Raw genomic sequence first — 121896 nt, 5'->3', positions numbered from 1 at the left:
AAAAATAAGCTGAAGGAATTTATCACCACCAAGCCAGTTTTACAGGAAATGTTGGAGGGACTTCTTTAGGAAAAAACATGTATCAAAAACAGGAATAAAGAAGGGTAACAACTACATTTTTATCAATAAGTACTGCAAATGGAAAAGAATTAAGTGCTCCAACCAAGACAGAGTGGCTGAATGGATAAGAAAACAAGACCCCTACATATACTGCCTACAAGAAACTCACTTCGGATTAAAAGACACACACACACACACTAAAAGGAAGGGGATAGAAAAAAGATATTGCTTTGATGGACCTAGGAGGTATTTAAGTCAGACAGAGAAAGATGAACACTATATAATTTCACTTATATGCAGAATCTAAGGAATAAAAATAACAGACTAATCAAAAACAGACTTACAAATATAATGGACAATTTGGTTACAGATAGAGAGGAGGAGGGCTTGGGGGGCTAGGAGAATGGGGTGAAGGGTTAAAGAAGTACAAATTAGTAGCAGATGATCACGGGGATGGGGAGCACGACATAGGGAATGCAGTTAGCATTAATACATTGGCTACGTGGAGGGTCAGGGGAGGGAGGGAGCAACTGGGGGGATCATTTTATGAACTATATAGATGTCTAACCAATGTATTGTATACTTGAAACTAATTAAAATAAATAAATTAGAAAAATAATTTTTGGAACCCTTGTACACTGCTGATGGGAATGTAAATTGGTGCAGCTGCTATGGAAAACAGTATGGTGGTTACTCAAAAAAATTAAAAATAAAACTACCATATCATCCAGCAATCCCGTTTCTGGACATATCCAAAATAATTGAAATCAGGATCTAAGAGAAATCTACACTCCCATGTTCATTGCAGCATTATTCACAATAGCCAAACATGGAAACAACCTAAATGTCCACTGACAGATAAAGAAAATGTGTATATACACAGTGGAATATTATTCAGCCTTAAAAAAGGAAATCTTACCATTTGTGACAAAATTGATGGACCTGGAATGTGTTATGCCGAGTGAAATAAGCCAGACACAGAAAGACGAATACAGCATCATCTACTTGTTTGTGGAATCTAAAAAGGTCAAACTCATAGAAACAGAGTAGACTGGTAGTTAGCAGGGCCTAGGGGAGGAGAAACTGTGAAGTTGTTCGATGAGTATAGAGTTAGTTATATGAAATGAATAAATCCTAGAGATCTGCTGTACAACAGTGAGCCTATAAGTAACAAGATGGTATTGTGTACTTAAAAATGTAAGATGATAGATCTCATGTTAAGCATCTTACCACACATCCACACAAAAGAGCAAAAGGACACATAGAAACTTTTAGAGATGATGGATATGTTTATTACCTTGATTGTGGTAATGGTATGATGGGTGTATGCATAGGTCCAAACTCATCAACTTGTATACATTAATTATGTGCAGTTTTATATATATCAATTATACTTCATTTAAGCTGTAAAAATACTTTTTGTACTTTTACTATTAGGTAGACACTATAAGGTAAATGCTACCTATTCTGCTGTTAATGCTGTTAGTTTCTGTGATGTGTCGTTCATTTGGTGCTTTCTCCTAAATAACTATCATTCTTCATTCCCACATGATATAAAACACCCATAAACCAAAGGAATTGAACTTTGGGTATTTGAGGAAACATACTAAAAAATTCTAAAATATCATTACAGAAGCAAAGATGCATTACTCATTTCGCTGATTAGTTGGAGAAAAAAAGATTGAGGTGTTGGCTAATGGACTGAGGGAACAATGGTAAACTTGACTCCACTGACTAACCCAGGTAGAGGAAAACAGCAGCACAGAATAAAACCAATAGAAAGTCATCGTCAGTCAAGTGAGACCCTACTGATATTGGCTGGTGACCTTGCCACAGTAAATCTGGATGTCGAGATGGGACAGTGTAGTCTTTTCTAGTAGAATGATTAAGGTACTCATCATTCCTCAACTGTTGGTTAATTCTTCAGAATGTGCCTGATCGAGCTGAGTTTCATGTTTCCTGAAACATCCTTCTTAATTTAACTGTGATCTAGTTCTAGTCTGTAAATGAGAAATGCAAGTAAGAATGAGGGGTCAATTTATTTTAAGTACATTTATCATGAAATATTAATGTGTACAATTTCAAACATTTATAAATATTGCAATTTCTAGAAAATTAATGTAACCATAACATTATTTGAACAGTGATTTTCACAATTATTTACAATTAACTCGACCTACCTCTGTAGAAACATAATTATGTTTAAAAGTACCCTGCCACAAAGTAGTAATTTCACAGTACCTTTCTATATAAATGTCACTAAAGTGGCAGCTGCATCAATAAAGCCCAGCAGATTGAACAATTTAGGAACACAATGAGACTGAAAATGCAAGTTAGCATTCATTTCAAACAAAACTTTTTATATTAACATATACATATTTTTCCATTTTCAGCAGTGATCAAAAAATAATTAGGAGGCAGTATTTTCTTGTTTGTAGTAAACAAGTTAATTTTAAGATATTTTTTAAATTGACAGTAAGAAGGAAGATTAGGTAAGTTTTTATAACACATAACACTAAATATTTTGAGAAATTCTTGGTTTCATTGGAAGCCATTTCTAACAGTAAACGTTTTTCAGTTGTAATGACAGTAAGCAGAGGTAATTAATAGAAATTATAATTGCTATCAGCAATTAATGATATATTTAGATGGAAAGAGATTCTTGGCTTTATTCCCCCAATTTTTTTCTACTTTTTAACCTTTCTGAAATCCTCTCAAAAGGATCCCAAATATGTTTAAAATTATGTCAAAGGAAAATAACTTTATATTGACTAGGACTTGTGTTTGAAAACAATATTTACTGTAGTATTCCACAGTTTTTCTTTTTCCTTTAGCATATATCCAGCTACAACAATTCAATGAAAAGGTAAGTATAAGAAATATAGTTGAAGTCACAATGAAGTATATTCTTTTATTGACATAGAACATATACTTTTAAAAATGTTGGCTTTTTAAGAAAATGTTTCTCCTGGTAAATAATATGCATAACCGTTGCCCCAAAATGTATACAGCTGTTTTCCCCAAAATATTTAGACATATAGTGGTCTACTTAAGACCGGCCCCATTAAAACCTACTCTATACAATGTGCTCTTAATTTATAAATGGGCTACCCTCAGCATATAAAATATATAGGCATGTATGCAATACAAAGTAAGAAATATAGAAAAGAGATGCAAAGAAAAAAAAGTGTTCTTCCCTATTAGATCCAGACAGAAATTCAGTGTAATTAGTGAGCCATGTAAAATGTACTCTTGATTTATAAATGGGCTACCCTCAGTATATAAAATATATAAGTATTTATGTTATACATAGAAAGTAAAAAATATAAAAAGGAGAGGTGGAAAACAAAAAAAAGAAAAAGTGTCCTTTCTTATATGATCCAGACAGCAATTCAGTGTAACTAATGAAACCATGTGAAATGTCTGAAAAATTTCAGTTTTGGCAAATACTTTTTGGAAAAAATATCTAAGATATGAGAGTATTAAATTTCTATTTTAAGAATTTAGTAAAGGTTTTCATTTAAACATTCTGCGATGATGCCGTGGTATCCCTAATATGCAGAAAAGAGGACTTTTTGGAACCTGCTAAAAGAAAACACAAAGTTGCTCATTTTTACCTGGTTAGTAATAATCAAGTATGTGTAGTACAGAGGATCAAATCCTGGTCCATCAGCATCTGATTAGTTTTTGAGGAAAGATGCCAATGAACAGGATCTGAATTCTTCCTAGATCTTAGAGGAAATGGGACAGGAAGTGATGGCAAAGGAGGAGTCAACTCCAAAGGTCCCTGGTCCAATCTGAATGGTTGATGTTAAAAAACACACCAAATGTTTCTAGAGCATTCTTTCTGCTGCATTTTCTTTATTTCAAGCCACAAGTCTACTTTGAGGATCATGCGGCAAGTGGCTTATAAATAAAATCAAAGTCTATGAATAGTGTCATCACATTAAGAGACAGAATCGCTGGATTCTCTTGTTAGGTAAAGAGCTCACATTGTCGGAATTCCATGAGTTGGTATTATTTACAGGGTACCTAAAATGGGGGACAAAAACCATCAATGTCAGAAATAGCATATATGCAATTCAGGAGTTAAATCAACGAAGACTATTCAATTATTTATAGAGTTAGAAATTTCATATGGTCTCTAAATATTGCTTCACAGTTAACAATGCAACAAATATAACAGCCAATCCCCAAATTAGCAAATATTAACACTATTACTAATTGCTTACCAAGGCAATCAATTCCCCACTGTTCTCAAATCTCAGCATATGTTAGTTACCAAGAGAGAACCTAAAGATATAACCTAAAATGGTAACCTTATCCATTTTGGAAGCCTAAGAATTTGGACACTAAATGTATCCTTTAGCTTCGAGATATGCCACATGTCTCTATTTTCATAGAGACCAAGCCTTTTTATCTTGTCATAGTACCCAAGGGGAAACAAGAGGCCAGGAAGATCAGTGAAAACACTCAGCTGCAATGTTTTTTTCTTTACTTTTTCAGATTATTATGCAGCCAAAAAATCTCAGGCTATTGAAAAAATAATGGAACGTTTCCCCAAACAACATATAAGTTTCTTTACAAATTTAAATTATAGTTCTTCTGGGGAATATTTAGACTCTTCCATCAAGACAATAGATATCTGCTAAGTCGCTATAGATTTATATATACAGAAGCCCTTTCTTTGTAAGGTATAAAGCACTAACGCCAACATAAAGTATTATTTACAGAAGCAGAAGATTAAAACAAATTTGTCCTAAATTTGAAAAATACAGAAAAAGGTAATCTAGTTTTAAATTCTCATGCAAGTAACCCATATTTCATTATTAATTAAAAGATAATCTAATGTTCTGCTGATGCAAACAATTTTCACTCCCTATTTATATATAGCACTAAACTGATTATGGCAAGCTGAATTAAGGCATGTCAGATTTCTACAGATGTTCTCACATATCCATAAAGTTTAAATTTTACATTTTAAACCTAGATCATCATCTAATTAATTAAGAGAAATAATTTAACTCTTTCCTTAATCATAAAGGTTTTTAAAATGTTTTACTTTCTTGGCAACATATGGAACAAATTATTTCCATTTAAGCCATTAATTTGAAAAATTGAGCTACCATCAGGAATACTTTCCAAAAATAATTGTTATATTTAAATTAACACAGATTATGCAATGTATTTCATCACATGCTGAGCAATTTTACTTTTTTAAGACTATTCAGTAGAAGTTATTGTGTAAAATAATAATCAGTTTTAATTCAACCCCAATTTATTTAAGCAATCCTTTAAAAATCTTCAGTTTGCAAAATGAATTCTTTTAGCAAAAATAAAAGTGACTATAAATTTTCCCCAGTTCTAGAGTTTTACAGAAACTCTGCTTAATATACTCTGGCCAAAACTCTTAACAGAATTGAAATCTTAAGGCTTGTATAGCAAATTTTTGTAAGTATGAAGAACACCTTATGTACATTTGAAAGCCAATTTAATTAATATCAGAAATTGTACTTGAATTTTCATCTGTCACTCTGAGAGTCCTTTCATTTAGCATCAACAGTAGTACTTTTACTTTTGCTCATTGCTGTAGCTGACAGCAGAAAAAATGTAGCTCCTCAAAGGATCATCTACTAAAAACAAAAGAGGCTAAGCAGAGTCACAGTCCATTCTGACTGCCGCAAAAGATTAATTAGTCAAATTAGACCTTTAATAGATTTTCCAGATTCCTAACCATAGGAAGAATGAAAAACACTGAAAACCTTCTGCTGTTATATACAAATACATTAACGCTAACTAATAAAATTGTCTAATTTAAAGAGTAACTGACCTGAGATGTACCTTGCTCCGATTAACATTACCATGCTACTCACTATAAAAAAGCCCAAGGGTAGACTACAGAAGATACTAGGGTCACCTGTGGTCATCCAAGCAGAAGAGAATTCCAGTCAAGCAAACCAAAAGAGAGACACATAATTACAATATTTGTGTTAAGAATCACATGATAGCAAAACAAAATAAGTTATAAAAATAGTATATTCATAAAAGCTAGCAAAGAGTTATTACTTCAAATCAAAAATATAATCAATATTGAAGGCTTATAATAATTAACAAACAATACAGATAGCATGCCACAAATAGCCAAGAACATAGTGCATATAGACCATAAGCCTTCCACTGGCAAAGCCAGAGAAAGCTGATGGAGAACACTTTTTGGGAGGCTGTTGATTTTAGCTTTCTCGATTCTTCCCCAAAAGATACTAAGTGAGCAATCCAATTGCCCCAAAATTCAAATTGTAAATCCTTTGGCCATCAGAGAAGAGTTTTATTAGTCTACTGAAAATAAATTTAAACCCCTATTGGTTTCATTTTTTTTTTAAATAGAAGTCAGTGTATAAGGAAATGTACATATTAATGTTACTCTAATTTGAAAACTAAATTGCATTAAATCTACTTTCTAAAATATTGCCTGAGGACATGGTTGCTTTGATGTTTTCTAACCTGAGTCTCGGGGGGAAAAAATTGAAAGAAAAAGGATATTAAGCTTAGTTAGGAGAAAAAAACAAAAGCTTCAAGTCAGACATCCAGGACTGAAAATACAGATGACAGTGATCTGCGGTAGTGGATGGTTCCAGAAGCTTCTCCTAAAAGCTGGACACTAATTAAAAGTAGTTGTAGTCTACGGCTATGCTACCCTGAATAAGCCTGATCCCGTCTGATCTCAGAAGCTATGCAGGGTCAGGCCTGGTTGATACTTGGATGGGAGACCACCTAGGAAGACCAGGTGCTGTAGGCGTAAAAAATAAAAAAAAGATTGTAAGCTGACAAAGTCCTTGCAATCTGTGAAGTCAGCCAAGGGTTGCCTTCCCTAAAAAAATTAAAATTTAAATGAATAAAAAGTGGTTCTAGGGGGTGGAAGTGGGGTGGAGGGAAAAGTGATTCTATGGTCACTTTGGGGTTGAAAAGCAGTTTATACGTCATTTATAAACTCTTCTTCATTAGAGTATATGCTTCAATTTATTATTGGCCATTGTTCCATTCATTATGTGACAAATCTTATATTTAGCAAAGAATTAAAATATTATACCATATTAAACATGTTTAAGGTTGTTTAAATATGGAAGGCATATAACTGAAACTAATGTAAAATGATATTGAATGTCAACTCTAATTTAAAAAAGTTGGTAATCACACAATAGAATATATAGATGTCAAATTGTAATGTACACCTGAAAATTATAATTATATTAACCAATGTTACCCCAATAAACTTAAAAGAAAGAAAAAAAAGAGCTATCAAGCTGTGAGAAGACATGGAGGAAACTTAAATGCACATTACCAAATGAAAAAAGCCAATTGAAAATCCTACATACTATATGATTCCAATTACGTTATATTCTGGAAAAGGCAAAACTATGAAGACAGTAAAAAGATGAGTAGTTACTAGGTGCTGTGGAAGGTGGGGTGGAGGGATGAACAGACAGAGCACAGAGGATTTTTAGGGCAGTAATAATACTATATATGATATCATAATGATAGGTACATGTTGTACATTTGTCCAAATTCATAGGATGTACAATGCCAAGAGTAAAACATAATATAAACTATGAACTTTGGGTGATTATGATGTTCATCAGTTGGAACGAATGTACCACTCTGGTGGGGGATGTTTATAATGGAGAAGGCTACGCGTGTGGTACAGGGGGTGTATGGGAACTCTCTATACATTTCCCTCAATTTTGCTGTGAACGTCAAACCATTTTTTTTTTAAATGGAGTCTTAATTTTTAAAAAGCATGAAAGGCATATTAAAGGCAGTGTAAGGTGAAATGGTTAACTTATGCTGAATATCTTTCCACCTAAGTGATTTAAAAATACAGTCCTCTGTTTTCTTGAAGAGCGTTTCCAAATCTATTATGATACTTCAAATTTACTATTTTGGTACATATCTTGCTCTGATGCCAATGAATGCTCATAATGTACACTTGATAAGAATTTGGAATCAGCCTAAGAAGTAGCAAAATATAATTTGAAATTAATAGAGCTTTTGGTTGGTTCAGCTTATGAAGATGGCCATCCAAAAAGGTAAAGTAAGACATTAAGGAGAGAAAATAAAAAAGACAGTAGCTGATTTTTTTTCATTAAGAAGAAACCAGAAATAAAAGAGGAAACTAGAAATAATTTTACTTTTAGAAAACTAAGCTATAAATTGAAGTAATAGGAATAGACTAATAAGAAAGATATGGCAGGACGTATGTATGGCAACCTGATAATTTACATTTTATCTTTAGAACTTTCAAGTGTATTCAAAATGTTAGAAACTCTGGATATATAATAATGCTTTTCTTGAGAGCAGCCTTGCTATGTATAAATGATCAGATACTTAAATAAGCTATTGGACATACTAAGACAAAGTGGCACTAATAATAAAAACATTGTTACCACTTTCTGCAGACTGAGTTGTAACCCAACCCATTGACTTCATCACAGCTTTCTTCCAGGTAGAATAACGAATTTCACTTTCTAGAAATAGAAGATAAGAAAAACACACACACATGAAAGATAGTTGACTGAGATGTTCTAAGAGCCATACTCAGGCTCACTCAGCGTTCTTGACAAATTATTACACGTATTAAACTGATGTGGGGCTTTACCAGGACTCAGATTTGGAAGAATATGGTTGCTACTGATGGCCACTGAGTGGGAGAAAAGTCAGCTTGGAAATTTGGAGGGGAAATTCAGCATGGTCTGCAGGGTGATAATGACAGGAGAATGGGATACAGGCTATCTGCTAAGACGAGGCCATTTGCAAACAAGTGATGATGAATTAGAAAGAGGAATCTCATTTAATCTGATTTCTCTTTTTCTTGGGTGGGGGTGGTGCTTGAGAAACAAGGAGGGGTATGCTATAATGTGAAAAGACTAGAAGGAGAATTATTTTTGGTCTGGCCAAAGGATTTAAGAAGTATTGATTTCTTAAAAGATTCAAATTGCATTCCTGTGAGACAGGATTTCTTTAAGATGGAAGTCCACAATAAGAGGACTAAAAAAAAATGGGCACTGGGGTGTCCACACACACACTGCACTGCATTCCTAACGATAAGGAACATGTATGAAGCTACCCTTCCTTCAAGCCTCCCAGTCTTTCCATAACACCCAAAGGCTGCAACTCCTGTGAGACAATAAAAATGTGATTCTAGAAGTTTCTTTAAATGAGGAACTATCTCTGTCATCCACACTCATTCAGTGTAGCCTAATATGCTCAGTAGCCAAACCTGAAATGGTAGTATTTGCTATTGTACTTAGTTCCTTAACTTTTGAATAAACAGAAAGGCAAGCTCTCTCTCGCTGAGGTGCTTTCACAGTATACCATGAAAAGTTTCATTCTTTAAATGTACCCTCAGCGTTGATCTGGGGTTCAAACCGCTCCATTGTGACGGCTGACAAATCTTCGGGTTCGAGACTCCAAACACCGACCCCTTCTGCAGCCCCTGCTGCCATGGCAGCTCCCAGGGCAGTTGTTTCCGGCATTGAGGGCTTCACTGAGGGGAGAGAGCTACGTCAATATCCTTGAATTTTTTTACATATGCCTAAAAAACTAGTTCTTCCATAAGAAACTTACTCTCAGAATTTAAAGAAACGAACGCTTACTAACCTACTGGGATATACAGAATGTCTGCTTGTAGCTGCATGAGAATTTTGTTGTTGGTCATTCCTCCATCGACCTGTAGATGACTGAGTGGAATTCCACAGTCACGGTTCATGGCATCCAAAATCTTAGATAAACCAAGGTAATGAACATAATTACAATCTTCTACTCAAAAAGCTTCCCAAAGCCTACAGAATAAAATCGAGAAGCCTTCCCTGGTCTGGTCACAACCATCCTTTTCTCTTCCTATGCCTCTGTACTCACCCTCAAATCCAGGCAAACCAAAGGACTCTATTTTATACCTGGGGTTCAATGCCTATGTTAGTGCTATTCCCTTTGCCTAATATGTTCCCCTCAGCATCCCCCAACCACAAGATGCCCAGTGCCTGGCAAAAGACAGGAACTTAGAAGGTAATGCCAGATGGAAAAATGACAAAAACTGACATTTATTACATTAGTGTTTAGCTGGGGTTCAATTTTTAAGTATTTAATAAATTTCTGACATTCATATATGATTTAAGAATGATAAAAACAGATTAAGTATAAAAAAACAAGTTCATATTTATTACCTCTCGGGTTTGGAAACACACAGCTTCTAAGGCAGCAAAGGCAACATGGCATTTATTGGTGAACTGAGTGAGCCCACAGATGATTCTAAAAATACAGATTTTTAAGGTTAGAGTGATAAGCATGATAAGAAACGAGTCATCAAGCTGAAATGGCCTGAATATGGAAAGGTTGAATTTTGTAGAAATGTGCAGGAGAAAAAAAAATAGACATTAAAAAAAACTGGACATAAATATTTAGTTGGGAAAGTCCTTACATCCACACATGAAAAAGTTCATGATCTATCTGAATAGATGACACAAATATAAAACCAAATCAGTATTCATCTACAGCAGCAGTCCCCAACCTTTTTGGTACCAGAGACTGGTGCGCCTATGAGAATCTAATGCCTGATGATCTGAGGTGGAGCTGAGGCGGTGATACTAGCGCTGAGGAGCGGCTGCAAATACAGATGAAGCTTCGCTCGCTCGACCACCGCTCACCTCCTGCTGTGAGGTCCAGTTCCTAACAGGCCACTGACCGGTACCGGTCCATGGCCTGGTGGTTGGGGACGCTGATCTAGATGACGTCCCTTTAATACGTAACTTCCAGAAGCCTTGAAGATAAAATATAATGACACTATCATGAATATGGACATGGTGGGTGCCTATTGTCAGATGATTTATAACTTCTTGAAGTTTAAAGGTTATAAAATTGTACTCTCCAAATAGAAAAGGTTTTCTCTACTCATATAATCATATGAAAATAGATAGGAAACTATTAACTAATAAGTTATTAGATCCACAAAAGCATACCTTATTTTTAATTCTTACCCTCTGGCACTGGGCTCCCAGTAAGGTGCATATAACCCTGAAAACGCTGGGACGAAATAGCAGCCATAAGAAGTACCTACTTCTTTAGCAAGTTTTTCTAACATTAAAAAAAGAAAAAAACAAAAATCACTCCAATATATTCTACTTACTTTAGTAAGTAAACACATCTATTTAAAAATTGAGGACAGGGCTTTTGGTTTCCTATTCATTACCACAGAAAAATGTTCCTAATTGTAGTATGCTAGGGGCAACAAAAACAAATTTCCCTATATTGAATGCCACCACTGAAGTGGAACCCAGCTCAAGAAATAAGGAATTAGATTAGTTTTGTTAAGGTATTTTAGTTCATTTCCACTATTTTTAAGATTGCTGACAAAAAGATGAAGTGGCCTCCATAGCATCCCGAATCAGAAATGTGTTTCGGATTATCTCACCTTCAGGCAAAATTAAACAAGTTAGATAAAAGAGTGGATAGGTGAGTTCAAAATAATTATCCATTAACTGAAAATAGCCATATTAATACTTAAATTATAGGTACTGAAGTTTTAATGCTCACTCTAACCTAAGAGTTAAAGCTCTTTCTCATCAGATAAATTTAACTGGACTGCTTTACCTGCAGATTCTGGCATTCTTTGGTGTTCAATTTTATACTTGGGTAATTTTTATATCCTCCCTTGCCAGTTTATTAATAACCACCACTAAATATGTCAATTCATTGTTTTATAAATCTTCACAAAAAAGTCAGTCTTTTATATATAAATCAAACTCATAATAGGGATACATATAATTTAATATTGTATGGGGGGGCAAAAGCACAAGTACTAATAGATTTCAAAGGTAAAATATTAACATCTTTCATTATTTAGATTCTAACCCTTTGTGAGAACATACCGATTTCCTCTGAGGTCTTGATAATTCCAAGATTGTCTCTAAGCCAGCGAATAACAGCACCAGCTATAGCTACAGAACCCTATGGAAGAAAAAGGAATCCAAAAGAATATATATGTTATCACTATAGGAAGTTTTATTGAGTATATTCTCTGTGCATGATACTACCAGATGGATAAAGTTCAAAAAGTTCAGCTTTGGGATTTCTACAAATGTCATAAACTAGTTCTTCTAATACAAACATAGTTTTATCTAGTTCATTATAGAAGTTTTCCATGAGACAGGGAAAAGAGAGCCCTCCAGTACACTATTTGGCCTGTCCGCATAGGTGGACATCAATGTGTTCAGCTGTCTGCTTCTCGTACAATTAATTGTTCTATCTGTTGTTAAGCTACTGAGGTATATTATCACCAAGAATATATTCTCAGCTTATCCACAAAGCTATTGGGAGAGGACACATTAAAAGGTTTTTTCAAGTCCATTTCCCATATGTAACAGTTAACAGCAACAACAAAAAAGTTAGCAAAGAACCTAACTACAAAATAATAAAGTAGTTATTCTTTATAACAATATTGCCAAGGCATGGGGTTAGGCTGTGGCAATAAGAAAACATGTGATTTGGGGTGAGTTTGAGGTCTAGTTTTTTTCCCCCCCTTTGACTCCCCTCCCCCAATTTCTACCCCTGACCTATGGATGTTGTCATCTTCCTCTTAAGAACTGGATCTCTAAAGGCGGGATGTCTCCCCCCCCCACATACACATGCAGCACGCATGCCAGGATCTGGCACACCTGGGGGTCCTGGTCCATGACTCTACCTGGGATGCAAACCCAGGACTTCTGCGTGTAAAGCAGACATGCTAACCACTACACTATGGAGCCACCCCTGAGGTCTACTTCTTAACTACTGTGATCTTAGGCAAATTAGTTCAGCTTTCTGAGCCTCTATTTCTTCACCCATAAAATGGTGGTGACTGTAACAACACCTACCTAAACAAATGGCTATGAGGCTCAATGTGAGAATATACGGGAAGGTTATTATTGAATGTAACTATTAGCTTCATTAATATTTTAAGTGTTAAAAGTTTTCACTGATTGATGAATGGATAAATAAAATGCAGTATATCCACATAATGGAATATTTGGCCACGAAAAGGAATAAAATCTCACCACAACTTGGATGAACCTTGAAAATATGTGAAGTGAAAGAAGCCAGTTGCAAAAGACCATATATTGTATGATTCCATTTACACAAAATTTCCAGAATTAGCAAATCCATAAAGACAAAGAGTAGATTAGTAGTTGCCTAGGATTGGGGTGATGAAAATGTGCTAAAGTTAGATTGTGGATGGTTGCATGACTGAATATACTAAAAAACATTGAATTATATACTTTAAAAGGGTATATCATGTGATATGTGAATTATATCTCAATAAAGCTGTTATTAAAAAAAAGACATGAGGGGGCCTTTGAGCCACACTTCTCTTGCTCAGGCTCACTTTTACTTCTGGAAGTGTACTATCGCTTCTAATAAAGCTATTCTTTTCTGTTATAAAAAAAAAAGACATGAGGGCAAAAAAATACTAGCACAATCCATTAGAAATTCCAAAAAAGGTTTTTTGTTCTGATGTTTCATTCACATAAATTATTAATGTAAAGTACAGGTATTATTAAGTGTAGGAAGCGAAATGTTTATTTGTTGCCTATATCCATATTCCCGATTCAATGAACTGACTTATAAATGGTCACCCCTTCTTGCTGTCAGTTTTCAGAATGTAAAGGAACCAGAAGCTGAATATGTTGATACATTCTATCATTCATAATTTCCGTAAGAACAAGTCACTATACGTTAGTGCAAAGCTGCAGACCACTGCAATTGTTCACTTATACAGTGGCCCGTTAGCTGTAAAAAGTTATTTAAGGAAGAGATTTGACATCACTGTACAAATATAACCAGGCTTTAAAAATGAGACAAAGAAAATTTAACAAATACTTTATAAGAGACTCTGACACAATCTCCCCGCCACCCCAAATAAGTCCTTATTACACTTCCTAACTTTGGTATGTTACGTATTTAGGTATTTAGTGGGACCATCAGGGAGAAGTAAATTTTTTGCTAAAAGCGATTTAGAATTTTACTCTTAAATTTGCTTTGGAAGCAAGCACTTCAGAGATAGTGATTATCAAAAACTAATAAAAGTGTAGGGTTTTCTAGACCAGTGCTGTCCAATAGAAATATAATGTAAGCCTCATATCTAATTTAGATTTTCTAGTTACCATATTAAAAAAGTAAAAAGAAAACAGGTTAAATTAATTGTAATATGTTGTTTAACCCAACATATTAAATATATTATCAGTGCAACACGTAATCAATATAAAAATTATTGAGATATTTTATATATTTTTTTGTAGTAAGTCTTCAAAATTGGGTATCTACTTTACACTCACAGCACATCTCAATTCAGACAAGCCACGTTTCAAGTGCTCAATAGCCACATGTGGGCAGTGGCTGCCATATTGGATAGTACAGTTCTAGATCTAATTGAAAAACAAAAAAACAAAAACAGATGTCAATTCTCCTTATACTCTCAACAAGACACTGACCTGAAATGGCATCTAACCAAGAAATGTGTATATTTTCAATAGTTTTAGGTGAGCGAACTATGCATTTTAAAAAGCCATGTTCTAGAAGTCTAGTGAGTGAGTTTGTGGCCATTGGCTAGTGAAACTATATTTTTGGAACCAAATGCTGATGTTCTTCACTTCCATCAATAAGGGCAGGATATTATATGCTTGGACATTTTTTTGAGAGGAAGCAACATGGTTTTAGTAAAAGGAAAATTGAGGTTTTAATTATAGGTAACTGGTTGAAAACCAGAGGGCATTATTTATATTCAAATGAGAAAAAAAAATATACAAAGCCACTGTCAAAGCTCCAGAAGAAAATTATTTTAAATTGGGTCATCAGAAGTGTACAGGAGTGTTTTGTTTAGACTGAAGAAATAAATTCAATATAAGAAAATAAAAGGTAGGTTAAAAACATTGATGTGAAAGAAGTAATAATTTTGGTATCAAGATATAATACATGGTATAAATTAGCTTTAAAAAAACTAATAAAAATGAGAGAAACCTCCAAATTCTCAAAAAATATGATCTTCTGAAGTCAGAGTCAGGAGATAAAGTGGAAAATGATATGATACTTTGAAAATGGGTAGGAAAAAGAGTACAGGAATGGAAGCCTAAAATGATAGAAGATGACTGTGTACTTGCTATCAAATAAGTTATTGTCAATTATATCCTAAATAAAGCTCTAATAATTCAGCATGTTATCTACAAATAAAAATCGACACTTGTTCCAATTCATGACTTTCTGGGAAAGGTGCACACGAGCCTAATAGTTCTACTCTAAGAAGGACAAAATAGAAGTGAGAGAGTATAAAGAAGAATAAATTAAATAATAACAACAACAAGAAGAAATTATTTAAAACTAGATACATAGCCTGGAAAGCAAAAGGCTAAGAAACAGGCTATGGAAAGATTGGATTAAAAATAATCAAGTTGATTTAATGTAATGTTATAGCAAGGAAATATACTCTTCCTCAAAACTTCTTTGACGAGAATGTCACTGCCATGAACAGTATTGGGATAAAGTAGATATTTCAGGATGCAGTGGAATTGTATCTTACAAGGCAGTTATGGTTAAAATTAGTAGGTGTGGAAAAAAAGTATGTAAAATTAAGATTATCATTAAAATACTTAAAATCATCCATTAGGCACAGTAAACATAGTTTTGTGTATGCTACAGTAGAATCTCCGCAAATATGATTTAGACTGTACTTCATTTGTATAAGATTACAAATGCAAAATCTAACTCAATAGCATTTTTTAATTGTATAGAAAAGAAAAAAAACACAGCTGAATTGGGGGAGTATTATTTTTGAAGTGTAATTGATATCATTAATACTTCAGTAAGAAGTGAGGTAATTAGTATTAAAAGCATTTATTTCTCAGAAAGTGTATTTTCCAAGAAAGTGCATTACAAAAGTCCATAAACAATGCTTACAGGCTGTGGCAGACAGATTCTTAACTAAGGTGGTCCCCAAATTCTCTGCCCCCTGTTGTTCATGCCCTTATGTGTTTCCCTCCCCTTGAGCATAGTGGGACGAATCACTTGCTTCTAACCAATAGCACACATCAAAGGTGATGGGATGTACGTGATGATATGTATGTAATTATGCTGTATAAAAATATCGAGCCTGTTTTCTGGATTCCCTCCCTTGATTGTTTTGGGAAAGCAGAAGGCCATGCTAGCAGTCTTCAGGTAGAAAGAAAACTGTAGGTGGCCTCTGGGAACAGAAGGCAGCCTCTGGCTGACAGCTAGTAAGGAAATGAAGTCCTCACTCCTACAACTGCAAAGAATTGAATTCAGCCAATAACCTGGGTGAGTCTGGAAGCCCTCATGCAAACACATCCATAGCAAACACTTTGACTGCAGCCTGAGCAGAGGACTCAGCTAAGCTGCGCCTGGACTCCTAATCCATGGAAACTGTCAGATAATAAATGAGCACAGTTTTAAGCCACTTACATTTGTGGTAATATCGTTACACAGCAATAGTTAACTAATACATAGGCTTATTCCTAAACTGGACTAGCTGGCTCAAGAGGGATGAAAAACTCTTAAAAAGAAAATCTTAACACTATAATTACAAATCATATCAGAGAGAAGATGGAAGAAAGGACATTTAAAGAAACCAATGGGGGGATATAGGGAACCCTTTTTGAAGCCCATATTTAAATAGACAAAATGTTATAACATAGGATTTGGTATATAAACAGTATTTATTGAGTGTCTACTGCATATTGGCCTGATAGGATGGCGTGGTGAACAAGGCAAATACCCTGGCCTCAGGGAATTTATATACTAGTGATGGAATACAGATCATGGAAGTCTCAAATCCTAAGTAAGCTCATGTTCATAATCATATTAAAGGCCCCCAAAAGATTCTACTTTGTAAAATAATATTTGAAAAAAACGAAAAGGAAAGGGTGAAACATAGCTTTGGGAAGATAGCACTATTAAAAGATGACAGAAAGAAAGCCCTATTTTGCTTCAGTCTCTTTTAACACTAAGAAAAAATTTGCAACTAGAAAGAGTGGGACAAATTTAAGCAGCCAAATACGTGTTTAAAGTCTCATAACAACTGAAGGATCATGTGTCCCAATTCCTTTTTTACTGAGAATGAAACTAGGAACTGAGAGATGTTAAAATGCTAGGCCTAGATGAATCACATGCCAGCGGTAAAGAGAGAATAAAAGAATTCTCTTGGTGATGAAAAAGAGATATGTGTTCACATCAACAGAGATGGTGATTTTGCACTTTAAAAATCTCCTCTGTTCTAAACACAGAGGATCACAGGCAAAATGTAAAAAGAGAAAATTGAAACAACACATGGTGACTCAAATACAGAATAGCATCGATGTGGACAGAAAGAGAAGTGCATGACTGAGCAGGACTTGAAGCCACAGCACGATGGGTTCTGATTCATTTTTCTCCTGTATCAGGAAGTAAGAGTGGTGGCCAGAAACTGGCTCCTTCAGAGAGGACAGGGATCAACATGTTTTGCATAAGATAAGGAATAGAATCAGCTTCAGTGCTTGAAGCCAGAGGCTAGGTGGCGCTCTCCCACCAGTGTAGTGATGCTCGAAAGCGAGCAACTGTCTACTTGCTGACTAAGGAAGGCCACGGCTTCATGGAAGATGAGATTGGATGTGAAAATTCCAAAATACAAGAAGAAATCTATTAAGACAAACAAAACTTAACAGCAAGAATAAAATTCACTCCAGTCTGACAAAGACTTTAAAATAAGTATGTGCTAAAAGAATCCAAAGAGATAGATTAAGGTACAATTTCCATTAAAAAAATCCATAAAATTAAGAAAAGAAAAATAAAACAAACTCTAGTGGATATGAAAAATAACCAATTAAAAATCCTAGAAAGGAAATTACTGAGTGAAATTTAAAAATGTGATATATATAAACTGTATAATAGACAGAAATGATGAGGAAATTAGTGTCCCCATACACTGTTGATGGTGTTTTAATATTGTAATAGAAAAAAATAAAAGAACAGTTATATTTAACAACATGGATGGATCTCACAGCTATAGTTGACTGAAAGAAGCCAGATCAAAGAACACATACTCTATGACTCAGTCTCTCTTGCTTTCTCTCTGTTTTTAATATATAAAGTGTTAAAAACGTGCAAAACTAAACTCTGGTGTTTAGGGTTGCAGACATTAAGTGTTAGCTGGCACTATAAAAAAAGGTAAGGAAGTGATTATAATAAAAGTAAGGGCAGTTGTTGCCTTGGGGGAGGGCAGGAGGCTGTGGTTGGGAGGGGAACCTATAGAGTTTCTGAGTGTTAACAATATTCTGTTTCCTGACCTGGTAAGGTTCCATGGGTCTCCTCTTTATAATTGGCTAAGCTGTACACTGATATTTTATGCATTTTTGTATGTATCTTATATTTCACAATAAAAAAGAGTTTTGTTTTGTTGTCTTGGTTTTAAAGAGAGAATTTGGAAAGATTAGGTAAATATTGAGAAACTTACCAGGAATGCAACACATAAAAACAGAGATTGAAAAAATATAGAAGGCAGTTAAGAGACAGGGAGGGTGAATTGAAAGGTTTCAATATCCAAACAATAACAATTACAGATGAGAACGGAGGTAATGGCAGAGAAGCACTATTTGAAGAGATAATTGCTGAGACTTCTCCAGAACTAAAGACAGACTTGTATCAAAGCACGTAAGAAGGTAAGTATAAATAAATCCCAACCCAGGCACATCCTAGTAAAACTACTGAATATCAATGACAAGGAGATAATGTTAAAAGCTCCCAGACAATAAATAAGATTATCTACAAGGAACCACAGATCAGAAGCGAGGAGGCCTCATTAACATCAAAAATGGCCAGAAAGGAGGTAGGAAAAACAACTGTTAATCTAATATTTTTTTTACCCACCCTGGAGAGAGGGCAAAATTAAGGTACACCTAAAAAGAATAGGCTTACTACCCCAGACTCTTGCTAAAAGAACTGTGAAAGGATGCCCCGCCCCAGCAAGGGACAACTAGAGGTGGGGGCATAAAAGGTGAGGGACCAAAGAAATGACACCAGATACAGAAATTGATAAAATAAGTCAATAAACATTATTTACTATTGACTGACAAGAGAATAGTACTAATTATTGTATGTTTAAGAAAAAGGGAAAATGAAAACTTTAAATGCAATAACCTGATTGCTGGTAAAGGTGGTGGAGGTAACGTATTAGAGGTGTTCATTATGGCTGGGAGGTTAAAAATACAAAACTATAAGTATTCTCAGGAAAATATGTAATTAAATAATACTTTCAAAATTTAAAGGTACCGCAAAAGGAAAAAATGCAAAACAACAAAAAAATTAGAAATGCATTTTGTTGCTTCCAAATTAGCAGAGGGAAAATGAAAGAAGACTAAAAACCAAGATGGATAGCTATAGTTTCAGTTTTTAAAAAGGGTAAAAAGTAAAATTTTAATACCTCAGATTGCTGAGTCTAACAACCATCTGTCAAAGAAATGAGTATTAAATATATGCTTTGTAAACAGTTACAGAAAAAAAGGAAGCAGTGTGACCAAGTGCAATTAGCATGATTTTACTGAGAAAAAGTTTTACCAATCTAGCTTTATTCCCTGCCCTCTTTTCTTGATTTGGTTTACTTTTAAAAAAATGTTTGTTAATTTAAATAATTATAAAATATGGAAAAGAAAAAAATCCTATCTACTATTATTAATATATTAATGTGCCTATGTATGTTATGGCTGAGTTGCTAGGTTAGTAAACTAAGGACATGACATATGTAACATGCAATGAAAAGAAAGAACAATGAACTTGGTAGATTGGAACCCTGAATATATCCATATTGACAAGGAAGGAGATAGCACAGTGGGGTGGCCTAGGCATCAAGACTTTGAAGTCCAGTCATCTAGATTTGCATCCTGGGTTGGCTACTTACTAGCTGTCAAAAGTTACCTTGGCCAAGTAAACTCCATCCAATTTTACTTATCTACTCTCAGATCGGTGTGTAAAACAAGAGGACAGCAGGGTGTAGTGAAGCCCGTCATCATCTAATCCACTGTCCCTCTCAGCTTTAACGTTTTATGAATCTAAATAAAATTACATGAATTGAAACAAAATCACAAAGCACATGCTTGTTAAGTCTCCAGATGAGACAAGACTGGAAAAGTATAAAGAGTGACAAAGAATTCAGACGGTGTCAGAATAGGCTGAAATCACTTTTGTCATGTTTAACAGGAAGAAACAAAGACCTAAATTTAGATTGACAAAAGGTCTTCCATGTAAATACAGAATGGAGCAGACTTGACTTGACAGTGACTCATCTGAAGAAAAGCTAAATATTTTAACTTGTGCTCCTGAAGCCAGTGATATGAAGGGGTTATTAGACTAAATTAATGAACTCTCAGGCTAGAGTAGCCAAAGCAATGTTTATGGTCAGAGACGCCCAAATCGCACAGGTCAGATTGCATGTAGAATATTCTATCCCATTCTGGAAGACATTGGCAAATTGGAATGCATCTAATGAAGGGAGTCCAGAACTAAAAAGCATCAAGAAAACATATGACATCAGGGCACTGGAAAAGTTTATCCTGGAGTAGGAAGGCCCAGAAAAACTGATAGTTGCCTCTCAGTATTTGAATGCTTTTGACAGCCGACCTATACCCAATGGTTGAGGTGTTAAGAAGCAGGTTTTGGTGCTTTCTTCAAAACATAAATTGGAAGACTATTGGTAAAAGATAGAAGAGAAGCTTTTCATATTGGGAGGGAAGTTAAGGCCAGATAACCTGTGTCCCTCAGGCCTTTTCCAAGTCTAAGGAACATATAATTGTAAACGACTGGTTGTCTCCATATAAGGAAAAAAAGAATAGCTTACTATTGTTATAGGCAACACATATTCAATGTGCCTAGTGCTGTACTAAGCACTTTCCATTGGGGCGGGGCAAGGGGGGGGCTTGTAGGAGTTTAAGTTCTGAGAAGAATTAAAATACCTTTAAAACACAGACCAAGTGTTTCACAAATGTTCTGATTAGCCACAGAAAAGGGGTTGAAATACACTAAAATTCCTCACGCTCTAGGCATAACTGATAAAATGTTTTAACTAGAAACAGAAGTCTAACACTTGCGACCAATTATTAGATACTCCAAGAAACAAGCCTCAATACGTTTTCAGATCAGTAGTATATTTGTAAATTACTAGGAAGCCATTTAAAATTAATTGTAAAGAGATGCTTTTAAGATTTTACTAAAAGAATACTGCTTCTTTGACTTTACAAATGAACGTTTCTAATATAAGCTCACCATGCCCATACACTTCGGATGACATATTTCTACTATAACTTGCAAAAATGTTTGAAACAAATGCTTCCAGTGAAAAATGGCATAAATCTCTCCTCCCTTTCTTTCCCTCATCAAAATGTGACACAAACTTTATTTTTATGGGGAGACACATAAGGAGAGTCGTTCTGCCTTTTGGCGCCCAGTGGTTCTCTTTGGAACACCGGGACATTGTAGTTATACAAACAGATTTTTCAAGCTGAAAGAAATACTAGAGAACAAATCAATGCCTCAGTAAACTTTAGAAATAGAAAATATTACATTGCAAAGTAGCTAAGTAACTGCAAAGTGGTTCAGGCCCCACAATTAATTGGTAAAAGAACTGAGGGGTCATATATTCAAGGTCTCATGAGAGTCCGACCTCCAGTACAGTCCCATGTTCCTTCCAAATGTCAAGAAGAAAACTGACTTTCTTCAGTCCTATATATTAAGATTTACCAGAAAAGATGTTAGAAAACACTATGATTTTCTTTAGTTTTTTTGGTCACATATTTTTATTTTTTTATTGTTCCTTTTTATATTTTTTTTATTTTTATATTTTCAATTATAGTGACATTTGATGTTATTTTATTCCTTAGTTTTAAATGTTTGTCATATCATCCATTATCCATATTAATTGACAAGTACTCACTTCTAGCGCATAATATACTGGTTTGTCTCTGCCGAGTTTGTAAGCCACTGTAGTTAGAAGGCCATGATCAGAAAATACACACTGTAGGAAAGAGAAAAAGATTTCAGTAGTCAGGAAAAGAAAAAAAATAGCATATTCTTTAAAGCTAAAATAACCTAGGTATAAAACAATTCAATAAATGTAACAATTTAAAAAATAAATCTTAGTCAAAGTCACCAGTATTAAGAAAAATACACTTAAACAATATAAAAGTTTATCACTTGTTCCAAATTAGATTTGCATTAAGAATCTGACAAGGTCCTAGTATATGCATCCCACCAACACAAAAACACATATTAAATTCAAAGAACCTAGAATGGTTCTTAGAATCATTCAAATTTAGTGATTTTCATCATTTTTACTGAGCTCTTAATTAAATCCTCATAAAGATTAAATAAAAGCTGCAGGCTCAAAAGTAACAGCAAACAGTAATAGCAAACTATGCTCGAGCATTATTTACATGAAGTTAAAGAAGAATTTTTTCACTTGTTTTTTGTAGTGTTTTATTTTATTATTAGTTTCAAGTATACAATACTTTGGAGTTAGACATTTTTATAGTTTATAAACCGATCCCCCTAATTGCTCCTTCTCTCCTCTGGTTTTCCATGTAGCCAATATATTAATGCTAACTTTATTCCCTATGCTGTGCTCCCCATCCCCATGACCATCTATCAACTACTAATTTGTACTTCTTTAACCCTTCACCCCATTCTCCCAGCACCCTAACCCCTACTCCCCTCTGGCCATCACCAGATTATTCTCTGTATTTGAGTCTAACAATTTTTTCATTTAAAAAAAAAAAACAACCAACCTTACGGCCTGTATTACATAGTAGGAAACAGCCTGTTCCATACCTATTGGTAAGGGAAGAATGAACAGTATGTCAATTTTATTAAAATTAAGTGGTGAAACATTAATAATACGAATTATTTAAACTGACATATAGTACCAAAAAAAGTCATATTTAAGTCTTAGAAAAGTTCTAAAAGCTGACAAATATCAAATACTCTTTGTGGAATCATGTTTTAAAGATCAGTCTTTGTGGAAATCTTAATTGGAAAATGCAGGTATACTCTTCAGTGCTTAGTCAGTCATAGCCCATGGCTGTGTTTTTAAATATTACTGAATTACAGCAAATTCTTATTCAGTCACAGGTATGCCACCACTAAGCCACATGAAGCATTGTGACTAAGAGCCATTCACCAATGGGGCTGGCCAGCTTAGCTCTGTCATTAGCACAGTCATAAACAGAAATCCTGCTATCTTCTGGCACAAAGAGACGGCGAGGTACGGAGTCCAGGAATGTGTAGCTGGACCATTGGGGTGGCGGGGGGAGGGCACGAGTGGCAACAAGGGGAAGGTTATTTAAGGCCTAGCTTCCCCATTCTCTCAGCAGGATGAGGCATTCTGGCAGTGGTGGGAGAGTCGGGGTTAGGATGTAACATGGGTGCCACGGAAGAACTAAATTTATTGTATGGCAGCTTTATCAGCATAAGCTTCGGACTCTGCAACAAGTTTGGCATGTGGATGTGAGTGAGTAGTTTTGACTTGTGCCAGGTGGAAAAGCAGCCCAAATTGATATCAGTACGGGTCACGGGAAAATAGTTTTCAACTGAGTTGGCTATGACTGTCACCCTTGGCTTTCCACAAGCTGTCTCACCTGAGCTTGAGATTCCCTCCCCATGAACCCTGCTGTTATGCTCTGTGACATCCTGGTAGGTGGGAGAAGGGGCGCTGCTCAGTCTAGGGGTGGTGGAGGGACCTCAGCAGAAGCTACTACCAGTTAGCACTAACTCAACAGACCCCATCCGCTGCCTTGCTCTTGTGGAACAAACAAAGACCGAGGGCAATTTCTTTCCGATAAACATTTTTCCAGGCACCACTGTTCTGAATAGGACTTAGCTCAAGACATTCTCTCTCTTCTTACCCAAATATATTCTCAGCCTGCTTGATGGACAGCTGACACATTCAGGGAACATGGGATTAATAAATAACTCAGTTTTAAAAGATACCAGTCAAAATAACATTACATTTACAAATTAAAACATAAATCATTATACCTTTTTACTTCCATGACACTGAAAAAGCTATATATTTCGAGTTAATCTCCTTTAACAAATATTCTTAAAAATGGAAGTTAACGATCCATTTCATGCTTTTTTAAGGGAGAAATCTGTACCAATTTATCACCCATATAAACACTTTATATACTGAACAGTGGCACATAAGTACAAAATTGACACAAAGTAAATCTTTAAGTTAGTATGCTTAATAAGTAATTAGTGAGCATAGCAATGTATGAAGAGACTCCCTTGCTACATTGAGGCCACAGCTTTCAAAGTAGTACACAGGCAATTATTTTCCTCTTAAATTTTATTACTCTTTCTTAATTTTATTAATCTTTACTTTTATACGGAACTCATTCCACATTTCCAAATGTGTGTAACATATAGCCTACCAGTACCATGAACATTTCTCAAAAAGAAATTCTTCTACTTGGACCCGTTCCTTACTTTGGCTGATCTTACCAGTCATCCAACATATATGATACTTTCAGCATTTATATGGTCTATCTATCCTTTCTGAAGATTGTCCTGTGTTCAAACATCCCAAAAAGATGTCTGACTCTTCTAACCTCTACAGAAGTAAAGGTTGCTTGCTTTCCTTCATGGAGAAGTGTGCCCTGGCCAAAGCTGTGAAGGAGGTAAAAGGCCTCCTTTATTACACTTTCTGCTTCTGGGGAGAGGAGACATCTAAAGTTCTCTTTCTTACAAGCAAAATTGAATGTTTAAATAATCCACATCCATTCTAGAAAAATTAGAAAATGCAGATAAACCAAAATAAAAATTAGAATCACGCTAATATGTTACTCCACCCAGAAACAGAGATGGGCTTGCCACTCAATTCTGAACTATCGCTTTCTCCCTGCTGAGGTCTGGAGAGATTAACTGAATTCTCAGTCCCAATCTCTCCAATGTCCTAGGACTTAGTTCTGCCCATCACTTATCTATCTCCTGTTTATTTTACAGCTTCTATCTGCTTAGATGCCAAAGAAACATTCTCTGGTCTTGTTGTGATTAAAAATACAAACAAAATTCTCCAAACTTGGTATGATCCTGTTAACCTAACAAGTTATCTACTTTACTCACCATACCTGAATGATTATATTTTTGTAAAGTACATTCTGTCTTGCTGTCTCTATTTTTTTTTTACCTACCCACAATATCTATTTGACCATTTGCAACTTGGCTTCCATGTTGAGCATTCTACTAAAGCTTCATTCTTATAAGTCGCTACTGAAGACATAATTTCTATACACAATGATCTATTCTATTCTCAGCCTCCATGACCTTTTTGTAGTATTTTGCACTGCTGACCAAGCCTCCCTCTTAAATATCTTTACCTCAAGATTTCCACACTAATGAATAACTGCATTCTATTCTTCTGAATTCTCCATTCCTGTATCTCTTACTTCTCCTAAGTATCTCCTCTACCTGTATACTTTTTCTTGGTAATTTCGTCTTTTCCTATTGTTTCAAAAAATCATCTCTAAATAAGGTAAATTCAAAATCTTTACTTTTATACGGAACTCATCCCACATTTCCAAATGTGTGCAATATATAGCCTGCCAGTACCACGAACATTTCTCAAAAAGAAATTCTTCTACTTGGACCCGTTCCTTACTTAGGCTAATCTTAACCACTGGGCCCAGGTGACTAGACTTCATTGCTACTTCCTGTCTCTTGCCCCTCCGTGGTGCCATGGACATCCACCCACAGCTTCCCTCTCTGTTCCTATCTTTCTTATTAGTCCTTGCCCTTGTAGTGAGTATGCTGTAATGGCCTCCTCCATGGCCTCTTTGCATCTAGTCTCTCTTCACTTTGACCTAGGACTGTCATATTATTAAGGAACAGCTCCAAGTCGTCTCCGAACACCAGCTCGCAAAGCTTCAGAACTGTTCCATTGCCTATCAAGAAAAAACTCCTCACTCTGAAATTTAGGGCTTCACAACGTGAAGCCTGGCCTTACTTTCTACCACTTCTCCATCTTAATGTTCATATCTATAGTTTCTAAACAAAGTCTTCCATTCCTCTATCTGCATCTTTGTTCAGTGTTTTGTGCACTCGCCAACATCGCTCATTCCTCAAAACATCTCATTACTAACATAATCTTTTGTGATTTTTCTCCCCTCCATTAGAAACCCAACAGCCATACTTCAAAGTTTCTTATGGCATGGAAGTTCTGATTTATAATGTGATTAACTGTATATTTGTGTTCTTCTCCTCCAGGAAGAGAAATATGAGCCCAAAGATCTTATAATTTGCTATTTCCCTCCTCTGACCTGCAGTAGCTGCAGAGATTCTCAAGAAGCTCTCCTTTACTTAAATTCATTTGAGGACTTAGCTGATAATGCTTAAGAGGGAGGAGAGCAGAAAGAAAAATCGGGACATTTTATTGGGTATTGTGTTAAATACTTGACAAATAGAGATAGCATCTGACTTACTAGCATTAGAGTATCTGCCGAAGAGGAAAGGAGAGGGTGGTATAGCCCAGTTTTCTATCATTTCTCCTGACTCCCGATTTAGCTGCTTGGAATGTAGAAGTCAAAGAATATGTTTCTAGAACTGTGCTGACTCAGGCTCTCTTGACTGTGACCTCAGGATACCATGACTGGCAAAGAATTTTCATTACCTCCCCTGGCCCCCAAAAACTCTCACACTCTTGCATGAGAACTGCTGACCCTGCTAGATCACAAGAATGTTTAATCTAAAATGTTAGCTATTCCATTATTCACAAAAGAAGAATTCAGTTACCGAAGTTATACATTGATGGAAGACTTAACAAATCCTCAAGAAAAGAATAATTAAATATAGATAGTCTCTTGCTGGGTTTATTAATCTTGATCACACAGGGGACAGTAAAGTGTAGAGGTTAAGAGCCCCTGCTAAGATGAATAGGATGGATCTGGGTGCAAAGACTGCTTCTCTCGCTTACAGTTTAACCTCTCTAAGCATCTGTTTTCTCATCCTAAAGTGGAAGTAATCTTATTACTTTTAGATATGGGGCTTGTTACAGACTCTAAGTGTGTGAGTAGTAATGAGATGAGATTAGGAGAGAAAGGTACCAAATCTCTACTTGCATCATTCCTTTTGCTTCTTGTCAAAGGAGAAACTCCATATAATGGGGAGAAAGCAGTACCACCAGGATAGCATTGAAAAGCCCACAAAAATATGACTTTCTAGTTATAACTGAGAAAGTCTAGGGCAAGAATAATATGTTAAAATTGTAGTTGAAATCATCTTCTTCCTCCCCTCTGCTCAGCCCTCCCCTCTTCCCCACTAACATCCCCCAAAAAGGTATGAATACTTTACACTAAAAGGTAGTTTCTGGATGGAAAAAGGTATTAAATTTTATACATTAAGGTTTTCACAGGCCTCATCAGTGTGTTTATATATGACACAATGCATTTTATTTGAAGGAGATGAACAAAAACAGATGGCGGAAAATTTATATATTCCTATTGGAACTCTTAAGCTATTGATTTTCAAGCCCAGATGAACTTTAAAAGCCTTTCTTCATTTAAAGCACCAAAGGGAAAAACAAACAAGATGCCATTGGTTTTTAGGTCTGTCTCTTAAACTCACGTGTTTTTGGCTTGTCCATCCTGGAAGCACATTTGTCCCACCAATGCAGCAGACTGGTCTCCCAAACACTGAAAGTAGAAATGATAATAAAGAACACTGACTAAGATGATATTATTAACTTCCTTTTTGGAAGAGCCTAGGACTTATTTTTCCTTTTTTATTTGTCAAGGAATGAATTGATTTATGTTTTTGGCAATGCTTCCATTTGGCCATTTTCCCATTTGATAATACTTCTATGAGATGATAATTGTAGGAAGGAAGAGTTAGAGATAATTTATTCAAAAGATTCTCCATGTTCTCCGACCTCCTGCTAATTTTGCTGCTCTTACTTGTTTCCCAGTTTAGGAAGGGGCTGATGAAGAGATAGTGAGAAAGCCACAACATGGAAGGACTAGGGGCGGGTAGCTGGGAGATGTTTGGTGATGAAACTTACCCCAGATATTGGCACACCTTCCAAGGCTCCAGCTTTCTAATAAAAAAATTTAAAAAGGATTATGAATGATCACAAACTATTGGCTCTACTAACATAATTGCAACAGGAATGAACACGGATAGCAACATGCCAGAGCATGTGGGGCAGACAAGACAAAGCAAGTGCTTCAACTACATGAGTGGTTGAGAAACAGATATTAGAAGTATCCTAGAATGACAAGACAAGACATGACATTGGAGAATGAACATGAAACATTGGACTGGGAGTCAGGTGAGCTCTACCCCTGGTTAGTTAGTGTTAAGCCACTGAGCAGACCGCTGAGACTTCTCTATGCCTTGATTTGCTTATCTACAAAATGGGGCCTGGGCTACATGAACACTGAAGTCCATTAGCTCTTCGCTATTAATGCCATTACTAAGAAAAAACTAACACATCCTTAAAACGAACATATAAACAGCTACCAAATCAGCATGAAACTTATTTATTTTGAAAGGCTATATTTTACTAACTATTCTTTCTATCTAAACTGCTCTTAAGTAAGAAACACAACAGTGTTCAGGTATTGTGTACTAACTGTTCATAGCCAACATCATTCTTCAAGTTTAGATAAGCAAGAGTTAATTTATATCATGAATAGTGGTTTTTATTTTGATCAAGTATGGCCAGCATTCCAGGAAGAAAACAAGATTCAAGTGGCTGATGGTGTACTTTACCAAGAAAAAAAAATGTTTTTTTTAAAAAATACACCAACACAAAGCAACTTGTATTAAGGGATTAGGGGAAAGAAATGTGATCTCTGAAGTAGGTGTGCTGTACTAGGAAGAGCACCAAACAGAAGCTTTGGACCAGCAGTCATCTAGTCATTTGTGGGCCAGTCTTGGGCCTCTGAGAGCTCTGGCTCCCTATCTGTTAAAGTGAGGGTAAGAATAGAGGCCACCTTATATGTCTCTGATGATAAGGAAATAATAGCATATATGTAGAAACCCTTCACAAAATAGAAAACACCCTTAAATAGCAGATATTATGGCCTTTCTTCCATGCTTTCTTGTTAATTCAAGACCTGCTATTTTTATGTACTGGATGCATATTTAGAAAACTTGAACTTGAATATTAAGTGAAGGGTAAATTTCATAAAGGAAGGGCTGAAAGTGAACTAGTAGGAAACCTAGAAGCTATATACTTTAGTATATTTAAATGCTAAAAGATATCTTTGCTTCTACTATTGACTTTATCATTAAACTACCAGCAGGATCTACTATGTGCGGCCAGGCATGGGAAAGCGCTCCTTTTTCATGGGAATGGGTCTCTGGAGGATTCCTGGGAACTGTCCTCTGGTGAAGCATGCAGAAAAAGTGACAGTGCATTTCCAACTAACTGGTCTGAAAGGTTAGTCAAGATAGACTCCTAGGACATTTAAAAACTATACTTAATTTACTTATTATGCTAAAGCCCAAAGCACATTTGCAACTGTACTTTGTAATGGGGACATCAGAATTGCTCACGCCAGGAAACTACTTTTGTCTTTTATTTTGAAACATCATTCTCAGTCTCATGGGAAACTTAAAAACAAACAAATAAGATCAAGTTAAAAAAAACCCTAAAACTTGACTAGAGCTTATAATAATTCAAAGGGTCATGGAAATGCTAGATTAATCTGTTTGGTAAATGGAGTTCTGCTTGTTTAAAACTAAATGGAAATGCACTGTATCTTTGCGTAGCATAATTGGTGGGCAACCTACTCACCAGGCTATGAGAGATTTTCTATAGTCAGCATGGGGGAAAAAGGGGAACAGAAGCATAATATTTTAAATGGAAGAGAAAACTAGGCCAGTTAAATATTTTTTCAACCATCCTCTGAAACCGTTTTTCAAGAATAGTTTTTTTCCCTCTGACCCAAGTCAGTTTGTAGATAGCTATAAAATCATCAAAGCACTTTTATTGTAGATAAGCAGTGGCTATTTAAAAATTCTATGTTGCCTTAAATGGCTTTATTATAAATGAAATATTTAAGAATTCTTGCTCAAGTTTTATCCAGAGCATGTAGTGTTCAACTCTGTTATTATTAACTCTATACATAGAGTTTCTAATATTTGCCATGAAATATCTAAATATTTTTTGCAATTTATCTTAGATGTATTCTTAAGTTTTATTATAAATTCAAGATTTTTGTGCTCAAACATCATTTCAGGTTCTCCTAGAGCTTTTAACCTCTGATGTGTAATCAGAGATATTCGATCTAAGCACTTTTTTTTTTTTGCTCAAACTACTTTTTCTCTAAGTTTCAATGAAAGCAATAGTAAAAATGTCCATTATGGAACTCAATTTAATTAGTAATCAGAAATCAGAAGCAGATTCTTTGCTTTCAGTTTCTTTGCTAAAATTTTACTCAGGCTGACCAAGAATCTAATATATAACATGGTTTGGCCATTAAAAGAGATTCAACAGGAGAAAAAACACCACTAAAAGGTGAAGAGACCCTCCTATAAATTAAAGGCAGACACCACAACTACTAAATAGTTATCTGGATTAAAAGAATTAAACTGACTCAAACATTCCTCTGCCACCCTCTGGAGTTAGTTATCACAGTTAATACTTCAAAAGCATAATACTCAAAGAAAAGCCAATTAAAGTTTATAAGATGTAAAGTCAATTGGTAAGAAAGGCTCTAAGATTTTTAAGTTATAACTATTTAAACAATATTAAATTCTTATTTTCCATATCACCAACAAAAATGTCACAACTCTCAAAACTATCAAACATTAACACAACTGAGTTTTAAATCCTGAATAGCAAAGTTTTTAAATTAAAAAAATTTTTTATATACCATTAGGCCATAGATCTCAGAGGAACTCCTGACATTTGGAAGAATTTTCATTGGAATATCAAAAAATCTGAAAAATAATAACATTGAGTATTTAATGCTATTTTAAGTAAATATCTGGAAACATTTATATGTATTTAAAAACAAAAAAATGTAAATAACTATTAGCAAATGGATGGATTTGAGTATAGAATTAAATAGTAACAAATAAATAAGCCAGCAGAAGAGTTGTATGACTAGAATTTTAACATTCTAATTTTATACAAACAAATCAATAATAAATAAAAAGCATGCAGAAACCAAAGTAGTTTTCTAAAGGAACCTAATCTTCATGGAGAATAATCAAGACAATTACTTAATTTGGCATGTTTAGTGTATGTGGAACAATAGTCTCTCTTAAAAGAATACACAACACAGACTTGTATACTGTAGTTGAAATACCAACAATTCAAGTTTGGTACTCCACTGACATCTTAAAAGAATAAGATTTAGGTTAAAAATAGGTAATGTACTTGGATAATTATTCTTAGGGGCAAACACGACTCACTCGCAGAGGTCTTTATCCCATTCCAAAGAATGAATGTTGAAAAGCATCGTCCTGCTTGCATTTGTTACGTCTGTACAGTGGACGCCTCCATTGGCTCCTCCTGTCAGACTCTAGACAGAATAAAAAGGAAATGTTAACTCTGTACTTATTTGCAATTTAATTTATATTTTGTCAAGGGCCATAATTGGCAGCAGAGCATATAAAGCAGGAGAATAGAACATTTCAATTACTTAATTATCTAGTTTCCAGCAGTGTCCAATAGAAAATATAATGTGAGCTACATTTGTAAACTTAAAAATTATTAATAGTTACATTTAAAATGTATAAAGCAGGTGAAATTAATTTTAATAATACTGTATCTTTTATTTACCCCTTTTTTGGGGGTACTAACACTTTAAAATACGATGTGTATTTTACACTCACACACATTCTCATTTTGGACAAACCATATTTCAAGTGCTAAGTGGCTACCATATTAGACAGTACAGTTCTAGTTCACTGATAGTTAAATAAAAAAATCAGTTTAGCTTTTATCCTCTTATCTTTGGAAAATGAAGTCTTACTAAACTTGGCAAAGTGAAAATCATTGAAATGTCTGCCTCCTCAGGATCTTACTGAATGAACCCTGTTGGTGCTGCTATTGTTTCTTTTGGGGTTTTGGAATAACAGTTTTCATCGGGCCGTACGTGCACTGACCCAAGCACATATCTCAAAAGCAGAGTTTTAAACTCTTTAATGTTAATATCCACAGACCAGACCTGGAAGTACTGTTGCTTTCTTTTATGTGGACGCAATGCGGTAAGAAATGAACAAAAGTGGAGAGAAAAGATATCACGTGGGGAGGCATGGCCAATTGTGCTCCCTCTGAGTCTCCTGCAGCTCACAGTTCCCATATCCTGCTTTACTCTGGTTCCAGGCAATTGTCAGAGCTATTTCAACTGTGGCTGACATGTGTGAAAACTGCTGGCCATGAGCACAGAGCACAGCCTGCCCTGGGCTAGCACTGGTGTGTGTGTGTGTGTGTGTGTGTGTGTGTGTGTGTGTGTGTTGGGGGTTGTGTGACTATTCCCTCTGCTTTGGGGTATATTTGAAAATTCCCATAGTAAAGATAAGAGGTGGAGGAGAGAGGGGGTGGGTAGAGGGAAGGAGAGAAGGGGAGGGGGAGAGAGAGAGAGAGAACATTTTCTTTTAAGATATATCTGGGAAATTTTTATAATGTTAGCTTCTACTTACTTATCCATGTTTGGCTTAGTAAAAAGATTACACATCAGAAATTTCCACTGTGATTTTGCATTTTATGGCTTAATTAAATAAAAAACAGCCATATAACATTAAAAGGGAATAATAAAAGTAGCCTAATGTTTTATCATATTAGTTATTTTTCTAAGAAATGGCTAGTTGAAAAGTATATGATAAGCAAGAGAGAAAGGCTACCTAGATTACCAATTACTAATAACCTAAATTACTTATTCTAAAGATAAAAGATATGAAATGTGGTTTGTAATCATCCTCCATTTTTACTGAAATAAGGCAAGTAAAAATAGAAGTAGGCAAAAATGTCACTCGAATGGAAGCCGAAATGCTCTGCTATTTCTTCAGTGGCTTCTGAATAATGTCACCAACTCGAAAGTTTTGAACTCTTAGTAGAAAACAGATAGTAGGCAAGGCAATCTAAAAAATTTCTGAAAAAATTTCTCCATACAGGTATGCTGTTGTAACATACCCATATAAGCCATGAATCAATGGTCCCAAAAAGAGCTCTATCTTCTTTAACAGCCTTTTGAACTTTTGTCACGTTGTCAAGAAGCCAACGAAGTTTCACTGCACTGAAGTAAGTGCTAAGTGGAAGGCCTGTCTTGGACTAAAAAAGAGAAATTAAATTCATAACAGTTTAAAATGAAACAAAACACTAAACCAAGAAACTCAACAAATCACAAAATATTCAATGGCCCTAAAGGCAATCCCTCAGTATTACAGATAAAAACACTTTTCCTGTCTCATGGCACGGGAAAGCATGTTCATGAGCAAAGATCAAAAGTGGTATGTTTGCAGTTCAAAGAGCATCCACGTAGCAAGGTAAAAGAGCAAATTAAATGACACAATGCCCTGTAATCTAGATAGTGAAGATGTAGATGTTAACTTTTATGGTGAGTTAGTATTAACCTAGTCCAAAACTTTGCTTTTTATTTTATATTCCATGAAAGTGATATTTAAACTATTAATGATCAGAGAGTATATGAAATTATAAACTAATGACCATAACCGGAAACTTTTGTTTTAAAAGCATATGACTTTATGTTACATTCATATGTGTAAAAATATATTATAAATAAATATATATTTACACACATTTATATTCAAATAACATAAAATCGAATTAGTGGTGAATAGAGTTCAAAGACATGCCACATTAAAACAACAGAGTTGTTCTATGTGAGAAAGTAGCTGCCCTAAATTCAGCAAATACATTAAACGAAGGGAGGGTAGACTAAATAAAGGTTAAAGGGTAATAATGAAACATATATAGGCTTATCAATTTTCCTTGAGAATGGATCAAGTCAAACTCTTTTGTTTGTATATTAAATATCAAATTTATTTAGAATCAAATATATTTATAAGGGCTGACAAAAGTGGTTAAAAAAATACATGCTTCAAAATAGTGCAACTCTCTTTCCCCTCCCCAATTCAACTGACTCATTTATCAACTGACTACAGAAAGTGATACCTTTTTCCTTCTTATCTCCCTTGGTAAAAGAACTCAAACCAAGGGTTTCATACTTTAATCAATGGTCACCAACCCCTGGGCAGTAGACTGGTACCAATCCGTGGCCATCTAGGAACCAGGCCGCACAGCAGGAGGTGAGCAGCGGGCCAGCAAGCAAAGCTTCATCTGTGTTTGCAGCTGCTCCCCAGCGCTAGCATCACCGCCTTAGCTCCACCTCAGATCATTAGGCATTAGATAGGAGCACAGGTCACTGGTACCAAAAAGGTTGGGGGCCACTATTTTAATGCAACCCATAAGTTAAGAACCTTAACTCATAGTTTTCCAGCTTTCTTAGGGGGAAAAAAATCAATTATCAAAAATAATGAAAAGAAATAGTTAATGGGAATATTTTTTGATGTGAAGGACCAAAGGTCATCCCACAATGCTAATAGTGTAAATTAGTGTGTAATATCTATCTCATTTTCATGATTTAGATAGAAAGTGTACAAGTTGCCTAAAATGGCAATGGAGAGAAAAACATGCATCCCTTGAAGCAAAGTGTAGCTGGAGGTGGGGGTGAAGGCTGGGCAGGGTGACAGAGAGAACGCAATAGGAAATAGTAAGGGCATATTCAGGACTAGCTTGGTTATTTGCACAGCTCAGGGAAGGGAAGGGCCTGGTAAACTGCTGTGATTAATGGGATTTGAACATCAGTTTCAGAACCAAGAACAAGAAACTGCCATCAGAGTCCCGTTGGTAAATGTAAAGGAGATAAACCCAAAACTAGAACTTCCTTTTGGATACTAAGAGAATTTGGCCTTGACTTTGCTAAGAGAAACATCTTGTCTTTTTCAAAAATTCCCTCTCCATTTATCTGAAAAGAGATCTATATAAAGACTGAAAATCAGGCAATTTTAGTTAGCCATCTTCATATAAAGAAGGTGGAAGGAAAGTTCAACAAAGTGTCTTCTATTTTCTCTTCCTAAATCCAGATGTCTAAAAATTAAAAAGCACCCAGAACTTTCTTTGATGGATGGTAGAACAGAAGAATGAATTTGGAAAGTAGGGTTGAATTACAGGAAGTACCCCCTGGGAAGTATGGTTTAAAACAGGGAAACGTTATAATCCCCTCCAGTCTATCAACCTTGGAATATTATTCCTCCGATCCACCGCAGGATAAGGAAGACAGAAAGGTAAATACTTGAGTTGTCCTCAATTATTCACAGAGAAGTATTCTATAAATTTTATCAAATAATTATTGTGAAATAAGAAGTAAGGTTTGAATAGTCTCGCTGGTGAAATCTCTAAACCTTTTTAAACAAGCATTTTTTTCAGGTTTGACTTTTTACTTTTATTTTTTATTTTTCAATTACAGTTGATGTTTAATATTACTTCGTATTAGTTTCAGGTGTACAGCATAGTGGTTAGACATATATAATTATATGACTTACATGGTAATCCCCCCAATTAGTGTAGTACCCACCATACGCAGTCATTACTATATTATTGACTACATTCCCTATGCTATACTTTATATCCCCATGATTTTTTGTAACTACCAATTTGTACTTCTTTAAACAAGCATTCTTATAGTATACTTTTGAAGAGATTTCTTACCTTGACAAAGTTATTATTTCCTGGAATTCTTTTACTAAGAGTCTCAACGGTAGATTGGGTTCTTAGATCGAGCCACACTATAAGCCAAAATATAATAATATAGATAAAAAACTTCATTACAAAAATCATATCTTAATAAAATCACTGCCAAAGATAGGAGACCAATTAGTTTCCATAAGCAATTAAAATGCTATAGCTTTCAAAAGACAAAAATTAGAAAATTAGAAATGAATGGGTGTATTGTTAGAAGAGAATAATTTATGAGGGAGAATTTAAAGCTTTTATGCAAAATCACAGACCAAGTTAAGAGAATAATACAAACCTTAGGGCACTTATTTTATATCCTTTTTACAGAAAAAAACCAAAAAATGTTTTGAATATGGATTTTCTAAGCATACATGACTGCTGAGAAAATCTATATATTAGGCAAGGTTGGTTGCCAGGGTGGAATGTGCAGCCCAGAATCACTATACTCTGTTTAAAGCATGTATCTTTGAAAACTTGGGAGCAATCTGTGACAAAGTAGAGAATCTGATACTATTATTGAGGGAAAAAATAAGATTCAATTTCTCATGTATGAAATGCTTATTTACATTAAACTCTTTCAAAGTAGGCAAGAACCTGGAATAGTTAAAATTATTTCACCATTCTTTCTCCATGCTGGATTGTAAAAGAATAAAATCTCCATTTTAACAGATCAACATCATTTTACTAAATAACTATCGTCTACTTTCTGATTCCCTAGTAGAAAGCATTTTTGTTCTGCTTCGTGACAAAAGGCTTGAGAAAGAGAAGGCATTAAGTAGTATATAAGGCAATCATGAAAGGTAACCAATAGTATCAGCTAGGCTTCATTTGCCAGATTTAACTTTTGTACTTAACTTTTATAACTTTTAATGTGTTAGAGGCCACTTGATATTTTTAGGCACTGACTGTGCTTAGATGGCTCCTGAAAAGACTCAGGCCCGTAGTCTATTTAAAGGACACCAGGGAAGATTATACATACTTCTCCACTACACATGTGAATGTCGACAGTTATTGCCTAGTTTGGGTCACCTTTAACTATAGAATTTCTTTCTCTTCATTTAAAAACCAGTAAAATTCCTGTAGTGAATTTTAATCAATTCTTTCTAATTATTTAAACTTTCATTTCCCTTGAGCGCTGTCTGTGCTTGATTTTGACAGCGGCTACTGCACATGAGATTTAAATCGGGGACTTCAGGACACTCTGCTGGTTTCCATAGGTGTGAAAAGCAGCAAGAAAAGGCTTATTACCGCCAAGGAAATGGAGACAAAGGGGAAGACTATGGTGTGCCTGAGATTCAACCCCACCTCTAGCTCCAGTATCCTGTCTTGACCCCGATGATCGGCTCAGGAGAGAGTATGTGGTCTAATCAGCACAATTGAGATTTGTGCTTGGTCTGCAGGAATCTCTTTTCTCAGCTCAGCCTGGCACTGTGTGGCTGGGGCCTGCTGCCCTCATGAAGAGAGAGCTAAATTGGCCACTTCCGGAGGCATTCCAGAAAAGACAGATTTGGGGGGATCCATGCGACTGTGAAGCTGGAATAAAACAGCACCCAAACTAAGTTACTCTTGGATTGCTGGTTCAATGAGCAAATAATTCTCTCTTTAAAAAATTTCATTTAGTGTGGTTGAGTTTTCTACTACTTACACTGTGATTGATACAAGCCATAAGCAGCAGCACTGTAAAGTTGGCAAGTTCTCCCGTGTCCAGGGAACAAGGGCAGTCCACTTTTCACACAGTAGCAGTATTGTATGACTGTGACAAAAGTGGACTTTCCCCATGGGCAAGCAACCCCAGCAGGTTTTAAGGGCTTCACGGGAGTAATTGCAAAAAAATAGAGGAATTTGAGAGAAAAGATTAAAAACTGTGATAGGTAGAATTGACAAGTACATCTCAGTCCTCAGTGTTTCAAACTAAGTGGGCTAGGGTTTTAAAATCAATTTAGTTAAGTTTTTGATGACCTACTTTTAAAAAATGAAATAGGATGGATTAGAATGGAAAGTATCAGAGTTCACTGAACTTGGCAAGTATTGACCTGTGAAACTTTTGTCTTAGTCCTGTGGGTTTTCTGAATCATGGAAATATATATTTCTTTCTGAGGGCCACGAGCAAGAGACATGAAAGCCATTGCTCTAGGCTTTTTGTTTAATGACATAAAGCCTTCTAGATTGGTATTCTATATTTTAATGGACGTGATGCTCATCAAGGAGCTTAAAGATGACCTTCATCCCCAGAAACTCTAGGACAGTAGGTCTGGGGAGGGGGCCCAGAAATATAGCTTTTACATAGATGCCCCCCTTTAAAGAAACACTGCTAGACTCCACAGCAGCTGTTCTTACCCTGAAAGCACACCAGAACCACATGAGAACTTTGAAATTACACATCCCAAGCCCTACTTTTCAGGATTCTGTTTGCAGGTCTAGGCAAGACAGGCCTGAGTCTAATTTTGTTATAAGCATCCCAAGTTATTCAGTATTATACTAGAACTTGAGAACCTCTTTCATAGGGCATGTTTTTAGGATACTGGATTTGTTCCAAGCATTTATTCAAAAACAAAACTAAAGACAAACTGATGATCATGTAGCTCCCTGAGTCCCAGTGGCTCTGTGACTTTATTGTTCCTTGACTCCTGCTCCTGGTTACACTTACATAACTAGGCACTTTACTCCTCACTTGAAAACTTACTGGTAAGCATCCACAGTGGGATCCGCAGAATTAACCCCTCACCAGAAAGAGTCAAAACGTTGGATGTGAAATTGAGAAATCAAAGTTCTACGTTTTCTGGTTTTGCTACCAACAAGTTGTGTGACTCGAGCAAGTCATTTTACCCTTTGTGGCCTGGATTTCCTGACCATAAAATAAGGCAGTTGAACTAAATGGTGTCTAAAGCCCCTCTCTTGCCATTATGCCATGATCACAGAAAGCTGGCATGATATTTCCTTCATTTTTTAATAGCCCATGGATTTAAGGAAATTAGAATACATAGAATGAATTAGTAAGACTGCGAAAGAGAAAAAAATGTCAGTGGCTGGTATACTACCAAGCAATTCACAAATGCTCAATATTAATGGAATTAAGAACAAAAAAAAAATTTAGAAAACTCATTAAAGAAGCTAGGATGGCAGAATTAGATTTGCAAAATAAGAGACCAAAAGCCAAAGAGAAGACCCCAAGCTGGAGGACTAAGCACCTTGTGGAGGTAATTTCTGAGAACAATCAAAAGAAGTGCCAGATCCAGATCCAGCGGCAGTGGTCAATTTCCCCCAGCACGTCCAAGTTGGAAGGCTGGGAAGTGAGCAAGAGCCAGAGCACCAATACCTGTGGAAGTACCAGCAGCTGGAACTGAAGAGCCAGAGGAAACAACGGCAACTGGATCTGAAGGGCCAGCAGAAACTGGAGCAGCTGGAGCATTAGGAGAAATAATGGCAATTCATGCTAGAGATGGCCAGATTCAAGGCCTGTGTGCTCTTGTTGACCACTTAGGAAATGGTAGCTCACTTGAGCCAAGTTCATCAGAATGAATATTTTTTTTTACACAGCTGAGCGTAGAAAAAGAAAGGACGTGGAGTAGAAGGGGAACAAAGGCAGTCCAGTCAGAGTCTCTGGTTCAATAACATTTCCATTTGAACTAAGACCAGGTAAAGACCTGCTTCCTGTTTGAGATGACTCTTCCCTACCTGGCCACGTATCTGCAACCTAGTTAGAAAAGTGGCTCAGTTGGTTATTGATAGCTCACCAATCACTGAATTCAAAGGCTGTGTGATGGAATGAGTGAGCACATCCATAGGCCATCAAATGAATAGATTTAAAAAAATCAACTTGGATGATCTGAAACTTCATTTGTATTTAATAAAATCACATTCAATGTTTCTCAGTTCCCATGGACCAGGATTAGTTTAGTGATGTAGTAACAGCACAGAGGAAGAAACTGTGTTTAGAACATTTAGAAATTTGCATTACTTTGGTTAGGCATAACAATAGCAAAGAACCTAAGGGGGAAAAATATACTAGGGATAACGTAAATTATCTTTAGTTGACTAGAAGCAAAGGCAGACAATACCTCTCCTCTGAGATGGTTTAAGGAGCTCCTGACCCGACATGAAGTGAGATGAAGTGGCTCCAGGTTATGGAACACACCCTAAACAAGGACTGCTGACAGTTATACAAAGTGTTATCGGGTTGTTTCCCCCACAAGACACACAACAGTAGTAAACCAGATTTAACTTCCATGTGTTACCACTTGCCAAAAGTTAAGCTATTAATTAAGCTGGGTAAGAGTCTGTTTACAAAGGGGAAGAGACTATGTGATGACTCTTCCTGATGACATTTTCAGAAATCAGGTAGAGCCAAAGAAAAAATGGAGAGTAGGGGAAGGGGATGAGTTAAAACACATATATGTATATTCCAAAATGTGGGGGCTGGAACCTATTTCATCTCTTAGATGTATAAATGCCAAAATGTCAATGACTGACATGAGTGTGTAGGACACCCCAGGTAGGCTTTGTATTTCCCCTAAGCATACCTGTCTGTACAAATTAATCATTTCATCTGGCATTCCTGGGTTAAGAAGGTTTTTATCAGACAGTTCAGAACAGTGACCATAGCTAACTTAACTCATTGATTTTCGCCTCAAGCCTATAAGGTCCAACTTTCATTTTTTTTCTAGTTTAATTGTCAAGGGAACAGGCACAGAATGATAGTAGTGAAAAAGCCAGGATTTGAACCCAGAGTCTGGATCCAGAATTAAACCTCTATGACATAGGTGTAGCCAGGAAGACTTCATAGTCTTAAAGAGACTATGAAGAAATATTAAAGATTGGAGACCTCAAAGTTGAAATCTAATTCAGTGTTTTTAAATTTAATCTGGCCAGCGTTAAAGAATTTAATCATTGCAAAATATGACAGTATTTCTTTACAGATATAAGGCACACAAAGAACCACATAACAAAAGACTTGAAATCATGAAAAGTGAGTGGATCTTGATAAAGCTAAATACTCTAGATTTTACGAAAGTAAAAACACCTGCAAAACAATAAAAAACAAAACCACACTTTCCTTGTTTAAGGCCAACCGTGCTTAGGAGTTTTGAGATGGTTTGCCCTCTATAGCTTTTTTTCATGCTGATACTTTGAAATATAACCCAGATCCAGTTCCAGAAAAGATTTAAAAAACTGAACTCAACATTCCTTCAGATCTTAACAGATGATTACACAGGATTAATTATTGGCCCAGGATTAACCAATATGTAAAAATTTTAAAAAGGAAAGAAGATGAGCCACATTTAAAACTGCAGCACTCCACATAAAGAGTTATGTGTCATAGGAAACTTTAAATCCAACATCTTAGGGGAAAAAATGTTTGCAATTCATTTAAATAAAGAAAAATGGTTCAGAGACAAATGATTTTTGTTGGTGGGTTTCTTCAATACATTAAAAGTCTTAAATCAGACTTAAATCAGACTATGTATATATTTTCTTTTTTTACGCCTACAGCGCCCGGTCTTCCTAAGAAAAAATGGAGAGTAGGAGAAGCGGTGGTCTCCCATCCAGGTACTAACCAGGCCCGACCCTGCTTAGCTTCTGAGATCAGATGGGATCGGGCTTGTTCAGGGTGGCATGGCCATAGACTATGAATATTTTTATATTAAATCATGAATTCTGTGCTACAGAAAGCTACCAGAGTGAGGGTTATATTGCATACTAATCAACTGCAGTAGCAAGTGACGAAACATGACCAAGAAGGGGAAAACAGTTGGACCATCCTAGTTAGGACAAAACATTTCACTGGTGGTACCAGCGAAATGTGCATAAGGACACATTAGATATCGTTTGAACAACCTGGGTAATTTTATACTTTTTTATCAGTTCAGTCTGTGGTGTATTCGTAAACCCAAGCTTTTTTTTTTCCCAATAATACTTAGATACCAAGGTGTGTAGACCACTAATAAAGTTGGTTTGGGAAGAAAAAAGCTTAGAAAAATGGCAGGGGGTGGGCTGTTGGGAACTCTTTGGAAAAGAATATTGATGAAAATAATGCTAAAAGGGAGAGACAAAAGTCCCAGACAGATGAGGATAACCGAACGAAGGCGAGAGCAGCCAAAGGCCTGCTTCAGATCCAAGGCCACAAAGTTCCTGCAATCTATCTGTGAGGTCACACACGGCACAGTGACTGGGAAGTAGTGATGCAAAGTGACACTTCTTCATTTTAGGTACCACACCAATGTTTACCTCACTAGTCACAGAATTAACATACAAATTTTAAAACTATAGGAAACTTCTAATATGGGTCATCTATGCCTCAATGGACCTAAACTGTTTTCTGTGCTTATAATTGTATCTATGATAAAAGATGTCAAAATACAAACATTCCTTTATTGCAATAAAAAACAAGTAGGCTTTCTCAGTCTTCAATAAGCATATTTCATGTCCACTAAAAGCACCCTGAAATTCTCCTATCTATGTTACTGTACTGTGGGAGAGTAAGCTGAGTATTTATCCAGGACCCCTGAGCCATAAAAAAGGCCACATAAAAGTTAATTTAAAAAAAGAGAGAAATGCAGACCCCTCATTTGCTTTTCTATAACAAATACTGTTCATCGGTTATATAATTTCGTAAGTAAAGAGAAAAAGAGGAAAAGGATAGGCCTAGAGCAACAGATTTACAAGAGAAAGAGACAAGAACACACACACACAGAAGTAAAATCCAGATTGTGATATAAACAAAGACAAAGAAGATCAAAGACAAATATATGTGAAAATATGAGTCCGTTTCCATCAATCCCGCCTTTTACTGTTTTAAGATAAAGCTGCTAAAGATTTAATATTCTGTCGATATTCTCAACTGAAGGCTTGCATGGAGATATGACACCACAGTGTTATCAGGGTAAAATAAAATTGGAGGCAGACTCTATCCTTGTCAATACTTAGTGGCTTTTCTTCCCAGCTATTAATCTTTCTCTCTCCTCCTTTTCTATTGCTCTTCCTCCTCCTCTCTTCCAAATGCCTGCCCGGTTTGTCACTATATGCTCATGGTCATCACAGAATCTGTTACATAGAAAGGCACCTGCATTTTTGTCGAATTAATTAATTTTACATCCATTCCTAGAGTAAACTCATCTATAATAAACTAAGACTATTACCTCTATATTATCTACTTTTAAAGTATACATTTTGAACAGTCTCTTTACAATAGAACCACAAATTGCTAATTGCCCAGAAATTAGCTTTGATTCCAAGTCTGATATTGTCCAAAAAAGAAAGCCATTTTTTTTCTCCCACGTTAGCATCCCTTAATAATACTTAATTTCTTTCCATTCTCTCAGGCTAAAAATCTTGCCATTCTGTTTTATTTTTCCCTCATCGCTATACCCTATTCAATTTACAAACATATACATTGTATCTTCCCTCTGTGTCTTCACTGAGAAGGCCTCACTCACTTGTGTTCTCTCCATTCTCTATCCTGATGCACTAATCCATCAACTCATTAGCAGTCTCGACTTTACTGCAGATAGGTGAATCCTCTGGTTACTTTAAAATTTTCCTTTTTATCTTCAAGTCTCAGCATACATTTATGTATGGCTTTCTGTCTATTCATCTTACCAGGGATCACAGTGATTCTTAAATCTGTGAATTGATATCTTTCATCAGTTTTCAAAGACTTTATCGTCTCTCTTTCCTTTACTTCTGAGACTCCAATTACAAATATGCTGTACTTCTTCACTTTACTCTATATTTCTCCTAGATTCTTTTCTGTATTTTCTAAACCTTTATCTCTCTACTTCAGTCTGGATATTTACTTCTGATCTCTCTTCTAGTTTACCAATTCATCTTCAGCTGTATCTAATCTGATATAAAATCATTGACTGAGTTTTTAAGACAGTTTTAGAATTTCCATTTTTAAATGGCTAATTTTTTCTCTAGGATTATCGATCTTGTCAGTTAATTCCTTTAACATGTTGATCACAGTTAAAGTCTGATAACTCTTAATATCAGGATTCCCTATGGGTCTGTTTCTAATGTCACTTGTTACTGTTGGTTTTTAGTCATGTGTTGTTTTGTATGTCTGATTATTTTGTCATAAAAAGCTAGAATTTGTATATAAAACTATCTGCAGAGTTTTATATACAAGTTCTAGTTTTCTTCTGAAAGGAAGTTAAGCTAGGAGCACTGGCAATCTCAGACCACCTTAATCCTATCAGGGTTTAAAATTATTTGAATGGGCTTCAATTCCTATGAGGGTTGGTATATTCCCAGTTTACCTCCCAGGCTTTGCCATTCACAGATCCAATTGAAAGTCTAGGATTTTACCAATGTTCATCCTTTCCCTTGGCAATGCCTGACTCCATTGTTTGCCTCTTTGCCTTTATGAACCTATGAAAGTGCTGCTTAGCTTCTCAGATGTTCCTTTCAGAATCTACAGATATCTCTAGGGAATAAGCAACACTAAATGCCAAGCTTACCTCTCTGAGCTTTCCTTGTCTCCTGGATCTTGGCCCCACAATTCCTAACTGCCTCGGTAACCTGGTCCTTCACACAAAAGTTTTTTTTTTTAAGTTTCAAGTATACAGTACATTGGTTAGACATTTATATAGTATAATAAACATTCCTCCTAACTGGACAAAGTTTTATTTTTCCCCAACCTCTCCAGCTGTTTCAGCAGACCGGTGCATCTGAAATAACCTATTCCTCCACTGTGGGAAGCTAAAATCCTTTTATTATCCATTTGTCCATGTTACCCTGAGCACAGCTTTCAGTGCCCTCTCTAGCCTCATCAACGCCTACCTATCTAATTGGAACACAGACTTTGGGGTTGGAGAGGTTTGTGTTCAAACTGTGGCTTTATCTCTACTCATAGTTGTATGGCATTGAACAAGTTATATAGCTTTCTCATAATTCATTTAGAATATAAGGCTAGTAAAACCTGTTTCAGGGTCATTGAGATTAAATAATATGTGTAAAGTGTTTAGTATAATCCCTAGTACATAGTAATAGCAGTTAGCACCTATTGAGTATTATCACTGATAGTTCCAGTAAAACTCTTAAATAAGTCATCCAATGCTTGAATCTGATCAATTTTTTCACTCTTTAGTGAAACAAGTGTACACATTTTCACCTGCATAGCTTGTTTACACTAACCTTCAATTCTCCTTTTTCCTAATGTAATCCAACACATTCTTCAAGGCCTAAAATGGGGTTCGACCTCCCCCAAAGATATGCTAAAAATTCAAAATCTGTACTAACCTGTACTTGCTCTAATTCCTATTCAACTTGGAAACACACAATGTATCAGCTATTCCCTAATTTTGTTAGTATCTTTCCAAAACTAGATTATAAAGTGTTTACAAAAACAGCCAATAATTTATAGTCTCCATGACATATCCAGTATAGCGCCGAATACGTAAGAGATTCTCAAAACAAGCTTGTGCTTCAGTATAGAGGAAAAGTTCTTCATGTTCCATAAGTACAGTTTGAATTAATACTCCAAAGCACATATAAGGGGAGAGGGGTGCAGAGTGACACAGGTAGAAGGAAAAAATGAGTAAATAAGCACATCACAAAATGAAAGTTTTTCTGGTAAAATATTTACTTAAAGCCTTCACTATAAGCATAACTTCAACTAGCCTAAGCAAATTGCTTAAAAATAACTCAAAGTCCAAAGTTGCATCTTTACAATTCAAGTTTAGAGTTTAACAGGAACTTTCTGGTTCTGCTGAATAGGCCCTTCCTTTCACTGGGGGGGTTGGGGAAGTAAAACCCCTAACTAGTTCAGGAGTTGACTAGAATTGATCTGTGAAAAAATATTCTCTTAGGTACTAGTTGTTAAAATTGTAATATGATGCTTTACTTATATTCAAAATGCACTGATCATAAAGATGAGAACAAAATAAAGATTTTAAAAATGTACTTTTGTGTAGTAGGACCTTGGTTGCAATTCTTCCACGTTTTTTAAGTCTTTAATTTTTTTTATCACAAATACAGAAGACATGCTAAATGCTTTCTAATAACGATAACATTACATGCCTTAATTTTTTATAAAGATTATTTCTAAAGGATTCATGCTATTCATATAATGTACCTTTTTTAGTATATTTTCTGCTCGAAAGTCAGTTTCTTCCAGTCAATACTAAAGTACTATATTACTAAAGTCACTGTAAAGTAAAAATAGCTCACACTATACGTCATCCTATTTCTAGTAATTTTGCTCTTCATTCCTCTCACCCCACAACCTGTTATTTTATTGACAAAAAATTAGGCTTTGCTAATTGTGACAGAATGACAACTTTTAGTGACTATACATTTAGAATAAAGTTTTCCTTTTAGCAAGTGACAGTGTCGTTCAGTGCTCAATTGTCCTATATTAAGAGAGACACTAAAATATACCTATGGTCATTTACATTTCATAACATGTGATAACTAATTGTGGTATATTTGAGATATTGAGTTTTTGAACCCCTACTGAAATAGCATAATTTGTAGCAAAAGGAGCTAAAAGCTTGAGATTTTATTTTCATAACCTCAGACAAGTCAATTCAAATTCCTAGGTGGGAAGACCAAATATATAAGTGCTTTACAGAGAGATGACCACAAACATTTGTAATTTTGATTTTTGAGGGGAAGAGGTGAGATCTCTTTTAGGTGTCAGAAAAAGCAGGGACTACCAAACGGGTCTAGTAACATCAACCCATCTATATGATACAAATAATCAGGAAAAGGGGAGAGGATGGGAAAGAGTTAATTCAAGGTTGTGAATAAAGATCTGAAAATGGTAAATCTATGACAATGGATTTCTTAGAGGGCTCTTCTGCCCATCTCATCAGACTATAGGGATCATGACTGCAAGCTTTTTAAGCCGGGTGTTTTAGTATGACAATGCTTGCGAGTGGAGAAAGACCTTGCATTGGGTGTCCATGCATGACAACTTACCTAGAGCATTGTAGAGAGGCTCTCCAGTTAACTTGTCCCAGACTACCGTGGTTTCCCTCTGGTTACTGACACCAATAGCTTTAATGAGAGAGTAAACAGAAGGGAGTAGAAAATGAAATTGGAGAACAATTCTCATTTTTTTTACAGGCACGAATAAAATAACAATTAAAAAAAAACATTTGCAACATTTGTAGTAATACTGAGTTTATTTTCTTTGAGTGGCCCCAGGAAAAGAGAACACCCAATGTAAAGTGTTTCCTTTCATTGTTGCAGACTCCTTCCTGCTTCACTATCAACATTCAATAACATGGGCCCAGAACGACATCCAAATGAAGAGCTCCCAGGTTGTCTTATAAACAGGGAATGCAATAACTTTCCAAATTCATAAACCTAATTTATTATTCTGAGTAGACCAACAACTACTTCATTCATTTACTAATTGCTACAAGAAATTTCTTTCTCTGTATGTGTGTGTGCACGCACCTGCCTGGATTTTAAGAAAAAGCCACAGGTCAGATCCGTCATGCTGAACAAATGCATATGGTTGAGTTAGAAATTCAGTTTTATTTCTGCATTTTAATAATATGACAAGACATACGAGTCTGAATCAGGCATAAGTACAATATATGATGATGTTTACTTACAATGACCTACATAAAACTCCAGTGCTATAGTTACAGTAAGTCACTGTAAGTAAAATGCGAATTACCATCATCTTATTCAATTTAGCTTGATTCGGCTAAATCGGAGGTTCCCAGACTTGGTTGATTGTTACAATCAGCTGCAGAGCTTTTTAAAAATACCAATGCCCAGGCCCTGGCCCAAACATTCTGATTTAACTAACCTAGGATGGGCACAAATACTGTTAGTATTTTTTTCTGAAAATTCCCTAGGTGTTTCTACTGTACGACCTGGGTTGAAAGCACTGGGTTAAAAAAGTGAGCTCTTCCAGAATTTAAGATTAGAACAGACCTTAAAAGCTATATAATCAACAACACACCTTAAGCTCAAGCCTCTTCTAGAATCACCTGTCATGTGACCATTTAAACAACACTTCCAGTGACAAGATATTCACTACTTCTCTCGAGGCGGAACAATCTCTATTGCATAGCTTCGCTATTAAAAAGAAAATCCCTTTCCTTGTAGCTTCCACCTATGAATCTTAGCTATGTGCTTAGGAGATACACAGAATAAGGTTAATCCTTCTTCCACATGTCAGCCTGTCACACTTGAAACATATTTTTTTCCATCAAGTCTTGTCTTCTTCTGTCTAAGCTGAACTATTCAATTCCTTTCCACTGCCCCTATCTCCATGTGGTATGTTCCACCTCTCCTAGGAACATGCAATCATCTGTATTACTCAAATTATACCTCCATAGGAATGCTCCATAGGAATAACACAGAGCTGAGGGGAATTTGTTCTAAATAATCTTTATCCAATGCAGATTTACTTACTTTATTTAACGCCTTTCCTAGAGGTACAAAGATGATCAAGATTCTACTCCAAGGAAACATAGAGGCATAGGGTAAAAGCAAGAGATTTGGGAGTGCTTTTTAAAAAACAGAAGACATAATTCTTGCTAGAACTAAAGAAGGAAGAGAAAGGAGAATGTGGGGGAGAGGGGGGCTGGGAATCAATGGGGCATGGTCTTGATCCTGGTAGTGACAGGACGGGATGGGATTAATGCCCAGGTGGAGGGAAGAACCACAAGTAGGGCAGAAGGGTACTGCTTTCCTTGTGATGGATGGATGAGGAAAAAGATCCAGATAGTAATTACAGGAACAGGAAGTTGAGGCATTAAGGCCCCAGAGCCTCAACTTTCTCAAAGAAGCAGCACACAAGGTTATCTGCTGAAATGGGGCCTAGCAAAGGTAGAACCCAGCAATTGGGACACTATTCAATAGAGCTTAGACTCTGAAGCCAGATTGCTGGGTTTCCTATTCCAATTCCTCTGCTTTCGAGCAGCATGGCCCTGGGTCTGTTTTTTATCTTCTGTAAAATGGGAATAAATAATGATTCCCATCTTACAGTGAGGAATCCGAGTTAATGCCTATTAAAAACAGTGCCTGGTACATACTGAGCACTCAATAGATGTTACTTACTGCTGCTGTTCATTGTCATTATTATTGAGGAGACAGTGAAGTAAGAGTTGCAGAGAATGGGACTGAGCAAGCAGGACACAGAAAAGAATTCCCCAGCAGCACTGTGGGCACAACAGAGGCCAGAGACCTCAATGGGACCTCGGCCACAGGCTGCTAACTAAAGTGGAGTATTATTCACGTGATACTTTTAGTGACGACTTTACAATGTGGACTCATGATGAATTCACAGTCTACTAAAATCTCCTATCCTTCTCCACTACATTAATTTTCCATATACAGGCTGCTGGGTGCTCCCTTAGCCATAATCTTTGAGTCACTATTTTATGCCCCTCACGCTATCTTTATCAGCTTGTTCTAACTTGTATTTAGAAAGTAATCCGGAGCTATTTCTATTTGATTTCTTAGTCACAGGTTCCTCCCTGACCACTCCTTTTCCCTCAACCTTAATTCAATTCCTTCATGCCAAGTAAGATTGCTTTTCTTGCAGACAATCAATGTCCAGTGAAATGGTGTCTCAGGATTCTCTTCCAGCCACAAACACATCTCTAGGACCAGTTTCTTCCCAGGGCACACAGCTTTAGCCAGTGCCTCTGAACTTTTTCAATGTTCTAACTTCTTGTTATTTTTACCCTGAAATCCTCTATGTTTTTTAAAGAAAACTTTTCTGATTGATAATTCCAGCACATGTGCCTTTCTTAATAGTTCCTAATTTTAATTCTCTTTTTCTCAGAATAACACATTTGGGTTGTGTAATTCTTCACACTAGTTCATTTACCATTTAGGAGCGTATGAAAGTTATATGCATACAGTATATAAATGCTGGCTTCAGGCTTCTAGTAGCAGATACTATAATCATTAGCATATATAAAACCCAATGTATTATTCTCATATCTAGCAGATTCATGTTTCATTTACATATTCTTTCTCAGGGAGAATTTTTCTTAACACTGAGTGTCCCTAGTTTAATTAAGTAGTTAAATGCTACGTTCAACATCGCTGGTTAATTTTGCTTAACATTGCCCCTGAAAAGTTATCATCATAGTTAAGAAAATTTACTTAGAAAAAAGCCTTGGAAATACTCCAGGATGTTATATAATTGTTGTCTTGGGAGAATTATGAATGGCATTCACCCTTACTTAAAAATAAAATCATAATTGAAAATTGGAACACATTAAAAAAAATAGGCAGAGCAAAATAAAAGTCCTAGAGGAAGGCCCTGGGGCTCTTTAAAGTGCCAAATGGGTTGGGGTATAAAGTTTTTTAAGAAAACAGTCTCTGGATGGTATGTGCTTGAGGCCACTTATAACAATTGCAAGTGAGATATGGGCACAGCTGGGAAGTTCTTTATGTTAAGTGAATGAGGTATCTTTCTGAGACCACTGAGTACATTCTGAGGTGATGGAAATGTGTTTGACCATGTCGGGTAGGCAAGGCAATGGAGGAATAGATAGTTTCCCTTTTCTTGATCACTGAGATAACTATCTTTGATATAAGAGAATCTAATTCCTGAGAATGCTATGCTCTCAGCTTTGAAATAGTTTATCTTGTGTTTTGATTGTATCACATGAAAAGGGTAAATGAAGAGTATCTGATATTGTAATTTTTTTTTCTTCTGAAGAATATGTGTTAAAATTATCTAGATTAGTGGCTCCCTGATTCAAATATTGCTGTAATCATACCATAAGGGCTTAATGATGGTTAGAAAAATTACTTTAGATGTGAAAATTATAAATTAAGAATATATGACCATAATGTAAATTTTAGTTTAATTCATTTTTAATCTGACATCATTTTCTCATGGATAATATTATAGGCTTTGATTAACATAAATATTCACTCTTTCTTAAAGTAAAATGAATAAAGTATTTCTTTATACTTTATAGTTCCTTCAGTCTAGGCAAACAGAGCTGCCCAACTCTCTAAGTCAAGAAGTAAAGAAGCAGCCTATTTAATTGGGCTCATGTGTGCTATTCAGCTAGAGAATGAACTTGAATTTTGGAGGGAGTATTCATAGGGACCTGGAATTCTGACAGATGAGGACGACTAAAACCAATGAAACTGGAATTTGCAAAAGAAATACAATCAGCTATAATGAGCTCTTAAGGATTATCAGTTAAGACTGTAAATGAATCACTCTTCAGCTGGAAAAACTCATTCATTTGCCACACTAGAAGTAAAAACTGAAGTGCTTTGTGAGGTTATCATCAGCGTGGCTCAAGAAGATGATGAGCACAGGACCAGGAGACAGGGGAGCTGTGCTTTAACGTTATCTACCACTACATTGCTACATAACCTGCAGTAAGTCCCTTTCCCTCATTTGTAGCTAGGTCTAGGTGATGAAAGATCCTTTACAGCAGTAGGGTTTTATGATCTAGAGTTCTATATAGGCAAGCAAAACTTGGCCTTTGGCAGAGCCAATTCAATAAATTATCTTGGAAAAAATTTTTAGCACAAGCGGCTTGGTATAGAGGGGCTGTGGAATGTTCTCTTCCTTGGCCATGGGCTGGCAGTTGTTGAGAAGTTCTTGGTCACTTTGGCTCAGGTATGGGTTTTACACTGGCCAGACACAGAGGAGTGGAGAGCAGAGAGCACCACGTTTGGTATTCTTACAGACCATTTGATGCAAGTAGAAGACAAGTCACATGGACTGGAGTTGTGTTTCATGTTCACATACAAAAAAAATAAGAGAGAGAAAAGGGAATGGCACCCAAGTGGGTCCAGAAGGCCAATGGGTCACAGTGTACTTTACCTATAAGGGAGGAAGAATAATGTCAAAAATTTGGCCAGTCACCTTGGACTCTACATCCTGAACATGGCTTTAAGCCACTAAGATAATTTACATCTTTGGTAATAGATATTTTAACAGAATGTGCTACCAAATGCCTTTTATGTGTTTATGCAGTTTAGACTATGAAAGCTGTGAAAACAACTCAAGGAAATGATCAACAATCACTTGGATGCACAACTGTTCTAAAACTTGTTGAACACAACTCTAAAAGAAGCTCAAAGCACTTCTGCTTAGATGTACAGACAGAATGAGGATAGGATATTAAAAAATTGTCATCAAAATATTAAATCTACATGGGTGTTTATTTCTTTTAAAAATCTGCAATAACAGAACTATATTATTATTACAATTTTCTATTAATTTTCAATTATTGTGATTATTGGATTAACATGTTTCCCTTACTCGACTGATAGCTGCATGACCCTAATAGTGCTTCTTTGCTTCTCTACCACACCCAGCACACAGTAGGTACTCTGAGTTTGCTGAATGAATGGTTTTGATTATATTCAGTCTTTTTAAAGTAAGTTTTGTTTACATAGATAGGGGAAAGTCTGAAAAAAAAACAAAGTTTCATCTCAGGAGGGCTGGTAAATAAATCCCAGAGCCAAGAAAGATGACATGAATCTCACTGATGTTTTCCCCCTACTTAGAGTCAAACTACCTAATGAAGAAAAAACTAGCCCTTGAATGATAAACTTGAAAATTTTAAAGTATAAATAGATGGCAATTACCACATTATGCCTCTACCCTTTACACTAGCATATCAATTTTAGATGATTTGGTTATTCTTTTTTTTCCTGTATGCATGATACAAAGCCTAACTTAGGTAGATATTCTATTAAAACTACTACTAGAAATTGAGAGAGAGAGAGAGAGAGAGAGAGAGAGAGAGAGAGAGAGAGAGAGAGAGAGAGAGCGAGCGTGAGCGAGCGCACTGTAATCGTCTCACACTCTCAGTTACTTCAGGGAGATTTTACAGGTGAAGTGTTTTGATTTCAAACAACCTTCCCTTCCCCTGCTGTTCCTTATTCTAGTCTTTCTTTCCTCAGTAAAAACAATCCCTAATCTATCTAGGAGTCTAGGAGCTCCAACAAAAAACCCAAGCATCATCTTTGACCCATCTCTTGCCCCCAAACCCTACTGCTCTCTCTACTACTCTGACATTGAATCCATCAGCAAGTTCTGGCCCTTTGTCCCCACCTCCATTGCTACCGATGTCAGTTAAGCCATCATCCTTTCTCAGCACTTTCATAGCAGGTCTCCACACAGGTCTCCCAGTGTCCACACTTACACTTTTACCATCCTCTCCTCACACTGTTCCACACAGCAGTCAGGAAGTTGTTTTTAAACTGCAAGTCAGAACCTGTCATCCGGTTGTCTTGCTTAAAACCTTTCCAAGGTTCTCTGTAATACTAAGAATAACATCTAAACTCCTAACTGTGGCTACAACGCCCTATCTACTTCCCTGATTTCAGCTCCTACTGAAACCTCTTACCCACCCACCCTCTCTCCCTCTTTGACCTTCTTTAACTCTACTTTTGACATGCTGGCCTTCTTTCTGATCCAGGAATGTGTCTAACTTATTCCCACCTCAGGTCCTTCACATGTGCTGTTTCTTTTTCGTCAAACACTCTTCCCCAGCTATTTGCATAGCTGGCCCCCTTTGGCCTTTGAGCCACCTCCTCAGAGAGGCCTTCTCTGGCCATCCAATCTAAAGTAAATCTCTCTAGGCACACCCTACCATATCACTCAGTTTTATTTTCTGCATGGGACCTACAAATATCAGAAATTAGCTCGTATTTGTCTGTCTTTATTGTTGGTCTCACCCCCACCAAACTAAAAGCTTCATGAGAACAGGAATCTCATATTCCTGTTCGTTGTTGTATCCTCAGTTCTCACAGAAATGCTTGGTGCTGCATAGGCACTGAATTATGTGGCTGAATTAATTAATTAATAAATATGATTGAAATAATCATGCCACAGAATAAAATATTCTATTAAAATACCTTTTATGTTGGAAATATCAATATTGAGCTGTCCAAGTTTCTCACATGTTTTCTCTATGCACTCATAGACAGACTGCAGAATTTCCATAGGATCTTGTTCCACCCATCTTTGAACAGAAAAATGTATTTGGTTAGTTCATGAGAAAGTAATACAGCTGTAATTTATTTCTCTATAAATGTTCACTTGTGAGGGTATGGCTGGTACATAAATTAAAATCAGATAAGCAAAGCAAAGCATATACAACACTATAAATAAATGATTTGAAGAAAAGCCTTTTTCCCTTACCTTTCTATTATTCTTCATACAGTAATTCATTATTTGAAAAATGGCAAGTAATAAATTACAGTCCACAAAAATAGCAAATATTCTACCCATTTTTAAGTCATCTTTTTCAAATCCAGTAAGAAATTAGTTCCCTCATTCTTAATATCCTGCAGGTTTAATGAATTGATAAACTATGTGTATGTTTCACTGGTCTCTGGTTCTAAGTAGACTGATACCTATCTACAAAGCAAAAGGAATTCCAAAAAGTCAAATAAGTACACTAATCTCTTTTGCCATTTTTTCTCAAAATGTTTGTTAGAATTTAGGGGAAAATTTAAATTTGTTCTACTATTTCAAGTAGATAAACGATTGGTCCAAGATTTCAGACCCAATCCCAGTGCAATTTTGGTAAGGTACCAGGGCTTCAGAAGGCCTAAAGGTTCGTAATAAATGACAAGGAAGGAAGACCTGGGAGAAACAAATGATGATTGAGGAAACACAAAAGCAGAAATGAAACAAGGTAAAAGAATCCTACAGGAGGATCTGCAAGTAGCAAGAGAATTCCAAATGCCTTTCTTCTCTGCCTTCCCCTGGCCTGCCTGGCTTTCCTGTGCTTCAAGTTGTTTCTAAAACTCTCCTTTTCCCAAAGCCCAATCTCCTTCCATATATTTCTAATTTTTGTCCCTCTAAGACTGAGGTATCCTCTCTCTAAATTGCAGTGGGATCAGGCCTGTGGACAGTCATTCTTATACTGTTAACATATCAATGGCTTTTATTATTAATCAAAGGAATTCTTTAAAACATAGGATAACATTTTTCATGGAAAGAAAATTATAAAATTTGTAGGATGCCAATCTTTTCTCTTTTTTCAATTGAAGTAAACTTCATAGCAAAATGAACTGATCTGAAGCCCACAATTTGTTGAGTTTTAACAAATGTACATACCCATCAACCAACACTCCAGGCAAGATATTTCCATAATTCTGGAAGGTTCTTTCATGCTTCTCTCAAGTTAATGGCCTACTCTACAGACAACCATTATTCGGATTTATATTATCCTAAAGTAGTTAAGCCTCTTCTTAGATTTCAGATACAGCAATGAAGTATGTACTCTTTTGTGTCCAGCTTTTTCCACCTACCATGTTATCTATGAGATTCATCCATGTCGTTATGTGTATCAATTCACTTTTTAAAAATTGGTGAATAGTATTTCACTGTTACCCATTCTACTGATGATAGACATTTGGGTTGTTCCCAGTCTAGGTTATGATGAACATAGCTGCTATAAAAATTCATATCTGTCTTTCTATAGATATATGCTTTCATTGCTCTTGGATTAATTCCTAAGGGTGCAATGCTATAGATGTATGGTTAATTTTATAAGAAACTGCCACACAGTTTTTTAAAGTGGTTGTATCATACACATTGTTAAATTTTAAATAATATACTTAACATATCATTTAATCACAATTACTACATATGAACATTATTCCCCAAAAGGATGATTTTAGTATTAGATATGTAAATGCTTTTTAAAAAAACAGATCTTTATTTAAGAAAAAACCTCTTAAACTCAAATTGGCCAAGCAGTGGTTTGGCTACGATAGAGACAGCCAAATGACTTCTAAGTCAATGCAGAATTTCTGATATTTAATTCTCTTTTTCTTTATTACTTTATCATCTCCTTCTTTGCTGTCATTGAATTCCTAAGACATAAATTACCTATACATGTTTTACCAAGCTACCAAGTTATCTCTTCTTTTCTCAACTAATACCTATACCTCAAGTCTTCTCAGGAGGGTATTTGGTCAAGTTTACTTTACCAAGCCCCAGGGCAGGTGGAGTGAGATGGACTAATAAATGTGATATATCTTTACATATTAAATTAGGAAACATACCCTTCTTTTGGAAACTCTTGTTTAATTTCCACTTGATGATGACTAAGTAGTTCAGCTGTTTTTGAATTGAAAACCTGAAAAATATATTGCAATATTATGGTCAAAATGCAGGTAGAGAGAAAAGATATTTAAAATTATTCAGCAACTGAAGTTCTCATTCACTGATAGAAGAATTTCAATTAAATGAAATTCCATAGGCTCTTCTACTTTCTCTTCAGGTAGAAACATGAAAGTTATAAGATAGCTTCAGAAATAACTTCTCTTTAGTTAAATAGAAACCTAGTGAAGATAAAGCCAAAGAGACAATTCCTTACTCTTTGAAAAGAATAGTTCTATACGTAGGAAAGTTAATACATCAACTGATTAATAGTGTGGGTTTCTTTTTGACAATAGGAAAACCAAGAATAAAGGGAGAGCTGGTAAAATGCTGATAGTGATGACGTTAAGGTTCCATTCAGCATCCTTATGAGGAGACAGAGTCACAGATGCCCAGGCAGGGAAGCATACAGTGTGAATTCCTTTGAAGGGAAGTACAAAAAAACATCGAGCTCTTGTAAAAGGTAAATAGAGCCATATGAGCAGGGGTAGAATTATATTCTTGAATCCAGTTGAGGGCTTTCTGACATACTTGTCATGAGTTGTTGACCCTTGATATAAAACATTAAAACTAATGGATGAAAGCTAACAAAGACATGCTGTACATGCCTCCACAATTTTAATACTACAAAAACAATACTTTTCAAACTTAGCAACCTTTTTTCATATAACATGGGGGGTGGTCCCTCTCATACAGTTGAAAATTCGCATGTAACTACACTGGGCTCTCCACACACTTGGATTCTCAACCTCAGAGCTGACCCTTGAACAACACAGTTTGAATTGCGTGAGTAAACTGAACTCTGACCACTTTTTAAAAAGCGTTGTGGTCTACAGCCATGCCACCCTGAACAAGCTGGATCTCGCCTGACCTTGGAAGCTAAGGAGGGTCAGGCCTGGTTAGTACTCGGATAGAAGACCATCTAGGAAGACCTGTAGGCATAAAAAAAAATAAGGGATTGTAAACTGACAATGTCCTTACAATCTGTAAGGTCAACCGAAGGTTGCCTCGCCAAAAAAAATAAATAAATAAAAAATTTTTAAAAAGCGATGTGTAAGTGGGGCCATGCAGTTCGAACCCATTGTTCAAGGGTTAACTGTGTGTGTGTGTGTGTATAATGTTTTTGTTTGTTTGTTTGTTTGTTTGTTTTTACCAGGGAGTACCTATACTCAAGTTCCAAAGTAATTAGTCTTTGAGAGTAAGGATTCCATATTTCCACTCAAGTTAACTTCCCAAATCACTGTAATTGCAGCAATAAAATCACATCTATTTTGGTAGGAACATTTGTCCTCGCCTAATTTTCCTGTGGGAGAAAAATTACCTGCTCAATGCCACTAAGAAAGGGAAAGAAATAAGAGCACACACACATAAACACACAAAGTGGTTATGCCCCTCCCTCCTTACCACACATGCACCTCCTTTTTGGGAAGAAGTGATAAATATAATTAATGAAAGCGAGAAGGCAAATTCTCAAGCCCTTTGAGCAGATAAAATATCTTACAAGTCAAAGGTTAACAGCACATCATAAGCAAAAGACACTTGGCAGAAGCCCATGTAATGTACAACTTAATATTAGCATATGTCTCTAGGATGTCCGCTTTATTTGTCCTATTTTATTTGTTGAAGTATCTCTAGGGCCTAGAACAGTGCCTGGCACAGAGTTGATGACCAATAAATGTTTTTTGAATATCTGAAAAAATATGGTCTATTAGGCACTACTTATTAGGACAAAAATTATCAAATAAAATGAGAAACAGTTGTGTGGCAGAAAAACTAGGAAGAAACCACAGCTGTATTCTTTTTATTCATATTACTGCTGCTCTTGGGGTCTACTCTCAAATTCCCAAAATGACTCTGGATTAAGAAACAAGGTGTCCCTTTTTTGCTGGCCGGATTCTTAAAAAAATCTCACTAGCAGACCTATGGGGCTAAGAATGGAGTTGTACCCTTCTTCTGTCACTTCTTAGTTTTGACTAGGCTGCCTTTAGCACCCTCACACTAGAAATGGGCCTATAGGACTTTGGAATAGGCACAGAAAAAAAGAATTTCATATGCCATGCTAGGGCATGACACTATCTGATCGCACAGCATCTGGACATAACAGGACAGAATGTGGACTTCCCTACTTCTTTAGAGTGCTGAATCAGGAGAAAATGAACATCACCTTTAGTTGTTTAGATTTGATCCTATGTACCATTCCTGAGTTTGTTTGACACTTTATAGATTTAATGTTTTTAGAATCTACAACTTTTTTGGTGCAAAGCCATCCAACAAAAATATAAAACAAATCACAAATTCAAGCCACGTTTACAAATTTAAAATATGTAACTTCAAATTTTCTCATAAACAAACAGTAAAAAGGACAGGTGAAATTATTTTTAATAACACGTTTTATTTAAACCAATATCTCCAAACAATTATCATTTCAATATGTGATCAATATAAAAAATATTAATGAGATCTTTTGCATGTTTTTAGTACTGTCTTTGAAATTGGGGCACAGAAGAGGTTAGGTTGACATCAGGTCACCTGCTAAACTCAAGAAAAATTTCTGTGCATGGCAGAATTCTGTAAAATGGCACACAATCCCTAACCCCAAGGAACATCCCGCCCCCTTAGGTATTAAGTAGTCTGGCTCCAAGAGACCCAAGGCTTAATTTAAGCCGTTAGCGTGCATGTAATAATAATAAAAAAATTTTTAAATGAAGTTTTTCTTTCACTCTGAGAGTTGGCTTTTTGATCTCTGCCATCCAAAAAGTACTGGTACCAGCATGAATTTGGCAGTGATTAACATCTCTTTTGTCTTTTATCTGCAGTGACAGCTTTCAGGAGAATGTATCTTTAATGTGGATCTGCATCCTCTAAAATTTCCCAAAAAGTTACTTCTTTGGGAACTCTGGCTAGCTATATGTACAAATATTTTGGTTCCTCCTTTCGTGCCTTTTTAATAAAGTGAACCAACTTAGCCAAAGAATTTAAAATTCTAATGGCCATTTGGGAAAACTTTTAAGTCTACCACAAGGCTCCCACCCCTCCTTAAAGGAGAGAATTCCAAACCTCTCAAAGATGGGCTACATTCTTTGATCAAAATGTAGAAGCTTCTAAAAGACAAAATGACCTAAAAAAAAGGCAGCTCTAAAAAGATCCTAAAAATAACTTTGGCCATTAGAACAGGTACTTTAAAATTTATGTTTCTCCCACTCAAAACCTGACGAGATATTTGAGAAGATTTAATAACTTTCAATCATAAAGTTGGCAAAATTAGAAGCTGGGGATTCAGAGGCCGATAGGATTTTTTTAAAAAGCCTCTTCCCCTAAGCTAAAATAAACAATGTACCCAGAGAGAAAGAAGCAAATTAGGAATGACAAAGTTCCTAAGATCTCACTTAGTAGAACAAACTCTTTAGGGGATTTGAGAGCAAGCGTCCCTATCTTACAAATCTTTGTGAAACCAGAAATGCAACTCTACAGGCATTTGCAACTCAAAGCCCACTGATCTTTAATGTCCTCAAGTTCTAAAACTGAAGATAAAAAACAGCAATCAAGGGGTTTTTGTTTGTTTCTTAAAACACAAACTGCTGCTCTGGTTCCAAGGCTGCTTGCCAAGCCAAGAACAAATACAAATCTTAATCATCGTCTTCACAAATATTAGTAAGAAAAAGCCTTAGCCATCTGAATGAATAAATATATCTTATTCCAATTGCTATAAATTAATGAGGGTTTTTTTTTTTTTTTTGCCTCATTGTACCTGTCTCCTGGCTAAAATTTTAAAAACAAAACTATCAGGTCTCTTATTGCATATGTCTATAAATGTGTATGTATATGTATGTCTACCTCCCGAGATTACTAGAAATGGTTTATAAAGAGCTGTTTAATCGGCTTAAAGGAAATAAATGCTCATATGAAAATCCTCAAAAATAGAAAACAAACACAAATGCTTTTTTTCTGGATCACATGACCTGAGAATATTTGATGTTAAAACTGGTTTGAGTTTGGTTTGGTTAAATAGGCATGTTCTTAAAATATCACCATTAAGTACCACTTTTATCCTACCTGGGTTTATTAGTCAAATTAAGTCTATGTTTTCTTTTGCAAAATTTGCCAGCAAGAAAAATAACTTGGTATGATAAAATTTTAATAATTAACCTAAACATAATTATTGAGAACAAGTAAAATAAACAGATGTAGATGGGTTCAAAAGTTTTTAGGCAAACTTTTCAGCCATACTTAGGTTTTATGGTATGTCTACTTAGTTTCCCAAAATCTTTCGTTAATGTGAAACCTTAGACTTTTATCAAGTTACATGTTGAATATGTAGATCATTTCAAAAAAATATATACTGAAACACTGATTGTTAAAAATTCTAAGTGTATTTATTCTTGACTTCTTATTACAGATAAACTAAAAGATAAAATTTGAGTCTGCCAATAAGGCAGATGAGAACCTTATGCCTGGTATAACATGGAAGCAAAGAGCACAGGCCTTGGAGGTGTGCATTGCTTGTGGGTGAGGGGCCAAGCCCAGCCCTGCCCCTGCCAGCCGTTTTAACTTTTAACTTTCGAGCCTGAGTTTTCCATGTGTAAAAGGGTTACATAAAATAATTTAAGAAAGGTTTTTCTGCACAGGGTAGGCACACAGTATGCATCCAAAAGACGCCACCACTACTGTTGCTGCTATGACTGCTATATTTTTATTACTGTTACTACTATTACTACTACTACCACCACCACCGATAAGTGATAGAGTTAAGATTTGAAATACCCGGTTCTATTTTCACCTCTAAGCTCAAGACATATATTGATTCCAGATTTTGTTTTGGGGGGAGGGCAATTAGAAACAGAAGAAACAAGGAAACTTAATGTAGAAAAAGATTTGAGCACTGTGAAGGTACATAGCATACACTCAGAAGATGTTACCACTACTACTGCTATTACTATTATTGCAACGTATTGTTGTGTTGCTGTCATTATTTCTGCTGCTGCTACTACTACTACTACTACTACTACTACTACTACTACTACTACTACTACTACTACTATTAATCTCTAAGCGGTAGGATTAGAATTAGGGGTCACCAGTTCTATATGCACCTCTGTACCCAAATCATGAGTCAATTCTACATTTGGAGGAGGGGGATAGTTAGAAAAATGAAGACACAAGGAAAATTATGTTTAGAAAAAATTGTTTAATAGGAACTTTCTGCAACATCACATGCCCTCTCTGTCTTAGAAGGAAAGTAGTGGAGAGACAAAATGCTTTCCTTACTAAGTAGCTGTCCTTTAGGCTTGCCTCACTCATTTTATGAGTCATTCATAAATATGCACATTCATTTCCCTTCCCATGTGATTTCCCCACTAGCTTACTCTTTTATGCCATACTCAACTTTACTATGTGATAAGACATTATTCAGGAATGTAAAAGCCCTCTTTAAGACACTATGATATATATAAATTTGAATGACCTAAAATAAAAATACTAGCTACAAATATATCACACTGCAAACTTGACCACAAAAGGCATAATGGCACCTTCCGACAAGCCACACAACTAAAGGAAACATAGCAAATAACACTGTATTTTTCTTAAAAATCAAATTATGTTAAATAGCTTATACATACATCTAACACATCAATAGTTGCCAAATTTCACCCCACAAAGTTTACCTTCCAAATCTTCCAATCCAAGAGTTCTAGTCAACACATCTGAGCCCTGAGGCCCCTCTCCACTGATGTCTATTCATGTGGTCTTATGCCAGATGTTATTTTGGGGAGGAAAAAAAGACACCATTCCGCCCCTTGAGCAGTTCAAATCTGAAAGCTTCTAGAATACTTGTGAGACACAAGAGGACAAAAGAGGGTGGCAGCTCTATGGTGAGAAAGTATTCTTGCCATTTGTGTAATGTGATGGGCAAGAAAACAAACCAATTTAGTGGGGAAAAATCCCCACAAAAGAATCACAATGATAGTTATCACAAGAGTGGCCTCATTCCAGCTCTGAACCAAATTAGTTTTACCAAGTTTACTGTTCATTAGTTCCTGGCCCCTAATGGGTGCTTAATAAATATGTCTTGAATAAATAAATGAAAGAAAAGGAAGTGGAAATCATCCCTAAGCCTTATGAGGTCTCTAAGTATAATGAGACAACTGGGGCCAAGGCAGTGTTTCCTGCCAAAGCAAGCACGGAACTATAACTCTAATCATTCTCCATAGACGCTGGCTATGGGAACAAAATGGTTATTCAACCATTATCCATTGTTACTACACCTGAGTCCAGCCCAGGATCTGTTGCTGTATCACAAGATGAACAAATCAACAATACCTATTCGAAGGCAAAATTTTTTACATATTGTAAAAACAAGCTGTAAGTATATTTCTCTTGGTGAAGATTCATTGAGGATCATAATCAGGACTGACACTTGAGTGACATGTGAATAAGTGGCCTTCTCCAGCCTCCCATCTCCCCTTTACAGTACTCCAGGTAGCAGGGGGCCTAAGGCAGAAGTTTGGAGGACAGGCTTCCCAGTGTGACAGATTGCAATGGACCTGGACTTAAGCCCTCATTCCACAAGTTACTCTGAGACCTTGGGCACAATCCCAAGCATGGTCTAACTGGTCTAATTACCTGTGTAAAGGAGCTTAATAATAATACCTGCATCACAGTTGTTATAAGGATTAAATGAGATAATGCTGGAAAAGTCCTCAATGGAGTAGCTGACACATTTTAACTCACAACACATCTGAAGCTTTTGTTTTGTTTTAATATTCAACTTAATGAGGGGAAAAAAAACAAAGTTACTAAATGAAAAAAGGAAGTTGACTGTTTAAACTGCAACTTTTGTCTTATAAAGAAATGGCCCCTCCTTAAAACCCATTACAGTAATTATCTTTCTAAGAAGTTGCTACTCTGCAGTCCGAGTAACCCTGTACCAAAGCCAGTTCACTTTCCTATCCGACAAGTTAGAAATTCTCCTTTAGTACAAGGCGTATGCATAGGTTGCCAAGATTAATTCTTTGACAACTGGAGGAAGAAGTGAGTATGTTCTAAAACTGCAGGTCTACTACTAAAATAGAAGAAATTAAGTAATCAAACATACTCAAATCAGAAAGTTTTAAGATTTTTGGACTAGGTAAAAAGGATATCCAAGATTAAAATTCTGTTGACCTATTAAAGACAAATAAAAATCTATTCAATATGTACAAACTGCTCTCTATAGACAAAACGTGTGTTCATTTGTTGTATTGACCAAGATGTTTTAAAGAATACAAAGATGAACAACACTTAAAAGGAGGTCCCTACTCTCCAGTACAGCAGACACAGAAAATATAATACAAAGTAGGGATAATGGCTACTAACAGATAAGTGCTAAAGGAAGGGGGAGAAATTCTGACTAGGGGTTTGAGGAAGACACGGCAGTTAAGCCACTATTTGGAGGCAGAGTAGAATTTTAAGAAGGTATGGGAATAGAGGAGGAATTGCCTTGGATGAAGGAACACGAATAAAGAAATCATGTGTCCCTTAATAGGAGAAACTTAATATTGCTAGCAGAGAAAAGGAGAGAAGAAAACTTGGAGAGGTTATTGGTCTTATGAAAGTTGAATTAGATATGCAAATTAATGAATGGCCAGGAAGTTGTTTAAATATCTTCAGCTTTATAAGCTTCCTTCTGACAGTTCTTATTCACTATAGTCTTCGTGAGAAGGTAAGCAATTATTTTTGAGTCATAATTACAATGTGGAATAATATGACTGGAACAACTCCTGGGAATCCCCTTGTGATTGAAGCACTTATTCAGCAAATCTATTATCTGCATTTTGCAGGGAGTGGTTTAGCAAGCTCTTTTCCTTATAGCCAAAGGGAAAAACACTTCGCCTAAACCACTCCCAAGTTTCCCTCTACTTTGCAGCCAATCTCTAAGTCTTTGATCTACCTCTGAAGCATTCTTTTTTAGTTTTCTCAAGGAGTGAAAACTTTATTGATAAACTTTTACACATCATTCTATAAGCAAGATGGAATTCTCCTGAATTTGCACCTTAGCTTACTCATTGAGCTCATTCCATACAGAGCCCAATAAGGAGAATCCCAACTTTCGAAAGGCTCACGTTGTTCCTGTCACACACTGAACAACTGATGGTGAGAATATGAAGTTGACTTAGTCCTTCCCTACTAGTGCAGAAAGATGTCTATTGGGCAATGGAATCCAAGGGACCACAAACAACCTGCGGTGGATAAAGAAGATTGTTGGGCTATGTGAACAGTCAGGCTGGCTCCTAAAAAGCCAACGGTTACAAAATATTTTACCCACTTTCACAGAGGGCAAAGGCTATATAAACTTGAAAAAACTCACCATGTTTGGTTTGGCCCCCAGTATACTCTGTGAACAGTTGCTAACATTGAAGAACAGGAAAATGTCACTGAAAATTCCAGATGACCAGCTTTTCTTAAAGAATTTGAAGATCCGGCGACACTGGGCTTGTGTTCCTGCTTGGCAACTATAGACTGACCACTCCCTTGGTCTGAGTCTGCTCTCCAGTCTGCCCCCCTCCTTCTACCTGCCTGGCTCTTGGAGGAATTTGTGGGGACAATTCTTCAATATGGCTTCAAAACACAACAGACTATGTCTTAATGGTCTCTCTTCATTTTAAATACAAAATGGTGACTGTATATATATATTAATCAAATCCAGTCAGGCAGACTTTCTTATGAATCAAGATTACTTTATAAACATTTATGAAAATAAGACAAAAATGAAACCTGTCCAGGGTGATCAAAAGATAAACAATGTAAGAGACTGTGGAAATGTCTTGGCAGCTCAAACCAGGGTTAAATAATGAAATAAAGATTCAAACTAAAATTGGACTGAAAGCTTTCCAGTTTAGACAAGAAAGAGTATCAAAATGAACGCACAAATTCAGGTTTTGGTCAAGGGGTCAGCTAAACAAATTTGGAACAATATATACACTGTATGTGTAATGCACACATACAGTATACATCCACATACATATGCATACTAAATCATGCACGAAAAAACAATCTGAGGTAAAATAGCAAAGATGGAGCTAAATAATTATTAAATATTTACATCAACTTGCCCGGCCAGTCAAATGTTGTCCATTTTAGCTTAACTAACAATCATTTATTGAAATTACTTTTAAATTGTCTTACTGAACTCAGCGGCATCTCACTTTGAGAGCAAGTTTCCTAGCGGAGTCACTTAAACAGCACTCTGTTACGGTAGAACTCTGCTGTTACACACGGTAAATAAAAAGAGAAACAGAATTTTCCTGTCATTTTACACTGTGAAGCATGTGCACAAAATGTAATAGGCAGAGTATCAGAACTGAAATTTGCAAATATTAGAAATTAAATAAAGATTCTGGTAAAGACAGTGTCCTGTCTTTTTCCTAATATGTTCTGCCACCCCCATCTCCCCACAGCATTCTACCTTATGCAATTTCTGTGGGAGAGGATGACAATGCACCATCATGCTAATACTATATTTGTTCTACTGTTCCAAAGGACGTTGTGTTAGGCTACCACAGCCGTGACACAGCTTTCCCCCCATCCAAGGACGTCCTGCGCCCCGCAGGCCAAATGCTTCTGGGGAAGACCGCAGCAGCGGTCAGTGTGGCCACCTGTCCCTGGCTGCATATGCAGGCTGGCTGCTCCACACTGATGCTCGGCAATTCCTAGCTTCCTTTTGGGAGAGGAGTGTTCCCTTTAGTAGGTGACCGGGTTCCAGCACCAAGGCCGGGGCTGCTTGGCACGGCCGCCGGGGTCGCGAGAGGCCGAGGTCCCCCAGGCCCAGGCGGGGCAGCCCCAGTGTGGCAGGTCCTGCTCAGGGGGCTGTGGCCTCCTTCCCTTGCCTAGAGGCTGGGGCCCGGGGTCGGGGTAGGCGCAGGATGGGGACGCGATGGGACCCAGCTCCTGCTTCCCAGGACTCCTGCCCCGGCTCAGCTCATTCCTCAAATGTCACCCGGGGCTCACCAAAAAGCGCGTCGAGCTGGTGCCCTGGTCCACTGCCCCCACCAGTGGCCCCAAAACTGCTTTCTTCGCGGCTGCCATGAAACCAGCTTCGGGTCGTAGGGCGATCGCGACCCGTTTCCCGGGTAACGGCGGTGGGAGGGGGAGGGGCAGGCGGCAAGTCCAAAGGGATATGCGGAGTGTGACCGCTGAACGATCCGACCGCGCTCCAGGCTGCCCCTTTACCCGCGCGGAGCCTTCTCACCCCGCCCCTCTGGTTCAGGCCCCGCCCCCAACCGCGTTCCCCAGGACTCCGGGGGCGTGTCGAAGGGGGGGGCGCTGTCTCCTGGTCCAGCCAATTAGCAAATGCAGAAAGCAGCGGAAGGTACAGACGGTCGGAGGACTGCGTGACGTCATGAGGCGGGGCCTGGGTGCGGCGGGGGTGGTGGCTAGCGCAGTAAGTCACGTGGGGCCGGCAGCCGGGCGGCGCAGCGGCCTGGGGCGGAGGCGGGTGCTTCCCATTGGCAGAAAAGGCCACTGGCCCACGGAAAGGGCACAATCTTACCAGCGTTGTGGGCCTCCTGCCCGTTGATGGGTCCCGAAGTGCAGAACTGCGTGTTCCTCTGATGCGCTGTACAGAGCCTGGCATGAGCCGCTCTTCGGACCCACCCGGTCGGCCTTCCCGCGCTCCACACGCGCCGCCCACCTAACACCCCTCCCACGCCCACCCGCACGCTCACCCCCACCCCCGCGCCACACCGTGCATAGTAACAATCCCCTCTACAGGGACTGACCCTCAAGTAGTGTCACCTCTAGAAGCAACGCGAATCCCTCACCTTTGTGGGCTTTTCTGGGAGGAGGAACACGGAAGTTCTTTCGGTTTAGCAAAGGAAGCGCTCAAAATTAACCTATCCAAGTACCTCAATTGACTCCCTGTCCTGAGGTGCCCTGGCTTCTCGCTTCACCTCAGCCTGACCTCACTCTGGTGTCCCCTCCCTCACATGTCATTTCCCCTCCCCTCATTAACTGCTCTGGCCCGCAAAGGGAGAGAAAAGGGTCTTTCATTTGACCTTGACTTTACCTTGTCAGGATCCTTTTCGGCTTCTATGTTCCAGGGGCTTTCAAACTTTGGACCAAGACTCACTGTAGGAAATAGTTTACAAAACAACCCCAGGTATGTGTGTTCACCTGCATTTATTTATAGTATACATATTACAGTTGCACATATAAATATATATGTATTTTTTGGGAGGAGGAAGAAACTACCCTTCTAGGTTCTTTCAGCTAGTCTAATAATTAAATACAATGAGACAGGTTAACAACAGAAAATAACCAAATTTAATTACATACATATTAATAGGAACTCCACATATATGAGATGTTCACAGACAGTTGAAATGAGGTATACATGGCATTTGGAGCTAAGGATGAGGTACGGCGCCTGAGGCTGAGAAAGGAGGAGGGCAAGTCTCAGGATAAGAGGAGATAGTCAGTAATTTAAAGTTTGCCCTGCCCTATAGATAGGTCATAAAAAGATATTTCTGATAAGTCCTATAATGAGCAAGACCCAATTTGAATTCTTTAAGGGTGAGAGAAAAGGTTCTCCCGATCCCTAAGAATCTGAATTGTCTTCAGCTCAAAATAATTCACATGCCAGAGAAAAATAATACCATATGGTTTCACTTATATGTGGAGTATAAAAAAACAAATAAATGAAACAAAACAAAAACTCATAGAAACAGATTAAAATGATGGTTGTAAGAGAGAATGGGGGGTAGGGGGTGAAAAAAGTGATGGGGAATATAGTCAATGTTGTGATAAGTTTGCATAGTGACAGATGATTACTAGATTTAGTGTGGTGATCACATTGTAAGGTATACAAATGTCAAATCACTACATTGTACACCTGAAACTAATATATTGTATACTAACTACACATAAAAGTAAATATTTAAAAATAAAAAATAAAGGTAATTCACATCACACTTTGGGGAAGCTTGTTCTGAACCCCTTTGTTTACACATATTGAAAAATGTTTCTCAAACAATATTTATCCTTCTATGCAATGCCTTCTGAATTGTTTTATTATATTGCATATCATTTTTTAATGCCAGTTGAAAATCACAATTGATTTTGTAAACCACCAAGCTCTCTCGATTCTGAAAGCACTCTACTATTCCTGCTCTCTCACTTTTCCCCACCCCTTTCCCTAATTTCTCAATGTTCTGGAACATAATTTCCATTTTTGCCCCCATCTACCCTTACTCTACACCACCTCACTTGTCCATCGCTGTGTTAATAATTTTACCACACTTGCTCTGGAAGTAAATTTTCCTGTACTCCATCTAGAAATCATATGCTGGTGTTTCAGATGAGGCCTGCTTATGGAGATACTGGACTTGATAACTACACTGGCTTGCTTTAGGACAGGAAGACAGATGAATCAGTATTTCTGAATTTCCTGGAAGAGGAAAAGACAGACAGGCTAACAGGCAAATGTAAAGGAAGTAGCTAACTTGCCTCTAAACACTGTGAAAGGCATTAATTAAATGATATAGATAAGGATTTCCATAACTCTAGCAAACAGTAAAAAAGAAAGCCACCAAACCTAAAACATCAATCCAGTAAAAAAAATTCCAGATTGTTTTTTAACTTTCACATACTTTTGACTCTCAGAATCTAACAGGACAGCCAATTATTTGTTTGGCAGTATAGTGGTATCAGAATTCAGATATTTCAGATTAAGTAGGCTGGATGTACATGAGAGATTCTTAAATATATTGCTCCTGTGGTTTGCACACAGTCTGTATTCCACATCTTCATTTCTTTCACCAAAATGTAACCGTGCAAATCTTTACTTCTTTAAAATGACATTTTCTCTTCTTTTCCTCCTTGATTCAAACTAGCCTTGGCCTCACATATTTTCTTTCCTTATCCTTTTGCATACTGCATGACCACTCCCTTAATCTTTAAGTCCTTAGGTCATCATTAAACAGTCTTAGTAACAAAGCCTCAGGTCTGTGGACCACATAAACAGTTTCTGTCAAACTAAAGATAACATCTTGCAGCTCCACACTCAAGGAGGGGAAAAGACCCTATCTCCTATGGCATCCCCTTAAAACGAGACAGAATGATGCCATGACTGACCTCAGGACCTGATACAACGATGAACTGCCTCCTACCCCAGCACCAACCAATTGGTAGAGCCCATGACTCCGACTCCCTTAGCTATTACGACTAATGAGTCTTCCCTTATATAATCTATCCATTAGAAGCCATGGGAAGCCAGGTCTTTGATCGCTAGCTCACCTGTGTCTCTAGGCTTGGCACCATTTTCTTAAAACTTCTACTTTCTTTGCTGCAAACTCCTGTCCGTGTCTCCTTTGGCTTTGATGCATGCAGGCAAAACGAACCCCTTGAGTTTGATAATAAAAACAAAACTGAAAGGTTAAAATATTTGAGCTTTCAGGAGTCACGTACATCTTCTAGAGACCAGGGAAGGTCATATGGAAGGGCCTTAAATGTAAGAATCTAGCTCAGGCTATCGCAACTCCATACCCTAAATATTTACTCTGACTCCCATAGACCCATTTTCCCTTTTCCTTTTGGAATTACTCTCATTTGCCTGCACTTTCTCATTCCTTCATTCCTCAGCTGCATTTCTGAAAACTCAAATTTATATAAATGTAAAAATCAACTAATAGATATTCTGATTTCATTTATTATACTATCATTAAGATAGAGTTAGAAGTTATAATAGGGCACCTGAGGCCCAGAGAGCTTAAGTGACTTCCCTAAGATGAGCTAGCCTTCTGTGGCAGAACCAGGACTAGAATTTTGATCTCCTGACATCAAGCCTAGTGCCCCTTTACAGCATCCTGAGGGATGTGGAAGCTGAGGAAAACTAGGAAGGAAATTGATAAAAAGGAAGAAGGTGGGATGCTGGTCACTGGAACAAATATGGGCTTGGAAAGCTAAGGACCTTGGTCTGATCTTGTCTCTGCCATTCAACACTTGACCTTCTTGACCTTGAGTAACTCATTTCCTCCCATGGCTTCTTTGCTCATGCGTAAAATAGGGAAAATGTCACCGACGTGGATGTATTCATGTGAGACAAATGACATAATGCCTATGAAAGCGCTCTATGAACAGCACAGCTAATTATGAAAGATAACATGCAGTCTCACTGGCAAGTCTGTCTCCACCAAAGAAACCCAAAGGTGAAGACCAAGGTCTTTCATGCAAATGATTTAAGTAGCTTGAGTCATCTGAAGCCCTCTGGGATTATTTCTGACTGGTAGAGCAAGAAATCAATGTTAACCCCCATTGGAGAGTCTCTAGGTGTTTCTTTTATTTCTCCTCTGACTTTTCCTATTCTTTGTTAATTTACACAGAATTCATATAAACAAAAAGATTATATCCCTAGATAATCTACTCGATTTAGAAAGCTAGCCTTTCCTTAATCTCTCCTTGCTATGCTAATGATAATTTGGCTATGGATTAATATAGATACGGAAAGTATAACATAAAAAGTTAGTGCTGGAAAGGATTACAATGAATAGCATGGGCACTCCTTAATTTATGAGACTGGAATGATTTAGGCAGATTTAAAAAGTAATTTTCCCAAGGTAGCAGAAGGAGTTGAAGACAGATTAAGAATTTAAATATACTTAACAAAAATGGCCAAATCGGGAGTCTTCCCCTCCCCCATGCAAACTAGAGAATCTTCTCACATGCATGTTAAAAATCTCAGTGTGATGGCCTAAAATTATGTATCACTTCATGCAATGTTACAGTTGTGATAGGATACAGCAATGACTTTCAAACTTTACCTACATCAGAACCACCTAGAGGACTTGTTAAAATCCAGATTCCTGAGCCCCAACCCCAGAATTTCTGGTTTAGTAGGTGAGATCTGCATTTCTAACAAGTTCCCGGGTGATGCTGATACTGCTGGTACAGGGACTGCACTTTGAGGACCACTGGGCTATGGGTCTGCTGGAATCTCTATTTTTCTAGGAGTTAACAAAATTGTGTGGTAAGAGAAATCAATCTTATGATTTATAATAGTGCCTTTTCTCACAAATCTTAGTTCTCTGCTATTAAGTAATCCACTTAGAATATTGGTCGATAAAGGCTTAAGGCAGACGCTTAAGGCAGAGGCTCTTAAACATGATTAGTCTTTGTCAGAATCACCTAGGACACTTGTCAAGGATGCAGATTCCTGCCACGTTCTCCCTACTCAAAACCCTCAAATGCAAGGAGCTAGGCTCCTTGATGCCAGGGATTTTGTCCCGATCATTATTATATCCCTCAGGCCTGGGTGTTCTATAAGTATTGAATGAATGAATGAATCAGTGTGATAAATTGCTACATAGGTGACTCCTGATGAATCATGCCTTCTGGTAATAATGTACTTGGGTTTTACCCTCCTACATTTTTTGATTGTTTTAAAGTTTTAGTGTAGGCTTTGCTGCTGGATACAAAATAAAGGCATCCAACTATCACAAGTAGGGCAGTAATTATAAAGTCTAAGTTGTAAAAATTATTTGAAAATATAAGCTCTTTTTGAACACATTGTGTCAAAGGCTGCCCATATGAATACCTTTGGTATAAAACAGTAACATTTCCTTTGATAAGCAGATGAAACCCATCCTTTACCTTACACATATTCTCATCTCCTTGTAACTATACTGCGTGGTCTGGTCTCAATGACCTTTATTAGTCACAACTCACTTCTGTCTCTTCATAGGTGCAGAGGAGACTGGGCTTGGGCCATGTGACTTGCATGGCCAATGGGACATTAGCAAACATGATGCAAGCAGAGATTTGATAAGTTCTTGTGCAAAAGTGTGCCTTTCCCTCTTTGTACCCAGTGGTCATGCTGTAAGAAAGCCAATTTAATCTACTAGCTGATGAGAAGCCATGTGCACAATAGCACTCTAGTTGACTGACACCGACTTCCAGATATGTGAATGAAACCATCTTGGATATTTCAGTCTCAGCAGAGATCCTAGCTGATTGCAGTGGCTGAATGAGTGACTTAGTTGAATGAGGGACCTGGAGCAGGAAAATCACCCAGTTAAGCCCAGATTGTCCACAGAGTCATGAGAAATAATAAATGGTTGCTGTTCCTGGCCATTTGGTTTTGGAGTCATTTTGTTGTCAACAGATAAATGACATAGCGAGTACATTTTGGTATGATCTCTTTTCCTCACAGCATTTAATTATTGGTCCTATTGGGTTGCAGCCAAGACACTGGGTCTTTTGGAAAAATCAAAGTATGAGTACCTAGAAGTTTTCTAATTTTCCAAACATGTTTGGAAACTAGAAAATGATGTTATATGAGATATTTTCAAGGTTCTGGGTCAGGACTAATATCTGAAATGCCCTTGAGGGCTTGTTAAGGGCAAGATGGTCCTTAAGGTGGTACTTTGGCTGTCACTTTGGATATGTTTATTTTTTTCCCTCAGCATCCCTTTGGCTTTCCAATCTCATGTTCCTCTAATTTTCCTCATGCTTTCTCTTTTCTGTGCTTGTTTGTTTTGCCTTTTTTTTTTTTACAAGCCCACCTCTAAGCCTCCAGTGGCTAATAGAAGATAGACAAAGATGTATGTTTCTTTTTATTTTTTGCCTTTTGCCGCTGTATAGAGGTGTAAACAATATGGATACTAACAAAAATGAAGCCAAAGTAGCAATAATTACATTCACTGTTACGTTCAAATATGTTCATGAAAACAAATTATGTATTACATTTATAATCCTGGGGCACTGACCTTTCAAGTGCTCCACTAACATATTCATACAAAATTATTTAGTCCCTCCTCTGACAAGTCACATAGTAGGCACAAAATATATATTGAATAGATGAAGGGAACTCACTAATCTCAATGAGATTACAATCATTCATTTGCTGGTTCCTTAAAAAAATGTGTGCTCTTGAAAAGAAAAAGTAGCTTTACAGTTTGTTTATACTCCATGGTTAAACTTGATTAGAAAAAAAATGGAGGAAAATGTGTCATTTATCACTCAGTAATGGCATATAAGAAAAGAGGAATGATAGGCTTACTTTAGGTATATTTTTCGTCTTTTTATTTATTTATTTATTTATTTATTTATTTAGGCACGAAAACCCATGGTTGACCTCACAGAATGCAAGGACTTTGTCAGTTTACAATCTCTTATTTTTTTTATTTTTTTCTCCTACAGCACCTGGTCTTTCTAGGTGGTCTCCCATCCAAATACTAACCAGGCCCAACCCTGCTTAGCTTCTGAAATCAGACAGGATTGGGCTTCTGAGATCAGACAGGATTGGGCTTGTTCAGGGTAGCATGGCTATAGACTATTTTTTTGTCTTTTTAATGGGAGACTACTTATTTTTGAAACATTCCACTGAAATCATGTGTATCTTTGGGAGCACTTCTTATTTATGAAGGAACGTATAGATTTAATTTTTTAAAAATTAAAGCATTGGAAAAAACTTTACAGATTGTCTAGATCCACTGCACTTATTAGGGCTGAAGAAAATATAGGCAAGAATCTGGGTAATTTGTCCAAAGTGGCTCAAATATATGAAATTGGTTGCCAAGTTGTGAGACATAAGTGTATATCTTATGAATTTATCACTGCTCATAAAAAAATCAAAGCAAAAGCCAATCTAAAATGAATCAATAGTATTACTTTTCCAAAGATACTGTAAATATATAAACATTATATATGTGTATGAATAATTAAGCCATCACTAAAAAAACTGTGTCAGTTTTTAGATAGTTTTTCTACCATACTTTTAAAAAATTATATTAAAATTATTGGGGTAACATTGGTTAGTAAAATAAAATACGTTTCAAGTGTACAATTCATTAATATGCCTTATATATATTGCATTGTGTGTTCACCACCCAAAGTTACATTTCCATCCTCCACCAAATATTTGACCCTCCCTTATCCCTATTTACCTCCCCTCTCCTCCACTTCCCTCTGGTAATCACTAATCCACTGTCTGTGTCCATGAATCCCTGTTTGTTTGTTACGTTTGTTTGTTACTTTTAGTTTTATATCCCGCATATAGGTGAAATCATATGATTCTCAACTTGTTCTGTCTGATTTATTTTGCTTAGCATGATAATCTCAAGATCTATCCATGTTGTTGCAAATGGCAGTATTTCTTCTTTTCTTATGGCTGAGTAATATTGCATTGTATACATATGTACCACAGCTTCTTTATCCAGTCATCTATCAATGGACACTTTTGTTGTTTCCATGTTTTAGCCACTGTGAATAATGCTGTTATAAATATCAGGGTGCATATATCTTTGCAGATAAATGTTTTCAAGTTTTTTGGATAAATACCCAGAAGAGGGATTTCTGGGTCATATGGTAATGCTTAATATTGCAAGGAACCTCCATACTATTTTTTATTTTGGCTGTAACAACTTACATACCCACCAGCAGCTTATGAGGGTTCCTTTTCCCCCACAACCTCTCTAACACTTGTTATTACTTGTTCTGTTGATGATAGCCATTGTAACAGGTATCTCCTTGTGGTTTTGGTTGGCATTTCCCTAATAGCCAGTGAAGTTGAGCATCTTTTCATATGTCTGTTGGCCATTTGTATATCTTCTTGGGAGACATGTCTGTTCAGGTCCTCTGCCCATTTTTGAATTGGGTCAATTGTTTTTATATTGTTGAGTTGCATGAGTTCTTTATATATTTTGAAAATTAAGCCCTTATCAGAGGCATTGTCTGCAAATATATTCTCCCATTCAGATGGTTGTCTCTTTGTCTTGTTGATGGTTTCTTTTGCTGTGCAGAAGCTTTTTATTAATTTTTTAACACTTTTTAAAAATTGCTACCTGGTATTCCTAGGTGGTCTCCCATCCAAGTACTAACCAGGCCTGACCCTGCTTAGCTTCCAAGATCAGACAGGATTGGGCACGTTCAGGGTGGCATGGCCATAGACCAGAAGCTTTTTATTTTGATATAGTCCCATTCATTTATTTTTGCTTTTACTTCCCTTACCTTTGAGGTCAAAATTATAAAATCTTCTCTAAATCCAAGGTCTGTGAAGTTTGTCTTTATGTTTTCTTCTATGAAATTTATTGTTTTAGGTCTTATATTCAGGTCTTTGATCCATTTTGAGTTAATTTTGGTGTATGGTGATAAATTGCAATCTAGTTTCATTCTTTTGCATGTGGCTTTCCAATTTTCCCAGCACCATTCATTGAAGAGGCTTTCCTTTTTCCATTGTACATTTTTGGCTCCTTCGTCAAAAATTATTTTCCATATATATGGGGGCTTAATTTTGGACTCTCAATTCTGTTTCATTGTCTCTATACTTTTTGTACTCCATTTTTCCAAAGCCCTATTTCTCACCACTATACACACAACTTAGGTATTCGTCTCTGTCTTCTATCTCTCTATGTTAGACGATGAGGAATTAAAAAATGTAGAGAAACATCAAAATACTGGAGAAGATCTAGAGCAACAGAAACTCCCATTTATTGCTGGTGGGAATGCAAAATGGTACAGTCCTTTTAGCAGACTGTTTGGTGGTTTGATGGTTTCTTATAAAACTAAACATGTTCTTACCATATGATACAGCAATTGCACTCCTTGGTATTTATCCCAAGGAGTTGAAAACTTATATTTACACAAAAACCTGCACATGGATGTTTATAGTAACTTTATTCACAATTGCCAAACTTGGAAGTAACCAAGATGTCCTTCAGTAGGTGAATGAATAAACTCAGGTACATGCAGACAATGGAATATTATTCAGTGCTAAAAAGAAATGAGCTAGCAAGTCATGAAAAGACATAGAGGACTCTTAAATGAATATTACCAAGTGAAAGAAGCCGATCTTAAAAGGCTACGTATTGTAAGATTCCAACTATATGACATTCTGGAAAAGGCACAAGTATGGAGACAGTAAAAAGATCAGTAATTGTTGGGGGGTGGAGGTGGAGGTGGGGTGGAGATGAATAGGTGGAGCACAGAGGACTCTAGTGAAACTAGTCTGTATTGATACCACAGTGATAGATATGTGTTATTATAGATTTGTCTAAACCCACAGGATGTAAACACTAAGAATGAATCCTAATGTAAACTGTGGACTCTGGTAGATAATGATGTATCAATGCAGGTTCATCAGTTGTAACAAATGTACCCACTGGTGGCAGATGTCACTAGTGGAGGAGACCGTAGGCGGGACTCATAAGGGAACTAACATTCCCTTCTGTTCAATTTTGCTGGAACTTAAAATGGTCTCTAAAAAAATCTATTAAAAAGAACTGTAGAAATATATGAAAAGATGTTCAATATCACTAGCTATTAGGGAAATGCAAATCAAAACCACAATGAGATATCATCTCACACCTGTTAGAATAGCTATAATCAATGGGACAAGTAATAACATATGTTAGAGAAGATGCGGAGAAAAAGGAACCCTCATATGCCGGAGCCTCTCTTTCAGTACCTGAAAGAGAGGGATGAAGCCTAAGGGGAAAAAGAGAAGGCAGGAAAGATCTTTCCGGGAGGGCATACAGTCAGAGCTGCAGCCCCAAGTTTATTTAGCATAGCCTTTTTATGTGATTTTTGAATACCATAATCAATCACCATGTCACCATAGCAAAGCACACCATACATATCTAAACCAATGCTTGTCAATTACATAAGATCCTACATGTTCTTGTTTCCATGGTAGTATAACATTCCATAACCTTAAAAGGTGACTTTATGAGGCTTACCAAGGTGACCATTGTTTTAAACTCATCAGCCATAGCATGGCTTTTAGCTACGTGACTTCTCCAGTGCCTCATAATGGCTTCTCAAAATGGCTCCCGACACTCATACATGCTGGTGGGACTAAAAATTGGTATAGCTACTATGGAAAACAGTATGGAAGTTCCTCTAAAAACTAATAATTGATCTACCATATGATCCAGCAATCCCTATACTGCGTATTTACCCCCAAAGACTTGAAAACCATATCCGAAAAGGCATTTGCACACCGATGTTCACAGCAGCACTATTCATAGTGGCCAGGACATGGAAACAACCGAAGTGTCCTAAGATAGGTGACTGGCTAAAGAAGCTGTGGTGCATATATACAATGGAATATTACTCAGCCATAAGAAGAGATGAAATACTGCCATTTGTGACAACATGGATGGACCTCAAGATAATCATGCTAAGCGAAATAAGTCAGATGGAAAAAGTTGAAAATCACATGATATCAATTATATGTGGGATATAAACCTAAAAGCAGCAAATGAACAGGACAAACGAACAGAGACTCATGGACATGGACTACAGACTAGTAGTTACCAGAGAGTAGTGGAGGGGGAGAAGGGGAGAGTAAATGGGGTAAAGGGGGTCAAATATAGAGGGGTTAGGGGAGGGTGAAGTGGGCAAATGAGATCAAATATATGGTAGCTGAAGAAAACTGGACTCTGGGTGGCAAACACACAATAGAATATATAGATGAAAAATTATTATGTACACCCCCAAATTATATAATTGTATTAACCAATATTACCCCAATAAACTTAATAAAATAAAATAACTTTAGAGATAGTTCGAATCAATTTGAATGGTTCTCTACCCTACTCATCCTCCTCCTTGGCTGACTGCACATTGCTGAGCCTTCATTACATTGGTTGAGAAATCACCACTCTTTCCCTTCCACCGCCATTTTGATTCTCTGGTCTCAACTTCCTTTGCTTTTGACCACATTGCTTTCATTGGTATATTTCCTTGAATTATGATAAAATAAATTTTATTAGAATTATTTGTAGTCACACTTAAATAAGCTTATGAGTTTAGTGCTTTCTTTTTAAAAGCTAAGGCTATTTTAACTATCTTGTAAAATATTGGCACAACATGAGATCACTAACTTATGGAGAATAGTTTTTTTTTCTCCTAAAGACAGTTGGTCCCCAAATCTCTGCCCTTCAGGAAAATTTCAAGTACACTTTGTACTAACATTTTCAAATATACCTTAACTTCTCTACTCTCTTTCATGCCCTTTTCCCTAATTGCTGGTTAATGACACTACAATCTACAAATGGAAATTTTCTCTAGTTTCTGTCTGTCTGGCTGCCTGGAAATGATGGTGATGTCACAATCGTTGGTTGGCAGTTAGGCAATATAGCAAGAGGAACCTGGTTAAAGGGGAAATAACTTGCATTTGTAAATTAATATTTGTACAGTGAGGAAACCATAGGTTTGTATGACTCTCCTCCCATGACTCCCTCCTCTGCTGGATGGGGTGTTATGACATCTCTGCTTATTAAAGAGAACTGGCTTTGATGTAGTGCCTATGTTTAGACACTTTGGAATGCCTGTATATCCTACAGATGACAAATCTATATTGTTTCCACCTTTGGAGACTTTCAGTCTTCCAGTCTCACAGATATGGACACCCAGAATAGCACTTGCATTCAGGAATATGGAACAGAGTGATCATTTCTAACTTATTATTCACAGCTCTGTGGGTATGAAGCCTAAAGGAACAAGCACCATTTCAAATAAGGGTTTGGTGCTTCTGTGGTACCCCCAGTGAAGTGTTTTCAGCAGAATAGTTTTTCTCCTAGGTTTATTATTTGAGTGTCGTCTCTGCTATCCAGTATAAGAGAGCATGTTATGTGCATTGTAGTCAGGATACTTATGTTATACAGCTATTTAGACCAGTGCTTCTATGGCTTCAGAGTCACAATTCCCTGAATTAAAATCTGTACTCTTCCAAAGGTATGTAGGTCAAGTTATAGCAAACTGGAGGTTTTCTCAGACTCACTCCCTTAAAAATATACTTCCCTGGTCTTTGGCCTTTGCTCATAGGCCTTTCTTTATCAGTACACCTTTCTCCCCCCATGTCCATTGTGGTTTCTGGTACGTTGTTGCAATAATGGCTTCTAATATGTTCACTTCTTCCTGTGTCCAAGCCCTTGCTGTATATCCATCACCCTGGGTCTATACTTAACCAGGTGACTTGTTTTGTCTAAGGAAGCAACAATAATAACTATGACATAGCAGAGACTTCAAGTGATCTTTATTTGGCCTAGAGTTTTTTTTTGCTTCTCCTATGATAGTCCTTAAACCACCATGCGGAGAAGCCTGGGATAGCCTGTTGGAGGTTGAGACATCCCATGGAACAGAGGCAAGTCATTACCATTGAGGCCCGACTAGCAAAACAACCTTAACAATCAATCAGACATGTGAATGAGGCCATGCTAGAACATTCACCCTTGGCCCAGCCGACCAAGACCAGAAGAGCCATCACAAATGTGCCAAATGCCCCAACCAACATGGAAAATCTACAGAATTGTCCAAAAACATTTTGTTGTTCTAAGCCCCTAAATTTCTTGCTTTTCTTTTTTTTTAACGCCTACAGCACCTGGTATTCTGAGGTGGTCTCCCTTCCAAGTACTAACCAGGCCCGACCTGCTTAGTTTCCAAGATCAGACAGGATCAGGCTTGCTCAGGGTGGCATGGCTGTTGACTAAGTGCTGGAGGCCAGCTCCAGCCAATTCCAGGGATGAAGGAAACGTGGAGTTGGCGAAAGAAAAATGACAAGCAGAGAGCCTTGATGCAAGGCAGTTTTATTTTTTTTTTAACACCCTGAAATGTAGAGGTACAGAGTTTTTAAGCTCAAAATCCCATTCTTCATTCTGTCTAAACACAAAGGTCTATTTTCCTCCTATTCACTACCTGTTGACCCACAGGTTGGGTGTGCAAGCAGGGTTACAGAAGCAGAAAGCTTGTTTAGATTGTAATGTTCCTATAAACAAAGGCCTATATTCCTATAACGATAGTCAAACAGTAATTTCTAGTAAGATTCATTATTTCAGCCACTATGTTCCCTACCCCCGGCCTTTGTGGGCCTAACAGGGGCCTTTCACATAAGCACCAACACAGTGGCTTGCTCAGAAAGTAAATCTTGCCTTCTCCTTTGATCAAGTTGTTTGATTAATTCCTTATTACTCATATTTCCTTGTGCCTCATTTTTGGAAAAGTTGCCTTTCCCCCTAACACCACCCTCCTCTCCCAAGGACGGAACAGTAATCAAAAGCAATACATAAATTTTCAATATAGATAATACAGAGGAAAGCAGCAGCACTGATGACTCTAGCATCGCTTGCTTTGCAAGAGATGCTTCACTCCAGCTGCAACTGTGTCAAACAGCTTGAGGTCTGTGGCCTGAGGCAACTAAGCCCCTACATTTCAGGATGATTTGTTATGCAGCAAAAGCTACATGATTCACAGTCCCACTTGCAGTCAGTTTGGTTTTCTATCATGGAGAAATACCAATGTCACAACTAATTGTTTACCTTTCCTCTTCTTCCATTATGGAAAATATCTTTGTCCGGTTCTTTAGTTACAAGGAAGCAAATTAATTTAAATTAGTTGAAAAAAAGCGCCCTCTCTCTTCTCTCTCTCTCTCTCTCTCTCTCTCTCTCTCTCTCTCTCTCTCTCTCTCTCTCTCTCTCTGTGTGTGTGTACATGTGCACATGCTGAGTGGAAGGTTAAGAATGGTTTTGATGACAAAACAGACAACTTCTTAGACATAAGACCTTTAACTCAGCAGGCTTCATGGTTGCTTGTACTGGGAAGCCTCTGATAACTGAGTCTATTCTAACCATGTGTTTGTTTGTTTGTTTGTTTGTTTGTTTGTTTTTGGTCTCTCTGGGACTCTTCTCTGAAACTTTTTGAACATCTGCTTTTCTACTTCACTCCGAAGACTGGCTTTCTCTGTTTCTTCATCGAGTTGCATAGAGCTCCAAATGACACCTCATTCTCTAAGTCTAGAAGACTCTATTCCTTATTGATTACATTCTGTTTCTAAATAAAAACCCTTAAAAAGAACTCATTGGCTCAACTCATTTTCCTACTGCTTACAAGTAAGCTTCTGTTTAATCAAATGATCACCCTGATCTGGACAGCAGTAGTGACACAGACAGATAGGATGGGCAAGAAGACTTTGTGCATCTGCCAGTTGGTTGGAGTTCTGTTGATCTAGGCTAGACTCAGCTGGGTGTCACTGCCTCAGACCGTAGCAGTTAGGGTGGCTCTTTCTATCACTTCCGGCTGTGTATTGGATAGGGTGGCACTGCTCCATGTGTGTTATCATCTTCCTTGGTCCAGTGAGATAGTTTGTTCTTAGGTATGTTCATCTCGTGGTGATGGTAAAAGCACAAGAGAGCAAATGGAAACATCCTAGGCCTATTAAGGGCTAGGCTCAAAATTGTCACACTGGAATTTACATCCAGATATCACTCACCAAAGCAAGTTACATGGCCAAGGCTAAAGTCAAAGGGCAGGGAAATTCATTCCACCCATGGCATGTGTCTGCCTTTGGTAAGGCTGAAAAACTGGGGCTAGCAAAGCAACCCAGCACACTTTCCCCTTTTCATGCCTTTGGTATGCTCATCTTTGAACCAGTAGAGATGGTAGTTGTGTTGAGCAATGGTGAAGAGCTAGAAGAGATGGGTCAAGGGCCTGGAGGAACTAATTTGTATATAGGAATGGTTTCTAAGATTGTCAAAATGACTGTTTAAAAGGACATGATGGATATGAGCTTGCTCTGGATCAATACTATTATTCCGGGAGATCCAACATGGTGCCATAGCTACAATCTCTAGGTCATGACATGGCCCTATGGATGGAGACAGTCAAGTTGTTCAAGGCAGAGCTGTATTCCCTGGAATGAGAAAACTGCTGTACACATCAAGAAAACGACACAGATCTACAGCCATATATCTGGCCAACAGAAGTCAGAGGTAAGGTGTTAGCATGACAGCAAGCACTGGCTCAAAGCTAGTAGGACAAGACTACTTCAGGCCCCAGAAGGTCTACTTTGGTCAGACTTGGCTAGGGTCAGAGATGGAAGGTTATTGAAGGCCCTCAGGGCCTAGCAAGAAAAAAACAAACATGGACTGATACTACTAGCTCATAGTGCCTTTTCTGTCTTATAAACCCTCTACCTCTTACCTTCAACCCACCATAGCACTTGTCTAAATGACTCAGTTGGCAATTCATCATGTTCCATCTTATCTCTTCCCTTAATTTGTCATGTGTGGATCATGTGGAAAATCATATAACTAGTTTTCAAAATAAAATTCAGAGCAGGCCCATGTCAATATAGTTGATTCTGATTAATTAAGGAGTAGATATCAGGGTAACAAGTTCAGAAGACCCAGTAGGTGTAAACTGATGGTACAAGGAAGAGAAAATAAAAGTAAATCGCTAGCCTTGGTTTACTCTGAGAGTCCCAGAAGAGGCTCATAATGCAAGCTAGTTACTAATGGCAAAAAGGAGGCTGTGGACTGCCTGTAAGTGTTAGGAGAAATGGGGGAGGAGTTTGCTCCAAGCCCTTAGGGGCAGAAAGGGACACAGGCCAAGCAGCAGTATGAACTCTTTAAACTTCCTCATTTCTGAATTCAGAGTAAGCTCCTGTTTACCTTTCTAGTCTCATCCCCCACAACTTCCCCATTTGTACTCTACCCACTGCCAATGAGCATGCTCTCCATTCCCCAAAGCTATCTTGCTTTTTCCCTAGTCTGTGCCTTTGACTGTGCTGTTCCCACCATCTAGTAAGCTATCTTTCCAATATCTGCCTATCGAATTAGTCTCATCCTTCAAGGTCTATCTCTAAATTCCACTTCTTCCATGAAGCTGATGACCTGTTCCTACTTTAACTCCCATAGTCCATCTCATAGTCTGCTTTGTATTATCATCATTGTACCTGTACTTGCTTTATCCATCCTTTCCTTCCTCTTCCCTCTGTGTTAGTTATCTGTTGGACATCCTATATATTTATCTAGGCCTATAAAGATGCATGTCCTCAAAGTCTCTTCTCTCAAAAGACTATTGGTTTAGAGGGAGATGCAGACAAGTAAATGTTAATTGTAACATGTGGTAAAGACTAAACAGAAGTAAGCATAAGTACTCTTGGAGCCTCTAGGAAGGGAACTCTAACCAGCTTTCTAGAGTCAGAATCCAGCAGTCAGTAGTATGTGCAAAGGTTATCTTCTGATAACCTTCAATAAGCTGTCACTCATCCCAATTTATAAATGAGGAAAGCAGGCTCAGGGTTTAAGTGATTGATCTAGAGTCAATTAAATTCAAAGTAGCAGAGTAAGCATGACAACATAGGTTTTTTGATGCCAAAGCCAAGTTCTTTGCTCTACATTCTGCCTTTCAGATCTGGCTCCTCTTAATAGGAGAGAACTGGGCAAAAGGTCACAGATTGGTTATAAAAGTTAGGAGCTGGAGGATAAATGATATAACCTTCACAATTTTTGCCCAAGACTAATCCTGCTTAGTAAAAAATACAAAATCCAATATCTAGTAGGTAGACCAGAGTGCCCTAATCCCTTCCCAAGACCACTCTTCTACTTTTGATGGTTGACACTGCCATTCATATAGGTAATAAATGGAGAAGGTGCAGGATGACCTCTAACCTACTTAAAGAACTGACATGGATGCAATGATGGTACCCCACAAGAATTTCAGAACATTCGAGTATAAAGGATTGGCTTGGAGTTACACAAATGACCTGACTGAAATTCTAACCTCAGTATCAGTGACATCCTAATGGCGCACCGTTAAAGAAAAGATGATAGCACTATGTTCTAATTCAAAACAAGGTTTCATTTCATTTCCGCTTTAAAAATATACATATGCCCTATACAACATTTAGGACAGGTAATAGGGTTTTGTAAAATCTAAGTAAGATAGCTGGAACTCCAAAAATTCTGGTCTCTATGGAGACCAGCACTGCCACCCTCAGTAAAAGGCAGAAATTGCAATTATCAAGTTAGAAAATTGTATCCTTACATTAAAGGTAAATTGCTCTCCTGGTTAACAGCCTTGAACGATGGAATATTTGTGTTGGAAGAACTTTGGTGATCACTCCTCATTTTCTACATTAAAAATTAAGAGAAATTTGGTGACTTTGCTAGGTAACATTTCTTTGGGATTTTCATATACATGATGCCATTTTATCTTTGAAACCTTGCAAAATGCACATGGCAGGTGGTATTCTGATTTCACAGATAAGAAAACAAAGCTCAAAGAGTTTAAGCCTTGCTTTTTAGCATGAGTAATAAATGACCATGACAGGGTTTTTGTGCTTTTTCCTCTACCACATGACCCTTCAGGACTTTTTATTTCGAAGGAAATGATAACAAGGACTAATAATAGCAAAGAAAAGACTTGGCATTTCACAGTTTTCTTATGAAATCCAATAAGGGGGTGGAAAGGGTTTTAGACTGGAGCTTTAGACTTATTTCCAGCAGTTACTGGCTGAGTAACTTTGGACAGACTTACACGTGTTCATTTCTGAAGTCACAAGCCTGGAAATTGACCTGTCTCTTAGGGTTGGTGTGAGGCTCACATGAGATAATTCATGGGAATGTGCTGTGTAAACAACAAAATGTTAAGTGATTATATGGTGAAAACAATTCTGGATGATCCAAGCTTTAGAAATAAATGTAGGGGCTAAGAAAAACATTAACTGCTTCAGTACTAGTCTAATGAGAGACATCTGTAACTTATAAAGGAGGATTCCACAACTTTCATAGCAGAAATGATAATCCTCAACACAAGAAGAAATATTTGTGCTCTCATTTCGGAAGGTAATATAATAAAAAAGGTATTTCACAAGTTAATTTATACAGATTCAATACGTTACCGGTTAAAATCCCGAGTATTTAACAGAACTTGACTATTATAAATTTTTTTATGGAAAAACATGCAACCAAGCAATATTTTTAGACAAAAGAGAACATCATAGGATTGACTCTGCCAACCATTGAAATGATCGTTACAATTTTATGGTACCATCTTTTGTTTTTCTTAAATTTATTTATTTTTAAATGTTATTAAACTTATTGGAGTGATGCCAGTTAATACAATTATACAGGTTTCAAGTGTACAATTCTACAATACATCATCTGCATTTTCATTGTTTGTTTACCACCCAGAGTCAAATCTTCTGTCACCAGATATTAGACCCTTTTACCCTTTTCTATTTCCTCCCACCCCCCCATTTTTTCCTCTGGTAACCACTAAACTGTTGTCTGTGTCTATGAGTTTTTGCTTGTTTGTCATGTTTGTTGCTTTCAATTTTATATCCTACATATGAGTAGGTTCTTGACTTTTTTCACCTGACATATTTTGCTTAGCATAATATTCTTTCAGGTGCTATCTTAAGTAGAGAAAATAGAATGATGAAGTAGAATAGATATAAAAAGTAGACTAGTAACATTTTAAGATATTAATATGTGGCAAATCAAGTGACACAAAGTAATAAAAATGAATCACTAATAAATGTGTTAAAGAAAACAGATATGAATTCAGAGAAAAATAAATTTACATCCATATCTTGTATTACATTCTAAGTATATTTCAAATTAGTTAGAGTTAAATGTTAGAAAGCCATCTATAAACAATGCTAAAAGAAAATGAAATCATAGATCTTAAATAGGTCATAGAAGGAAGATTTCTTGATAATTAAAATAATAAAAGTATCTGTAGTAAAATAGATATAATAAGAAATAAAACATTTTCCCACAACAATGAATAATAAAATGAAAACAACTGAGTGGGAAAGATATTTGTAATTGATATGTAGAAACAGAAATTTTAGTCTCAAAATATCTAAGCAAGAGACTGGTTTATAAAGGCAGTAACTACTTTCTAATGGGAGCATAGTCAAGGAACATAATTTGTACAGTTACATAAAAAGAAATACATGGTGTAATCAAATGTTATTCAAAAGTTTATCTTTCAGAAGAATTTAAAATTCTGTGAATTAGAGCAACTATGCGGTATCATCTTAACCGCCTTTTAATTCAAATATAAGAATAAATCAATTTGAGTAGGTCACTGTTGACAGGGGTGTGGGGAAAAAGTATATTTTTATACATTGCTGACAGAATGTGAGCAATCATCGCCAAGAAAATACTTCAAAAGAAAGGAAAAGGACCCATTGTACAAAGACGTTTACATTTGCATATCAGATCCCAGTCAAAACTGGAAAGTATCTGAAATACTGCTGAAGAGAAATTGCCAGGCAAACTGTGATATGTTTGGGCAATGGATTAATATTTCCATTACAAAGGACAAATGTTAGGACCATATAAATATGTGGAAATAAATTTATAAAATGATGTTAAGTAAAACAAATAAATAACATACATATGTTGATACCAGTCTTATAAAATTTATAGCATAAGCGATAGAGTTGGAAGGGACCCCCTGTTGCTAAATAGCAAATAATTTTTTTCCTCTTTTAAATTAAATTTATTGGGATAACATTGGTTAATGAAATTATACAGGTTTCAAGTGTACAGTTCAATAATACATCATCTGTGTATTGCATTGCATGTTCACCACCCAAAGTCAAATCTCCTTCTGTCGACTCATGGACATGGACTATAGACTAGTGATTACCAGAGGGTAGGGGGGTCAGGGGAGGAGGGAGGTAGATGGTTAAAGGGGGTCAAATATGTGGTGACAGAAAGAAAACTAACTATGGGAGATGAACACACAATGTAAATATATATATGCCTTATTGTTAAAGTGTACAGCTGAAACCATAAAAAATAAATATCCTTCTGTCACATATATTTGACACTCTCTACTCTTATCTACCTCCCCCCTACCCCCTTTCTCTCTGGTAACCACTAAAGTGTTATCTGTGTCTATGAGTTCTTGTTCGTTTGTCTTGTTCGTTTGTTGCTTTCAGTTTTATATCCCACATATAAATAAAATCATGTGATTCTCAACTTTTTCTATCTGACTTATTTCGAATAGCAAATAAATTTTAAATGCACTTTTCATTCAGAAATCCCACTGCTAGGAATTTACCCTAGAGACATACTTGCAAGAGTTCTTCAAAGTCTGTTCAAAAGGATGGTTATCACAACATTATCATATAAGAAAATAAAATCACTAAGGTATTGATTAATTGGAAACTAGCTAAATAAATTGGGAATATCCATCAGATGGAATACTATACAACCACTAAAAGTGAAATTGTGCGTGTCAAATAGAGAAAGGTCTGTAAAATAAATTATTAAGAGAAAAAGAGCAAGGTATATAATCGTGAATGATCCCTAGTGTGTATGGGACAGGCACACAAACACACACACATATGTATGAATTCTAGAAGAAAACAAAAGAAACTGAACAGTGGCTGCCTTTGGAGAAGGATATGGAGAAAGGGAAAGAATAAAGCTTTCACTTAATATCTTGTATCAATCTGTACAATATGGCTTTTCTATTTTTACATCTATTACTGATATTTGAAAATAGTCAACAGTTTAAGGATGTTGTAGATTCATGGGTCAACGTTTTTTTCTTTATGTTTCTTGTTTCAACTTTATATTTCTCTGTATATTTTCTTTATATTTCTCTGATAACAATAAATATTTTAACTTTATATTGAGTTATAGCCATGTGAACTGACCTAGAAAAATGTCTATGAAAATTTAAGTGAAAAAAGCATATTGCAAAGTGAAAATTTTCGTTAAAGAAAAAACCTGAGGAAGGATAACTATTACATTGTAACCTTAGGTGCACAGGATTTCTGAGGAACAGAAAACATCTGTTTTAAAAATAAAAATGCAAAAATGTTAAAAAAAAAAAAGCTAAATAAAAAATATCACCAAGAAGCCATATTGGACCTGAATTAGATTCCTATTGCTGCTGTAACAAATTACCATAAACTTAGTGACTTAAAGTAACACACATGTATTATCTTACATTTCTGCTGTCAGAAGTCCAAAATGGATTTCACTGAACTTAAGTCAAGGTACTGTCAAGGCTGTTCCCCTTCTGGAGGCTCCAGGGGACAATCTATCTTCTTGTCTTTTCCAGCTTCGAGGGCTGCTCGCATCCCTTGACTTGGGCCATCTTCAAAGTCAACAATGGCTGTCCATTCTTTGTCACACCATATTACTCTCCTTTCATTTTTAAAGACCCTTGTGATTACATCAGGGCCACCAAATAATCCAGGAAAATTTCCTTATCATAAAGGTCAGCGGAGTAGTGACCTTAAATTTCTCTTTGCTATGTAAGGATAAATATTCAAAGACCCCGGGGATTAGAATATGGACATTTTGGGGGGACCATTATTCTGTCTACCACAGGACGTGAAGACAATGGCCACTTCTGGAACTATATAGAGATGTTCCCAATATGAGCTAGAAAGGCTGGAATGCTAGGAATTTATCTGGAAAGGCTGAATATGGCTTTACAATCTCTTGCAGACAGTGCTTCAGTTTAATGTAGCCTGAAGGAAAACCTGTTATACTAGTTTCCTACCTGAGTTGAACCTGGGAAGCAAATAGGATTCCCAGTTGCTTAATTCCTGTATCTTTTTGTTACCAGAGCAAGAGAGGTCTCTCTGCCTGCTTGTGTCTAAGTCAATGAGATACGTGCAGGTTTTGCAGCAAAGGAAGTAAGGGTTTATTAGAGTTGCAAGTCCCAGAGACACAGGCCAGCTATTGCTCAAAGACCTGCCCCATTCCTAGGTGTCTCGAGGGGATAGATTATATAGGGAAAAATTCCTAGTCATGGAAACTAAGGGAATTGGGGTTGTGGGCACTACTGATTGGATGGGGCTGGGGTAAGTGATCATCCTCTCAGGTTCTGGAGTTAGCCATGGTGTCATCTCATCTGGTCCAGTGGCCTGGTAGGTGGGCCTGTTCTGCCTCCATGGGTCTGGGGCTGAAACATATCTAAAGCGAAGACGTTAACCTTAGTTTAATAGAGCTTATTGTCCTCATAATCATAGACCTGAGGCTTTATTCTTAAAAAGATTGGATGCTGGCCAGAACCTTATGTCGTAAGGCTTAATGGTTAAGGGAATAGTTATACAAAGGTGGAAGTAAAAAAAAAAAGCAAGTGAGTCACAATGCCATTATCTAGGCAAAACCAGCTTGAATCAAAGAAAAAGCTATAAGAGAAATCTGGGTGGCTACATTTCCCCCACTTTTTAATTTAAGGCGTATTTACTGGCGCTAAATTTGCATCAGTGCTTTTGCCCTTTTGTGGAATCCTTTCTCCAACAACACAGTCACATCTCTAGTGTGAAACCATGCTGTCACAGTACTCTGTCCTTAGCTCATTTCCTAAGAAAGTTCTACCACTCACCAGAGCCCCTGCTGAAACACACTTGTCACCATCACTTTTCACTGACAAAAGGTATGAGTTAGCAATACCGATTTGAGTTGTATATATGTGACACACACGCACAGAAACACATACACAAAATTTCCTCTGAGGGTTTAGGTGGGAAAAGGAAATGACCAGAAATAGAAACCCCATGCAAAATTCAGGAGTACAAGCAAATTTGGGGATAATAAGAGAGATTGCTTCTATAATTAAACAAAATTATACTGTTTACGAATATCAATTCTATTCTAAGGAATTCGATTACATTTTTAAGAACAATTATATAATTTACCCCCAAACTTAATCTTCCCTTCTGATTTCATGGTGAAGGGTGCCAAGGTTTAGCCACTGTAAAAACGCCTTTTGGGATATTGATTTTAAACTGGTTATTAAGAAACAAAGGACTCAGAATCTTTGACCTTCACCCTTTGCTGCTTAAGATATTCTGGTGGAAAGGCTCCCTCCAGGAAGGGAATTTTAGCTCATTCATTTTAGCATTAGATAGGAAGGTTCCAGGCAAGGGCCTGTTAACTGATTTGTCCCTCTGTCCCATTGTTTCTGGGTAGTCTAGCGGGAATTTGTTTGCCATTTGTGTTCTGCTCTTTTTGACTACCTATGAATTGCCTTTTTTCTCCTTTCAAAATCCCAGGGCCCTGTGTCGTGGCTGCCAGCCCCCGAAAAGACACACGGACCACCGGAACTCAGTGAGTTATAGGAAACACTCTTTATTCAGCCAGCTGGGTCTGCCAGGGGTATGCAGACCCCAAATTAAGCAGCCCCGAAATGTAGAGGTATACGGGTTTTAAGCCCAAAATCCCATTCTTCATTCTGTCTAAACACAAAGGGCTATCTTTCTTCTATTCACTACCTGTCAACTCACAGGTCAGGTGTGTAAGCGGGGTTACAGAAGCAGAAAGCTTGTATAGAATGTTATGGTCCTGTGGGTAACAGCCTATGTTCCCATGGACATAGCCATGTTCTCATGGACACAGCCAAGCAGTAATTTTCCTGCAAGTAATAAATTTCTAGCAGTCACTTTTCAGCCAATACACCTGTTCCCCCTTCTCTTTTGTCCTTAGTGGCCTATAAACCTCAACTGCCCAATGCCTCTTTGGGTCACATTTTTATGGCACTCCTGAATGTGCATTCATGTAATACATTTGGACATTTTCTCCTGTTAATCCGTCTCCATTAATCTGATTCCTAGCCCAGCTAGAAGAATTTAGAAGGTGGAAGGAAATTTGTTTTAGCACTCACAGTGGCATTAGTAGTATCCAACTCAGAATTTGAAAATGAGGTCAGAAAAGAAAATCGCCATCTGAAATACAGCTAATATGAATCAAAATGGGGGAAATTAATCATAAACAAGAGTGACCTACCTAGAGAAATAGCATGGGTTATGAGGGTTATGAGGCGTAACTGCACACAAACTTTTCTTTAAATAGTTTTTTTTTCTCTGATTCAAGCAAGCAAGCTAGTTGTACCCAGATAATGGCATTGTGACTCATTCGCTTTTTTACCCTTCTCCTTCCACTTCTGTGTGCCTGCTTCTTAATCATTAAGCCTTAGGATATAAGATTAACTGAGCCTCAGGCCTATAATCATGAGGACAGTAGGTTTTGGTTAGGATCTTAAGGATAACATCTTGGCTGTAGATGTGTTTCAGCTCCAGGCACATGGAGGCTGAACAACTACTCCCCAGGCCACAGGACCAGACAGGATGGCACCATGGCTGATTCTAGAACTGGACATAATGACTAATTATCTTCAACCCTCTCCAATGGTCCCATCAGTAGCACCCATGATCTCAGTTCCTTTAGTTTCCATGACTACTGATTTTTCCCTATATAATCTGTACTCCCGAGAAACCCAGGGAACCAAGCCTTGAGTGATAGCTCACCTGTGTCTCCAGGACTTGCAACTCTCTAATAAATCTTACTTTCTTTCTTCTAAAAATTATTTATTTTAATTAGTTTCAAGTATACAGTACATCGATTAGACATCTATATAGTTTGTAAAATGATCCCTCCAATTGCTCCTTCCCTCTCCTGACCCTTGACCCAGCCAACGTATTAATGCTAACTGCATTCCCTATGCCATGCTCCCCATCCGCATGACCATTCATCAGCTACTAATTTGTACTTCTTTAATCCTTCACCTCATTCTCCCAGCCCCCCAAATCCCTTCCCTCTGTCCATCACCAAATTGTCTACTATATTTGTAAGTCTGTTTTTGATTAGTTCTTTTTATTCCTTAGGTTCCACATATAAGTGAAATCATAGTGTTTGTCTTTCTCTGACTTAAATACCTTCTAGTGTTGTGGTGCATTCAAATCTAAGACCCACGGAGCCAATTGAGATTAATTATGAGCCTTTATTAGCCGGCCAGCGACTGATTCTCCCCACTAGAGAATCAGCCCCGAGCTTCCAGAAGAGACAGATTGTAAAGCCTAAACCCACATCTTGGTGGGACTTGATTACGCAAGCAAGCAGGTGTGCAGAAGCAGATGTTGGCGTTAGTTTTGTTATCTTTATCCGGCGGCAATATTGTTTTATTGTTCTTCTTGGGAGCCTTGGGAGCTATTTTCTCCTAGGCAGATGGCGTCTGGAGATATCACTCTCTGCCCTGTCCTTGGGGCTGACTTACTGAGGGATTGATACCAATAACCATAACAACATATTTTCCAAAGTAGTAACGGCCAGAATAAAGAGGGGAGATGTGAACAAGGAAGATGTTATTGAAATGCACTTTTACACTGTTACATTCCTCTTTGGTTTTCTAAGGGAATTCGAATCATTGAATTGTCAACCTGGAGTGGTGGGCAGTGAGCTTTGAGAACCATGAGTTTCACTGCCTGCACCCTTTTTTTCTGACATACGTAATTAACCAATTAATTATACAGGTCCAAATAATAACCCTAGAAATGCTTATATTAGGGGTCCTGCAATGGAGGAAAGCAAAGTAGTCAACCACAGGGACCAGTTAAACACACTCTCATACCAAGATCCTGTCCTCCGGCGTTGTTCTTCTCTGTCTCTGAGCCCTTGTCTGACTAAAGCCTCTAATAATGCCTGAATGGTTAGCATAAGAACAGCAGGTTTTACCTAAAGCTATATATACACTTAAAGCAAGAGCTATGCTTTATGAACACATTAGTCTTACATGTATGAATTAATATACAAGATTCTTAGTTCATTTTACATTCTGAATATATCAAAACAAATAAGAGGTCTTTTAAACATGATTTTATAAGGTGTGATCTACTTACAGTAGGGGGTGCATCGTGCCCTTAACAGGGGGGAGGGAAGGAGGCTTACCCAGTTTTCACCAGTTTCTAATTTGAACTTGGTTTAAGCTTCTTTCAGGGTCTTATTTATCCTCTCTACCTGTCTTGACCTCTGAGGTCTGTAAATGTAATGTAACTTTTAATTAATTTTTAGAACCCTGGCTAAAGATTGGTCTGGGCAATGAAAGCTGGGTTATTGTTGGACCCCAGTGTTATGGGCAGGCCAAATGGAGGCACTATTTCTGAGACTAATTTCTTTGCTACTGCCTGAGCTGTCTCCTGCTTAGTGGGGAAGGCTTCAGTCCATCCTGACGAGGTGTCAATGAACACAAGTAAATACTTAAATCCAAAAGTTCCAGGGCTTATTTCTGCAAAATCGAATTCCTAATGTTCTCCCTGGGCTTGTCCACGAAGTCTTGTCCCTTGTACCCCCTTGAAGGGCCCTGGATTCACTTGTGTGCAGATGTGGCACTGGGCTGATACCTGCTTGGCCATTCATTGCAGCCCCGGAATGTAATAGTCTCTTTTTAACAGTTTGGTTAACTTGGTTCCTCTCAAATGGGCTCTCTGGTAAACCTGGGTTATAAGGTCTCGGCTCAAGGCTCCGGGTACTACAATGTGGCCGTCTAGGAGTCTAACCTACCCAGTAGATTCCTCTTTTCTTGTCAGCTTGTTGTATAGTTTAACTTCCCCTCGAGTGTAGGTAGGGGTGTCCGTTAGCGCTCTGGGTGGTAGGGCTGGCAGAATGTCAAGTAGCCCCACTGGTTTTCTGGCAGACTCCTTTGCTGTCTGTGTAAGTGTTCACAGTCTTGTTTTTACCCATCCAAGATTCTGTCAAGGTCGCTCTCTTTTACCACAATAAGAGTGAACTCAGCTTTGTCTTTTCAACAAGTCATTTTGTTGATATTTATGGGGGGGCCAGTATGTTGCATGAATTAGTAGACTGAACTCTAGAACTGGAGTTAGAAGGTATGAGTTACACAGCTTGGACAAGTCACTAGTTTTCAGATGCATTTTCTGTAAAATGTATGTATATAAAATATATACATATAACATATTAAAGTGCCTAGTATAGTATGTGGCAAAGAGCATTTAATAAATGTTTCTTATATTACCCTTCCTTTTCTTTTTGGTTGCCTGCTGGGAAGGGTAAGCTGTGGATATAACTATACTGTTAGTCCATTCAAGCAATCATCTTTTGGTAAATGCTCCTTGGCCCCTAGTAACATCTTATAAATATGGCCAGTGTGAAATGAAGACCCTGGAGAATGGGGATATTTCTTTCTGCCTGAGACACCATAGTTTTCTGAAGGGAATGCACATAGACCCAGAGCAAATATTAAACTGTTCTTATCTGCAGAGAGGTAGCAGCTAATCCAAAACCTATGGGTGAAGGGCTATGGAGGACCATCTCTCTGCTTCTTTGCTCCTCAGAACCTTGTAGATATGTGAGAGGTGTCCTATGTGGACATTTCCTAGGCCTTCGCCACCTTGCTCACTGATTCCTTTCCTTCCTTCTCACCTCTTGTGCTAGTTATTGATTTATTGATTCTCTTTACCCTTTTTACCTGCTCCAGGAAAATGAGTCGGGACCCTTTAAATCTTTTTGCTTTACCAGCTACATAATGTAAAGCATTCTCAGCATAAGGTGCTGGAGAGACGCTGCTGTAAGAAAGAATTTCATATCGTGGTCTGATGTGCTTGCTCAGCAGGCACCTTAGAGATGTTGGGCTTCATAAGTGCAGCTTCTTCAGTATCTAGGTCCCACAGTACACAGAAGCCAGCAGTATCTATTGTTCAGAAGCTTCTCTTGGCCCCACATGGAGTGATTTTATAGCAGAGTTCCCCTCACGGGACGCCTCTCTGTGGACAGCTCCCCAAGAATCCTAGAGGATTGATTTTTCCCAGCAAGTTAGAGTGGGTTTCCAGTAAGTTTTGCTGGTATGAAATCACAATGACTTCTGTGTCATTCAGCGAGTCATGACTGTGACTGCTCAACAAAGTAGTGTTGCTAACTCTTTGAACAATGAAGTAAACATATTTTATAAGGAAAGCAGAAATGCTCTTCTTTTATTTGTATTATCTATGTTTCTATTCTAAGAGAAGATATTTGTGAGTATGTATACACACACTCATACAGAGAGAGAGAAATGAGGAAACTGTAAGTAGAATAAGAAAAAAAAATCTTTATATCAATTGGTGTGCCTCATGCTTAAATTCTTTTAACTGAATGTAGGCCCTCCAAAAAATCAATCAAGGGTGGTATCTTCTTATAGATTAAAAAACATTCAATATTACTCAGCCATAAGAAGAGATGAAATACTGCCATTTGCGACAACATGGATGGACCTTGAGATAATCATGCTAAGTGAAATAAGCAAGACAGAAAAAGTTGAAAATCACATGGTATCATTTATATGTGGGATATAAACCTAAAAGCAGCAAATTAACAGGACAAACAAACAGACTTAGGGACATGTACTATATATAGACTAGAGTTATCAGAGGGGGGGGGGGAGAGGTGAATGGGGTAAAGGGGGTCAAATATATGGTGTCAGCAAGAAATCTAACTATGGGAAGTGAACAAACAGATAATGTAAATATTTATATATGCCTGACTGTTAAAGTGTACAGCTGAAACTTACTGGATTTCGTTAACCAATGTCACCATTCCTTGAACACACCGTACTTTCTCCCATCTCTGAGCCAGTAAGCATCTAGTTCTTCCTTCTCAGTTTCTTCACTCCTAAGTTTTAGCCTGGCAAACTGCTTCTCGTTCAAGCCCCAGTTGAAAAGTCATTTGTCAGGGACACCCTGCCTGATCTTTTTATTATCCACTTCTATATCACCTACATTTCTTTTTTTCTTATATTTGTCATACTTGTTATTACCTATTTAGAGTCTGGTTTCCACATAACACCAGAAGATCCTTGATCTTAGAAATCTACATCTCTATTTCCTATAGCTAGCACATAGCCTAGACTAAGAACAGATGATCAAAAGTATTTGTTGAAAAGACAACCTACTGAATGGGAGAAGATATTTGCTTATGATACATCTGATAAGGGGTTAATATCCAAAATAGATAAAGAACTCATACAACTCAACAACAAAAACAACCAAACAATCCAATTAAAAAATAGGCAGAAGAGCTGAACAGATATTTCTCCAAAGAGGAAATACAGATGGCCAATAGACATATGAAAAGATACTCAAGGTCAGTAATCATCAGAGAAATGCCAATGAAAATCATGATGAGATATCACCTTATATCTGTCAGATTGGCTATCATCAATACATCAAGGAACAACAAGAGTTGGTGAGGATGTGGAGGAAAGAGAACACTCATACACTGTTGATGGGATTGCAAATATTGGTATAACCACTACGGAAAACAGTCTGGAGGTTCCTTAAAAAATTAAAAATGGATCTACCTTTTGATTCAGCAATTGCACTTCTGGGCATTTATCCAAAGAAAACCAAAACAATAATTCGTAAAGATCTATGCATCCTTATGTTCATGGCAGTACTATTTACAATAACCAAGATACAGAAGCAACCTAAATGCCCATTAATAGATGATCAGATAAAGAAGTTATAGTTCATATATACAATGAACTATTACTCAGCCATAAAAAATGAAATTCTATCATTCTTAATGACATGGATGGACCTAGACATTATTATGCTGAGCTAAATAAGTCAGACAGAGAAAGATAAATACCATATGATTTCACTTATATGTCACATCTAAGGAGTGAAAAGCACAAACTAATAGAAAACAGACTCATAAATATGAGGATGATTTGGTGACAGCCGGGGGGGGCGGGAATTGGGAGGATGTGAGAAAGCGTGAAGGGTTAAAGTACAAATTAGTAGTTAATAGATGGTCATGGGGATGGGGAGCACAGCAAAAGGAATGCAGTGAGAAGTAATGTGATGGCTAGGGGTAGAGCCACAGGAGAGAAAAAGCTATCAGGAGGGATTGTTTCATAAATTATATAAATGCCTAACCAATGTACCATATACTTGAAACTAAAAATAAAAATTTTAAAAAATATTGAAATTATTGATCAATAGTGTTACTGGGCTGGCATATTCAGTGCATAAGTGTTGTATTGCTATATAACAAACAACCCCCATGTGTATACTGGTTTAAAACAAAGGCCATTTTATTTGCTCACTATTTGGTGTGTCAGCAACTTGGACTTGTGTCAGCAATTTGGGCTTATTTCAGCTGGATGATTCTTTTGCATTTTTTGCTTCTGGTCATGCATGTGGCTACAGTCATCTGGCGGGTTGACTAGGGATGGATGGTCCTGCACAGCCTAACTCACATGTCTGGTAGTTGATACTGGCTGTCAACTGGCCTTCTCTCACCCTTGGGCTTCATCTTTATCCTCAAATGTCAGCTTCAGCAGCCCAAGATGTGAGAACAGAAGTTTCAAGATCTCTTGAGGGCAAACTTGGAACTGGCATGGCATAATTTCTGCTATCTTCTGTTGATTAAAGCAAGTCAAAAGTCCAGCCTAGATTCAAGGAGTGAGGAAATAAATTCTATCTAATGATGGGAAGAACAGCTACATTGCAAAGGGTATGCAAAGAGTTATATTGCAAAGGGTATGAATTCAAGGATAGGAGTAATTTTCACGGTCATCTTTGCAAACCATTTACCATGTCCAGATTCACCAGTAGTGCGAAATTAGCCAAACTATCTGAGAAGTGAAGGAGCTTTGGACAAAGGACACAGGACAGAGAGAAATGGGTTGGTATCCAACAGGAACAAGCTAGGTAATAAATATGTGTCTTGTCCTCGAAGTGAAAAGGAAAAAGTTTCAGAGAGAGAGGGGACTTCTCATAGAGACCAAGGGTGGAGAGGCACATCTAAAAGTGTTCCAGTCAGTTTACAGATTAGAAGCCTAAAACAGAAAGGATGGGAAGGGTTGCAAATACTACACAACAAAGAGTGCTAACTTGAACTAACTTCAGGCTGGAAAGGAGGAAAAGAAACTATAGGAAGTGGACAAGAGAGAGTCTCCAAACCATTATTTGAGGTTTGATTAGTAGCCTCTGAGGACATCCTTTTACATATGGTACAGGGTAAAGGTAGATGATTGCAATGATGATACCAACTCATTAAAAATAATTTAAATGACATTTAAGACTGTCTTTTAAAGAAACTAGTGAAATTAGTAATTTCTTTAGAACAATTTCCATCCAACATAGTGACACCTGTGATTTTGTTTGAATTCATAAGGGATTACATTATTTAGAAAAAATATTCATATGGAAAGCATTTATTCTGCAAAGCTGCTACAGAACTGGAGTGTTACGATTTTTCTATGTACTATTTTATCTAGTCTTTCTTCTTTACTCCCTGTAATGCTTATCTAGAGCATTTGAAGCATGTGAATAGTGTGAGGCATTCCTGCCTCAGCTCCACCTCAGCTCGTCAGGCATTAGATTCTCATAGGAGCGTGAACCCTATTATGAACTGTGCATGCTAGGGATCTAGTTCACACACTCCTTATGAGAATCTAACTCCTAGTGAGCTGAGGTGGAGCTGAGGCAGTGATGTCTGTGCTGGGAAGCAGCTGCAAATACAGATTAACATTAGCAGAGAAGTTTGACTGCACAGAGACCATAATAAGTCAGTTGCTTGCAGACGCATATCAAAACCCTATCGCTGAGTGGCAAAAGACAATTAAGCTGCATCTGGTGGCACGCTTTAGAGTGGCAAGTGAGTTGATATATTTCAATTGTATAGCTGCATCTGGTGGCAGGCTTTAAGTCATAATCTGACACTTATTTTAGTCTGCGTGTGGCCCCCCCATTATTTTATTTACCATTTCCACTCATGCCTCTTTTCTGTGCTGCGTACTTGTCTCAGTCACAGTTTTGGTAAGCCTACAAGATAACCACAGCCAGAATGAGTAAAAAGCAAATGTCATAGGAGAGCTTTTTTGAAAAGGGGGACCGATCCAATGATGAGACCGCAGAACACTCTAAGACTGCCAAAGCAAACAAACAAAAAAAGAAAACAGCATTTAAATGAAAATACTGAGTCCTAATTAGATTATGGGTTCATTGCAACAGGTGATTTATTTCTCCAAGTCTGCCTTGTATAATATGAGGCAACTGACTATCCAACAAGGCCATGAAACCTTCAAAACTGCTTTGACACATGAAGTCCAAGCACCTTGCATTCTAAGACAAGCTTTTGGAATTTTTCAAAAGAAAAAAATGTGAACACATAGAAAAGAAGCCATTATTAAAGGTCACCCCTTCATCAAATGAGTCTGCACTGAGAATATCATTCTTAGTGACTAATCACATTGCTAAAGCTAAGAAGCCCTTTACTATTGGTGAAGAGCTGATCCTGCCTGCTGCTATGAACTTTTAGGAGAGACTGCAGTTCAAAAGGTGGCATGTGTTCCTCTTTCAGCTAGCACAATAATTAGACGAACTGATGAAATAGCAGAGGATATTGAGGCACAATTGTTAGACAGGATTAATGAGCCACTGTGGTACACAATCCAGGTTGATGAGTCTACCGATGTTGATAACGAGGCAACCATGCTTATTTTTGTACGATCTATTTTTCTGGAGGATGTTCATGAGGGTATGTTATGTGCACTTTTGTTGCCAACCAACACCGCGGCTGCAGAACTATTCAAGTCTTTGAATGATTACATATCAGGGAAACTGAATTGGTCATTCTGTGTCGGTTTATGCATGGACGGAGCAGCTGCCACGGTTGGATAACTTTCTGGTTTCACAACTCAGATCAAAGAGGTTGCCTCTGAATGTGAGCCTACACATTGTATCATCCATAGAGAAATCCTGGCTAGCCAAAAAATGTCACCTGAACTTAACAGCGTTTTGCAGGATGTGATTAAAATTACCAAAAACGTGAAAGTACACGCCCTTAACTCATGTCCGTTTGTGCAGCTCTTGAGGAGATAGACACAGAATACACATGTCTTCTCTTATGCACAGAAGTGAGATGGCTTCTAAAGGTGGATCACTGGCCAGAGTTTTTGAGTTACGAAAACACTCCAGAGCTTTCTTTTAGAAAAACAGCCACCACTGGCAGCATATTTCAGTGACACAGAATGGATCGCAAAACTTAACTTGTGTGACATATTCAACCTCCTTAACCAACTCAATCTGTTACTTCAGTAGAGAAAAATTGTATTCATGTCGGCAGATAAAGTGGCTGCATTCAAAGCCAAACTGGAAATATAAGGGTGATTAGTGAACCTTGGTATTTTTGACGTGTTGTAGACATTAGCAGAGATTTTGAAAGAGACTGAGCCAGGACCTTCTTTCTCCAAGCTGGTGCATGGCCACCTATCTCAGCTTTCAAAAAGAGTTAGAGCATTACTTCCCAACCACAAAAGACCCCTGACTTGGAAAGGAGTGGATCTGTGACCCGTTTGTGAATAAGCCGGGTGAATTGATTTTGTCCGTTCTAGAAGAGGATCAACTGCTTGAGATTGCAAATAACAGTGGCTTTAACAGTATGTTTGAGACAACTTCAAAGCTCCATGCATTCTGGATTAAAGTCAAGGCGGAATAACCTGAGATTGCCACAAAAGCACTGAAAAGCCTGCTTCCATTTCCAACACCCTATCTTTGTGAAGCAGGGTTTTCTGCACTGACAGCAAAACGAGATTATGGAGTAGACTGAACATAAGCAACACACTTCAGGTGTCACTGTCTCCCATCACCCCCAGATGGGACTGTCTAGCTACAGGAGAACAAGCTCAGGGCTCCCACTGATTCTGCATTGTGGTGAGCTGTATAATTATTTAATTATATATTACAATGTAATAATAATAGAAATAAGTACACAATAAATGTAATGCATTTTGGGGTGGCTCCATAGTGTAGTGGTTAGCACGTTTGCTTTACATGCAGAGGGTCCTGGGTTTGCCCCCCAGGTGGAGTCACAGACCATATCCCAAGTATGGTCCCAGGCCGTGGGTGTGCCAGGCTGCGGGTGTACCAGGCCCTGGGTGTACACTGTGAGCATGTGGGAGGAGATGCCCCAGTTTCAGAGATCCAGTCCTTAAGGGGAAAATGGCAACATCCATAGGTCAGGGGTGGAAGTGGGGGAAGGGGAATTAAAGAGGGGAAAAAAATAAAAAAATAAAAATAAACATAATGCACTTGAATCATCCCAAAACCACCACCCCACCCCTGGGCCATGGAAAAATTGTCTTCCATGAAATTGGTCCCTAGTGCCAAAAAGGTTAGGGACTGCTACCTTAAGGGGAAGACTGAGGTCCACCCAAGGATAAGGAATTCTACCTCCAGACAGCCTTTGGACTCAAGACATCAACTTCTTGCTAGAATTTTCAGCCTGTCATCCTGACCTGCAGATTTAGGACTTTCTGGTCCCTGCAATCATATGAGGAAATTCCTTAAAATACATCATATTCCCTCTCTCCCTCCCTGTCCCCCCCTCACTCACTGTCTCTCTCATAGTGTAATGACAAGTATTGCAGAAACCAGCTATGAGCCAACAGTGTGACTTATGGGCAAGCCACTGTATACCTCCAAAATTAGGAACAGTAGGTAATAATACTCTACATCTATTAAGAACTGTTTTGAGAATAGTTGTATTTGTTTGGAAAAGAAATACATTTATGAAAGTAATTTTACAAATTATAAAGTACTTAATAAAGTACTTAATATGAGAAACAATTATTTTCAACATCTAAAGCAAGTTATCAACTTTCAAGTAAAACAACTTATTAAACAGCTAAAAAGAACAGACTTTGCAGCTTGTATAGAGGAATTATTCCATTTTCAAGTACTTCAAACAAAATTTGAAATGTATATTTGCAAAATTGTATTTATGACTGGGGTATTTTATCTGATTATTGGGTTGAGTGGAATGGAGAATTGGTATGTAAGAGCTTATGCCCAGATGCCCACCATCAAGATCTTAAGGGTGTTTTGGAGGTTCCATCAAAGTTGTGTACCAAGAGGCATGCCTTCTCCACCTCTACCTGTGTAGCCGTATCTTAGTATCAGAAATTCACTAGCTAGCAAAATGTGTCTTGTTCTTTACCCAAATGCTAGCCCATGTTTTAGGACTGTTCTTATCACTTCTGTGTGTCTGTGTGTCTGTGTGACTGTCTGTCTGTCTGTCTCTCTCACAATGAAGAAACAGCTTGAAAACAAAACAAAACCCCCTTCTATTATTCCACATACATAATTATCAATATTTGGAGTTTTGCCTCATTGTCTTTGTGGCATCCTCAAACTTCTGTTTTAGAGCTTGGATTACCTTTGTCTACCTGAGCTCCAATCCTTCCTAACACACCATCTCCATCTACCCTTCTGTTAGTCCATTGGCTTCTGCCACATAAATGTCTTCATTGTTCTTCATTCAACATAGTGAGTGGCATAATCTTGCTCATTATGCAACTATGCCATCCCTTAAACTGATTATGCACTCATTACACTAAATCTCTTATTCTCTGGAGTATCTCACTCTTTGGCATCCTTCCTGAATCTATATATGTGTTTTTTTTCTTGCCTATACATGTTCCTAATTACTGTAATACCTCCTAAGCAGAATCTCTTTTTGCAGGGAAATCTGGGTTTTAGCTTGCTTAATCTTAGATATAATTGTCACTCTTGTTTTTCAGGCCATTCATGCAATGGGGAAAAGGTTGAGGGACATCTTGTCAAAAGCAGTATTTGGAACAAGCCTGCAACAATTAATAAAATTAAATGTTTTGGGGAATAGATAATAAAGATGCATGTTACAAAAGGGTAATAGGTTACCAAAGTTATCAGTTTTATGTGACTTCTTCCAGAGATGTTCTAGCATTTGAGAGAGAGACAGAGAGAGAGAGAGAGAGAGAGAGAGAGAGAGAGAGAGAGAAAGAGAGAGAGAGAGAGAGAGAGAGAGAGAGAGAGAGAGAGAGAGAAAGAGAGAGAGAGAGAGACATATTGTATACACATTATGCAAGTCCTTTATTTCACTTAACAATATATCCTGAAGATGATTTTATATCAGTACACATACTGAGGCTTCATTCTTTTAAATAGATGTGTTATGGTTCAATATATAGATGGACCATTATTTATTTATCCAATTCCTTATTGGGGGACACTTGGGTAATTTCTAATCTCTTGCTATAATGAAAAATGCCACAATGAATGCCCTTATGCACTTATACATCATTTCACACACATGTGAAAACAACTCTATGATAAATAACTAAGAGTGAAATTGCCTAGTGAGAAGGTTTGTGTAATTAATTTTCTTTACAGATATTTTTGACTATTTGTGTGAGGGAAAAATGGAATCGCTTTCTAGTTCTAATTTATATTTCTCTGATAATAGTGAAGCTGAACATCTCTCAGCAATTTTTATAATGACCTCATGTCAACTATTTTATCTGACATCCAGCTGTGGTCTTTCCCACTCAGAACAAATTCTCCGATGTTCTAGAATACCCTCCTCCCTTCACTGTCCACTTAGGGAACTGTGAAGAAGCTGGGTGCTCTTAGGCCGAGGGGTCCCTAGTAATGAGACCCTTGATAGTACAGTACTACCATAGCTTCTGCCCTCTGCACTTCCTTTCCTCTGATTCACTGATGGTTATCTCAGTTTTTTCCACCCAAGGGCTCTGGTAGTTTAACCCCTTGTGGAAGGAAGCCACTAGAAATTTCTTGTACTCATCTTGGCTGGGCAAGTCTTTTAGGCTCTCTACGTTGGTCAGTCAGAGGAAGAGAACTATGAGATTTTTCAAAATGCAGACATATATAATTTGTGTGTGTGTATGTGTGTATGTTTGTATAAAGACTCCACCAAAAGACTATTTGAAACTATAAACAAATATGGCAAACTTGCAGGATAGAAAATCTATGTATGAAAATCCATTGCATTCCTATATACTAACCATGAAATATCAGAAAGAAAAATGAAGAAAACAATTACAACGAAAAGGATAAAATACCTAGGAACAAACTTAGCAAAGGACGTGAAGGACTGATGCACTGAAAACTACAAGATACTGCTGAAATAAAGCGCAGAAGACACAAAGAAATGGAAGGATATTTTGTGTTCATAGATTGAAAGAATTAACATAGTTAAAATGACCTTATTACCTAAAGCAATATACAGATTTAATGCAATTCCCATAAAAATCTCAACGGCATTTTCGCAGAAATAGAACGAAAAAATCTTCAAATTTGTATAGAACCAAGAAAGACCTCAAATAGCCAAAGCAATTCTGAGAAAAAAGAACAAAGCCAGAGGTATCATGCTCCCTGACTTTAAATTACACTACGAAGGTACAATAATCAAAACAGTACAATGTTGGCATGAAAACAAACTCATAGATGAATGGAACAGAACTGTGAGCCAAGAAATAAACCCACAGAATTGAGAGCCAAGAAATAAACATATATGGGCAACTAATTTTTGACAAAGGAGCCAAAAACATACAATGGAGAAAAGAAAGCCTCTTCAATAAATCGTATTGGGAAAACTGGAAAGCCACATGTAAAAGAATGAAACTAAACTGCCATTTGTCATTATACATAAAAATTAACTCAAAATGATTAAAGATGAGTAAATAATTTAAATATATATAATTTTATTATAATTTATGCACTATATATCATCTGTATATTATACATTGTATTTATATATTATATATTATAGGGATTTAACTTTATCCAATTGTGGGAGCTAGTTAAAAAATCTATATAAGGTGGTTGTTTCTAAGGCTGTTGATGCTGGAGCCTGAGGGTCTAGGCAAGCAGTTGAGGAGGAAAGAAACATGAAATGGGAGAAACAAGAATAAGCTGGGACCTGTGATGCTGAGCTGGAACCAAGGAAGGTGGATTGGAACCCTTGTCAGTCTCACAATCTTTAAGCCTCTAACCTTGATGATGGGGGTATCTTGAAGGAGAAGCTGGTACCTTTTGCACAGAGTTAACCATGCTCAGCCTGGGAGTGAGAGGAGCTGGAGGAGGATGTGATAGAAGCTGGGAGAGTTGTGGGCCCTGCTGCTGCCACATGCCAACCAGATGATTCAGCAGACAGGTGATACATGGATGAGCTGCAATAGCACCTTACACTCCACTCCAACCTTCCAAAATAAAGAGAAAATGATTCTACTTTCACCTCCTGAGTGATATGAAGAATGTCCCATAATCCCAGCTAAATTGGAACTATGCAGGGAAGGTAGTTCTGGGAAATGTAGTTTCAGCTTAGCTAAGTTGCCACAATACAAATCCTCCACACCCTTCCAAAGTGATCTAGTCATTCAGGTTTATGCTCCCTGCATTTGAGGACCTGGACCAAACCATCGCCCATACTTAAGCAGCTTTTCCCACCAATTCTCATCTTGGGTCTTTATTAATTAGCTTTCATTGTGTAACAAACCATTTCAACACTTAGTGACTTAAAACAAAAAACATTGTTTATGAGCTCTCATGATGCTATGTGCCAGTTGGGCAGTTGTTCTTTGGCCAGGATTTGTTGGAAGCTCAGTGGTCTAGGATGTCTTCACATACTGACAGTGGTCAGGCTGTTGCTCAAGTGGCCTCTCAGCTGAGATTGCTTGTCTCTGCTCCATATGCATTATCTCATTAACTCAAATTATACTGGCTCTGCCCTTTTCAGCATAGCAAAGGCCTCTAGCCTCCTTTCACAATCTTAAATGTACATTCGGCAATTAATTTGGGGGCCTTGTTTTGGGTCTCACATAAGCTCATAACTTGTCATGTTGAGTTCATCTACTTTAGTACTCTTGTGGGTATCTGTTTCCCACAAAAATCATTGATGGTTGGTCTCTACACCCTACAACAGATGGTGATTTCTCAGTCCATGAGAACACTGCTGTTTATGTTAAGGAAACTGTCTTCTTAGGTTCTTTTTCAAGTTTTTATTTCTTAATTTTTTTATTAATTTTTTTCTTTTTGCATTTTAAGCAGTAGGAGATTTAATACAGAGAATTTGATGCTTACAATTAAAAAAATTTTTTTATATAGTTGACATTTGTAAATTATCTTTTTATTTTTCAATTACAGTTGATGTATACTATTATATTTGTTCCAAGTGTATGACACAGTGATTAGACATTTATAGAACTTACGAAGTGATCACCTGATAAGTCTCTTAGGTTCTTAATGGTGCACACCCTCAAGGTATCAGTATCCCATTTCATTCCCCGGAGTCCTTGATATAACAAAGTGGGGTGATTTTTCATGCAGAAGTAGGGAGAACATCCATCTTCCCCCACTCAATGCTGTACCTTATCTCCTGGGCATTGACCCAGGCCTGTTTATGCCTCTTTGCCAACATTTCCTCTTAAAAACCAATTCTACAGCTTCTGTGCACAGGCCATATTTTCTATGGTAAGTCAGGAGTCCAGGAGCAAGGAACCCATATGTAAGTAGACATCAGGTTGTCCTTTTCATTGCCCGAAGTTATCTTTGTACAAAGAATCCTCCTAATATTACTGACCATATGTCAGGTAAGCCTGAATTCCAGTTCAGGTGAGGCTGGGGTCACAGATCCACAAGGCATGCTAGCTCCTTCCAAGTGGAGGTCCCCATTCCTCTTTCCTTGCTCTTGTACTTTTGTCTCCTTTACATTAACCATCCCTCACTTTACCCCCACCCCAGGTCTCTGTACTCTAATTACGGAGAATTACTGGCTATTTCCTCAATGTGCAACAGCTTTCACATCTTAACTTTATCTACACTGGTCTCTCTCTTTGGAATATTCTTTCACCAATTCTACTTGGATATCGCTTCTTCATTTTTCATGACTCAGCTGCAATGTTTAGTCACCTGTAAAATCCTCCTTAAGCCTTTTGGTCATAACTAATTACTCCAGTAGCAACTTTAAAATAATTTCCCTACTAGTGTATTTATGATATTCTAACTTGAAATTATTTATGACTCAACTTTGACAGTCACTAACTGGGTAGTGAAATACAGATGGTTGCTTGACAGTAGGAAGTCTCCTAGCCTCTGGCACAGAGGGTAAGATAAAAAATACTTATGGAGGGAATGAATGATTAATTGGCTGAATAGATAAAGAAAGAATGACGTAGAAGACAGCATATGGGAGGTAAATGGCAATGCCACAGCTGAGGGTATGTAGAAATGACAAGTGTGGCCCTAGTTCTCGGAGTAATACATTATTTATTTCCTAAGACTAAGAAGGGTGTCTACTAGAATCTTGACTTCTTGGTCAAGACGCTTTGATCAAGGTGCATTCAAGGGGAAGTGGTGCAGTTCTGAAATCAGAAGTTGCCCCAGTCAGGGCAATGAGCTGAAGGTATTTGTGTACTAGCTACTTGGGAAAGGATGTCCTAGGTGATCCTAAGCTGAGACTATCTTGAAGAGGGGGCTCTCAGGTCTCGGACCTCTTGAAGTTTGAGGATGTTTAGATAGACACAAAGCTGTACTGTGTGGGTGTATATTTATAATAACAAATGAGGCAATCAGTATATTGAGTAGATAAATAGTAGAAAATAGCTCTAGCTTCAAACTGGGCAGCAATTAAGAAGATATGTATGGACATTTGTATGGTATATTTCTGTAAACAGTTTATTTTCCTTTTTTTCTTGTTCCTTTAACTTCTATAATTTGTCTTTTATATATGACAATATTCCAATCATTTTTAAAGACTGTTTTTTAGAGCAGTGTAGGTTTATAGCAAAACTAAGCAGAAGGTACAGAGATTTCCCATTAAGGCTCTGCCTACACACATGCTCATTATTTTCCACTTTATTATTTTTAATATATAAGTAAAATATTCACTATAAAACATAAAAACCTCAAATAAGTACAAAGGGGAGGAAGGACTTTTTAAAAATACCATCTTTTAAAGATAACTACTGTTAATTTTTGGTGACTAAGGTAGATAAACATTTTTCTTAATAATCTTTTGAAAATTTTTATTAATTTATTGGGGTGACATTATTTAATAAAATTATATAGGTTTCAAGTGTACAATTCTATAAAACATCATCTGTATATTACATTGTGTGTTCAACACCCAAAGTAAAATCTCTTAATAATCTTGCTTATAACATAATTGAGTGGAAAATAACTTTTGTCATATACGATAATTTCATTTTTTAAAGATTTACCCTCCCAGACATAATGTATGTATTTAGAACTATATATATGTGTATGTATACGTATGTATGTGTATGCGTACATATGTATGTATGTGTGTGTGTGTATATATGTGTGTGTGTGCATATCTATCTCTCTATATACATACATATCTATATCTATATCTATATCTATATCTATATCTATATCTATATCTATATCTATATCTATATCTATATCTATATCTATATCTATATCTATATCTATATCTATATCTGTGTGTATCTATATACTTATCTATCTATATATCTATTTATCTATCTATCTCTCTCTATATATATTCCCACATAAATGGTAGCACATCCCAAACATTCAACATCTTGTTTTTTCCTTACAATAGATCTTGAAGATCTACTCTACTACATTTCTGTTCACCGAAATTTTCAATACTTTTGCTAGGTGGCAAGAACTGTTAAAGTTGAAGATATCTTTTTTTGAGTAAGACTAATTAAGACAATTAAACAGTTAAAGAGAAACAAATATTTCTGGAATGATACCCAGAATTGCAAATATCAGAAGGCACAGAGAACGGGATTAGGCAAAGAGCCAGAACTATGGAGTAGATATAGGAAACTGTCTAGAGGCAGAGGAAGGAGTTGCTGTGTTCTAGCTGGGAGCAGAAGAAGCTGGAGAGAATGAGAGTGGCCAAGGTCAGTGACTAGATATATGAGAAGAAAGAGAAATTCATAGAGAAGAATGAGTAAGAACTATTGAAATTCTGAAGAATCTCTGGTGTTGTTCTATGTCATATGTGGAAAGGAGAAATTTCTGCCTAGTGGCAATCCCTAGTTTATACTTCATAGCATATCCTTATGGCCTATCTACCCCAAGTGCTGTCCTAGTTGGTTCTCCAGGCACTTGCAACCCTCTTTTCCACAGCAGGACTACCCTGATGTGAGGGGACTCTCAAGGCCAGTTTGGGTCTCCTTTGTGTAGCTCTGCTGGAGATGACTTCTTTACTATGTCTGGTACAGATGCCAGAAAGTCATCAAGTTCCCCTACCCTGGGACGCTGTTCCCGCTCTCCAAGGGGATCCAGAACCCTCATTCAGTACCTTTCCTGGCACAGCACTAGAGCTTCAGCTTTTCAGAGATCCTTTGCTCTTTGCCTAGAGGTGGGAAGTCTTGAGAATTAATGGCTGCTCCTTGCTTTCTAAGGGAACAAGTTTCCTGTCAACCTTCTAAGGGGCCCAAGGTATACTTTGTGTTATAATTCTTGGGCTGAGGTGATTTTTACTTGCCTCCTGTGATAGCCCTCAAGTTAGATCAATGGATTTGTCTCCTTTATGAAAGTAGGGACTTCATTTTGTACAATGTCTAAAATAATTCTTAGGCTTTGTGTTCAGAAAGTACACTGAGTAGGTAGAGATAATGAGTAGAAGTAATAAATGAGTAGATAAAATGTGGTTAGATTCCCACGCTAGCACAACAAAGTTAATTTAAGCAGAATGGACGTGAAGTCTATGTTAAGAGCACTATAGATGAGAACCACTAGGTGTAGCAATACTTCTAGAGGAAATGTCTCTGGAGGTTCCTTATCCCTTGAGGCAGCTCTAAGTGGGATGGTGGGTTCTTCCAATTTCAAGCTCTAGGTGGAGTCCATCTGGGCAAGGATGGGAATTCTGCAATTGGGGAATAGAAACACTCGTGGGGAGTGGAATGGCCTTAGGAGGGTGGGTTTTGAGCTTAGGGGCTGGAGTGGGTGTGAAGGAGTTGATGAGCTTGGGGAAAGAAAGATTCCTGTGGAAAGGACATGTTGGTTGTCTCTTCCTTTCTCATCTGTGTCATTGGGGAGCCTCCTGTATGTGATAAGCAGAGACTGAAAACTCAGAGGTTTAGGGAGAGGGCAAGTAGAAGGAGAGAGAAGAGAAAGAAAGGCAGTTAAAATGTTTGGAGTCCTTAGAGAAGAGGATTTTCTCTTCCCTACTTTCTTGCTAGTAGATGCTGTTGCCCACCATGGGATGGTTTTCCTGTCCATAAAGTCCCTCCTCTTCTTGAAGAGACCCTCCACCCTGCTTTGACCTGAAAAAGGCAGGAAGGTGCAATCAGAACATGGGAAGAGAGACTGAGAAAAGACAGAGGTGAGGCAGGGAAGTAGAGTCAGAGTCCGACAGCAGGGTCTGCAGTAGGTGAAGGGGAGGGGGCAGTAAAGGAACTCCATGGTCCAGAAGGAAGCAGTTTCTTGAATACACGTAGAAGGAGCAAGTGGAGAGCCTGTTCCTATTTTTACGAAAATCATAGGTAAAAGTGAATAACTTTTCTAAAATAGAGTCTCTCATTAGCTGAGGAAACGAAATTCCACTTAGAAAAAAAAGAGCTCTTGTCTTGGAAGTTAACCTATAAACCCATTTTAGTGGACTGAGTAATAATACCACTGCCATTATTTTTAGAAAAAGGAAACATACCCCAAGGAGACTAATTCTTGTAGTGGTAGATGGTAAAGGAAATGGTTCTATTGTCACACCCATGATTGTTCCAGGGCCCTGGTCTTCTTTCTCCAGGAACAGCTGTGCTCTTTGTCATATGTTCAGATGACACAGACCACATCATTTCCCATCTGCAGAGTTGGCCACCACATCCTGATCTTGAAAATCTGAAATGTAAACTGAACTATGCTCCCTTAGGGACTCTATTCTTCGTGGTTTATGTGAATTAACTTCTTGCTTAAATTTCCACACGCTTAAGAATGTTTTTTCACACATGCTTTTGCCTCTTCTTGAATAAATGAAACAAACAAACCAAGACCTTTTGATCACATGATATTTGATATGCAAATAGGCAAAAGTATCTGTTTCACATATTTAAGTAGTTCTTTTAATCAAGTGATCATTACAAGTATGCATATATATATGTATATATATGTAATTTTAGGCATCTCATTAGTGTTTTAAATTAGAGGATGTTTTAGCAAAATGGTTTTAAAGTCAATACTCTCGGGTTAAAATCCTAGCTCCCTAGTTTTTAGTTCTATGTCCTTGGGAAAGTTAAGTAACTGCTCTGTGTTTCCTCATGTATAAAATAGGGCTAATATGGCCCCTGTTGGGAGGATTAAATGGGGTAATACATTTAAGGTTCTGAGAACAGTTCTTAGTGTACAATAAGTGCTCATTAAGTCTTAGTAGCTGTTATTTAAATCCAAAATAGTTCAATAGAAGGAAAACAACTTGGTGTAGTAGCAACAGAACAAGCTTAACATTAGGAAGATCTAGATTTGCATTTTTAAATTCTGGCCCTTACTTAATCTAGAAAATTATTTAACATTTCTGAACTTCAATTTTCTTATTTGTAAAATAGGAATCATGATAACTACTTCATGAATGTTACTGTGAGGTTTAAATGACATAATAAGTAAATAACCTACATGCGAGTAGATATTCTAGTCTCAGATACACACACACACACATATGTGTGTATGTATGCATGAATGCTAAAGTTGTCCCACCCAACTTCTCTACTAATACTGCTCTGTGTTTTTTTAGGTCAGCAGTTATAAAAGTATGGTTCCTAAGACCTTTTCAGGAAGTCCATGAGGTCAAAACCATTTTCATAATACCAAGATGCTATTTGTCTTTTTCACTGCATCGATATTTTTACTGATGGTATAAAAACAGTAAAAAAAAAGTTTTGGCTCCTTAGCCCCAAACAAGGCAATGGCATCAAACTCTATTAGTCATTATTTATTTGTTTGTTTGTTTGTTTGTTTATTTGGAAAGGCAACCCTTGGTTGACCTCACGGATTGCAAGGACCTTGTCAGCTTCTAATCCCTTATTTTGTTTTTATTTTTTATACCTACAGCACCTGGTCTTCCCAGGTAGTCTCCCATCCAAGTACTAACCAGGCCTGACCCTGCTTATCTTCTGAAATCAGATGGGATAGGGCTTGTTCAGGGTGGCATGGCCATAGACAGTAGTCATTTTATTCTTCACCACCACACAATCACAATTAAAAAATGCCTATTTACACCTGAAAATTATATAATTATATAAATATTACTCCAATAAACTTAATTTAAAAAGTCAATTATATTTTTATATACTAGCAATAAAAAATTAGAAAGTAAAAAAATATTATAGCATTTATAATAGCATCAAATTCATAAAAAAGGCCTATGTAATTAAAAATGTCCTTGAAGAAACAGCAAAAATTATTAAATCTATTAAACCTTGACCCTTGAGTACACTTTAAAAATATTGTCTGTAATGAAATGTGAAGTATGTATAAAGCACTTTTGCTGCATACTGGAGTAGAATTGATGCCTGCAGGAAAATCACTTGAGGTGACTGAGTAGCGAGTGGAACTAGCAGATTTTCTCATAAAATATCAATTTTAGTTGGAAGGACAATAGACAAACTATGGCTATTCAGACTTGAATTTTGGCAGACATCTTTTTAAAAATGAAGGGAGTCTTTTGCTTAGAGGAAAACTATCGACAGTATATATTGCCAATGATAAAATTTAAGTTTTAAAATTAAAATTAAAATTTTGGAAAAAACTTGATCCGATATTATGATTTTGATGGCCTCACAACATTTGAAGACTTTTCTGATGAGTTTGTTGTGACATTAACAAATGTGATTTTTTTGATATTATATAACATGTGTCAGCACTTCTAAGGGCTACATAACTCCGTGAACCAATAGTTTTTCAAATGGTCACCACATGATATTACAAAATCACACACGAGTAAAGGATATATTTGAAGTATAAGGTAGAATGGTGAATTTTAATGTAACACAGTATAAGTTCATTGATATGGTTTCAGATTTCTCATTACAAACAACCTATAAGAAATTACCACAGATTGATTTTTAGTGTTCTGTCAAAGAAGAATATCTACAATTATCTGAAAGCCTATTAAAATATTCTTCCCTTTTCCAGCTGCATATTTCTGAGAGGCTTAATTTTCTTCACATACTTCAAGTTGAAATCTTCAACCAAAACAATATATCCCAATAAATTAAATGCAGAATCTAGCTTCCTTCTTTAAGCCAACATTAAAGAGATTTGGTTCTACTCTTCTTGGTGTTTTGGAAAATAAAATTAAAAAAAATTATGCTATTCATGTTACTTTTTAATGTATCTATCATTGTGATTCTTAAACTAGTTAGTACATCTGAAAATTTTCTTAGTTTAATTTCTATTTTGGAAAATACCAATATAACCTACCTAAACAAAAGCTCTTTGGCATCTTCCATAATTTTTACATGTGTAAAGGGATCCTGACACCAAAGAATTTGAAATCTACTGCTTTGGACTACTATTTCTGAACACTAGAGGAGCTGAACAGTAGACTCACCTGAGGAGCTTTTCACAATACCACTGCCTGGCCTTACCCCAGATAAATTAAATTAGAATCTCTGGGTTTGGAGCCTGGGCAATAATATATACATATGTATATTTTAAAGTTATCCAGGTAATACTAATATACATTCAGGGTTGAAAAACTCTTGCCCTAGTGTAGTATTTTTAAAACTTGCCCAATCATAAGAATCGTCTGAGACAGTTGTTAAATGTAGCAATCTCATTCCCTCCCTAGATCCAATGAACCAAATCTCCAGGGTAAGTGGCTGGAGAATCTGCCTGTTTAATAAGCATCTCAGGTGATTCATAAAATGAGACAACTTTTGGGAAACATTACACCATTCTCTTCCCAACCTTCTCATTCTTGATGGTAGGCTAGCTAAGGTATTAGTTGCTACGAAAGGCATTACTCAACTAGATTCGACACACAAAGTTTGGAGTACACGCCTTAAAACTTCCCCTGGGAAATTACCTTTGAATGTGAGATTTAGCATGCAGAAATGACTTTAAAATTTAAATGAATAAAGACAGAATAGTTAATTATTTGACAAGGTACTATTCTTGTATGGAGGGACTTTTCTCCCATGCCACTCAAGTTTCACACAGTTTTGTGGGAAGTAACTTTATAAATTTGGGTTGGGCGAGTGAATTCCGGATAGGCAGCTGACTCCTCAGCCCAAGTGTTTGGAAGGACTTGTTAGAGGACTGGTAAGAACCAGTTTTTCTTGATTGTCTTGTACTCAGGATAAAAACTTTATTAAGACAACAATTTCATTTCCTTGTAAGTTATAAGAAGGCAAATAAATCCAAGGAGGGGTTCAAATGGATTACCTTAGAGTGCAGACTAGAATGTGGTTTATGGGAATCACAGTGGAGAAGTGAAACTTGCCTGAAGAGAATACACCCTCAAATTCCTACTTTTTATCTTTGGCTAAAACAGGAAGAAGACTCTGCCAGTATGAAATAGTAATTTCCTGTCTGCAGTACCACAGTCATTTTTTTTACTGGTGAGAGAAATAAAGAAATCACTGAAGTACAAATGAGTGGAGGTAGAAATTGAGACTTAGTGGTTTTTATGTGCTAAATACCTAGTGCCTGGTTCATAATAAGTGCTCAGCAATAGTTGTGATCACTCATCTAGAGCTCAGTGTTAAAAATGTACAAAATATTAATAACTCTATACAGACATTCCTTTAATGTAACTTGTGTTCAGCAAGGCTCACACCGAAAATTTATAAAAATCTATAAGAAAAACTTAGTTCTTCCAGAAAAGATAACCATAAAGCTGAAAACAGTATTTTCCTCTGGGGAGTAGAAATGAGGTGATTAGGGGAGGAGACTTTTCCCTTTATGGCTTTCTAGTATTACATATTTTTTAACCATTAGCAGCTAGTTTATAGGTATTTTAAAAATGACAAGTTTAACATTTGAATTAAATAATCATAGAAGTGGAGACCTCGAAGGGACCTTGAGGACCTCTCTTTCTTCCTATCAATGCCAACTCTCAGAATAGTTCCAATTTCCTCTTTACTGTTATCTGCAAGTGACAGTTGTTGGAATGCCCACAATTCTCATCTTCTATCAAGAGGTAAGGTCTTTTGAACATGGGTTGGCCATGTGATTTGCTTTGATCAATGGGATGTTAGCAAATGTGACAAAAGTGGAGGCTTGAAAAACAGTGGTTCACTGGGGCCTGTCACCTGGGTGCCTTTGTCACCTGTCTAACTCATTGATGATGACAGACAAGGGCCCATTCATCCTCATTGTTCTAACTAACCACTAGACATGTTAGCCAGGCCACCTGTGGCCAGTCAGCTCCCATCTGACTCTCCAACTGACCACAGACACATGAGCAATCTCAGATGAGATGAGTCCAGCCTGGACCAGATCAGAAGAACCTTCCTATAGAGTTGTGAACTAAATAAATGGTTGTTATTTTAAACCACAATTTTGATATAGTTTATTATGCAGCAATTGGTACCTTGATACAATTTCTAAATTAGGAATTCTCTGCTTTAGTCAAATAGGTCCATTTAATTGTCACCGCAAACCATTGTTCATATACCTTTGTTCATTCCTTTTCCCTAAATGACCTGCATTCCTTGTCTTCACTCTTTACCCAACATCTATCTCTTTTTTTTGAAGTTAATCTTCAGTTCCTCCACCTACTTCTCCAGCATGCCAATGCTAATTTTTAAATTCTATTGGAAATATTTCCATAGTTTAACATAACAGAGATTAATGAGAGTTAATCCAAAGTAATTTTACAGAAATATGTTGTTGATTAATTTTTCCTTTCTAATTTTATTACTATTTAACTCAATAGTCTACACTTCCTTGATACTTACACAAAAAAAACCTGGGTCCAAATTCCTGGCACCTACTAGCTGTGTAAAAGAATTGGGTAAAAGAATTAAGTTTTCTGAAAGCCAAACTTTATTAAAAACGTATTTTATAGAGTTATTTTGAGAATTAAATGACATAAATCAAATCGTGTGTCAGTACTGCACATATAGTAGGTATGGTCTACTTAAAAATGTTTGCTATGAATAAAGCCCCGTGTTAAAAAATGCAGAACACAGGTGCCTGAAGACCTACCTGGATACTCAAAGAGTGGTCTTATGCAGATGGACAGCATTGTCTTACCCCAGGAGACTTCTAGGAATGTAGAATATCAGTTCCCACCCCAAATCTACTGAATCTGGATTTTAATGAGGTTCTCAGGTGATTCATGTGCATGTTAAAGTCTAAGAAGCACTGCCTTTAAAGACCTTAAAGTAAAGCTAAGAGATCTGTAAATTGATTTGACATAATATCTGGGCAATTAAACACTCATATCTGCTGGATTTGATTTTCATTTAGTCTCATTATTTGATAAGAAATTCTGATAATGAGCCCCTCAAAGAAATCTTACATCATTATACACATTGTAGAAATTCCTCCAAGAAAGTTGATAAAAAATATTTCTTTTTTCCTATTTCTCTAGTCTCAAAATCTTTTTTTCTCCATTTTTTAGTAATTAAAGAGGAAGGAAAGAATTACAAAGAATAGAAATTATTTTGCTATTGTAAATGATACTTGTAAATAGAAGTCACTTAAACACAGTTACCTCTTGAATCTATAATACAATATATAGATTGCTTGAATTTTACATTATAGGGACAGGAACCAAAGGAGGGTTTGATGTGGCCGGTAGGAGACAGTGATGGAAAATTTCTACCCCAGAAGCCTCTCTACAAAGGGAGGAAATCTGGAGACTTAAGGGCTCAACAGCACTACTAACAGCACTATTTTCACTTCCCTGTTGATTTGTGAAATAATGTTACTTGGACTGAAGTTCTAGTTTCTTCTCCCTAGGTCTCATGTGTTTCTGACTGCTTTTATAAACATGAGTCAGTACAATGGCATGATAAAAATAGAATTAAGGGGAATAAACTAAGAAGCAGCATTTCGAAGAGTGTCAATTTTTGAAAATCTAGAACTTTCTCTGGGGTGCTAGAAACTTCTACTTGGCTTTAGAGTATGTAGTCCTTCTTCCTTTGGAAATATGCTCAAATTGAATAATCTGGTGAGATTAGAGATCACAAAGTTTATATGGGTTTAATTTTCTAGGCCCCTTTACTTTTGGCCCAGGATCTAAGAGCTGTTCAGTTGGCTTTCATGACAAATTCTATAAACTTCTAACAACTGCTTGGTGACAAAAACTAAAGTGTTCATTAAAAGCATGGGTGAAGAGCAGTGTTTAAATTGCTTGAGATCTTTGCCCTCCAGAGCCACTGTCCTAAATCAATCAGTCTGGGAGAGAAAGATGCATTTGGGGAGCCCACTATCACCTTTGAATTTAAAGTTTTATTATGCTCATTCCTTGTATTATAGCTCAGATAATCTAAAAGTGCAGAGACAAGGATGCTAAGGAGAATGGAATCCATCAGATATCAAAATCCAGTTTTAACCTATTAATTTAATATATCTTTTTCATCTTTTAGGGAGGCATGAATAAGAAGGGATACTAACAGACCCAACTTTCTCTTTGCCTTCCTTCTTTTAAAAGTCCGAAAGGCAGACAAAAGAAAGAAAGAGATAGACTTGGGTTTAGGATAAAAGTTGATGCATGAATATTGAGATTCTCCATGGATTTGGTTGAGTCTTTGGCCTCCTGGTCTTAACAGGAATAAATTATTATGAGGCTAAAGCAGAGTTCATGCAAATACTCATTTGGATAAGCTGCAAAGAATAGGTAAACAAACATTAGTAAAATGGAAATTCTGTTTCTCAGTTAAGGAACAGAACAAGTTTTTTTCTCTTTCAAGACCAATTTATGATAGAGGAAGTGAAGTATTATCTTGACTTGAGGAGAAAGTGTGTCTATTTCTAAGACCTGAACATCAGACTGGGGAGAGATAATAGGTTAACAGAGAAAAAGTATAAAAACTAGGAAAGAGGGATGGAAGTGTGGAAAAATTAGCAAAAAGAAGCAAGAATGTGCAGCAAAACTCTGTCAAGTGTTTCCAGGGGTAATTTATTTTAGAGTTAATGATAGAGATTTGAATTTTGATGTTAGGGATTTCTGCTAGATCATTAAGGCAGAGAATGCAAGTAATAGCAAAGACTGACAATTAGAAAGCAGAAAGCAAAATAGTTAATGGGATTGCTAATTCCTTAAGCATTCAAGTACTTACTTTTCTATCTCTGATTAATGCCCACTACAGGGTAACAGCCAGCAAGGATCAGTTATTCTAATGACCTTAAAATGAAGCATATGGAATTAAATTCAATTTGTCCCTTTAATTTATATCATATTTCAATTTTGAATTATTTTTCAACTGAAAGAATTTCAAAATGCTTCAGAAACTTTACAAATATAGTAATCATATTGAGGCCAAAATGAAAATCTCTTTGAGGTGGAAAATGGGATTTATTCAGGGGCAAACAGTATATATTACAATCAATTATATTCTAAATAACAAAATCTCTAGTGCACAACAAGCCATTACAGCTTCATGGGAATTTGTAATATTGTACTTAATAAAGCAATTATAATCTGTCATCCGGTCCTCAAGATAAGCAGTCTTGCCCTGGAGCTTACCTTATGGATTTCTTTGGTATAAATTAGACTTACTGAAGTATAATCAAGAAGTTTAAATGTCATATTAATTTTACTCTATGGGATATGTAACATGTTCCTGAATTCTAATATGTTCAAGTTAATTTTTATAGGATATCAATTAAAATTAATCTTCTGTAGAGGAAATGCATTAAAACTTTATATATAATACTGTAATTGTGTCTGTAGGAAATAGTGATTATAAAAATGGCTGATAAATGAATATGGAAAAATAGAATCATTTTTAAAGGTTCTGTAAGTTATACTTAATTGTGAAAAAGTTTATTTTTATACCATTATGTACTATCATATGGACACTGGGGCTTTTGTTTTGCTCACTTTTCCTGGAGGCACAGATAAAATTCAGTTATACACTATTCTGGTCTATTGAGTCAACTGGGCAGGCATTGGTGACTAAGTGTAGAGATCAGGGATAAGGTAGAATTAGAGAAGACATCAATGTACTAAGCTTGGGTAATGCTATAAAGATAAGTAAGGATGTGAATTTTGGGGTCAAAGATTAAATTAAAAAATTATATGAACCTTATTTATGTGAAGCAATCAAATAACCACAAATGAGAATCTGGATATCATAAGAGAGAGAGATGTCAATACTGGAGATACAGATTCATAGGTATTCCAAAGAAGATAATGGAAAGTATGGCAAATAATGAGTTCGCCAAGATAAGATATGGGGAGAGATAAGGAGGGGAAGCAAGAATTTCAGTTCTAGAAAATATAAGGTTGATAGGAAACCAATGAAAGAGCTTAAAATGGAGAAAGTGGGGAGGTAGGAGAATAACGAGCAACATGTGATGATACAAAATTCACCAGTGGTGGTAGGGAGAACTTCCTAAAGGAAGAGCTGCACCAATAATGAACTGTGTAAATACATTATTACTGGATCATCCATGCATTGGAAGGATACATAGTTATTAAAAAGGATGAGGTCAATCGGCATGTACTGACATTGAAAATTTATACAAAAAAGATAAAGGACAAAATTGCATATGTAGTATCCTAATATTTGTATACAAAAGAAGATAGATATAATCTTTGGACTGATATACAAGAAACTGACTATTGTAATTGCCTCTGAGGAGGGGGCTTGAGAACTTAAGATCATATAGGGAAAGAGGTTTAAGTTTCACTGCATACTTTTTTGTACCACTTATACTTTTTACCACGTACACGAATTTTTAAAAATAAACTATTAAAAATAAGAAAAGATTAGTGAACAGTGTCATACACTGTAGAAATGTCAAAGAAGTTATAGATTGAGATAAAGGTTATTAGATTTGATGATTAAGGGACTTAGGTAAATTTGAGAAATTAGATTCAGTTGAGTCATTTGATATTGAGGGAAAAAAACTGTATTATAAGTGGCTAGAGAGCATATTTCAGAAAGACAAAGAATTTAGCCTGAAATAGTTGAGGTTTGATGGAATAAATTTGTGAACTCATTAGTTGTGTGTATATGCAAATATGCACGTACATATATAACTTTCTCTAGTTATGAGAAAGGTAATAATGAATTTTATCTGGAACCAGCAATTTGCAAGTATAATGTGACAGAAGAAGAAACTGTTGAGGAATTTAAGAGTGCTGGTAAGAACACTTGAAGGTGAATAGAGGGTGGATAGGGTAAAGAAAATCTGGTGAGGATTGGGGGTGAGCTAAGTATGGAAACAGCTTGAAGAAGTTTTGACACCAGGAGAGGTAACTGAATAATATGAATACTATTCATTTAGAGGCACATAAATCGAGGCAATAACTCTTTGCCCACCATCCATCAGATCATATAAAATTTTAGCTATAAAGAATGTAATTCTGCTTTATTATAGTCAGCAAAGTGAAAGTGGTTTAAAGCCAACTTCATAACCTCAGGTTATGTCAAAAGAGTAATGGTAAGCTAACTTGACATAGTGCCAACTTTTTGATTACAGAAAATATTTTCTGCAAAGGATGATTTCTATAAAATGAGTAACTAAAGAGATACAATCAGGAATGAGTATTTAAAAATTCTTCAAATTGCATTTGAATAAAACAATAAATGTGACTTAACCCAACCTAGAGCAGATGGAGTCACACCATAATGGTTATTGCATGGCATTGCCAGGTGAGCTCTTGGGGAACCCATCAGAAAGTGTTTCTGGGGGTAGTTAAGACCCACTCTAGGATATCCTCAGTATATCTGGCTGTGGTTGAACCTACACTAGAATAAAATAAAACAATAATTGGCCCTGAAGTTGCCAAAACATCTTGTACACAGCTAAGTTCCTGATTGGCTACAAAAGCCTGGAGACATCCCTGGGACTGATTTTATAAGATTATACTGCAACCAAACCTACCTCTGGGTCAATGAGTCTGGTTGTTCTTATGGTAGCAGGTCAATTCGGGTTGGGAACTAGTTGGGAAACTGTTCATATCATGGCTTATATGTGGGAACCTGCCTTTTTAACTGGGTCTAAATAATATTCCATGAAATAATGCAGAAAATCACAAAAGACTCTACCCAGAAAAAAAATGTCAGTACACTTTTTAAAGCTATAGCTTTTTAAGATAAGTCATAGAACAAAGGTAAAACAAACAAACAAACAAAAAACAAACAAACAACAACAAAAAAACAAACCCATTAAGTGGAAATGTTCACGTATTAAGGGTTTGGAACTTAGCTTTCACCAGAGTTAGGAAGAAAAAGACAATAGTAGTATTATTTGGGCAGGGTTATTCGTTGGTTTACCTGAGGAGTCAGAATAAACCAACTAAATTATTCTGAGAACTCTAAACATTTTCTTGCTTTTGGGCAAGGATAACTGACCCATTTGCAGATAGACTTGTCTGTCCTCCAGGAAAGACACACATTTTGGCTATAAAACCAATCAAATAAAGTTAAACAAGAGGAGGGAAATCTCCCAAGCTAATTTTATGAGGCCAGCTTTACCCTGATTGCAAAAGCAAAGATATTACAAACAAAAATTATAGGCTAATATCCCTAATTAACATAGATGCAAAAATCCTCAACAAAATATTAGCAAACCAAATTCAGCAATACATTAAAAAGATCATACACCATGATCAAGTGGGAATTATTCCCAAAATATGAAGTTGGTTTGATATCCACAAATCAATTAATGTGATATACCAAATAAAGTATAAAAATGATATGGTCTTGTCAAAGACCCATTAAAAAGATTTGACAAAATCAAGCATCCATTTATGATTAAAAAAAAACCTCTCAGCAAAGTGCAAATAGATGGAACATACCTCAACATAACAAAAGCTGTATATGACAAACCTAAAGCTACCATCATACTCAATGGCGAAAAGCCAAAAGAATTTTCTTTAAGATCTGGAACAAGACAAGGATGCCCACTTTCATCACTCCTGTTCAACATTGTATTGGAAGTCCTAGCTATAGCAATCAGACAAGAAAAAGATAACTATAGAGAACCCTAAAGAATCCACCAGAAAACTATTAGAACTGATAAATGAATTCAGTAAAGTAGCTAGATAAAAAATTAATATTCAGAAATTGGTTGCATTTTATACACTAATAATGAACTTTCAGAAAGAGAAATTAAGAAAACAATCTCATTTGTGATTGCATAAAAAAGAACAAAATACCTAGGAATAAATTTTACTAAGGAGGTAAAAGACCTGTATTTAGAAAACTGTAAGATATTGAAGAACATACAAATAATTAGTGCATATATGGTGCTCATGGTTACAAAGAATTAACATCATTAAAATGTCCATAGTATCCAAAGCAATCTATACGTTCAATGCAATCCCTATCAAAATACCAATAGCATTTTTTACAGAACTAGAAGAAATAATTCTAAAATTTATATGGAAACCTTCATACATTGTTGGTGAGATTGCAAATTTGTACAGCTGCTATGGAAAACAGTATGGAGTTTCTCAAAAAA

General features: G+C 37.0%; 1 protein-coding gene and 5 pseudogenes across 10 annotated transcripts; 1 reads left to right on the top strand and 5 right to left on the bottom strand.

Moving 5' to 3' along the window:
• Nucleotides 1-2951: 2951 nt before the first annotated feature.
• Nucleotides 2952-66603, bottom strand: GK (glycerol kinase). Of its 10 annotated transcripts, none has more exons than XM_036226769.1 (22): nt 66487-66603; nt 55865-55938; nt 53702-53808; nt 46805-46882; nt 39201-39284; nt 35858-35934; nt 33260-33397; nt 31537-31646; nt 30993-31059; nt 29912-29929; nt 28169-28204; nt 27736-27803; nt 22902-22944; nt 22052-22132; nt 11979-12057; nt 11088-11184; nt 10278-10362; nt 9715-9835; nt 9458-9601; nt 8502-8582; nt 5891-5977; nt 2952-4092 (listed from the first exon to the last, which is right to left on the bottom strand). In XM_036226769.1, exons 1-22 carry the CDS (start codon nt 66568-66570, stop codon nt 4082-4084), a joined length of 1770 nt encoding a protein of 589 aa, XP_036082662.1. In that variant the 5' UTR covers nt 66571-66603; the 3' UTR covers nt 2952-4081. The 10 variants fall into 10 exon arrangements, with proteins under 10 accessions (XP_036082662.1, XP_015987702.1, XP_036082664.1 ...); XM_016132216.2 differs by lacking the exon at nt 66487-66603 and adding an exon at nt 65946-66184; XM_036226771.1 differs by lacking the exon at nt 66487-66603 and adding an exon at nt 64306-65930.
• LOC118608185 lies at nt 6738-6856 on the top strand (annotated as a pseudogene).
• Nucleotides 41366-41509, bottom strand: LOC118608614 (annotated as a pseudogene).
• Nucleotides 66604-74760: 8157 nt separating the features above from the next.
• Nucleotides 74761-74880, bottom strand: LOC118608435 (annotated as a pseudogene).
• A 4422-nt stretch (nt 74881-79302) lies between these two features.
• LOC118607947 lies at nt 79303-79420 on the bottom strand (annotated as a pseudogene).
• A 31925-nt stretch (nt 79421-111345) lies between these two features.
• On the bottom strand, nt 111346-111464 carry LOC118608408 (annotated as a pseudogene).
• Between the last annotated feature and the right edge of the window lie 10432 nt (nt 111465-121896).

The sequence above is a fragment of the Rousettus aegyptiacus genome, unplaced genomic scaffold (genome assembly GCF_014176215.1).
Source record: "Rousettus aegyptiacus isolate mRouAeg1 unplaced genomic scaffold, mRouAeg1.p scaffold_m13_p_9, whole genome shotgun sequence".
Lineage (NCBI taxonomy): Eukaryota > Metazoa > Chordata > Mammalia > Chiroptera > Pteropodidae > Rousettus > Rousettus aegyptiacus.
This window is presented reverse-complemented; position numbering and strand designations above follow the sequence as displayed.

Coding starts and splice junctions, on each gene's coding strand:
- GK (XM_036226769.1), bottom strand. CDS start 66,570: ATGCCAGGCTCTGTACAGCGCATCAGAGGAACACGCAGTTCTGCACTT. Junction 31,060..31,536: donor TGGGATAAAGACCTCTGCGA/GTGAGTCGTGTT, acceptor ATTATTTTTCAG/ATTTTTTGATATTCCAATGA. Junction 8,583..9,457: donor ACCCCAGATCAACGCTGAGG/GTACATTTAAAG, acceptor TTCTATTTCTAG/AAAGTGAAATTCGTTATTCT.